General features: G+C 43.0%; 2 protein-coding genes, 1 long non-coding RNA gene and 1 pseudogene across 5 annotated transcripts; 2 read left to right on the top strand and 2 right to left on the bottom strand.

Moving 5' to 3' along the window:
* Positions 1 to 31704, bottom strand: part of LOC115168842 (nucleolar complex protein 2 homolog) — a 50651-nt pseudogene extending 18947 nt beyond the window's left edge.
* Positions 31705 to 41267: 9563 nt separating this feature from the next.
* LOC115168798 (uncharacterized) lies at positions 41268 to 42090 on the bottom strand. Its single transcript, XR_003870746.1, has 3 exons — positions 41942 to 42090; positions 41459 to 41584; positions 41268 to 41356 (listed from the first exon to the last, which is right to left on the bottom strand). It is a non-coding gene; the product is annotated as an uncharacterized LOC115168798 (long non-coding RNA).
* Positions 42091 to 50345: 8255 nt separating this feature from the next.
* On the top strand, positions 50346 to 86095 carry LOC115168932 (kelch-like protein 17). Of its 2 annotated transcripts, none has more exons than XM_029724462.1 (12): positions 50346 to 50765; positions 62974 to 63238; positions 65919 to 66040; positions 71206 to 71427; positions 78931 to 79047; positions 79221 to 79434; positions 79790 to 79934; positions 80811 to 80978; positions 81391 to 81479; positions 81858 to 81931; positions 82261 to 82442; positions 83098 to 86095. In XM_029724462.1, exons 2-12 carry the CDS (start codon positions 63025 to 63027, stop codon positions 83324 to 83326), a joined length of 1776 nt encoding a protein of 591 aa, XP_029580322.1. In that variant the 5' UTR covers positions 50346 to 50765; positions 62974 to 63024; the 3' UTR covers positions 83327 to 86095. The 2 variants fall into 2 exon arrangements, with proteins under 2 accessions (XP_029580322.1, XP_029580321.1); XM_029724461.1 differs by lacking the exon at positions 50346 to 50765 and adding an exon at positions 60466 to 61519.
* Positions 86096 to 94399: 8304 nt separating this feature from the next.
* Positions 94400 to 114790, top strand: LOC115168933 (pleckstrin homology domain-containing family N member 1). 2 transcript variants are annotated; one of them, XM_029724463.1, is made up of 16 exons: positions 94400 to 94660; positions 96862 to 96952; positions 97609 to 97770; positions 98961 to 99041; positions 99988 to 100078; positions 104038 to 104174; positions 104805 to 104954; positions 107299 to 107379; positions 107714 to 107789; positions 107916 to 108061; positions 108560 to 108838; positions 110323 to 110559; positions 111228 to 111401; positions 111779 to 111997; positions 112658 to 112718; positions 113727 to 114790. In XM_029724463.1, exons 1-16 carry the CDS (start codon positions 94587 to 94589, stop codon positions 113912 to 113914), a joined length of 2247 nt encoding a protein of 748 aa, XP_029580323.1. In that variant the 5' UTR covers positions 94400 to 94586; the 3' UTR covers positions 113915 to 114790. The 2 variants fall into 2 exon arrangements, with proteins under 2 accessions (XP_029580323.1, XP_029580324.1); XM_029724464.1 differs by having other exon boundaries at positions 104808 to 104954.
* The last annotated feature ends 29389 nt before the right edge of the window (positions 114791 to 144179 follow it).

Genomic DNA, 144179 nt, shown 5'->3' on the forward strand with positions numbered 1-144179 from the left:
ATAATAATTTAACTCGTTCATACATTTTTTTACATAGTTCTTACAAATTGATTACACTATCACTCGTATTTCATATGTCACAACGATTCATTGATACGTATGCTATGATGCTGGTAAAGTTGTCTGCGCACCTACAGTGCTGGTCATAAAAAAAGCTAGCTAGCTGATGGATGCAATCAATTTTCTTCCCCAAAAACATAACAAAACGACAATCTGTTTCAGTAGCTATAGTTAGCTAGCTAACTATATAGCTAGATGTCATCATTTAAAATAACCCTAATTTATAAGACCATTTTTATTTGTTTAATGGCGGTCGGACCCATCCATGTGAAGCTAGGCACAATAAGGATTAGCCACAATAGTGGACTTTTAGGCTAGCCTTCAAAATAAAAGCATGCCATTAACAGTGATGCAAATGAATACAAATAGTAGAATTCTGCCATAATAGATTAGATCATGCTAAACGATGTTGGAATGTTGTTATATAAAATGAACAAAAGAGAATAATTTATTAATTTGACAAAAATCTGTTGAAATCACACTGGATGTATTAGACTTTAGCATTGCATTGGGGGCATACTTATTTCACTGTACAGCCTTACCTATGGATTGTGGATCAATGACATGGGGTATCAGTCTACTCAGTGACACACAGCTCTTATTGTGGGACTCTGAAGCAACTGTGTATTGAACCACATTTACTGTCAACCTACTATGTGCATTGAACTCTATTCCCGAGGAAACACAATACTGCGTGGATGTTTTGGAGTCTGATAACTCTGAGGAAGACATTGGGAAAAAATATATTTGGTATTGAGTAGACTGATACCCCATTTCATTGAACCCCAATCCTTAGGTAAAGCTGTAGAGTGCAATATGAATGTCAATACACACAATAGGCTGACTGGTAAGGTGATTTCACACAGTCACAGTCCCGCAATAAGAGCTACAACGCTAGTTTTTGCGTAAACTCTTCACAGTTGTGTTCTGTGGGTGTCACCGAGTAGACTGATACCCCATTTCATTGCTTCACATTCCAACCTTGTTTAACACCGTCTAGTCTAAATATGGCATGATTCCACCAATTGTAACCTTCTGCACCACTTTCAAAGAGGTACTTTTGTTTTGGAGGCAAACCGCAAATTCCACAATTGTGCTTAATCCTTATTGTGGCTAGCTTCACAATACATAACCCTGTCCGGTTGTGCCTGAAGTTCAATTTCAATAGGTGAACAACAAGTGGCTACCTAGCTAATACTTACTCACAAGGATTCCTAAATCATTGCTAAGAATAATGAAAATGACTGCAGTTTCTACTGGTCATTGTTTTCAGGCTGGTTGTATTGGTGCTAGCTAGGTGCCAAGCTAAAGCTAGCTAGCTACCCCAGAAGTTGCGGTCAAACAATGAATGCCTTATTACCAATGCTGTATTGTAAACACATCGTTCGTGGCCGGTGTGTGCTTGTCGCAGACTTTTTTTGTACAGCTTTGACAGTGCTACTGATAGTAGTGGTGGTGCTTGGCTTGCACATGCAAATTCAGCACACACAACATTCTATAATAGAATTGTGTTATTTGACGTATCAAATTAAAAGCTTATTTAACACATCAAATAGTGTTATTTAACGTATCTTCTTTGACACGCAAAGACCCAAATGGCGTCAGTTGTAGTTATATCCACTCATCACTATCAAACGCTCCCTGAAACACTTCAGCGAGCAGGCCTTTCTAATCGACCTGGCCCGGGTATCCTGGAAGGATATCGACCTCATCCCGTCAGTAGAGGATGCCTGGTTATTTTTTTAAATGCCTTCCTCACCATCTTAAATAAGCATGCCCCATTAAAGAAATGTTGAACCAGGAACAGATATAGCCCTTAATTCTCTCCAGACCTGACTGCCCTTAACCAACACAAAAACATCCTGTGGCGTTCTGCATTAGCATCGAACAGCCCCCATGAAATGCAACTTTTTAGGGAAGTTAGAAACCAATATACACAGGCAGTTAGAAAAGCCAAGGCTAGCTTTTTCAAGCAGAAATTTGTTTCCTGCAACACAAACTCAAAAAAGTTCTGGGACTTTGTAAAGTCCATTGAGAATAAGAGCACCTCCTCCCAGCTGCCAGTGGGCACTGAGGATAGGTAACTCTGTCACCACCAATAAATCCACTATAACTGAGAATTTCAATAAGCATTTTTCTACGGCTGGCCATGCTTTCCACCTGGCCACCCCTACTCCGGTCAACAGCACTGCACCCTCCACAGCAACTCGCCCAAGCCTTCCCCATTTCTCATTCTCCCAAATCCAGTCAGATAATGTTCTGAAAGAGCTGCAAAATCTGGACCCCCACAAATCAGCCGGGCTAGACAATCTGGACCCTTTCTTTCTAAAATGATCTGCCGAAATTGTTGCAACCCCTATTACTAGGCTGTTGAACCTCTCTTTCGTGTCGTCTGAGATTCCCAAAGATTGGAAAGCAGCTGCGGTCATCCCCCTCTTCAAAGGGGGGACACTCTTGACCCAAACTGCTACAGACCTATATCTATCCTACCCTGCCTTTCTAAGGTCTTCGAAAGCCAAGTTAACAAACAGATCACCGACCATTTTGAATCCCACCATACCTTCTCCGCTATGCAATCTGGTTTCAGAGCTGGTCATGGGTGCACCTCAGCCACGCTCAAGGCTCTAAATGATATCTTAACCGCCATCGATAAGAAACAATACTGTGCAGCCGTATTCATTGACCTGGCCAAGGCTTTCGACTCTGTCAATCACCACATCCTCATCGGCAGACTCAACAGCCTTGGTTTCTCAAATGATTGCCTCGCCTGGTTCACCAACTACTTCTCCGACAGAGTCCAGTGTGTCAAATCTGAGGGCTTGTTGTCCGGGTCTCTGGCAGTCTCTATGGGGGTGCCACAGGGTTAAATTCTTGGGCCGACTCTCTTCTCTGTATATATCAATGATGTCGCTCTTGCTGCTGGTGAGTCTCTGATCCACCTCTACGCAGACGACACCATTCTGTATACTTCTGGCCTTTCTTTGGACACTGTGTGTCACGGCTCCTCCTCTGCAGTGCAGGGGCGGTTCCTCCTGCAGGCAGAGGAGGGTCATTAGTGATTGGAGCTGGCGTGATTGGAGCCACCTGGGCTCAGGGTATAAAACTGCTCCACTAACCTCTCTCTCCCTGCTCCTCCAGGTGTTTTGTTTGTTCCTTTGTAGTTTTACGTAGTTTCCACTCAGTCATGTTCACACACACATATTCACGCACTTTACATACACCCTACATTATGACATTTCCACACCTCATTCCTTTTTCCTTTGTTTAAAGTTAATAGTTTTGTTTACAATACAGAACCTTTTGAATTGGCCTATACCTGTTGTTGATGTCCCCTCATTTTTGCCACAGGCTATGAGCCGGCCTGTGACATGTGGGGGCTCGTCCGGGTTTTAAAGTTAATATTGTACTTTAGTCTTTAGTCTTTTTTTTTAACAACCCTCCAGACGAGCTTCAATGCCATACAACTCTCCTTCTGTGGCCTCCAACTGCTCTTAAATACAAGTAAAACTAAATGCATGCTCTTCAACCGATCACTGCCTGCGCCTGCCCGCCCGTCCAGCATCACTACTCTGGACGGTAATGACTTAGAATATGTGGACAACTACAAATATCTAGGTGTCTGGTTAGACTGTAAACTCTCCTTCCAGACTCACATAAAACATCTCCAATCCAAAGTTAAATCTAGAATTGGCTTCCTATTTTGCAACAAAGCATCCTTCACTCATGCTGCCAAACATACCATTTTACCGATCCTCGACTTTGGCGATGTCATTTACAAAATAGCCTCCAACACCCTATTCAACAAATTGGATGCAGTCTATCACAGTGCCATCCGTTTTGTCACCAAAGCCCCATACAGTGGGGGAAAAAAGTATTTGATCCCCTGCTGATTTTGTACGTTTGCCCACTGACAAAGAAAGGATCAGTCTATAATTTCTGGGAGACAGAAATCTTTCTGGTTGAGAGGGGGTCAAATACTTATTTCCCTCATTAAAATGCAAATCATTTAATAAAATTTTTGACATGCGTTTTTCTGGATGTTTTTGTTGTTATTCTGTCTCTCACTGTTCAAATAAACCTACTTTTAAAATTATAGACTGATCATTTCTTTGTAAGTGGGCAAACGTACAAAATCAGCAGGGGATCAAATACTTTTCTCCCTCACTGTATACTACCCACCACTGCGACCTGTACGCTCTCGTTGGCTGGCCCTCGCTTCATACTCGTCTCCCAACCCACTGGCTCCAGGTCATCTACAAGACCCTGCTAGGTAAAGTCCCACCTTATCTCTGCTCGCTGGTCACCATAGCTGCACCCACCCGTAGCACACGTTCCAGCAGGTGTATCTCACTTGTCACCCCCAAAGCCAATTCCTCCTTAGGCCGCCTCTCCTTCCAGTTCTCTGCTGCCAATGACTGGAACGAACTACAAAAATATCTGAAACTGGAAACACTTATCTCCCTCACTAGCTTTAAGCACCAGCTGTCAGAGCAGCTCACAGATCACTGCACCTGTACATAGCCCATCTATAAATAGCCCAAACAACTACCTCTTCCCCTCCTGTATTTATTTATTTAGCTCCTTTGCACTCCAGTATTTCTACTTTGCACACTCATCTACTGTCAAATCTACCATTCCAGTGTTTTAATTGCTATATTGTATTTACTTTGCCACCATGGCCTATTTATTGCCTTTACCTCCCTTATCTCACCTCATTTGGTCACATTGTACATAGACTTATTTTTCTACTGTATTATTGACTGTATGTTTGTTTTACTCTGTGTTATATGTGTCAAACTGCTTTGCTTTATCTTGGCCAGGTCACAGTTGTAAATGAGAACTTGTTCTCAACTTGCCTACCTGGTTAAATAAAGGTGAAATATAAAAACTACAAAAATTGAACGCATCAAATAATGTTATTTGACGTTCATCGTTTTTGACACACAAAGACCCAAACGGTGTTCCATAGGAGACTTTCTTCAGCAAAGATGGCTGACAAAAATACTAGGATGTAAGTGATTATAACATCATAACAAATCATGCAAAAAAAATTACAGTTCACAGGAATATGTTAGTTAATGTAGAGACAAACGATTATGCATATTTTTTTATAAAGTTAATTTACAAAAATCCCGATTTTGAAAGCTAGCTGACTAGCTAACATTAGCCAGCTAGCTGGCTGGCTTTACTGGTGTTGTGACAGGAGTATGAAATTGTAATTCTGGTTGTTTAACGTTTTAGGGACTCCTGAAACAACCAGCAAACCAGGCTGCCGTCTTGTGAAACAGTGGATGTAAAGAATCTAGCTAGCTAAAGCATTTACTGCACATTGAATGTACAATGTTCTAAGCTTGCCTTGCTGATATTTGCCATGCAATGCAGATAGATGAAATAACGTAGCTAGCTTACTATGTTCTTGCTTATTGTGCAGTGGAGGATAGAAATACCTGTATGCCTATGGATGTGTAGCTAGCTATGTAGCCGATCTGTGTATTGACCCAAACATTTGGTATACATATTAGTTCAGAACCTAGCTATAAACCTCGGCTATCAGAGCCAGTTGTATCAACTTCAAAACAGTCTGAATGACATTAATGAAGCCTATGAATTGAGTAGAATATAATAACTTTTTGCCAAGGATGCAAGTTGTATATATATGTAGTTATTACCATGTATGGGATCCCCACATTGTAGCCTGTACATTTAATATATTCACTGATCATGTACCCTACCTTAGCAAATAAAGGTGCAGTTCAGGTATGAATGTCTTTGAGATTATTTTTCAGTCATATCCAATACCAGGAGTATCAAATTCCAGACTTTGAATGACGCTGTGTCTGCATGTATGTATTACAATTATACACTTCAACAGTGTTTACCAATCTTGGTCCTGGGACGTCAATGGTTACACATCGTAACTATGCAATAGACCAGAAACACGATTTAACTAGTTAAAGGCTGATTTGAAATTCATATATACAGACATAAAATTTTAAACAGTACACTACACTTCCTATGCATCATGTAAATACTCAAACCAGTTTATCTCTATCTAATTTCTTTCATCTGCATTGATCTGATAAACACAGGATAAGTGTAGTATTTCATCAAATGAGAGAATTAATTTCAACCAGTAGAGAATGTGAAATGCTTTATTGAAAGAAGTTAATTATCCAAGTGTTATAAATAAATGCATTATAAATATTATAATTGTAATATATTATAAATACAAGTTCAATCTGTACTTCAATGCACATCTGTTGTGAATTATAAAAACAGAGGAAGAAAGGTGGTGAGAGAGGTGTAAAAGGGAAAGAGATAAGGACATAGGGGCAGGGAAGGCAGCATGTGTTTAATGAATCACAGTGCTACCCTAATATTCTCTTAGTTCATCACAATTACATAAGTGTCTCTAGTGGTGTCTCCTAACCAGTCTTGGGCTCCCAGTTGGCCCAAAGGTTATCCTGTTATGGATAGGGGGCAGTATTTTCACGGCCGGATAAAAAACGTACCCGATTTAATCATATTATTACTCCTGCCCAGAAACTAGAATATGCATATAATTATTCGCTTTGGATAAAAAACACTCCAAAGTTTCTAAAACTGTTTGAATGGTGGCTGTGAGTATAACAGAACTCATTTGGCAGCCCAAAACCTGAGAAGATTCTGTACAGGAAGTACCCTGTCTGACCATTTCTTGGCCTTCTTGATTATCTCTATCCAAAACAAGGGATCTCTGCTGTTACGTGACACTTCCTACGGCTCCCATAGGCTCTCAGAAGGCGGCAAAAAGCTGAATCGTGGCTTTGAAAGGCCGTGGCTGAAAAACATTAGCGCGTTTGGATAGTGGTCGGTCAGAGTACTACGAGACTGAGGCGCGTGCACGAGGCGACCCCATGTTTTTATTCTTTCGTCTTTGAATGTAAACAACGACTCCCGGTTGGAATATTATCGCTTTTTTACGAAAAAAATAGCATAAACATTTATTTTAAACAGCGGTTGACATGCTTCGAAGTACGGTAATGGAATATTTAGAATTTTTTTGTCACGAAACGCGTTGGGCGCGTAACCCTTCGTCACCCTTGGATAGTGTCTTGAACGCACGAACAAAACGCCGCTATTTGGATATAACTATGGATTATTTTGAACCAAACCAACATTTGTTATTGAAGTAGAAGTCCTGGGAGTGCATTCTGACGAAGAACAGGAAAGGTAATCAAACTTTTCTAATAGTAAATCGGAGTTTGGTGAGGGTCAAACTTGGTGGGTGTCAAAATAGCTAGCCTGTGATGGTGTGCTATCTACTCAGAATATTGCAAAATGTGCTTTCACCAAAAAGCTATTTTAAAATCTGACATAGCGAGTGCATAAAGGAGTTCTGTATCTATAATTCTTAAAATAATTGTTATGTTTTTTGTGAACGTTTATCGTGAGTAATTTAGTAAATTCACCGGAAGTGTTCGGTGGGAATGCTAGTTCTGAACGTCACATGCTAATGTAAAAAGCTGGTTTTTGATATAAATATGAACTTGATTGAACAAAACATGCATGTATTGTATAACATAATGTCCTAGGCGTGTCATCTGATGAAGATCATCAAAGGTTAGTGCTGCATTTAGCTGTGGTTTTGTTTTTTGTGACATTATATGCTAGCTTGAAAAATGGGTGTCTGATTATTTCTGGCAGGGTACTCTGCTGACAGTTTTGCTTTCGCTGTAAAGCCTTTTTGAAATCGGACAGTGTGGTTAGATAAAGGAGAGTCTTGTCTTTAAAATGGATTAAAATAGTCATATGTTTGAAAAATTGAAGTTTTTGTATTTTTGAGGAATTTGTAATTTGCGCCACACCTATCATTGGATATTGGAGCAGGTGTTTCGCTAGCGGAACGTCTAGATGTAAGAGGTTATCTTAAGAGCGGGTGAGGTGGCGATGACAGGACTGGGGGTTGGCATCCTCTCTCACATCAAAACATACCTGCAGATGAGAGACAGATGGAGAGAGAGAGAGATCGAAAAAGACTGTTGGTCATAATCATCAGGAGGGGAAATACAAAACTGACCTTGGATCATTAACTCTGGGACTACTGCATCAATGTAAAGCATCTCTTTAACAATACTTCCTGTTGGCCTGACCAACTGACCTCTCAACTCTGATCATGCTGTGCCCTCTATGTAGCCAGTTCAGATGCGGGAGGGGTTCACCGACACAGCTGATATAGCTCCCAAACCTTTTATAGTCCCGTACCCCTTCAAGCACTCTCAAATGTTGTTTTTTTGCCATCATTGTAAGCCTGCCACATAAGAATGAGTGTGCGTTTTTGTCACAACCCAGCTCGTGGGAAGTGACAAAAAGCTCTTATAGGACCAGGGCACAAATAATAATAATCTAATAATAATCAATAATTTTGCTCTTTATTTGGCCATCTTACATATAAAACCTTATTTGTATGTCAAAAATGGTGAATAACTCACCACAGGTTAATGAAGAGGGTGTGCTTGAAAGAATGCACATAACTCTGCAATGTTGGGTTGTATTGGAGAGTCTCAGTGTCACGACTTCCGCCGAAGTCGGTCCCTCTCCTTGTTCGGGCGGCGTTCGGCGGTCGACGTCACCGGCCTTCTAGCCATCACCGATCCACTTTTCATTTTCCATTTGTTTTGTCTTTGTCTTACACACCTGGTTTCAATTCCTCAATTACTTGTTCATTATTTAAACCTCTGTTCCCCCATGTTTGTTTGTGAGTAATTGTTTGTATGTAATACAGTCCGTTATTGTGGGCTCGCATTATTGCGTTGTATTTGTTTGTATTTTGAGTAAATACGTTTTTTACTCATATCTGCTGTCCTGCGCCTTACTCCTCCACACCAGCTCACACAGACTATTACACTCAGTCTTAAATCATTTTCCACACAGTCTGTGCCTGTATTTCGTTTTCATGCTAGTGAGGGCCGAGAATCCACTCTCACATAGGTATGTGGTTGCAAAGGGCAGCAGTGTCTTAACAGCGTGATTTGCCAAGGCAAGAAACTCTGAGCGCAACCCAATCCAGAAAACTGGCAGTGGCTTCTGATAAAATTGTCACAGAACTGCTTGTTGCAATTTTGATGAGGCTCTCTTGTTCAGATAGCGGTAAGTGGACTGGAGGCAGGGCAGGAAAGGGATAACAAATCCAGTTGTTTGTGTCGCCCGTTTCGGGAAAGTACCTGCGTAATTGCACATCCAGCTCACTCAGGTGCTTCGCTATATCACATTTGACATAGTCCGTAAGCTTGAGTTAATTTGCAAACAAAAAAATCATACAATGATGGAAAGACCTGTGTGTTGTCCTTGTTAATGCAGACAGAAAAAAGCTCCAACTTCTTAATCATAGCCTCAATTTTGTCCCGCACTTTGAATATAGTTGCAGAGTGTCCCTGTAATCCTAGATTCAGGTCATTCAGGTGAGAAAAAACATCACCCAGATAGGCCAGTCGTGTGAGAAACTCGTCATCATGCAAGTGGTCAGACAAGTGAAAATTATGGTCAGTAAAGAAATCTTTAAGATTATCTCTCAATTTAAAAAAAACGTGTCAATACTTTGCTCCTTGATAACCAGCGCACTCTGGATGTTGTAAAAGCGTTACATGTTTGCTGCCCATATCATTGAATAATGCAGAAAATACACAGGAGTTCAGGGGCCTTGCTTTAACAAAGTTAACCATTTTCACTGTAGTGTCCAAAATATCTTTCAAGCTGTCAGGCATTCTCTTGGCAGCAAGAGCCTCTCGGTGGATGCTGCAGTGTACCCAAGTGGCATTGGGAGCAACTGCTTGCACGAGCGTTACCACTCCACAATGTCTCCCTGTCATGGCTTTTGCGCCATCAGTACCGACACATCTTGACCACCAAAGTCCATTTGATGTCACAAGGCTGTCCAATACTTAAAAAATATCCTTGCATGTCCTGGTTTCCAGTGGTTTGTAGAAGAAGATGTCTTCCCTAATTGTCCCCCCATAAACATAATGGACATACACCAGGAGCTGTGCCAGGCCCGCCACGTCTGTTGACTCATCCAGCTGTAACGCATGTAATTCACCGGCTTGTATGCGAAGCAGTAATTGTTTCAAAACATCTCCTGCCATGTCAGTGATGTGTCGTGAAACAGTTGTTTAATGAAGACATTGTATGTATAGTTTTTTGGGACTTTTCCCCCAGCATTGTCCTAGCCATATCCGCGGCAGCAGAGTCCTCCACAATAGTATGGGGCTTGCTGTAACATTCGTCGTTATGGGTAGAACAAGGTGCAGCGTGGTAAGTGCTCATGATTAAATTGTATTTATACTCAGAACACTAAACAAAATAACAAACAAAGGAAACCGAACGTCACGTTCTGCAGGCTTTCACTGAGCTGTACAAAAACAAGATCCCACAACAAGGTGGGAAAAAGGGCTGCCTAAGTATGATTCCCAATCAGAGACAATGATAGACAGCTGCCTTTGATTAGGAACCATACTCGGCCAAACACAAAGAAATATATGACATAGAATGCCCACCCCATATCACACCCCGACCTAACCAAACAGAGAAAAATGGCTCTCTCAGGTCAGGGCGTGACACTTGCCTGCCCACTCGGTAGCTCATCATATAAGACGCTCCTAGACCCTTCTTATTAATGGTATCTGTTGCTTTTATTCATGTCTTACTACTCGACAGTCATTATTCTCGCTCAAAAAACTCCTGTGGCTTATTTTTCAAATTGTCATGTTTCATTTCTAAATGTCTGCGCAAGATTGAATGTTTCCCGCGAGAGAGTAACGGTTAATGTGATTGGATGTTAATGATTTGACTAGGCTACCTGTATTTGACATTGTGTTGTTATTTTGCTGAACACTAGATGGTTGAATTGTATTTTTGGCAGTGAAACGAGGCTACTCAGGCAAGAAAAAAACCTCACTCAAATGTATAGCCTTGCGTACCCCAGTTTGGGAATACCTGACCCAGAGGATTTAGGGAGAAGGGGAAAGAGTGATGAAGTGAAGGAGAGAGACTGTTATTTTCTCAATAATGTAGTTAAAGCAAGTGTTCAACAGGAATATGTGTGTGTGTGACCTCACCTGGTGTCCACACTGTGGCTGCAGAGTACTTTATGCTGAAAAACATGATCCGACACGAGGACAAACAATATAGCGTAGTTATAGAAATAATGAAGTGTCTTACTATTCTCTATGGTTGGCCCTCTTGCCTATTCTTTGAAAGTGGAAGGAGCCACAGTTATACACCTGAACCTGCTTACTGCACAACACAATCCATCAGATTGATACATGCGTGTGTAGGTGTGGGTTATAGGGTGTCTAATTGTTCTACATTTCTTTCAATATGGGTGACTTAAATTATTTTATTTATTTCACCTTTATTTAACCAGGTAGGCCAGTTGAGAACAAGTTCTCATTTACAACTACGACCTGGCAAAGATAAAGCAAAGCAGTGTGACAAAAACAACAGAGTTACACATGGAATGAACAAACTTACAGTCAATAACACAATAGAAAAATTGTATATACAGTGTGTGCAAATGGCGCAAGGAGGTAAGGCAATAAATAGGCCATAGTAGCGAAGTAATTACAATTTAGCAAATTGACACTAGAGTGATAGATGTGCAGATGATGTGCAAGTAGAAATACTGGAAATACTAGTGTGCAAAAGAGCAAAAAAGTAAATAAAACAATATGGGGATGAGGTTGTAGCAGGGTGCATAATTGGCAGCAGAGAAGTCAGGCGCAGGAGAGCAGAACTGGGTAATAACCAGAGATTTATTAAGCAAAACCAACAGCATCCAGAACAAAAAATCCCACACAAAGACATGGGGGGAACAGAGGGTTAAATACACAAGTAATTGAAACCAGGTGTGAGGAAAAACAAGACAAAACACATGGAAAATGAAAAGTGGATCGATGATGGCTAGAAGCCCGGCGACACCGACCGCCGAGCACCACAAGGAGAGGACCTGACTTCGGCGGAAGTCGTGACAGAGGTAGGTAGTTGGATGGGCTATTACAGATGGGCTGTGTGCAGCTGCAGTGATCGGTAAGCTGCACTGATAGCTTGTGCTTAAAGTTATGTCTCCAACTTCAGCGATTTTTGCAATTCGTTCCAGCCATTGGTAGCAGAGAACTGGAAGGAAAGGCAGCCAAAGGAGGTGTTGGCTTTGGGGATGACCAGTGAGATATACCTGCTGGAGCGTTTGCTACGGGTGGGTGTAGTTATTGCCTCTCTTGCTGCGTTGTTGGACCCCATCCTTGAAACATCCTGCAGAGCAGCAGACGTCTCCTCCGGCATACAGCGGCAAGCTACAGATCCCCCTCCTGGACCTCATGTCCATCCTCATGAAGTTATGCAGGACATAGGTAGCCTTCACACATCTGAATTCCTCCAGGAGGCAGTCCCAGATGGCCCTTGTCACCCAACCTTGCAGTGCCCTACACAGTAACTGTAGGTAATTGTTTTGAAAGAATCGCCAGTTACAAGGTATCTGTAGGAATATGGAAGATAATGTCATTATACTTTTACATCACCAGGTAATTGTGGATTACTAAAGTATAATATCCCTTAAAACAAATCATGATAACATTGGATTGATAGATGCATGTGCACACACACGTGACAATAACAAGATCATATCAAGGAGGGGTTCAATAAGGCCATGCTTGTCTAGTTAAATGGATTTATTAGACTGGTTGGTACTCCTCAAGGCGTTGGTACTCCTATTCTACTGTTAAATATACATACAATCATTTTGACCGCCATTGTGGTTTGTGGATGAAATGCTCAGAAAGTTTTTGTCTTGTATTATATTTGTCACAAACCTCTTCGTCAGAAGATATGTTGAAATCGCTGTCGGACAAAGTGGACCAATATGCAGCGGATTGCGTGCTCATCATCTTTTATTTTAAATGAGAACACGAGGAAAAAAAACAATAAACAAAACTCACGACAGGAACAGTGTAGCAGGCTAAACAAAAGCAGTGCTAACATACAACTACCCACAAGTGACAAACAAAAACACACACCTACTTATAGGACTCCCAATCAGAGGCAACTAGAAACACCTGCCTCCAATTGAGAGTCCAGCAACCAAATCTGCATATAGAAAACTTAACCGAGAACCTACTCATACTAAAACATACACCACAAAACCCCAGAACACATAAATAACACACCCCTCTAAGCTATACACAAAAAAAACACCATACAAAACAAACATACCTATGCCACGCCCTGACCAAATAATACAAATAATCCTCTATACTGGTCAGGACGTGACAGTACCCCACACCCCCCCCCAGATGCACCTTACACAAAACCCAGAAAATACCCCAAAACAAACAGAAAAATCCCCCTAAACTAAAGGGAGGGAAGGGAGGGTGGCTGCCGTCAACGACGGCACCTGTGCTACACCCCCCCTCCCCAACCCACCTATATAGGAGGCAGCTCCGGCTCAGGCCTACTGCCCTCCAGACTGCAGACAGACTTGCTCCGTTTCGGGCCGTAGGCAGACTCCCCTTGTTCCGGATCGTAGGCAGACCTCTTCCGTTCCACACAGTAGGCAGACTCATTCGATACACAGTTAATCCTTTTTTATTTTCGGATCGTAAGCAGACTCATTCGAAACACAGTTATCCTTTTTATTTTCGGATCGTAGGCAGACTCATTCGATACACAGTTAATCCTTTTTATTTTCGGATCGTAGGTAGACTCACCCGGTTCTGGGTCACAGGCAGATTCCCTCAGTCCCGGGTCGCAGGCCGACCCCCTCGGTTCCGGGTCGCAGGCAGACTCCCTCGGTTCCGGGTCGCAGGCAGTCTCTCTCAGTTCCGGACTAGACACTGTTGCCGGATACTCTGGACTGCACACTGGTGCCGGACACTCTGGACTGCACACTGGTGCCGGACACTCTGGACTGCACACTGGTGCCGGACACTCTGGACTGCACACTGGTGCCGGGCTCTTGAGGCTGGGCTGACGCAATGGAAGCCTGATGCGTGGTACTGGTACTGGATGTGCCAGTCTGGAGATACGCACCTCAGGGCTAGTGCGGGGAGCGGGAACAGGCCGAGTCGGACTGGGCTGGCGCACTGGAAGCCTGATGTGTGGTGCTGGTACTGGATGTGCCAGTCTGGGGACCCGCACCTCAGGGCTAGTGCGAGGAGCGGGTACAGGCCGAATAGGACTAGGTTGGCTCATGGGAAGCTTGGTCCGGGTTGCTGGTACTGGTCATGCCGGACTGGAGGTACCCACTTCCGGGTTAGCACGAGAGGCGGGAACCGGAAAGACTTGGCCATGGAGGCGCACAGGTGGCCTTGACCGCACCGCCTGCACAACCCGTCCTGGCTGGATGGAACTAGCAGCCCTGTATGAGCGGGGTGCTGGTACGGGGTGAACTGGGCTGTGCAGGGGCCTGATGGTTGCCGTACGTAGAGCGGGCGTAGGGTAGCCTGGTCCTAGGAGGCGTACCGGCGACCAGACGCGCTGCGCAGGCATCCTCCTACCAGGCTGGATGCCCACTCTAGCACGGCATCTGCGAGGTGCTGGAATGGCGCGCACTGGACTGTGCGTGCGTATGGGCGAGATAGAGTGCACCATAGCGAAACACGGCGCTCTCCACCTCATACGCTCTTCCATACTCTCACGGGTAGCTGGCTTATGGCTCTTCCTAGGCCTAGCCAAACTACCCGTGTGCCCCCCCCCAAAAAAATGATGGTGGGTGCCTCTCCGGCTTCCTCGCCAGACATGACCCCGGTAGCGTTCCTGGTCCACCCCGGCCTTCTTCCACGGGCCCTCTCCGGCCAGAATCTGTTCCCAAGTCCATCTCTCAGTATAGTCCATATATTCCTCGTGCAGCTCCTTTCTCCGCTGCTTGATCCTGTTGTGGTGGGTAGTTCTGTCACAAACCTCTTCGTCAGAAGATATGTTGAAATCGCTGTCGGACAAAGTGGACCAATATGCAGCGGATTGCGTGCTCATCATCTTTTATTTTAAATGAGAACACAAGGAAAAAACAATAAACAAAACTCACGACAGGAACAGTGTAGCAGGCTAAACAAAAGCAGTGCTAACATACAACTACCCACAAGTGACAAACAAAACACACACCTACTTATAGGACTCCCAATCAGAGGCAACTAGAAACACCTGCCTCCAATTGAGAGTCCAGCAACCAAATCTGCACATATTAAACTTAACCGAGAACCTACTCATACTAAAACATACACCACAAAACCCCGGAACACATAAATAACACACCCCTCTAAGTTATACTAAAAAAAAACACCATACAAAACAAACATACCTCTGCCACGCCCTGACCAAATAATACAAATAATCCTCTATACTGGTCAGGACGTGACAATATTTATCTCAAAGTACTGCTACAATGTAAAATACACATATTTAGTAAAGTCAGGGACTGGTGGGTTAAAGGTTTTTATTGAAATGAAGTTATTGAAATTGAAAACTGTCAGATTGACCGTCTTGGCGGTTCTAGTGTTTAGTAAGCGCAACACGGTGTATTGGCCAATTCATTGAAAACTTCGACTTTGTCTTGCTTAAAGAGTTGGTACTACCTGTTTGCTGAAATGGGTGCAAGAGGGAAGTTAGTAACGTGTCTCGAGCACTTTCACAAGGTGCTGAAACCCCCTATTCTCAACCAACGAGAATGGGCGAATATCCGCAGCTATAAACCAAAGACTGTAAAAAAATAAACACAGCCTAGCTATCGCTCTTGTAATTTCTTTGGCCGGGACAGAATCAGTTGCCAAGGGCTGCTTAAATGCAGAAGGGAGAAGTTGTTGTGTTGTTGTTTCTTCGCATTTGCATCTTGCTCCGGTATACTGGAGTGATGTTGTTGTGTCAACATATTTGAGGTGTTGGCAGCTGCATAGGCTATTCTCATTGAGTGTTGTGACATACTGTTAATATTTCATCCACAACTCTCCATCGTCATAGTAATCTACTGGGAAGCCAAAATGTTCCCAAACTGGAGATAAACGATGATGCATGGAGGATCCTCTAATTCTGGTTTATTGACGCCACCACTCGCCATCGTACTGAACTAGTTCTCGGCTGTGCCTCACAAAAGGACAGTTTGAAATGTGAATTTTGATTACAACGTACTCAGTTGTTTTAACTGTATAACCTGAAATGTTCGTTTTTTTCAGCTCAGAATTACTCAAGAGGCATAGCCTAGTGTTTTGTTTCTTCTTTTTTTGTATTCATTCGGGATCACAGTGCGGACAAACAGAGGTCCCTGTACCGAACGGATCAGTATGAATATGTGTACCATTACGCCTCTAGATAAGAACTTTGCCAACCTGCATGGCAAAGGAACATTTTAGAACACAAAGACTTCACGACTGGGTTGCGCCTCTGGCAACCTAACCGATAGAATGAAAGACCAGCCGGTGGACATGCTAGCAAAGTCGACAGGCTAGCATGCTGTAAAACCTGTTGGAGACGGACAGAAGGGTGTGTTCATAACAATTCAACTGTTCTACCTTGTTAGCTACAGTAGCAAATAGATCCAAGTTGGCTAACCAAACATATGGAATTGTTTTATGATGGCCTTACCAAGGATCATTTAGCTATTTGATTTAGAATTTTAGTACCCCTTTAGGTATCAAAAATATATTTATTTACATTTTTTGATGAAACATTTAATTTGGCCTTACTGCTATAAGCCCATAGAAACACACTGAATAACTGGTTCATACATGGAGAAAAAAAAAGATTAAAAAAAAGAAGAAAAAATCTGTCTGTCCTGTATCCGAGAGATATAAGATCAGGATTTTTAACAAACATTTAACCCTTTTTTTAGGCACTAAACTACTTCCGTATGTACTTCCATTCACAAGTCATTTGGGTGTCCTAGAGCAAAACGGAGAACAGTGTGTAGCCCGAACAGGTCGGACGCTACAGACAGAAATGGTCAGATCGGCTGTACCGACTTCAGACAAGTCCCCTGACACTTGTGGGGGTTGTAGAGCAAAATGGATATAATAGTTTGTAGACCGAACCGTTCGGATGCTACAGACAGAAATTGTGCTTTATGAGGCTGGCAGGTAGCCTAGCGGTTAGAGCACTGGGCCAGTAACCGAAAGGTCACTGGTTTGAATATACCTGAGTCGACAAGCTGAAACATCTGTTGATGTACCCTTGAGCAAGACACTTAACCCTAATTTGCTCCAGTGGAGGAGTACTACCATGGCTTTCCCTGTAAAACACATTTCACTGCACCTAGCTGGTGTATATGACAGTAAAAAAAGTATATATATATTTTTTTTTGCGAAAGGCTTATATTTAGCCTAGGTATAATTTCACAAGCCCAGAATTCATTAGATTATTGCTGACTGTTTGAAATGCAGTGTATTTTACCTTTTAATGTACAACAAAGCTTATTTAGCGATAATTATTGTGAATCGCCCATAAGTTAGATCTTGTTTTTTTTTTATATGATTTACAGGTCGCCCAGCCCTACCCCACGTTAAGACAACATTACCACCAGCTTATCCAAAGACATGGTCCTCTTTTCCAAATGATTTAGCATGGGTCCGTCAACACGGCAGTTAGGCTATACATGGAATACAACACAGAGGGTATGACCGAAAGTTCCATCCATTTGAGTTCTATTATGGTAATAACGCTCATTTCTGTACTGTATGCCAAACTAAGACCCATTGTCACATAGTCTATTGTGGTAGTTGGTCACTCTCTATTTGGTCTATTGGTCAGATAGGTGCTCGTTTAGCCAGGTCTGACAGTAGCAGGGTAGAGTCATGATACACTGACTGCATGGTAGAAGCAATCGGTGGAGCCGGTGGCGTCGGTTGCCCCAGATGACAGCAGTGAAGCCAGCCCTGATGAGAGGAGTGCGAGGGATAATCCCAGAGGGCCTTGAGGCAATCCTCTTGGCAGTGACGACGAGCACTGCGATTTACACCTGGGTAAGAGCCCCTGACATCCGCTTTCGCCCGCTGCCCTTAATCCTCTTATGCACACATGGAGGGTAACACCCACAGTGTCAGGGATGAGTGTGAAAATACATTAGTTAAGGCCTGAGCCATGGAGCTCATCAGCTGCTCTTTATTGCCTTGTAAATGCCATCGTTATTCTATTACAGTGACACAGACAATAGGTTGAGTAGTGCACCATAATCTAATCTGGAATCTTTCCCAACATTTTTTTTATTTAAAGCAGGGTGGAATTGTGAGGAATTGTATATTGGTCATATATTAATCAAATCTGATTGGATTTTCATGAGGAAATCCAGAACAACTAATACAGTAAAAATATGAAACTAAACCAATTTGTAAGTCGCTCTGGATAAGAGCGTCTGCTAAATGACGTAAATGTAAACTATGTGACAATGCAAGACAACGAGAGCTTTTTTCACACAACGCCCGTAGGTTGAACATAAAAGGACATCCTCTCTCATCCTGTAGATTTAGGCTACTCCAACAAACATCTTAAGCTAGTTGCACATTCCCTCTAGACATGCACGAAGCCTCCAGTGATGATCCATGGCCCGGAGCTTGTAGGGATGATCCATGACGCGGAACCAGTAGTGATGATCCATGGTCCGGAGCCTCCAGCGATGGTCCGCAGCCCCGAGCCTCCAGTGACGGTCCCGCAGCCCCGAGCCTCCAGCGGCGGCATGCAGCCCCGAGCCTCCAGAGGCGGCATGCAGCCCCGAGTCTTCAGCGGCGGCCTGCAGCCCAGAGTTTTCAGCGGCGGTTGGTGGTCCGAAGCATCCGGCAAGGTTCCATGGTCTGGTTCCTCCGGTCATACAGAAGCGGGGGGATCAGCGGGCAGTGGAGGTACCACGCCCGGAACCAAAGCCACCGCCATAGACAGTTGTCACCCACCCTACCCTCCCTTTGTGTTGTGTTGTTTTTTTAGGTGCGGTCGTAGTCCGCATTATTTATATTTATATTATTTTTATGAAAAAAAAATACTCCAGTCTGAACTTTAATGGCTTAAACCAGGTAGAAAGTGTATAGAAATGATAACGAACTTAAAATAATTTACCCCCCCAAAAAACATAATTCAATCGCATTTTCAAAAGAGCTATTACCCAGTGGATCTGGGCAGATTCCAGCTGAGAGTCGGGGCACTCGGCTGAGAGTCAGACTCGGCCGACGTCATGTGGCCCGAATACTGCCTTAGGCAATATTATTTATGGATAGGATGCGGAGATTGAGCTCAGGCCGATTCCAGTGTGAGTGATCTGGCCCAAATGTATTACTTGGGTCTCAGGACGATTGGGGCTACTCTCTGGCAGATGATTACACTGGCTGCTTTATATAATTAATGTTTCATTATTTATACATGTTTCCATATTTTCTCATTGTTTCTGTGATCAAAAAATACAATTATCATTTAAATTGAATTCTTAAGAGTCCTGTTTAAGTTGTATTTTGATACTTTGTGCAAGGCAATAAGCATTAAAATCTTTATGGATGGAGCCTCCAGAGTGACACAGTGCTCTAAGACACTGCATCACAGTGCAAACTGCGTTGCTACAGATGCTAGTTCGATACTCGTGCCGGCTGGGAGACCCATGAGGCGACGTCCAAGTTAGGGGAGGGTTTGGCCGGCCGGGATGTCCTTGTCTGATCGCGCTGTGGCGGGCCAGGCGCATGCATGCTGATACTGACACCAGGTGTTGTCACGGTGTGATTTGGGTGGGCATTCTAGTTTTCTATTTCTTTGTTTGCCAGGTATAGTTCCCAATCAGAGGCAGCTGTCTATCATTGTCTCTGATTGGGGATCATACTTAGGCAGCCTTTTTCCCACCTTAGTTTGTAGGATCTTGTTTTTGGTACTGTGCTATATGCCCTACTGAACATTACGTTTTTGTTTGTATTTGTTTTGTTTCGGTGTTCATTTAAGGAATTAAAATGTACGCCTACCACGCTGCACCTTGGTCCGATCCTTCCATCGACGAGCGTAACAGGTGTATGATATTTCCTCCAACATATATATTTTTTGGGGGGTGGATGAGTATAATTTGTATGCATAAAATGTAAAATAGTAATATTTAAAATTACTAAAACGGATGATTTTGTATACATTTATTTAAATTTGCATCGGGCCGCTTCTGGGGGGATTCTGGTAAGATGCCGGCAAATTTGGCTGAATTCGGGTAGACAGAAACGGCCCAGTGTACTTGGGCCGATTCTGGGCAGTCAATCATTTTGATTCCGGGCCAAGTCCGGGTCGATTCCTCATGGTTAGCTGGGTAGCACTATTTTGGTTGATTTTTGTGTTCTTCATCAAGAATATGGGCAACATTTAATTATTGACAATGAAAGAGGTGGGAATGTTGTTCCCTTGTCATATAATTGCTACATTTACCATCAATATAGCATCAAAATTGTTTTCCTGATTGTATTTTGGCTATTATTTTTTCGCGATGTGAGTATTGGGTTGCAACTGAGACAACCCGGTTCAATTTGGGTCCCGAAGCAAAACCAGTTGAGAACCCCTGATCTAAAAGACCTGCATCACCTGTACTGGGAGCTTTTCCCTTTCTTAAAGGACATATTTGAGTATTTTTGGAGCATTTCATGTTTTTTTTTTTGAGCCCCCGTACTGCACAATGAGGAAGTGAGTCGCTAGTTGGGGTAAGTTTCTCCAAAACAAGTGAAATCACAACAACAACAAAATACAAGAAAAGTGTTTGGACCCTTCTATAACATGCCATTTAAATAAAAAAAATACAGCAAAATTCTCCTTTATAGCTTAATTACTGGTAGCCTAATTAGATTACTAATTGAGATGATTCAAGTATCAAGAGGTCAAGTGTCATGAGAAGATACTATATTGACCTGCTTGAGGACAAAACTAGGCCTCCCAGTTAAAAATAAATTTTCTTAGCCATTACAACCTATGAATCTAGTAGTACTAAGCATACTCCCACCATGGCTAAGACTAGCTAACTGAGCTAGCAGTACTTACCCAGTCTAAGTCTTTTCCTGTGGTAACAAGCTGAGTTAGCATGCTAAGCTAGCAATACTTACCCAGTCGAAGTCTTCTCCTGTTGTATACAAGCCTATTTAGTTAACATGCTAAACTAGCAATACTCACCCTGTAGGCCTTCTCCTGCAGGTTGGTGTGGCTGAGCTTCAGGATAACATCAAATTTGATGGGCTTCACACTCATCCGACCAGTCTTCTTGTTAAAGTCCACCTGACGGATGATCTAAAGAACACACAAAGAACAGAAAAATGTGTTCCTTCAGAAATCATGCTAAATTAGCAAAAACTTTACACACGTTAGACATCATCAAAACACCAGTGACAGTGCCTGCCCTCAAAAACCCACAAGCCAGGACGTCACCATCCTTTGGTATAGGGCTTGTACAATGGAAAAATAATTGAGGTTCCTGACGACAGACATTTTAATGAATTATCAATGCAAATATATGACCAAAGGTTACAGTCCGTAAAAAAGCATACAATTAAAAACTACAACCCATCAAACACTATATGCTTGGTGGTTTTTGAGTGTGTGTTTGTGTGCCCCTGGTGATGTGACCCTTTAGTAGATGTGTCTTCTGCAAAAGCTACTGGGGATCCAAATAAACAAATGGCAATTATATTGTGCATGTCCTTCAGAATCAGCACAGTATGTGCCAGTGCTATATTTCTGAATTTTTACTTATATCATTTTGAATATCACATTGTGTGTTTTATGTGTACTGGATTGACCTAGTTCTGTATATTTTGTTTGTGTATCTGTGTGTGTGTGCATGTGAGGTCGTTGGTACTAGGCGAGCGGGAGCACTCCTGGCCAGGTCTGTCTGTACAAACATCGGATGTGGTGGTGGTCGCCGGGGGGGGGGGGGTGATGATATGGGCCAGCCCTGATACACAGAGGGGGCCACTGTAGCAGGAAGCTCACACACACACACACACACACACAAAGTATGTGTGGTGTGCATGCACATGTGTGTATGATAGTGTGGTCTGTTATTGTAGATGGAGTGTGTCTTAGTGTTTGTTGGCGTCCTGTGGTAAGCTAGTTAACATGAGAAAGGCAGTATGGGAGGCGACCACTTGTTCCCGTGTGCATGTGCACAGTTTGACCAGAGCGATAAAGACCAGGCTGTGGTTTACGCTCTGCTCCTAACTCAGACATACCAAACTTGACACATTTTTATGATCCCACAATGCACACATTTGCCTAGGTACTTTTTTAGTTTAATAATGTTGGCAGAAGACTGCCTAAGTATGAATGGTAGTCTATAGACTGTTATGGGTACTTGTAATTGGCTTCTCTTCATCTAGCTAACTAGAAAAATACTTAAAATGTACAATCAGGGCACTCCCTAGGATTTTCTGACAAGGTGGTGCTGATGTACAGTCGTGGCCAAAAGTTTTGAGAATGACACAAATATTGATTTTCACAAAGTCTGCTGCCTCAGTTTGTATCATGGCAATTTGCATATACTCCAGGGTGTTATGAAGAGTGATCAGATGAATTGGAATTAATTGCAAAGTCCCTCTTTGCCATGCAAATGTACTGAATCCCCAAAAAACATTTCCACTGCATTTCAGCCCTTCCACAAAAGGACCAGCTGACATCATGTCAGTGATTCTATTGTTAACACAGGTGTGAATGTTGACGAGGACAAGGCTGGAAATCACTCTGTCATGCTGATTGAGTTTGAATAAAAGACTGGAAGCTTCAAAAGGAGGGTGGTGCTAGGAATCATTGTTCTTCCCCTGTCACCCATGGTTACCTGCAAGGAAATACGTGCCATCATCATTGCCAGTAAGATTGCACCTAAAGCAACCATTCATTGGATCATCAAGAACTTCTAGGAGAGAGGTTCAATTGTTGTGAAGAAGGCTTCAGGGCGCCCAAGAAAGTCCAGCAAGCGCCAGGACCATCTCCTAAAGTTGATTCAGCTGCGGGATCGGGGCACGACCAGTACAGAGCTTACTCAGGAATGGCAGCAGGCAGGTGAGAGTGCATCTGCACGCACAGTGAGGTGAAGACTTTTGGAGGATGGCCTGGTGTCAAGAAGGGCAACAAAGAAGCCACTTCTCTCCAGGAAAAACATCATCGACCAACTGATATTCTGCAAAAGGTACAGGGATTGGACTGCTGAGGACTGGGGTAAAGTCATTTTCTCTGATGAATCCCCTTTCCGATTGTTTGGGGCATCCGGAAAAAAGCTTTTCCGGAGAAGACAAGGTGAGCGCTACCATCAGTCCTGTGTCATGCCAACAGTAAAGCATCCCGAGACCATTAATGTGTGGGGTTGCTTCTCAGCCAAGGCAGTGGGCTCACTCACAATTTTGCCCAAGAACACAGCCATGAATAAAGAATGGTACCAACACATCCTCCAAGAGCAACTTCTCCCAACCATCCAGGAACAGTTTGGTGACGAACAATGCCTTTTCCAGCATGATGGAGCACCTTGCCATAGGGCAAAAGTGAAAACTAAGTGGCTCGGGGAACAAAACATCGATATTTTGGGTCCATGGCCAGGAAACTCCCCAGACCTTAATCCCATTGAGAACTTGTGGTCAATTCTCAAGAGGCGGGTGGTCAAACAAAAACCCCACAAATTCTGACAAACTCCAAGCATTGATTATGCAAGAATGGGCTGCCCTCAGTCAGGATGTGGCCCAGAAGTTAATTGACAGCATGCCAGGGCGGATTACAGAGGTCTTGAAAAAGAAGGGTCAACACTGCAAATATTGACTCTTTGCATCAACTTCATGTAATTGTCAATAAAAGCCTTTGACACTTATGAAATGCTTGTAATTATACTTCAGTATTCCATAGTAACATCTGACAAAATATCTAAAGACACTGAAGCAGCAAACTTTGTAAAAATTTATATTTGTGTCATTCTCAAAACTTTTGGCCATGACTGTAGGCCTAAGGTTTGGTAGGGGGGAGGTCCGGATGGGGTCGGTCAAGTTATAGCATTTAGCATTTTTGAAAAACCTGTAACCGACATTCTGAAACCTAGCGTCTTAAAATATATCAAACATTGTAACCAAGACAGAAGTCTTGTTTGATCCTAAATTAAATTGAAGTGTCTCAATGACGCTTTCAAATTTTTGTAGGTTACATTTTGGGGTAATGATTATTCTAAATAATAGGCGTATTTATGTGGATAGTCGACTGAAAATGTAAATTGGCTTAATTGTGTTTGGGGAGAAAATTCTGAATAATTAAATTACTGGATGCAATGTAGTACTCTAGTTTACTGTAGGCTTTTTGTAATATGAAACAACTGAACTAAGCCTATAGGAGCTTGTTTCAGTTCTCCATCCCTGACCTAATCCATCAAATTAGGTCTGACTACTAGACTACCATTCATTCAACATGCCTTGTCGTAATTGGCAAACTATTATCACACCATTAGCAGCCTACTGTTGACATACGAAGACATATGAAGAGGACAGATGAACTGATTAATTAACATAGGCCTGCTAATCTTTAACAGCCTAAATACAATTTCTGTGAAGGATGATATTAGTGGAACAGCTCTCTACTACTGTATGTCTGTTTCCATCTACACAGCAATGCTTACTGAACTACCACAGCACTGTACATTTCCTTGCTTGTCAATGCACTCGCGCCTACTACAGAGATCAAAGCATATGAAATGTGCTATTTTACAGGGTCAGCCACAGTAGTACAGCGCCACTGTAGAAAATTAGGGTTAAGTGCCTTGCTCAACGGGACAGCGACAGTTGTTACCTAGTCGGCTTGGGGATTCGAACTAGCAACCTTTTGGTTACTAGCCCAACGCTCTTAACTGTTAGGCTACCTGCCAGGGTTACCCTTAGCTAAGGCGCTAGCTACAAATAGTGGTTATGTGCTTGTTGATTAACACATATAATTTTGGAAAATGTATTTGGCAAACAGTTTGTTCTCCATTTTACCTACCCTGTGTTATCAATGAATGAAGTGGAGAGCTGCCATCCAGGTAGAGGGTGGAAAACCAATAGTACTATGACTACAGGGGTGGGCCTGAGCAGAGAACTAGAGATTTCTTTCTTCTCATCCGAGTCGTCTGAATAGCTCAGCTCCAACTTCAGACAGTTACAGTTACCACAGTGTGCCAACTAGAAGCCTATTTGTGGGTAGTTTTTCGTACCAGCGTACTTTGACCTCAAATTGTGTGCATGGTATGCAAAATGCGTGCAGGTTGACAGGTTTACTAATGCACTCTGCAGACCACATCCTCTCTGCCTATGTCTCAGCCGGCCACCCCCCCACCCACACACACCCACACGGGGGAGCACGAGGGGGGTGCTTTTCTGCTGCTCTAATTAAAACAGTAGCAGCACACACCTCAGCCTCTTTTCTCTTTAACGAGGGGAACAGCTAAAAAAATGAATAAACAGGCAATGGGGTGCATCATGAATAAACACTGTGCGCTGTGAGGGGTTCTTGGAGTGTGTGTGCTGGAGGGTGGATGGCTGTGCCGTAGGCAGAGAGGATGCAGTGGCGGTTCTAGACCATTTCAACTGGGGGGGCCAAGCTGGGGCTAGTTGTACTGTTAGAGGGGCCAGTTACATTAGACGTTATTGTTGTCATATCGTTTTCTTCACTGCATTGCAGGCATTAGCAGGCAAAAGACCATGTTTATAATCATCATCGTTGCCACTGTCTAATAACGGGTGTAAAAAAAGAAAGATCGCAAAAATTTGTTATGTAAAAATTATTTCATACTCCACATTTAGGGGGGCCACAAGGGGGTCCAAAATTGTTGTCACAGGGGCACTCCCCCCCCCCCCCCCAGAACCGCTAGTGAGAGGATGTGGTCTGCAGAGCACGTTAGGAGCAGAGTAAACCACAGCCTGGTCTTTATCACTTTGGTTAGACCATCAACACACACACACACACACACACACACACACACACACACACACACACACACACACATAGCAGACCATCACTGTGACCACTCCCACAAAACCAAGCTGTCGCCTCCATACTACCGTTCTCCTGTTAGCTTACCACAGAAGGCTAGCACTCACTAAGACATATATGGGTATGCACACCACATATACTCAAAGCCAAACCCACACGCACACAGTCAAACATGTTGACAGTTTGTGACCTTACCCTGATAACAAAGGTGTGTAACGCGCACACACAACCCTCAGATGTACTTCCTCCCCCTCATCGTTCCGAGCCTATGCCGTTGTTAGCCGTTGAGACCTCGCTAACTGCCTTGATACACTGGACTGTGTTTTCCACTGATACCTGAGAAAATGTTGCATAACTCCCACCCAAGTTGTTTGTTTCCATTGGTTTTGTTGCCAAATGTTGTCCTCTTGTTGTCATGGGCGTCGTAAGGATTGGACCAAGGCGCAGCGGGTAAAGTGCTCATCTTCTTAATTTATTTAAAGAAAACACTTAAACAAAATAAACAAACGACGAAAACAGTTCCATAAGGCTCACAGGCTATACAGAAAATAACCACCCACCAAAACACAAGTGAAACAAACAACTAAATATGGCCTCCAATTAGACAACGACAACCAGCTGCCTCTAATTGGAGGTCATTGCCAAAAACCCAACATAGAAATAGAAAACTAGATATAAACATAGAAATAGATAACATAGAACCTAAACCCCAAAACACCGAAACACACAAGACAAACATCCCCTGCCACGCCCTGACCAAACTACAATGACAAATAACCCCTTTTACTGGTCAGGACATGACACTTGTTGTATTTCTCACATCTTATCAACCCCTTCAGACTACACAAGTGCTTAGGGCAGGGGTGGCCAACCCTCCTCATAGTGAGCTACTGGTTATGCAAGGTTTTGATCCGACCCTGTTGTAAGTTAACATACCAGATTCCGCTGAGCATGGTCCAGTGAGCATATTACCAGTTAATTTAGGTGTGATACCTAGATTAGGGTTGGAGCAAAATCCTTCAGGGCTCGTATTCACAAAGTATCTAAGAGTAGGAGTACTGATCTAGGATCAGGTCCCTCCTGTCTATGTTATCTTATTCATTATTAAGTAAAGAAGGCGAAACTGGTTCTAGATCAGCACCTCTACAGGGAGACGCTTTGTGAATACAGGCCTAGGAGGGCAGTGCTCTTGGGGGAAGGTGGGGCACCCTTAGTATAGAGCAGTGGTTCATTGTAAACCTTCCACACGCACACACACACTATATGATACATTTATTAACCATAAGAATGAGTGTGAGTTTGTCACAACCCGGCTTGTGGGAAGTGACAAAGGGCTCTTATAGGACCAGGGCACAAATAATAATAACCAATAATTTTGCTCTTTATTTAACCATCTTACATATAAAAACGTATTTGTTCATCGAAAATTGTGAATAACTCACTACAGGTTAATGAGAAGGGTGTGCTTGAAAGGATGCACATAACTCTGCAATGTTGGGTTGTATTGGAGAGAATCTCAGTCTTAAATCATTTTCCACACACGGTCTGTGCCTGTATTTAGTTTTCATGCTAGTTAGGGCCGAGAATCCACTCTCACATAGGTTTTTTATTTTATTTTAATAAAACTTTTATTTAACTAGGCAAGTCAGTTATGAACAAATTCTTATTTACAATGACAGCCTCTGGGGGAACTGCCTTGTTCAGGGGTAGAACGACAGATTTTTACTTTATCAGCTCTGGGATTCAATCTAACAACCTTTTGGTTACTGGCCCAACACCCTAACCACTAGGCTACGTGCCGCCAAGGTACATAGTTTCAAAGGGCATCAGTGTCCTAACAGCGCGATTTGCCAAGGCAGGATACTCTGAGTGCAGCCCAATCCAGAATCTGACAGTGGCTTCTGATTAAATTACATTTTCACAGAACCGATTGTTGCAATTTCGATGAGGCTCTCTTGTTTTTTTTAATTAAATTTTATTTCACCTTTATTTAACCAGGTAGGCAAGTTGAGAACAAGTTCTCATTTGCAACTGCGACCTGGCCAAGATAAAGCATAGCAATTCGACACATACAACAACACAGAGTTACACATGGAATAAACAAAACATACAGTCAATAATACAGTAGAAAAAAAGAAAACAAAAAGTCTATATACAGTGAGTGCAAATGAGGTAAGATAAGGGAGATAAGGCAATAAATAGGCCATGGTGGCGAAGTAATTACAATATAGCTATTAAACACTGGAATGGTAGATGTGCAGAAGATGAATGCGCAAGTAGAGATACTGGGGTGCAAAGGAGCAAAATAAATAAAATAAATACAGTAAGGGGATGAGGTAGATAGATGGGCTGTTTACAGATGGGCTATGTACAGGTGCAGTGATCTGTGAGCTGCTCTGACAGCTGGTGCTTAAAGCTAGTGAGGGAGATATGAGTCTCCAGCTTCAGTGATTTTTGCAGTTCGTTCCAATCATTGGCAGCAGAGAACTGGAAGGAAAGGCGACCAAAGGAGGAATTGGCTTTGGGGGTGATCAGTGAGATATACCTGCTGGAGCGCGTGCTACGAGTGGGTGCTGCTATGGTGAGCAGTGAGCTGAGATAAGGCGGGGCTTTACCTAGCAGAGACTTGTAGATGACCTGTAGATATCAGTAAGTGGACTGGAGGCAGGGCATGAAAGGGATAACAAATCCAGTTGTTTGTGTCGTCCGTTTCGGGAAAGTACATGCGTGATTGCGCACCCAACTCACTCAGGTGCTTCGCTATATCCCATTTGACATTGTCCGTAAGCTGGAGTTCATTTGCACACAAAAAATCATACAGTGATGGAAAGACCTGTGTGTTGTTAATGCAGACAGAGAAAAGCTCCAACTTCTTAATAATAGCCTCAATTTTATCCCGCACATTGAATATAATTGCGGAGAGTCCCTGTAATCCTAGATTCAGATCATTCAGGTGAGAAAAAACATCACCCAGAAAGGCCAGTCGTGTGAGAAACTCGTCATCATGCAAGCGGTCAAACAAGTGAAAATGATGGTCAGTAAAGAAAACTTTAAGCTCGTCTCTCAATTCAAAAAATCGTGTCAATACTTTGCCCCTTGATAAGCAGTGCACTTCTGTATGTTGTAAAAGCGTTACATGGTCGCTGCCCATATCATCGCGTAGCACAGAAAATACACGAGAGTTCAGGGGCCTTGCTTTAACAAAGCTAACCATTTTCACTGTAGTGTCCAAAACGTCTTTCAAGCTGTCAGGCATTCCCTTGGCAGCAAGAACCTATCGATGGATGCTGCAGTGTACCCAAGTGGCATCGAGAGCAACTGCTTGCACGAATGTTACCATTCCACTCTGTCTCCCTGTCATGGCTTTTGTGCCATCAGTACAGATACCAACATAAGCAGCAGCTACGTTTTGCTACATACAGACCGTTAGTGGAATTTCCGCGAGAGAGTAGCGGTTAATGTGATTGGATGTTAATTATTTGACTAGGCTACCTGTATTTGATATTGTGTTGTTATTTCACTGAACACTGGTTGATGCTTATTTATAAAACCCTCTTAGGCCTCACTCCCCCCTATCTGAGATATCTGCTGCAGCCCTCATCCTCCACATACAACACCCGTTCTGCAAGTCACATTCTGTTAAAGGTCCCCAAAGCACACACATCCCTGGGTTGCTCCTCTTTTCAGTTCGCTGCAGCTAGCGACTGGAACGAGCCGCAATAAACAATCAAGCTGGACGGTTTTATCTCAATCTCTTCATTCAAAGACCCAATCATGGATATTCTTACTGACAGTTGTGGCAGCTTTGCGTGATGTATTGTTGTCTCTACCTTCTTGCCCTTTGTGCTGTTGTCTGTGCCCAATAATGTTTGTACCATGTTTTGTGCTGCTACCATGTTGTGTTGCTACCATGTTGTTATCATGTTGTGTTGCTACCATGCTGTGTTGTCATGTGTTGCTGCCTTGCTATGTTGTAGTCTTAGGTCTCAGTTTATGTAGTGTTGTGTTGTCTCTCTTGTCATGATGTGTGTTTTGTCCTACATTTATATTGTATTTATTTTTAATCCCAGCCCCCGTCCCAGCAGGAAGTCTTTTGCCTTTTGGTAGACCGTCATTGTAAATAAGAATTTGTTCTTGACTGACTTGCCTAGTTAAATAAAGTTTCAAAAAAAGAAAGGAGAAAAAAAACACTGGATGGTTTCATTTTATTTTGGAAGTGAAACAAAGCTACTCAGGCGAGAGAGAAAAAACTTACCCAAATGTATAGTCCATTGGAAAATATTAATGGACTGTTTGAAAATGTGAAAAAAAATTATATATACTTAAAAAAAAAAGTTAAATGTGAATCACATTTTTATTTGGCGTACCCCCGACGGCATTGTGTACCACAGTTTGGGAATACCTGGTATAGAAGGTAGGTTCGGGATGGTGATGGGTGGATTTGGCTCTTACCTCCAGTAGGAAGGGCAGAACGGGCACAAAGGTGTGTGTGCTGCCAGAGAGGAGGGTGAGGCCGCACACACAGTGGATCCTCTGAGGGTAGTAGCATGAAGTGGGCACCAGCCTGCACAGCAAGACAGACACAGATTCAGTGGTTAACACTACCACCTTCTGGTGGAAGTGTGAAGTAAAACTTGCTTTTAGGGCAGGGGTGGGCAATGCATTTTGGCTCAAGAGCCACATAGAGATTAAGAAATTCTATAGCGGGCCAAACATCATTTCTGTGTGTGTGTGTGTGTGTGTGTGTGTGTGTGTGTGTGTGTGTGTGTGTGTGTGTGTGTGTGTGTGTGTGTGTGTGTGTGTGTGTGTGTGTGTGTGTACCCACTTGATGGTGACCACTATGACCTGGCACAGTGGGTAGATGAGAGGCTGCAGGACGTCGCTGGGGTGCAGCGTGCTGAGAAAACGACGCCACAGGTATTTGTATTTATTATGGATCCCCATTAGCTGCTGCCAAGGCAGTAGCTACTCTTCCTGGGGTCCAGCAAAAAAGTTTATAAAAATGTTCAAAACATTACAACACACTGTGTGCCCTCAGGCCCCTACTCCACCACTACCACACATCTACAGTTCTAAATCCATGTGTATGTGTGTGTATAGTGCACATGTTATGGTGTGTGTGTGTGTGTATGCATGTGTCTGTTCCTATGTTTGTGTTTCTTCACAGTCCCCGCTGTTCCATAAGGTGTTTTTTAATCTGGTTTTTTTAAATCCAATTTTACAGCTTACATCAGTAACTTGATGTGGAATAGAGTTCCATGTTTTCATGGCTCTATGTAGTACTGTGCGCTTCCCATAGCCTGTTCTGGACTTGGGGACTGTGAAGAGACCTCTTGTGGCATGTCTGGTACAGGCAGTGGACAAACTGCCAGTTATACACCGACTGGTATGTCTCCTGCAGCGATCACACACAGAGACACACAAGGACACAGACACCTTAAATTAACATCAGCACCGATCTACATTCCATTTGTAGTTTGTAATAAAAATATTGTAACAAGCTTTTTGAGATCACTGCTTTTCTAATGATTTGTCCCAGTAGTCTGAAATAAAAGTGGAACCTTTGGCTCCTATGTTAATATGTCACTTTGACCACGCAATAAAATCTTTATAAATGACATTATTCCTTAATATCACTATCTCTACTTCCTAGTGTCCTATATCATACGTCATAATCATTAACCTGTTTACTTTTACGTCACACATTTTTATTTTATTTATTTTTATTTCACCTTTATTGAACCAGGTAGGCAAGTTGAGAACAAGTTCTCATTTACAACTGCGACCTGGCCAAGATAAAGCAAAGCAGCTCGACACGTATAACAACACAGAGTTACACATGGAGTAAAACAAACATACAGTCAATAATACAGTAGAAAAATAAGTCTATATACAATGTGAGCAAATGAGGTGAGATAAGGGAGGTAAAGGCAATAAATAGGCCATGGTGGCAAAGTAAATACAATATAGCAATTAAAACACTGGAATGGTAGATTTGACAGTAGATGAGTATGCAAAGTAGAAATACTGGGGTGCAAAGGAGCTAAATAAATAAATACAGGAGGGGCAGAGGTAGTTGTTTGGGCTATTTATAGATGGGCTATGTACAGGTGCAGTGATCTGTGAGGTGCTCTGACAGCTGGTGCTTAAAGCTAGTGAGGGAGATAAGTGTTTCCAGTTTCAGAGATTTTTGTAGTTCGTTCCAGTCATTGGCAGCAGAGAACTGGAAGGAGAGGCGGCCAAAGGAGGAATTGGCTTTGGGGGTGACAAGTGAGATATACCTGCTGGAACGCGTGCTACGGGTGGGTGCTGCTATGGTGACCAGCGAGCAGAGATAAGGCGGGACTTTACCTAGCAGGGTCTTGTAGATGACCTGGAGCCAGTGGGTTTGGCGACGAGTATGAAGCAAGGGCCAGCCAACGAGAGCGTACAGGTCGCAGTGGTGGGTAGTATATGGGGCTTTGGTGACAAAACAGATTGTTCTTGACTATGTTCTCCAAATGTTGCTATTTGATTAGGATCCCCATTAGCAGATATTCTTCTTAGGATCCACACAAAACATTGCATAATACAGAATATTAATAAGAAAAGAAAAGCTTAAGGACATAACTACATACATTTTAAATGTCACAGCCTACAAACCAATACATACACACAATATATCTCGGTCAAATAGGGGAGGTGTTGCTTTAAGTTTTTTGAAACCAGGTTTGCTGTTCACTGCTTTGCTCAGGGACAGAATGACAGATGTTTACCTTGTGAGCTCTGGGATTTGATCCAGCAACCTTTCAGTTACTGGCCCAATGCTCTAACCACTAGGCTACCTTCAAATGAATAGGAGCTCCATGCAATCATGGCTCTAGAAAATACTGAAGAGTTTTTGGAATTTGTTGTGGATTTGGGGACTGTGAAACGAAATCTGGTGCCATGTCTGGTGGGGTAGGTGCGTGTCAGAGCTGTGTGTAAATTGACTATGAAAACAATTCTGAATTTAACACATCGTTACTTATAAAAAATAAGAAGCGACTTTTAGCCAAGAGAGACTGTCATGCATAGTATTGATATAGACCTCTGATCACAGTGAAGAGCAACACGCGCCAGTCTGTTCTGGGCCAGCATCGTTTTTTTTTATGTCCTTCTTTGCAGCACCTGACCATATGACTAGGCAATAATCAAGATACACTATATATACACAAAAGTATATTGACACCCCTTCAAATTAGTGGATTCGGCTATTTCAGCCACACCCGTTGCTGACAGGTATATAAAAATCGAGCACACCGCCATGCAATTTCCATAAACAAGCTTTGGCAGCAGAACAGCCTTACTGAAGGGCTCAGCGACTTTCAACATGGTACCGTCATAGGATGCCACCTTTCCAACAAGTCAGTTCATCAAATTTCTGGCCTGCTAGAGCTGCCCCGGTCAACTGTAAATGCTGTTATTGTGAAGTGGAAACATCTAGGAGCAACAACAGCTCAGCCACAAAGTGGTAGGCCACACAAGCTCACAGAACAGGACGGCTGAGTGCTGAAGCGTGTAACGTGTAAAAATCGTCTGTCCTTGGTTGCAACACTCACTACTGGAAGCACAAGAACAGCCGCACACAAGCCTAAGATCACTATGCGCAATGCCAAGTGTCAGCTGGAGTGGTATAAAGCTCACCGCTATTGGACTCTGGAGCAGTGAAAACGCGTTCTCTGGAGTGATGAATTACGCTTCACCATCTGGCAGTCCAACAGACAAATCTGGGTTTGGCGGATGCCAGGAGAACGCTATCTTCCCCAGTGCATAGTGTGATGTTCAGATGTACCGATCCTGTGCAGGTGTTGTTACACATGCTCTGCCACTGTGAGGACGATCAGCTGTCCATCCTGTCTCCCTTTTGCGCTGTCTTAGGCGTCTCACAGTACGGACATTGCAATTTATTGCCCTGGCCACATCTGCAGTCCTCATGCCTCCTTGCAGCATGCCTAAGGCACGTTCACGCAGATTAGCAGGGATCCCGGGCATCTTTCTCTTGGTGTTTTTCAGTCAGTAGAAAGCCCTCTTTAGTGTCCTAAGTTGTCATAACTGTGACCTTAATTGCCTATCATCTGTAAGCTGTCTTAACGACCGTTCCACAGGTGCATATTCATTAATTGTTTATGGTTCATTGAACAAGCATGGGAAACAGTGTTTAAACCCTTTATAATGAAGATCTGTGAAGTTATTTGGATTTTTACGAATTATCTTTGAAAGACAGGGTCCTGAAAAAGGGACGTTTCTTTTTTGCTGAGTTTATATTGACCATGCAGCATTGACCATGCAGACTTTCACTGCGAGTGGTTGTTGTGACTTGTGGTAGAGCAAAAACTGACAGGAGGCGGGGCTTGGTGTGTGTGGAAGGAGAGACAACTCAAGTAGCAAATGGAGTAAACAAACAAACGGACATTATTACACGCGGCGGAGTGGCGTAACACATTTAACAAACCAAGCACTGAAATAGTGTTATACAAGGTAAAGTAAATACCCAAACAGGTTGGTGCATCAATACCAGTTTATAATAAAATACGGTATATCGCCCAGCCCTACATGGGGGCCAGAGTGACAGCCAGGTTGATGTTTTGACAGTGGAGCTGAGCGTCACTGAGACTGAACTGCAGTTCCACAAGAACAAGGTGGAGGAACTGGAGACAGAACGCAGGTACAGTGAGGCAGCTTCATCTCATTTACTTACTACCATTTCAGTTTCAAGTTGTATTAGTCGTATGTACAGAATGCTTACTCGCAGGTTCCTTCTAGACAATGCAACAATAAGAAATAATGAAAGATAATAATCCTAACATAAAATAAATGGCAGTAGAATAGAATCTATTCTAGAATAAGTATAATGCAGGAAGGCACAATTTATAGTCCAATATTTACACGTATTTTGGGGAAAGGGGGAGGTGGGGAGCAGGTGTATGAATTGAGCATTATAATAAGAGTCTGTGATGTGTGTGTAGTAGGGATGCACCAATATGACATTTTTGGCAGATACCGATATCCGATATTTTCCTTGACAAAAAAACAGATACATGATATTTAAAATTTTTGCGGACTTAAGCATTCTAGTACAGTTAAATCGTTCTCACACACACACAGAGTGGTCTAAGGCACTGCATCTCAGTGCAAGAGGAGTCACTACTGTCCCTGGTTCGAATCCAGGCTGCATCACATCCGGCGGTGATTGGGAGTCCCATACGGTGGTGCACAATTGGCCCAGCGACGTCGGGTTTGGCCGGGGTAGGCCGTCATTCTAAATAAGAATTTGTTCTTAACTGACTTGCCTAGTTAAATAAAGGTTACCCACACACCACACCGACCAAAAAGTTATTTTGATGGAATTTATATATGTCCCCATTACCAGTAAAACATCAAAACCTATTTCTTTCACTTACTTGCTGTGCTGTTTCGTTGTTCATTTGTTCAGTCGTTCCATTATCATACATATCAAGCAGTGAAGTTTCAGCTGTCTGTCCATGGCCTCTCTTCATCGGTACGCACTGTCACTGTGTACGTTTCCATCTTGTCCAGCTGTGTTTGTAACATTTCACATAAACCCTAGCTGTGTTCAAGTACTCATACTAACTGCACTAACCATACTATTTGTGATGTGAATTGAGTATATAGTATGCTTATTGGTCATAGTATGGATATAGTTAGTCGTACTAAATTCGCCAAAATATGAAGTATACACGCAGAGGACACTATTTCCGTACTTTAGGGCCCATAATACAATTCTTCAGGCAATGGGCGTGACTTCACATAATTTTCAGATTTGAAGAAAATAGCGGAAAATATGCAGCCGAAGTACAACCAGAGCGGATACAAATTCATTGCTTTAACTAATTATAAATGTTAAGCAATGTAATAAAGTAATGACTTAACAAATAAGTTACCTTACACGTTATGTTTTCTGACAATTTGTTAGCTATGCTGTCTTTATGAACAATATAGCATATCATTACAGCAGTATGTACCGGTATGTTAGCTAGCTACCTAATGTTAGTTGGCTGCTTATACATCAAACTTGCCAGTATATTAACTATAGGCTAACTACCCAACATTTATTGACTTTATTATTCCTGTCATTATTAGCTTAGTTATTAAATGGTATAGTCGTTGTGCGTTCTCAATGGACATTTGGGTGCTTTCGTAAATTCGCTCTGGCTATTTACTCCAATTTCAGAGCACTCTCGTCTGAGTGTACCAGATCACAGAATAATGCATTTATGAGCACTCAACACCCATTGAATATGGCCGGTATCAGTAAACGTTGGCAAAAATGCATTATTAAATTGTTGCCAGCAGCACTGTTACAGTCATCAACGCTCTGAATAACATGAAAACTGCCTAACCAGCTCTGCTAGAGCAAATAAAATGGTCAGAGTGGTCTCATTTGTGTCTGGAAGCAGCTGGCAAGCTAGCCAACGTTAGCTTGGGTGCTTGACTGCCGTTGCAAGGTCAGAACGCTCAAATCAACCCTACTCCTCGTCCAGTGTGCCCTCCTCCGGGAGCGAAACCCATACCAACAGATGCATATCTGTATTCCCAGTCATGTAAAATCCATAGATTAGGGCCTAATGAATGTGTTTCAATTGACTCTTTTCCTTATACGAACTGTAACTCAGTAAAATCTTTGAAATGCAAAATGCAATAATTTCTAAGATTTTTCTGAGTTACAGTTAATATAAGGAAATCAGTCTATTGAAATAAATTGTTACATGACTGGGAATACAGATATGCATATGTTGATCAGAAATCCAGTCAGTATCTGGTGCGACCACCTTTTGCCTCATGCAGCATGACGTCTCCTTCGCATAGTTGATCAGGCTGTTGATTGCGGCCTGTGGAATGTTGTCCCACTCCTCTTCAATGGCTGTGCGAAGTTGCTGGACATTGATGGGAACTGGAACACGCTGTCGCACACATCGATCCAGAGCATCCCAAACATACTCAATGGGTGACATGTCTGGTGAGTATGCAGGCCATGGAAGAACTGGGACATGTTCAGCTTCCAGAAATGATGTACAGGTCCTTGCAATGTGGGGCTGTGAATTATCATGCTGAAACATGAGGTGATGTCGGCAGATGAATGGCACGACAATGGGCCTCAGGATCTCGTCACGGTATCTCGGTGCATTCAAATTGCCATCAAACAAATGCAATTGTGTTCATTGTCCGTAGCTTATGCCTGCCCATACCATAACCCCACCACCATCATGGCGCATTCTGTTCACAACATTGATATCAGCAAACCACTCGCCCACACAACGCCATACACGTTGTCTGCATGGCCCACTGCATGCCAGTGGCCCACTGAAGTCGGTTACAATACCAAACTGTAATCAGGTCAAGACCCTGGTGTGGATGACGAGCACACAGATTTATGTTTCTGACAGTTTGTGCAGATATTCTTTGGTTGTGCAAACCCACAGTTTCATCAGTTTCAGGGTAGCTTGTCTCAGACCATCCGGCAGGTAAAGAAATCAGATGTGGAGATCCTGGGCTGGCGTGGTTACACGTGGTCTGCGGTTGTGAGGACGGTTGGACGTACCGCCAAATTCTCAAAAACAGCTTATGGTAGAGAAATTAACATTCAATTCAAACAGCTCTGGTGTAAATTCCTGCAGTCAGCATGCCAATTGCACACTCCCTCAAAACTTGACATCTGTGGCATTGCTTTGTGTGACAAAACTGCACATTTTAGAGTGGCATTTTATTGTCCCCAACACAAGGTGCACCTGTGTAATGATCATGCTGTTTAATCAGCTAATTGATATGACACCTGTCAGGTGGATGGATTATCTTGGCAAAGAAGAAATGCTCACAAACAGTAATAAACAAATTTGTGCACAAAATGTCAGCACTCTGTCCCTCGAATCACTCTGACATCAATGGAATGTCATCAAAAATCTAATCAAACACTTTATGAGAGACAATCTCATGGTGCACAACATTTCTATAGGCTATGCAACTGCCCGAGAAGAGAGTTGATGGCCTCTATTAAAACGAGGATCCCATCAGCTTTCTATAGGCTAGGCCTACTATATATATTATTAGGCACATTGCTGCGCTTTACAACAGGAGTATAGCCTACCTGGCTGGCATGAAAATTAACCACTGGAAAAGTGTCCTCCATTTGCTATTTATGTGCATAGATTATTTAAAAATGTTTTTTTCCGCTGCCCCTGTTCCGACAAGTGCATGATAATGGTCCATTCTAAATCAAAACTAATTCCACATATATTATTTAGTATATGTAAAGACACTAACTCAAGAATAGTCTGATGGTTGACAATATTTGTGTGCAGTAAGGCAAGAAACAGCGTATGCCTTTTTCTTTTGTGCAACTTTTTCAACTCATAGTTGCATGCCTCATGTAGCCTAGCCCATAGGCCAATATGTTTTGATAAGGTTTGTATCACAACTAAAGTGGACAAATAACCCCTAGCTTTACAAGGGGTTTAGAGCCTAAGTTGTATACAAATCTAATTTTATTTGTCACATACACATGGTTAGCAGATGTTAATGCGAGTGTAGCCAAATGCTTGTGCTTCTAGTTCCGACAGCGCAGTAATCTGACAGGTAATCTAACAATTTCCCAACAACTACCTAATGCACACAAATATAAAAGGGTGAATGAGAATATGTACATACATTTAAGTGAAGTATATGGATGAGCAATGGCCGAGCGGCATAGATAGTGTGTCGTGTCTTTGGCTATGCCGGATTAAGTGATATGACATGCTATTCTATAAAATCATTTCTCTGTAATTCATATTACCCAATTAAGCTAATCTGGTGAATGTAATTAACTAGAAAGTTGCGGCACCACAAAATAATGTTTATAGAGCTGTTATCTTCTGAATAAACTCTTGAAGACCTAGTAATCATTTACATCAATATTAGTCCATATTTAATCGTCACCTTGTTTAGTCTCATCTGAAAGTTGTAAATTCTTGGGTATCTTCACGAACCCTGGCTAACAAGTTGAATCAGCAATACAAAAATTGGTTTAATTATTTATTTACTGAATACCTAAATAATCACACAATTACATCTACACAGAATGGATCATACATTGATTACAAATTAGGTCATAAAGAAAACATCCCTGGTGGACGGAACAGATGCGACGGCTGGTTACACAAAGAGAGGGGGTTGGGTTTGAGTGAAAGAGCGGGAAGACTGAGTAACAAAGGGAGAAGCTATACTGTCGTAAATACAGATTCTTATGCATTCTAAATAAGCGCCCATTTGAAAAAGGAGAATACAATAAATATTTACTCTGAGCTGCGCTTCGGTAGATTGGTCGTCGATGGAAGGCCGGTTTGTCCTTTGAAGAATGTCTCTGGTGGTAAACTGGATACTTGGTAGTACCGTCGTCGTGTGGTAGAACAGAATACTCTGTCCATCCTCTCCTAGCCCACGTCTACAGTTGCTGCGCTAACGCAACAGCAAGGAGGCATCACTTCTTTAGTGAATAAGGGTAGACTTTAGTGAATATGTGTAGACTTTCCTAGATACAGTTTATGTCATCCTATCATTAGTAATAATGTCTCAGATGACAACTGATCTGGCATCATATTCTTTAAGTACCAATGCATATTTTCAGCTGGTTGGATTACCGAAATATGGTTCCTTTCCCCACCCTTTTGATGTTATAAGACTCTATGTTAACAAAGGACTTTCCAAGAGTCACTCTGTAGAGTAAGGAGAGCGAAAAGGGGAAAGGTATTTATGTGGTCATAAACCTCCCCCCCATCAGGCAATAGATGGTATAAAATACAGTATATACATGTGATAGGAGTAATGTAAGATATGTAAACATCATTAAAGTGGCATTGTTTAAAGTAACTAGTGAGCCATGTATTAAAGTGGCCAGTGATTGGATCTCAATATAGGCAGCAGCCTCTGAGTTAGTGATTGCTGTTTAGCAGTCTGATGGCCTTGAGAAACAGACTGAAAAACAGCTTCTCGGTCCCAGCTTTGATGCACCTGTACTGACTTCGCCTTCTGGAAAGTGGCGGTGTGAACAGGCAGTGGCTTGGGTGGTTGTTGTCCTTGATAGTTTTTGCCTTCCTGTGACGTCAGATGCTGTAGGTGTGATGGAGGGCATGTCGTTTGCCTCCGGTGATGCGTTGTGCAGACCGCACCACCCTCTGGAGAGCCTTGCGGTTGCCGTACCAGGCTGTGATACGGCCCGACAGGATGCTCTCGATTGTGCATCTGTAAAAGTTTGTCAGGGTTTTGGGTGACGTGCCAAATTTCTTCAGCCTCCTGAGGTTGAGGAGGCGCTGTTGCGCCTTCTTCACCACACTGTCTGTGTGGGTGGACCATTTCAGTTTGCTATGAGGTGTGCGCAGAAGAACTTAAAACTTTTCACCTTCTCCACTGCTGTCACTTCGCTGTGGATAGGGGGGGTGCTCCCTCTGCTGTTTCCTGAAGTCCGCGATCATCTCCTTTGTTTTGTTGAGTGAGAGGTTGTTTTCGTGACATCACACTCAGAGCGCCCTCACCTCCTCCCTGTAGGCTGTTTTGTCCTTGTTGGTAATCAAGCCCACTACTGTCGTGTCGTCTGCACACTTGATTGAGTTGGAGGCGTGCATGGCCACGCTTTCGTGGGTGAACAGGGAGTACAGGAGGGGGCTGAGCACACACCCTTGTGGGGCCCCAGTGTTGAGGGTCAGCGAAGTGGAGATGTTGTTTCCTGTCTTCACCACCTGGGGGCAGCCCATCATAAAGTCCAGGACCCAAATTGCACAGGGCAGGTTTGAGACACAAGGCCTCCAGCTTGATGAGCTTGGAGGGTACTATGGTATTGAATGCTGAGCTGTAGTCAATGAACAGCATTCTTACATAGGTATTTATTTTGTCCAGATGGGATAGGGCAATGTGCAGTGTGATGGCAATTGCATCGTCTGTGGCCCTGTTTAGGCGGTATGCAAACTGAAGTGGGTCTAGGGTGGCCGGTAAGGTGGAGGTGATATGATCCTTGACTAGTCTTTCAAAGCACTTCATGATGACAGAAGTGAGTGCTACGGGGCGGTAGTCATTTAGTTCAGTTATCTTTGCCTTCTTGGGTACAGGAACAATGGTAGCCATCTTGAAGCATGTGGGGACAAAAGACTGGGATAGGGATCGATTGAATATGTCCGTAAACACACCAGCCAGCTCGGCTGCGCATGCTCTGAGGACGCAGCTAGGGATGCTGTCTGGGCCAGCAGCCTTGCTCGTTTTCACTTCTGGTCTTTATCTGGCTTTAGGTTCAGCATCCTCTGCAGAGCCACGTATACGTCTTGGATACAGAACAGGACCAAGGTGTTGAACACTGTTGGAAAGAAAACAAAAGAAAGAATACTATCGTCGTTTTTGGACGAGTACAGGCCTAAATTCTGTTGATGTTACTAAAGAGGGGATCATGCACACTCACGGGTTAAGTTCCCCATCTGAACTGTCAGCCAGTTTGTGTCGACACAGATATCCCCACCCCCCCTTTCATTTGGTGGTCGCCATGAAGGCCCGTGTGACCTCTGAAGATGTGATGGGTAGGCTCATCCTAAAGACAAAGACAGGGAGGGGAGGGGAACAAAATTGACCGACATAAGGATGAGAATGAAGGGCATGCTACAACTCTTAACACCCAAGAAGAAGCCCCTTAACTCCATATTACATTATGTTTTCAATATGTTATGCTACAGGTAGGTAGCCCAGATGTTTGAGGTGGAAGATGGGATAAATAAAGTACCATTCTATCATGGAGAAAACAATGCTCTAAAAGTTGCCTAGTGATAAGGGTCATCATGCAACCTGCATCCGTGTGGGATCATGTCTGTTCTCATTACTACACCTAACGTTTGGTAGAGGTAAAGGTGGAAGTCTATGCTTGGTGGACAGTCTGTAGATAAAATGTTACCTTGATTGCAGCTCTCCACTCAACCATTTTCTCTGTGACTTTGATAACTTCCGCTGTCTTCTTGGATTTCTTGGCAGACTCTCCTTGTTCCTCCTCATCACTATCAGAGCTGGCCTGCTAGGGTCACACAAAATATTCAAGTTAACATGATTCTGAAGAACGTTAAGGGCATACAGGCAATGCGAAAAACAGTGCATGCCTAGGGACACAAATCACATAAATAAATAACTGAAGACAAGCTGGGTTAAACCATGGACCTGTCAAATTACAAAATATATATATATATATATATATATATATATATATATATATATATATATATATATATATATATATATATATATATATATATATATATATAATTCCAAGTGTAGAGTGACATTTTCATCCTAAATTGTTAAATAAAGCATAGGCATACATGTTAGAAACAGAAAACGGATTTGCATCAACTCACTATATTCAGTGGGGTATGAAATTAGTGACAACCTTGATATACATGAGCAAAAATTACTAAATTGAATACTGAGCTATATTGAATGCTACAAACAATTTGGAAATTCCATTATTTTATACTAATATAATTGCTCAGAGAGATTGTTTAAAAAATAATTTGTCTCATAAAAAGGTAGGGGTCAAAATTATTGACACCCCTGTTTTAAAACCTTTCAATAATAACTCACCTGGCGAGGATAACGTCACTGAGCCAAAGTGGTCAGTCTTGGCATCAGACCTGACAATTTCAAATCTTATAGCAGAGGGTCGTGAATACTAATGTAAATGACTTGTTTTATTTTTAATACATTTACTAACATTTCTAAAGACCTGTTTTCATTTTGTCATTATGGGGTATTGTGTGTAGATTGATGAGGAAAAAATTATATTTAATCCATTTTAGGAATGAGACTGTACTGTAACAAAGTGTGGAAAAAGGGAAGGGGTCTGAATACAATGTAATTATTCCATTGCTGATGACATCTGTCGTTATGTCTTGATCCAAAACCATGCTTGCCTTCTATTATTATTTGATGCATGTTTACCGAGCCACTGATCATAAGATAATAAAATGACAAATGTAGATTGTACAATCATCATAAACAAATGTTATGGCATAAGTGTTGAGAGAAAAGTTTTGCTCCTCTCGAAAGTGAAACAATATATCGGGCAAGTGCATTAGCCTACTATCATCTAAATCTGTGTCTGGAATAAATGCAGCCAGTAGTAGCCAGCAATCCATTAGGCTATTTATTAGCCTGTCGTTGATAATTGAATAGGATTAAGTAAGTGACTCATGTGCATTAACAATATGTGAGAATGAGTGAAGGAACATAACAATGTGCTCTAATATGCACTCTGTCATCATCTTCTTCAAAGTTATGGCAAACTACACCTATTGGTGTATTGCCGCCACCTACTGTACGGGGTATTGAAACAAAAACCAAAAAATGATGCGCACTTGAGGTATAGGCTTTACTGGCATTAACAACGCACTTCTGGTTTGGCGATCACGAGTTGCAGTCAAAACTGGGAACTTGGGGGGGAAAATCTGACTAGGAAAAATCTATTTGAACGGGCATCCTACTCAGAATTCCAACTCAGGAACTCAGGCCTCTTTCTAGAGCTCCGACTTTCCAACCTGAAGATCACTGACGTCATGACTTGACCTCGTATTTTTTCGAGTTCCCAGTTGTTTTGAACGTGGCATGAATACGATTACGAGTATCAAGTGTGATAAAACTAATATGATTACAAATACGAGTATGACAAGATTGGCACGCCCCTAGACTCTACTTCTGTGGGCGGCTTAATTATACTTGACCACAGGGTCACTTTTTTGGGTTATGAACCCAGCATGTACAGGCAGAGTTCACCCATTGGTTGTTGAGGAACGCCTAAAGACACTGGTCGTGTTCCCCTGTTCAGGCATTGCATGGATCAACCAATGGTTGTGTGCCACGTCATCGACTGTTGTCGGGCATCTGATTTCTATAACAAATTATGTGGCTAGCTAATATGTAAAATACCTATCCAGGCATTGTAAGATCTGACGTGCGTCAGCAACGCCTGAACAGGGGAACACGACCACTTAGTTCCAGTGCGCAGGAGACTGGTGTGTGACCCATATGAGTCTCTTGTTGCATACGTACAAAGGTGGACAAGCCGATGGCTCAATACCACATTTTTGGATACAAAATATCTGTGTGGCCTACGCTGCAGACAAGGTCAAAGGGTAACAGAGGTGGTTCAGTGACCACACGGGTGATAATTATGGGCGCAAAAGTGTTTTGCATTCTGGGGGGGAAAAAAAATAAAAAATAGTCAGACTTGCATCTACATGTCGACGACAAGAAGTTTACAATAATCATGTGATCAAAGGTCATGACGTATTGACTGCAGTCAACTAAGTTTCTGTAGTCGCTCTTTACGAACTTCATTCTGCAGTATCGGCTCTATTGTCACACAATCATTAGGTTGTTTTTGTTTGACCTACACGAACGTGACCAAAGACCTGACTGAAAGAGGAACCAACTTTGCCACCATGCGTGTATAGGCTAGAGTTGGTATACACAAATTCATTTGATACTCTCACTAATTGATTGTACAGTGTACACACATTTGATTTTAGTTTGAGAGTGTGTTATATGGGGGTTGGAGGCATGTTTATTTCGACATTATAAAGAAAATATTATGTGTTTGTATCATATGAAAGTGGTTCTTACGGCTTTAAAGGGGCAATCAGCAGATGAAACGTACACTGATGAATATAACTAATGTTCCATGAAGGAGCAAACAAGGTATATTATAAACTGGGTGGTTCGAGCCCTGAATGCTGATTGGCTGACGACCGTGGTGTATCACGGGTATGACAAAACATGTATTTTTACATTGTGACCAGTTTATAGAAGCAATAAGGCACCTCCGCATTGCATCGTGCACAAGAACACCCCTTCACCTTAGTATATTGGCAATATACCACACCCTCTTGTGCTTTATTGCTTAGCTATACTATGGGGAGTCAACAAACAATCATATCCACCTGAAAACTGAAATCACGCCCAATGGGGCCAAGCCCACCCTCGGAAGCCCCGTCATCCCGGTTATAATACTGATTCTGATCAATTTAAGGTGATTTCGTTTTTTCACATAACTCTTAACACTGGAGGCTGACATATAGATTTTTACTATCAAAAATTATTTCAAACCACCTATGAAGAACCATAGAGGCTGCCAGCTATTAAGAATGTTTTACATAAAAAACAAATACATAGAGGCTTTTTAAAACGTGTATAAATTCCTGGAGTGGACTTTTAAAAACATGAATACTTACCCTGAGCAGCCTTTTAATTGCATGCCTTTTTAAGCATGTACAGTTGAAGTCGGAAGTTTACATACACAGGTTGGATTCATTAAAACTCGTTTTTCAACCACTCCACAAATTTCTTGTTAACAAACTATAGTTTTGGCAAGTCGGTTAGGACATCTACTTTGTGCATGACACAAGTAATTTTTCCAACAATTGTTTACAGACAGATTATTTCACTTATAATTCACTGTATCACAATTCCAGTGGGTCAGAAATGTACATACACTAAGTTAACTGTGTCTTTAAACAGCTTTGAAAATTCCCAAAAATGATGTCATGGCTTTAGAAGCTTCTGATAGGCTAATTGATATAATTTGAGTCAATTGTCGATGTGCCTGTGGATGCATTTCAAGGCCTACCTTCAAACTCAGTACCTCTTTGCTTGACATCATGGGAAAATCAAAAGATATCAGCCAAGACCTCAGAAAAGAAATTGTAGACCTCCACAAGTCTGGTTCATCCTTGGGAGCAATTTCCAAACGCCTGAAGGTACCACGTTCATCTGTACAAACAATAGTACGCAAGTATAAACACCATAGGACCACACAGCCGTCATACCGCTCTGGAAGGAGATGCAATCGGTCTCCTAGAAATGAACGTACTTTTGTGCAAAAAGCACAAATCAATCCCAGAACAACAGCAAAGGACCTTGTGAAGGTGCGGGAGGAAACAGGTACAAAAGTATCCATATCCACAATAAAACGAGTCCTATATTGACATAACCTGAAAGGCCGCTCAGCAAGGAAGAAACCACTGCTCCAAAACCACCATAAAAGAAGCCAGACTATGGTTTGCAACTGGACAAAGATCGTACTTTTTGGAGAAATTTCCTCTGGTCTGATAAAACAAAAATAGAACTGTTTGGTCATAATTACCATCGTTATGTTTGGAGGGAAAAGGGCGAGGCATGCAAGCGGAAGAACACCATCCCAACCGTGAATCACGGGGGTGGCAGCATCATGTTGTGGGGGTGCTTTGCTGCAGGAGGGACTGGTGCACTTCACAAAATAGATGGCATCATGAGGGGGAAAATTATGTGGATATATTGAAGCAACATCTCAAAACATCAGTCAGGAAGTTAAAGCTTGGTTGAAAATGGGTCTTCCAAATGGACAGTGACCCCAAGCATACTTCCAAAGTTGTGGCATAATGGCTTAAGGACAACAAAGTCACAGTATTGGAGTGGCCATCACAAAACCCTGACCTCAATCCTATAGAAAATTTGTGGCAGAACTGAAAAAGTGTGTGTGAGTAAGGAGGCCTTACATACCTGACTCCATTACACCAGCTCTGTCAAGATGACTGGGACAAAATTCATCCAACTTATTGTGGGAAGCTTGTGGAAGGCTACCCAAAACTTTTGACCCAAGTTAAACAATTTAAAGGCAATGCTACCAAATACTAATTGAGTTTGTAAACTTCTGAGCCACTGGGAATGTGATGAAAGAAATAAAAGCTGAAATAAGTCAATCATTCTCTCTATTATTCTGACATTTAACAGTCTTAAAATAAAGTGGTGATCCTAACTGATCTGACAGGGAATTTTTACTGGGATTAAATGATAGGAATTGTGAAAAACTGAGTTTAAATGTATTTGGCTAAGGTGTATGTAAACTTCCGACTTCAACTGTATACTTATCTGCAGTGGCCTTTAAAAACATCCATACTGTCACGGTAGTCGTAGGGTTGAGACCAAAACGCAGCGTGAAAATATATACTCATCTTCTTTTATTAGGATAAAGAAGGGAAACCAAAAACGTATACAAAACAACAATAGACAGTCCTGTAAGGCTAAACACGGAAATAACCTCCCACAAAGTGACAGGTGAAAACAGGCTCCCTAAGTATGACTCTCAATCAGAAACAACGATGTACAGCTGTTCCTGATTGAGAGTCATACCAGGCCAACACAGAAATACAAAACTAGAACAGCCCCTTAGAAATACAAACACAAGAACATACCCAACACCCCGGAAGACATAAATCAAATACCCCTCTACAATACACACACAACCCGAACCACCTAAATCAACTACCCCCTCTACATCGACACTTACGCCAATAAACCCCAGAAACACTCTACACAAAATATCCCTCTATCTAAACACATACACAAAACCATGAAAACAAATACCCTCTGCCACGTCCTGACCAAACTACAATAACAAATAGACCCCTTTACTGGTCAGGACGTGACACATACTTACCTACAATTGCCTTTTAACAAGCATACCTACAACACCATTCAAAAGTTTGGGGTCACTTAGAAATGTCTTCTTTTTTTTGCCCATTAAAATAACATCAAAATGTTTACAAATACAGTGTAGACATTGTTAATGTTGTAAATGACTATTATAGCTGGAAATGGCAGATTTTTTATGGAGTTTCTACATAGGCATATAGAGGCCCATTATCAGTAACCATCACTCCTGTGTTCCAATGGCAAGTGTGTTAGCTAATCCGATTTTATTTCCTGTCTCCTTCAAAAGCAGGCTATTTGGGTGGTCCCGTGTCAGAAGTACAGAACGGTTGGTACAGCCAGTTCTTCTTTGTTCCCAAGAGCAATGGAATGTTGTGTTGCATCCTATCCTGAATTTGAGTGTTTTAAACAAACACCTCACAGCTTGCAAGTTCAAAATGCTCACACTTCGCTGGCTATTGCAGCAGTGGCGGTTTTAGACCGTTTCAACTGGGGGCCCAAGCTGGGGCCAGTTGTACTGTTAGAGGGGCCAGTTACATTAGACTTTATTGTTGTCATATCGTTTTCTTCACTGCATTGTAGGCATTAGCAGGCAAAAGACCATGTTCATAATCATTACTGTTCCCCGTTGCCACTGTCTAATAACGGATGTAAAAAAAAAGAACTATAGCAAAAATTTAGGGGGGGCCACAAGGGGGTCCAAAACTGTTGTCACAGGGGCACTGCCCCCCCCCCCCCCCCGGCCCCCCCAGAACCGCCCCTGTATTGCAGTCGGTGCGTACCAGCGATTGGTTCACGTCCATAGATCTGAAGGATGTATATTTTCATGTGGCTATACATCCTCCCTACATAAATTTTCGGAGGTTTCATTTAGAGTGTGTGGCCAAATGTGTTTCTGGTCCTGCCTTTCAGGTTTTCCCTTTCACCCTGCACCTTTTCTATGGTGGTGGAGGCGGCTTTGGCACCGGTGCGATGCCAAGGGATCAGAGTATTGGCCTATCTGGACAATTGGCTGGTCATAGCAGAGTCGAGGGAACAGATGGAGCTCCACACTGCCACGCTGGTTTCCCATATTCAGTCTCTGGGGTTCATAGTGAATCACAAGAAATGTTGTTTGACTCCGGCTCAGCGCATTCAGTTACTGGGTCTCGTTCTGGACTCGGCTGAATCATGTGTTTATGTCCCAACAGAGGAGGTTCGCATTTAGCTACGAAAAGGAGGATGCACAGCGAATTGCAGAACATACCTCCTCGTCACTGTCCTCATCAACGATGCCAGTCTCCCATACATTATCTCCTGAAGGTGCCAACCTGAGGACTGGGATAATTCATTTTTATTGTCGTTGTTGTTTTCACATCTCCTTCACATAGAGCTCATCGGGCTCTGTTCACAACGTTGACATCCGGAAACCGCTCGCCCACACGATTCCATACATGTGGTCTGAGGTTGTGAGGCCGGTTGGACGTAGTAGCAAATTCTCAAAAACGATGTTGGAAGCGGCTTATGGTAGAGAAATTAACATTTAATTCTCTGGCAACAGCTCTAGTGGACATTCCTGCAGTCAGCATGCCAATTGAATGCTTCCTCAAAACTTGAGACATCTGTGGCATTGTGTTGTGTGACAAGACTGCACATTTTAGAGTGGTCTTTTATTGTCCCCAGCACAAGGTGCAGCTGTTTAATGATCATGCTGTTGAATCAGTTTCTTGTTATGCCACACCTATCAGGTGGATGGATTATCTTGGCAAAGAAGAAATGCTCACTAACAGGGATGTAAGCAAATCTACGCACCAAGTTTGAGAGAAATAAGCTTTTTGTGTGTATTGAACATTTCTGGCCTCTTTTATTTCAGCTCATGAATCATGGGACCAACACTTTACATATTGCATTTATATTTTTGTTTTATTTTTGTTCAGTGTAGTTAGATTTTAGCAAACACAAAAACCAATACCAAGACCCAAAACTCGCAACATCCATAGGGACGTGTACTGTCTCCCCACTAACAGACACCTAAGTCAGAGCCGAATCTCGTAGTCTTCGTGTGCTTGAAAAGTTTGTAAATTGCATGACACGTTCTTTCTTCTGCCAAGCTGAAGAGAGAAGAATTTAGGAAATGAAAGCGAGCTCTGGTATTATAACCAGGAAAGAGGGGCTTCCGGGTGCGGACTTGGCATCCATTTTTCCTGATGGGTGTGATTTCAGTTTTCTTCATGTGAATATGATTGGTCGTTGACTTTCCATAGTATATTATATCGAGTTACTGACTGAAGGGGAACAATAACAAAGCAGAGTCCCCGCCCCTGTTTTGGTAAAAAGCTGAGTGATGGGGCTGGAGAAATGTAACCACTCTTAAATTCATAGATAGCGCTATGGTTGCAAGGACTGACCATCTGGGATATCAAAATTAGAGTTTTAACCATGTTTTGAGGCTATATAGTGTTTGTTTAGATTGACTTTGTTTATAAAACATTGGAGTAAAACAAGTTTATATTTTGGGTTCTGATGGGGTACTACAGTCGATCTAAGCTCATGAGGCATTTCTAAGTTACATTCTTCAAGATTCAATGGGTACATACTGTATAATACATTTCTAAATCCAAAAATGTATGCAGATTGCCCCTTTAAATCATTTTCCAGTCTGTGGGCTTGTTCGACATTGCAGCCAAATGATCTACAAAGAACCTTGCATCATAAATAACTACTCATTATTATTTGTAGATCCGTCAGTCACAATTTACTCACGATACATTACTGTTTTGATCCACTCGAACATCGGTATTGTGAGACTGATAATTCGCCCACCGTGACTACAAAACAAGACGACCTCGAACTTCACCAATCTAAAGCGTTGATGTTATGGGTGACGTTCAATTTGAAAGGTTTTTGCAAATCCAATAGATTTAGCAGAGACTGTAGTTCATCTAAATGGATTTTGTATTCAGCTTTTCAATCGGTATCATGTGCAATAGCAGAACATGTATTAGTTCACTCTGTGGTTTTGCAAGATATAAAAACTGTTTTAAAATGCAGTCTGAAAGAAGGAGAAACGAAGTATTTGTCAGTGTCACTTGTGTGGAGCGAGCGATACAAGAAGCATTGTTTTGATGCGACATCATGTAACGTTGACGTGATGATTAACAATTCAAAATACTGAGAAATCAAATACCTTACATTCTCAACTTGGACTATAACATATCAAGAAACTGGAAAAGGTTACAACTAGAAATACATGTGTGCTGTCCTTGCGACACAGACGACGGCTGGTGAGTCTTGAGTTCTACTGTACAGTAGCTAGCTAGCTAACTTCAGCTAGCTAAATCCCGACATCGCCATGTCATTTGTCACGGCTGCCGGTGTCGATGTAGTAAAAATATAGTTAGCTAGCTAACGGTTAGTTAGCTATAGTAGCAAAATCAATGACAGTTATGTTTTAGCCACAGATGAAAAAGGGAAACGTTTAGCTAAACATATGGAAGACTGTCGCTAGCTAAATAGCCATTCTGGAAATTCTAAATTGCACTTTATGTTCATCTCGTGGGAAACCAGACGTAGTCACTTATTTCTAGCTATAGAACAGCTTCTCTGTGGGAACGTAATCTTAAATAGAGCGGCGAAATATAGTTCTGACTTCTCTATCATTTGTCTGTCTAGTCTAGAGAGATGAGGATCATTTGCTGCAGGTTATGTTTTGGGACAGGGCTCTCCAACCCTGTTGCAGGAGTGCTACCGTCCTGTAGTGTAGGTTTTCACTCCAACCCTAATCGAGGGCACCCGATTCTAATCATTAGCTGGTTGATAAGACAGACGAATCAGGTTAGTTACACCTGGGGTTGGAGCGAAACCATTCGGGAGGATAACTCTCCAGGAACAGAGTTGGAGTGCCCTGTTTTGCGGTAATGTCTAGCACGTTCTTGAGTGGCCAGACCAGACGAGCCAGCGGTTTTAAGGTGGTGTAGAGATAGCATCTTGCACATAGTCGATAGCTAATTATAATTTAGGAATGTCATAAGCGCGTTTTAGTCGATATCACAATTACAGCAACAACAAAAAAACATGACCTATTCCTGTCAGTGTCTAATTTTATTCACGCCGCAACGATGAGGATCTCATCACTGCTGCAGATCCACCTTAAATTTGATGTCGTTGCTCATGCAGTCAACAACATCATAGAGGATCAGTGGTGTAGTGCTATTTTTTTAGGTGAGGGAGACTTTTTTTTTTAAAGCGACTTTATCACTCTGTGTACGGACAGATCTAGCCAATTTAATAATTATAAAAAATGCATCCTCCACTTGCAACGTCTGCCTATGCCCACACACAGGCTATTGTCTAAATATTTGTAATAATCTCAAACATCAAGTTAGGCATAGATTACCTAATCTCAAAATAGGCCATCATCACTGTCAATCATGAATTATCATTATTAATGTTTTACCGGTGAAGCGTCCAAACGTATCTCCATTCTGAATATTTTATTGACCTCAATCATTTTCATGGGAATAGGCATTTAGTTCTTCTTTAATGACTGTTTCCTGAGTGAATTAGAGAAGATGGTGTTAAACTATTAGCCTTTCTTGTATTTTGTTTCAATCAAAGCGTATATCCTGCCTAGTGCCACGATCTGTGGAGTTTTGGTGCATGAGAAGAAAATATGACTATTCGGTTTCAGCTGACCATTGTAAAATCTCATTAGAAAATGAGGTGTTTTTGGTGTAGCAGGAATGTTATAGCCCTATGTTGGTATTATATTTGGTTATGTAACATGCACATTCATAATTGTGATCTTGCAAGACATTGATTATTTTATCTAACTTTACTAAACGAGCACCGTTGTGAGAAGGGAAAATTGTATATTTGTAATAAATGATGAGTATGACTATTATAGGCATAGGCAACTGATCTTGATGAAATGTAATTTTAAAAGGACATTTAAAGTAAAAGGTTCTGAAAGTATGGTGCCAGGATCGTGCAATGATGTCAATTAAAGAAGTTGAACCAACTTGTGGTGCTGAAGGATAGCTCTTCCATTTGGCTAGTTCAGGATCAAACAACAATCATTTGCAATAGGCCTATGACTGCATGGTATAGCTATTTGTAGGCTATAGCCTAATGTAAATACATATAGCTTAATATCATTGCACTGTTTACAAGGAAAGCTTTATTGCGAGTAGGTCTTTCATTGTTGTCACGTCCTGGCCAGTATAAGGGTTAATTAGTATTGTAGTTTGGTCAGGACGTGACAGAGGGTATTTGTTTTATGTGGTTCAGGGTGGTGTGTTTGGTTAAAGGGTGTTTGATTTAGTATTTCCGGGGTTTTGGTTTATAGTCTATGTTTATGTATTTCTATGTCTAGTCTGGTGAGTGTGTTTCTATGTTGTGTTGATTGGGGTTGGGACTCTCAGTTGAAGGCAGGTGTTGTCTATCTGCCTTTGATTGAGAGTCCCATATATTAGGGTGTGTTTGTTATTTGTGGGTGATTGTTCTGTGTTGAGCTTAGGCTTTGCCAGACTGTTTGTTGTTGTTGTCGTCGTTCGTTCGTTCTCGTGTTTTTGTTCTTTTTGTACGTTCATTGTTTGAAGTAATAAATTAACAAGATGAGCATACACATACCTGCTGCGTATTGGTCCTCCTTCACCGACGACAACCGTGACAATTGTATAGTTTACACGCTGTATCATAAATACGCTTTCATTTGATTATCTTGAACACATGGTTACAGTATACGTTGCATTCGGAAAGTATTCAGACCCCTTGACTTTTTCCACATTTTGTTAAGTTACAGCCTTATTCTAAAATTGATGAAATTGTTTTTTTTCCCCCTCATCAATCTACACACAATACCCCATAATGACAAAGCAAAACATGTTTATAGAATTTTTTGCAAGTTTATAAAAAAAAAAATTAAATATCACATTTACATACAGCACCAGTCAAAAGTGTGGACACACCTACTCATTCAAGGTTTTTCTTTATTTTTTACTATTTTCTACATTGTGGAATAATAGTGAAGACATAATAACTATTAAATAACATATGGAATCATGTAGTAACCAAAAAAGTGTTAAACAAATCAAAAGATATAATATATTTGATATTCTTCAAAGTAGCCATCCTTTGCCTTGATGACAGCTTTGCACACTCTTGGCATTCTCTCAACCAGCCTCATGAGGAATGCTTTTCCAACCGTCTTGACGGAGTTCCCACATGCTGAGCACTTGTTGGCTGCTTTTCCTTCACTCTGTGGTCCAACTCATCCCAAACCATCTCAATTGGGTTGAGGTCAGGTGATTGTGGAGGCCAGGTCATCTGATGCAGTACTCCACCACTTTCCTTCTTGGTCAAATAGCCCTTACACCGCCTGGAGGTGTGTTGGGTCATTGTCCTGTTGAAAAACCAATGACAGTCCCACTAAGCGCAAACAAGATGGAATGGCGTATCGCTGCAGAAGGCTATGGTAGCCGTGCTGGTTAAGTGCGCCTTGAATTCTAAATAGGTTACAGACAATGTCACCAGCAAAGCACCATTACACCTCCATGCTTCACAGTGGGAACCACACATGCGGAGATCATCCGTTCACTTACTCTGCATCTCACAAAGACACTGCAGTTGGAACCAAAAATCTCAAATTTGGACTCATCAGACCAAGGGACAGATTTCCACAGGTTTAATGTCCATTGCTTGTGTTTCTTGGCCCAAGCAAGTCTCTTCTTATTATTGGTGTCCTTTAGTAGTGGTTTCTTTGCAGCAATTCAACCAAAATATGGACTTGGTCTTTTACCAAATAGGGCTATCTTCTACCTTATCACAACTGATTGGCTAAAATGCATTACGAAGGAAAGAAATTCCACAAATGAACTTTTAACAAGGCACACCTGTTAATTGAAATGCATTCCAGGTGACTACCTCATGAAGCTGTTTGAGAGAATGCCAAGAGTGTGCAAAGCTGTCATCAAGGCAAAGGGTAGCTACTTTGAAGAATATGAAATATAAAATATATTATGATTTGTTTAACACTTTTTTGGTTACTACATGATTCCATATGTGTTATGTAATAGTTGATGTCTTCACTATTATTCTACAATGTAGAAAATAGTAAAAATAAAGAAAAACCCTTGAATGAGTAGGTGTGTCCAAACTTTTGACTGGTACTGTAAGTATTCAGACCCTTTACTCAGTACTTTGTTGAAGCACCTTGGCAGCGATTACAATCTCAAATCTTCTTGGGTATAACGCTACAAGCCTGTATTTGGGGAGTTTCTCCCTTCTGCAGATCCTGTCAAGCTCTGTCAGGTTGGATGGGGAGTGTCGCTGCACAGCTATTTTCAGATCTGTCCAGAGATGTTAGATCGGGTTCAAGTCCGGGCTCAAGGACATTCAGAGACTTGTCCCGAAGCCACCCCTGCATTCTTGGCTCTGTGCTTAGGGTTGTTGTCCTGTTGGAAGTTGAACCTTGTGGTAGCAGGATTACAAGATTATGCCATAATTATGCACCAAATGGTTGTTTTATAGAGTAAGTTTCTTAGGACTGTCTCTCTCCTTTCTGAGTTAACTGAGAGGAGTCTTTATGGAGCTTGGGCTGGCAACTGATTAAGTGATGGCTTGGTGATGAAAAACCTACAGCTGGCATTCCATAGATCAGATGTGGTGGGTGTCACCGAGATAGAGAGAGCCTGGAGGAACAGAACAAAGGCCTCAGTATTCCTAATTATCCTGGCATCTGAGAAACAGCACCAGAGGCAGATGACCAGAGGATGAACCCAAAGTGGCTTATGGTGCCCCCCAATCTATATGGGATGGGTGGAACCAAGCATTCTGGTATCAGCTATATAAACTGTGCATTGTCTGTGAAGGGTAGGCTCTCGGCCCGACAGTCAAGAATGTTGAGTCGACGGTTTCATTATTGCAATAATTAATCAATATTGAATAAAGATGATTGTTTGAATGGAATATTCCACAACAACCCTCGCCCCAGTCTGAGGTCCTGAGCGCTCTGGAGAAGGTTTTCATCAAGGATCTCTCTGTACTTTGTGCCGTTCATCTTTCCCTTGATCATGGCTAGTCTCACCGCTGAAGAACATCCCCACAGCATGATGCTGCCACAACCATGCTTCACTGTAGGGATGGGGCCAGGTTTCCTCCAGACGTGAAGCTTGCTATTCAGGCCAAATAGTTCAATCTTGGTTTCATCATACAAGAGAATCTTGTTTCTTATGGTCTGAGAGTCCTTTAGGTGCCTTTTGGCAAACTCCAAGCGGGCTGTCATTTTCCTTTTACTATGGAGTGACTTCTGTCTGGCCGCTCTACCATAAAGGCCTGATTGGTGGAGTGCTGCAGAGATGGTTGTCCTTCTGGAAGTTTCTCCCATCTCCACAGAGGAACTTTGGAGCTCTGTCAGAGTGACCATCTGGTTCTTTGTCTCCTCCCTGACCAAGGCCCTTCTCCCACGATTGCTCAGTGTGGCCGGGCGGCCAACTCAGGGAAGAGTCTTGTTGATTCCAAACTTCTTCCATTTTAAGAATGATGGAGGCTACTGCGTTCTTGGGTTATTTCAATGCTGCAGACATTTTTTGGTACCCTTCCCCAGATCTGTGCCCCGACACAACCCTGTCTCGGAGCTCTACGGACAATTCCTTTGACCTCATAGCTTGGTTTTTGCTCTGACATGCACTGTCAACTGTGGGACCTTATATAGACAGGTGTGTGCCTTTCCAAATCATGTCCAATCAATTGAATTTACCACAGGTGGACTCCAATCAAGTTGTAGAAACATCTCAAGGATGATCAATGGAAACAGGATGCACCTGAGTTCAATTTCGAAAAAGTCAAGGGGTCTGAATACATGCCGAATGTATTGTACCGTATTACAGAATAAAATAAAGAGAAGGGAACTATCAATTCATTGCATTTTAATCTATGCAATTACATTCTGTCAAATCAATTGACCAACTAGTGAACATAAATCATTACTATGTAGAATTGCACAGCCATAAAATCAAGTGTTTGGTGTGGTGTATTCATGCCTCTCAAAAACTATAACCTAAACGCAGTATTACCTCCAATTTGGCCCATTTCCAATTGTCTACCCTGACATACCAAGCTAGAATGGTCCTTGTGTCTCCCTTTGGCCACTCTGGTTTGGGAGTCTTCAGCAAAACGGTCGCCTTAAGAAGTGGTCACATATTGTTCAGGGTTCCACTGTGCAAGAGGGTCTATGGAGTTTTATGAACATCCTCGAGGCAGACACACAGTGAATTACTTTTCTTCCACCGTTCTGATTGGCCAAAGTGGTCGAGACTCCGACTGGCCTTTGCAGTGCACACAGGTAGCCTAATAGTTAATTCTTGCCACCGCCAGAGAGAAGACGGAAGAAACCACCCCATTTACCTACCTCTAGGCTGCTATACATATTTATTTGCCATTCTATAGTTTTTCATTGAATTTAAGTGGTAATTAAATATAATTTATTTAGAATGTATCAGAATTAATTTTCCAGAAATTGTTTTACAAGCTCAGTGTATTCTCGAGTCAAAAGGGAAGGAGCCTGCGCTCCGACAGCACTGCACCCCTGCAGAGGATTGAACGGAGGCTTTCTTCGTATATCATATGCTTTACACAAGTATGGACCGAGACAGACCGTAGCGATTATCAAATTGGATGCTTCACGTGACACCATTAAATCCTATGTGAAGACTCAATAGTGAATTGAAGCCAAATTAAGTCGGTTAAGATGGCGTCTCATGGAGAGTTTGAGCTACTCCAGGAAAATACGTTGCAGGCTAGCTCATTGCTGCCCCCTCTTGTTAAGTACTCTACATGACTATTTCAGCCACACCCATTGCTGATAGGCATATAAAATCGAGTACACCGCCATGCAATCTCCATAAACAAACATTGGCAGTAGAATGGCTCATGCTGAAGAAATCAGTGACTTTCAACGTGGCACCGTCATAGGATGCCACCTTTCCAACAAGTCAGTTCATCAAATGTATGCCCTGCTAGAGCTGCCCTGGTCAACTGTAAGTGCAGTTATTGTGAAGTGGAAACGTCTAGGAGCAACAACGGCTTAGCTGTGACGTGGTAGGCCACGCAAGCTCACAGAATGGGACCGCAGAGTGCTGAAGCGCGTAAAAAATCATCTGTCCTCGGTTGCAACACTCACTACCGAGTTCCAAACTGCCTCTGGATGTCAGCACAATAACCTGTTTGTCGGGCGCTTCATGAAATGGGTTTCCATGGCCGAGCGGCTGCACACAAGCCTAAGATCACCATGCGAAATGCCAAGTGTGGGCTGGAATGGTGTAAAGCAGGCTGCCATTGGATGCAGTAGAAACGCGTTATCTGAAGTGCTGAATCACGCTTCACCATCTGGCAGTCCAACGGATAAATTTGGGTATGGCGGATGCCAGGAGAACGCTACCTGCCCCAATGCATAGTGCCAACTGTAAAGTTTGGTGGAGGATGAATAATGGTCTGGGGCTGTTTTTCATTGTTTGGGACCCTTTAGTTCCAGTGAAGGGAAATCTTAATGCTACAGCATACAATGACATTCTAGACAATTCTATGCTTCCAACTTTGTGGAAAAAGTTTGGGGAGGCCGTTTCCTGTTTCAGCATTACAATGACCCATGCACAAAACGAGGTCCATACAGAAATGGTTTGTTGAGATCGGTGTGGAAGAACTTGACTGGCCTGCACAGATCCCTGACCTTAACCCCATCGAACACCTTTGGGATTAATTGGAACGCCGACCACGAGCCAGGCCTTATCGTCCAACATCAGTGATCGACCTCACTAATGCTCTTGTGGCTGAATGGAAGCAAGTCCCCGCAGCAATGTTATAACATCTAATGGAAAGACTTTTCAGACGAGTGGAGACTGTTATAGCAGCAAAGGGGAGACCAACTCCATATTAATGTCCATGATTTTGGAATGAGATGTTCGACAATCAGGTGTCCAGATACTTTTGGCCATATTGGTTCAAAGACGTATGTCTTTCTGGTTTATTAGAAGCAATTATTGGTACCATGATTGTCTTAAAAAAATAGATTCACATGAAGATTGACCATGAATATCGCCATTTTTCCATCACTATAATGGGGGAACCTGTTTTCTGCTAACAATGCCTGCAATTCCACAGTCTGCCTTGAACTTCCGTGACTTCATTGAGAGGGATCAGTCGTTCAAATCAAATTTAATCGTAAACAACAGGTGTAGACTAACAGTGAAATGCTTGCTCACGGGCCCTTCCCAACAATGCAGAGTAAGAGAAAATAGAAAAGTAATAACACGTAATGATAAATACACAGTGAGTAACGATAACTTGCCTGTATACACAGGGTACCAGTACCGAGTTGATGTGCAGGGGTACAAGGTAATTGTGTGCATAGGCAACAGGATAGACGATAAACAGTAGCAGCAGTGTATTTATTGAGTCAAAGAAGTTTGCGTAAAGGGTCAATGCAGATAGTCTGGCTAGCTATTTGGTAAAATATTTTATTAACTATTTAGCAGTCTTATTGCCTGGGGGTAGAAGCTTTTCATGTTCCGGTTGTTTCCAGACTTGGTGCTTCGGTACCTCTTGCTGTGCGGTAGCTGAGAGAACAGTATCTGCAGTCTTTGACAATTTTTATGGCCTTCCTCTGACACTGCCTGTTATAGAGGTCCTGGATGGCAGGGAGCTCTGCCCCAGTGATGTACTGGGCCGTACGCACTACCCTCTGTAGTGCCTTGCGGTCGGCTGCCAAGCAGTTGCCATACCAAGCAGTGATGCAAGAGGCTCTCAATGGTGCAGCTGTAGAATTTTTTGAGGATCTGAGGGCCCATACCAAATCTTTTCAGCCTCCTGGGGGCGAAGAGCAATTCTCGTGCCCTCTTCACGACTGTTGGTGTGTGTTGACCATGATAGATCCTTAGTGATGTGGACACTGAGGAACTTAAAGCTCTCAACCTACTCCACTGATGTGAATGGGAGCGTGCTCGGCTCTCCATTTCCTGTATTCCATGATCAGCTCCTTTGTCATGCTGATGTTGAGGGAGAGGTTGTTGTCCTGGCACCACACAACCAGGTCTGTCTCGTTGTCGGTGATCAGGTCTACCACCGTCAAGTCGTCAGTTCTTCCCTGGTTCCACGAAACTGCAACATTTATTACTGGTAATTTGTATTTTCTGCCATTGCTTTTCTTGCTGATGATATGGTTATTCAAAATAGATGGTGTGGGTGTTGGGGGTGCAATACCACATCTTTAGGAATAGAAATGAATAGAAACAACCTCAAGGAGGAAGGTAAAATGACCAAATGCATGTTGATAATCAAACAAAGATGGTCACACCCGGGAAATGGTCTGCAGAAATTGAAGCAGTACGTCTGGCAGTCATCCAGAATGCCTAGTGAGTCAGAAAAAGGAAAGGTATCGTTATGTGTGTGTGAATAGGTTTGTGTGTCCCCTCAGTGACACTGACGGTGGCATGGCTACGGATAATAGTCTGTGTCAGTTAAGGACCCATCGCTGCAGTGACAACAATGCATTCTTATTCATTGGTGCTGGCAACCTTGTATCTGTTGAAAATATGAACTTGAATGAATGTCATGTCAACATTTGGAAATTATCAATGTGCAAAATTGCCCGATGCTAGCTATTTGCCCTGGGAATTAAAACGTGTGTGTGTGTGTGTGTGTGTGTGTGTGTGTGTGTGTGTGTGTGTGTGTGTGTGTGAGAGAGAGAGGGAGAAGGACACAAGCCCTGTTATGCAGTAGTGGTGACATTTTAAGATGCTTCTCTGTCAATGGTTAAAAAATGAATTTGTTGAAGGAGCAAAAAGTAATGTATCTCACATTGATACATACTACAAAGTCTCCATAGAGTCTGTGTAATCTATGGCATAGGCCTCATAGACATTAACCAGTGGACAGTGGATTCCTAAAGTGTAAGCTAGTCCTAGGTTATCAGGGCATGAAACTTACACTCTGTTACCACAGAACCAACGTAAGATAGTGTTACCGTTATCCAGTTGTAACATAACTCCACTGTTATAGTAGTACTCCACCCCCTCACACACACTGAAGTACAACCTTGGCCAGGTGAAATGCTTTACTGTCAAGATGTTACTACCAGTAGGGTCCCAGAACAAGCATACAGAGTCACAGAAGTCCGGTGTGCCAAAAATATGTTAAGGGTGGATCCCGAAGGGGCCCAGGGCCTGGTCTTTTTACAAAAATATGTCAAGGGTGGATCCCGAAGGGGCCCAGGGCCTGGTCTTTTTACAAAAATATGTTAAAGGGTGGATCCCGAAGGGGCCCAGGGCCTGGTCTTTTTACAAAAATATGTTAAGGGTGGATCCCGAAGGGGCCCAGGGCCTGGTCTTTTTATAAAAATATGTTAAGGGTGGATCCCGAAGGGGCCCAGGGCCTGGTCTTTTTACAAAAATATAATAATATATCTGTAGAGTCCGAATGGTTTGAACTACAAACTATTAAAATCTGTATTAAAAGCTGAGACTCTCACAGAGCTCACAAGCTTCTACGAAGAAGGTAGGAAATCCCAGGACATAGTGTCTATAGTACTGTAATAAGCTCACATAGTTGCTTTCACAAACTCTGCACAGTTGTCACTGACTAGTTGGATGTTGCTCTTAGTGAGCAAACAACTTATGTACTTACAGAATTCATATAAATTCATCTTTATCTGTTTTTTGCTTTGTTGGACCTTATTTTTAAATTGACATTTGTCAATAATACTCATGAATGCAACTGTTTTTGTCAAATTGTTTTGTGTTCTGCTTGTAGCCCTGGTTGTCCTGAAAAGAACATGGTAAAACACTTGTGAGGATAAGTATAAGGGCTTTACATATAAATGAAAGTCAGATAATGAAAAGCCAAATCTTTTTCTGGGGTCACAGGACTGATAGGGTTAACCGTTTTAACAGTGGTTATCTTTCAGACTGGTTACACCCCCAGAACGCACAAACGTATGGCATGTGTGTACACACAGCCTTCAATCAACAAACATCCAGCCAGAAAGGTAGGCTATATTGACAACAATATAATTTCCACCTGAATCATTTTACAGAGCCTTGGTGCAATGTCTTCAGACATCCACTCAACCATTACACCCATTACAGTAAAACAACCTTATATTTTGGGTTATGACGGGGTTAGACCGGGCTGGTTAGCTGAATAAAGCTGATGAGGCATTTAAAAGTGATATTCTAAGAATCAACAGCTGTTCAGGCTAAAACAGCAGTACATATCATAGTGGGCCTTTTAATGAAGCCTTCAGAAAACTTTTATAAGGCCTGCTGTAGATGCTTTAGATTCTAAAACACTACTAAGAAAATATACCACATTTGGTAGAAAAAGGACCAGATTAAATTTCATTTTAGCCACTTGTGGCATAACACACACAGTTGATAGGAATGTAAATATTCATTATAACACAATTCTACAGAGTACAGTATAGGGTATCTAGATGCTTATGCACCATTTTAAAGTGTGTTCTTAACGTGAGAACTCACTGGATGAGAGAGAGACCAAAGGAAGGGTGTGTGTGCGTGCGTGCGTGCGCATCCTTCTTTACCCCACACACCCTGCCAGGAGCTGCAGCTGTCAATGAGCTAAGACCTTATTCTATTACAATACATAAGATATCAAGATTGCCTTATAAGCAAGGATAACATTGAACAAGATGACATAAGGGATAATCCACAAGAGGCTATGCGTTCTATGGAAAATACTGAACTTCCATGGAGTTGCATTCTTTTCCAGAGAACGCATAGAGCCACGAGTTGACTATCCCTTTTATACCATGACTAGAATTGAACACATTTCCTAGAAATGTGTTCATCCATAGCTAGCATGTTTACTAGATGGCGACAGTAGATGCTTTGGTAACCAAACACACAGACTTGCAAGTTTAGCTAACCAAACCATCAGTCCTAGCTTGCTATTATGAAATAGTCAAACTAACTCGACCTGTATTGTACTTTTGATTTGACATACATGATTAGGACCTAGCCTACCTCAACATCTTCAATGACATTGACGGACAGACTTAAAGCAAAGTAGAATTAAGCAGTCTTGACAGCTGATGTCAGTATTATGATGTGGATATTACTGGCTAGCACAGAGTGCTATACAAGCTAACCATGCTGGCCTAGCTAACCTACATTTTGGTATACCTGGCTGTCATGATTGTACAGTCAGTTGTCATACCTTTCACATCAGCTACTATGACTGTTATGACACATGTCATGTCATGCCTATTACAGCAGTGGTGATGTAATATTTCTTTTGATGACACAAACAGTCACATATGACATAAAACAGAGATTTATCGAATTGGGACAATTTAATTGGAATGAACCTAGGGCTGCAAAATTCCTTCTGGGATTTGTAGAAAACCTGGGAATTTGGGTAAAATTCGCAGAATTTGTTGAACCCTAAAAGAACCGGAATGGCTCCCCTTGTGTGTTGCAGTCTCCCAGAGTGAGGCCCAGGCAGGAGCCGGCTGCAGCGGAGCGGGGCACCATGATGGAGGGGGGCATGCAGCTGCTGAACCGTGACGGCCACAGCATCTCGCACAACTCCAAGCGCCACTACCACGACTCGTTCGTGTCCATGAACAGGATGCGCCAGCGCAGCTTGCTCTGCGACATCGTGCTGCACGTCTCCAACAAAGAGATTAAGGCACACAAAGTGGTGCTGGCATCCTGCAGTCCCTACTTCCACGCCATGTTTACAAGTAAGTATCCCTCCTCCGAGCCCTCACCCACTGCTACTGAGACTGCTATTCTGTTTCTCCACGCCCTCACAAGTGTTCACTACTAGTGTTAGTCACTCACTTTGAGACACCGTCTCCCCCTCTTTACCGTGAACAAAGTGGTGTGACGGGTTTGTGGTGATTATTGGTTGTTGCTTGAATGCTCAGACATTGAACTGCGCTACATTTTGCTCACTGTGTGTGTGTGAGTGGCAGTGGCACCTCAACTTGTGAGCAACACCTCATTTGTTTGCTTCCTTCCTCATCAGTGACCACTTCCTTTCTTCCTCTCTGTTGTCTGTGTGCGTTCTTTCCTGTTGGGGTCATAGATCACCAGGTGAGGTGTGTCCCAGTTTTCCTCCTCCCTCCTGCAGCTCAGACTAGAGCCTTGTGAGGGTATGAGGCTTTAAGACTCACCACTAGACTTATTTTCAACTGACCATGCTCTAAACCTAGGCCTATTTAAGTTGGCTGATACAGTGCCTTCGGAAAGTATTCAGACCACTTCCCTTTTGCCACATTTTGATACGTTACAGCCTTATTCTAAAATGGATTAAATAAAATAAAAAAACATCAATATACACACAATACCCCATAATGACAAAGCGAAAACAGTTTTTATTTTTATTTTAGCAAATGTATTAATTTATCTTCTTTGCATAAGTATTCAGACCCTTTGCTATGAGACTTGAAATTGAGCTCAAATGCATCCTGTTTCCATTGATCACACACCTGTCTATATTAGGTCCCACAGTTGACAGTGCATGTCAGAGTAAAAACCAAGCCATGAGGTCGAAGGAATTGTCCGTAGAGCTCAGAGACAGGATTGTGTCGAGGCGCAGATCTGGGGAAGGGTACCAAAACAATTCTGCAGCATTGAAGGTCCCCAAGAACATTCTTAAATGGAAGAAGTTTGGAACCACCAAGACTCTTCCTAGAGCTGGCCGCCCGGCCAAACTGACCAATCGGGGGAGAATGTCCTTGGTCAGGGAGGTGACAAAGAACCCGATGGTCACTCTGACAGAGCTCCAGTGGTCCTCTGTGGAGATGGGAGAACCTTCCAGAAGGAAAACCATCTGTGCAGCACCACCAATCAGGCCTTTATCATATAGTGGCCAGACGTAAGCCACTCCTCAGTAAAAAGGACACAACAGTATGCTTGGAGTTTGCCAAAAAGGCACCTAAAGGACTCTCAGTTCATGAGAAACAAGATTGTCAGGTCTGATGACGCCAAGACTGAACTCTTTGACCTGAATGCCAAGCGTCACGTCTGAAGGAAACCTGGCACCATCCCTACGGTGAAACATGGGGGTGGCAGCATCATGCTGTGGGGATGTTTTTCAGCGGAAGAAATACTAATCAGGATCAAGGGTAAGATGAACAGAGTAAATTACAGAGATATCCTTGATGAAAGCCTGTTCCAGAGCGCTCAGGACCTCAGACTGGGGCGAAGTTTCACCTTCCAACAGGACAACAACCCTAAGCGCAAAGCCAAGACAACACAGGTGTGGCTTCGGGACAAGTTTCTGAATGTGCTTGAGTTGCCCAGCCAGAGCCTGGACTTGAACCCGATCGAACATCTATAGAGAGACCTGAAAATAGCTGTGCAACGACGCTCCCCATCTAACCTGACAGAGCTTGAGAGTATCTGCAGAGAAGAATGGGAGAAACTCCCCAACTATAGGTGCGCCAAGCCTTGAGGCTGTAAACGCTGCCAAAGGTCTGAAAACATATGTAAATGTAATTTTAAAATACGGTTGTAATGTAACTAAATGTGGAAAAAGTCAAGGGGTCTGAATACTTTCCGAATGCACTGTATAGCCAACAATCTAATCAATATAACCAAACGCTGTTGTGCGTGTGTGCTGGCTCTTTTGACCTGTTGGAACAATTGGACTCCCTTCCATGCTAAAATATGCTTCTTCGCTGTGTTTGGCTTAACGCAAGCACCTCATAGTTCCAGGAATCAGAATTACACAAAGATTGTCTGACAGTCAAAACAATAAATCACTCAAACACAGACAAGCAACAAATGGTAAACAATTTCATAGTGCTATGCAGTTACTGTCCTATGAGAATTTGTCTATAATGGGAGGTACGTGCTTCATTTCTGTGGCAATAGAGCAGGGATCATCAACTAGATTAAGCCGCAGGTCGATTTTTGTTCTTGAAACAATGGTCATGGGGCCGGAACTTAATTACAAAACATTTTTAGAATGCTAATTGAGCACAAGAAGCCCAAACGGATATAACATTTGACTAAAACATAATCATTTCAAAGCTTGCTTACATTTGTATGCGATCACATATGTGGGAATACTTTGTAACAGATTTCAAAAATTAAAATCTCTTTGAGCTGAGTTGCTGGTGTTATTACAGTCTTATGTCCCCCCCCCGTCCCGTCCCGTCCCGTCCCGTCCCCCTCGCCCGTGGGCTGCCAGTTGGGGAACCCTGCAAAATAATATATACCACATTATACACACACTCACACAACTCTTTCAGTTAAAATGTGTTAAATGCACTTGAAATAAACTCTGATTTGATTTCTCTGACTTGACATGTTGAATTGGTTTCTCGTATGGTTTGTCCGCACGGACACGGGCACATTTACACTGCAGATTGGAAAACTGGAAAATTCTGTTGTCTGTCTGTGGTCATGCAGATGAGATGTCGGAGAGTCGCCAGACCCACGTGACCCTGCATGACATTGACCCCCAGGCGTTGGAACAGCTGGTTCAGTATGCCTACACGGCAGAAATCGTGGTTGGGGAAGGCAACGTGCAGGTAAGAAGACAAGACTACTGCTCTTTTCCTTGACTGCGTCTCAAATAGCACCTTATTCCCTACTTTTATTTATTTATTTATTTATTTGTATTTAATCTTTATTTAACTAGGCAAGTCAGTTAAGAACAAATTCGTATTTACAATGACGGCCTACCAAAAGGTCTCCTGTGGGGACGGGGGCTGGGATTAAAAATAAAAAATATTGAAATATAGAACATAACACACATCACAACAAGAGAGACAGCACAACACTACATAAAGAGAGACCTAAGACAACAACATAGCAAGGCAGCAACACATGACAACAACATGGTAGCAGCACAACATGGTACAAACATTATTGGGCACAGACAACAGCACAAAAGGAAAGAAGGTAGAGACAACAATACATCACGCAAAGCAGCCACAACTGTCAGTAAGAATGTCCATGATTGAGTCTTTGAATGAAGAGATTGAGATAAAACTACATATGTAGTGCACTATGTAGTCAGTATGTAGGGAATAGAGGGCCATTTGGGATGAGCTCCTAATGTACCATCATTATTCTAAATGGTGGTCTCGAACACTCAAAGTTTGTAAACTTCTCTGACCGCTATCAAAGTAATAACGTGAGAGTTCTGTACTCTGATGTTCGTGGCGAGCATGAAATCTGGAAGGGTTTGAGAAGTATTTATTTGACTCTTGTTTTAATAGCTTTGTATACTTACCTCTGGAACTAATACATTTAGTAACCTAAAGTAAAAACCGTAAAAGTATTCCACGAAAACATACTGATACTGATTACTTCGTCAAAGTATTTACATTACTTCGTCAAAGTATTTCTTACCTGCATTTCTACACTTTCTTCACAGGGGAAATCCAGATTTATGAACAGAACACAACCATTTAGTGTTTTAATGACTAGATTACTAATCTACTACCTTCCCTGAAAATCTCACCCCCAATAAATAATTGACAGGTCTGAAACCCAACAACCCTGTGACTCTCACAAATATCCTGCTCCTCCCCTGACTATCCCACCCACGGTGATAGATTGACACGTCAAACTGTTAAGAATGTGGTCCGGGTAACGCTTGACAATGAGGAAATGAAATCGAAAAATAATATAGAAGAATAATATTGTTTTACCCAATAAGAATAAGAATTTTGTACTTGGTAGGTTAAGAAAAAGCGTTGTTAAATTGGACATTAAGTTTTCATTTTCTTTTTGTCATGTGATCACAATAATGTAGTACAATTACAAATGTGAATTTAAATGTGTCTTTGAACAATTTTCTTTCTCAATATGGCAGTGTTATCTGGTAGGGCATTGACCAAGAACGGTCAACTTGAAAATGAAAACTGGAGTTTTGCCTTTCAATTTGGTCATAGATTATGTTCACATAAAAATTATATTGCAAATGTATTATTAATTTATCATGATCACATTTGCATGTTTTGGCAGCTATATATATCCATAAATTGCGGACCGAATCTGCAATATAAATAATAAAATGTAGCTCGGGTAATATGGGGTCATATTTGAGCAGTTTTGCTAGATCAGGGGTCTCCAACCTTTTTCTTTCATGAAAGCTACTTCATACAAAAAAATACTTTCGCCAGCTACTCATATACAGCATGCAAATTGTGTTATTGTGTAGGCCTGATTTGATTAAGAGAAACAGTGAACAGCACTGCATACGTAATGTAATTGTGTTTTGGTTCTTAACCACACATTTTGAACAAAAATCATTCTACTGTAGCCTACCTTGAGAATCTTGCCTTTTTTTAAGTGTTTTACAGTTACAGGACTAGGCTACTAAATTATTTTCCAATGATTTTTCATTTGTCATTCAGTTTCATAGTGCCCTTTTAAACAACACACTACAGTGAGTAGGATACATGTTTGACAACAAATCTTGAAGAAACAGAATAATCATGAAAAGAATGAGGAATAACAAAGTGTAGTCTCAGCAGGCACATTACTTTTCCGTTCTGCCTTTTTGGCCCTATTATTTTTATGCGAATAAAGGTATACCATATAAAAAAAAATCAGGACAGCTTAAGGAAACCGGAAGGTTTGGTACAAGTTTATAAATGCCTAAAGATCATTTGTATGTCCGACATGGTGGGATCTTTTTGTGTCGGTAAAATGTATTCTGTGAGAAATGGTGGTGGAAACACCTTTATGTGCAAATATTGATATAATAACCATCATGTCGAAGTAAACTTGGATTCACATGATAATATGGTGTGTGGTCCTCCCACTATGACTTGGGAAACCATGCAGTTTATTAGGTTACAGTTTAAATAAATTCTGAACTTCACAGGGTGGTGAAAGTGCAAGGTGATGAGTTTGATGCTCCTTTCCAATAAATATTGAGGGTTATATTCTGGTGACAGGATCGATGCTTGACTGCTGTTCTCGCTCTTATCAGTAATAATCTCATGTAGATTAGCCTACCCGCACGGCCTACCCGCACAGCCTACCCACACTGTAGACTATCTTCGAGCTGTTGGCTAGAGCACACGTGCCAAGACCAGAGTTGGCACATTTGCTATTTAACCCTACAGTTTTTCTGACAAAACTATTGGTGTAGTCAAAAATGCAATGGAAACACATTGAACTTTAGATTTTTATTCAGTACATGTAAACTTAAGCAAAAAAGTACATTTTGTGTGCTCTACGTCATAATGCACTGATTTTTATCGGCAACAAGTCCATTTGGTGGAAACACACCACTGGTGAAAGAAATTCACATTTTCTTCATGCGTATTTTAGAATATTCGCATGAAAATCTGTCGCCAATTGGATGGAAACCTAGCTACTGTCACCATGAAAATGTTTAAAACTTGTCTCAGCAGCATACATATTTGATGCAACAAGGGTAGAAATTACTTATTTGGTCGATATTACCAACCAAGCAAAGCAGAGCTGTTTCATCAAGGTACAAATATCCTGTGCTTTTTCAATTTGCGCATAGGCACATATAAACACAGCTTGGCTACGTTGTAACCGTGAAGCGGCCATGGTGTACTCTCATGGGGCTCAGACAGGCTGTTTACTTTTGGAAATGAATGAAAACAACATTTTAACAAGGTGATTTAAACCAATTTATGTTGGGAAAATGGATGGCAAAAATGCAGAATGGTGCTAAATACCTGTAAACATCTTGGGGAGAAAAGTTATTTCACAGATTTAATCATGTTATATTAGGCCTACTGATTATTTCTAGTATCTACTTGTGAGCTACTCATTGACAGCCCGCGAGCTACCGGACATGCAGTTTTCTGCAAAGGCTGCTGGAAGGCTACTCAGTCAGTGGGAGAATCTCAAGTGTAAACTCCTCACGTCCTCTCTCCTCGCCTCCTTCTCAAAACCCATTGGATGAGAAAGCCAGAGGTCCCGCCCCCTGACCTTCTCCTCCAATGAGTTTTGTGAAGGAGAGAGGACTCCAGCAATTGAGGTTCTTTCAGGGGCTGCGATACAGCAAAGCCTTATCAGACATGCTCGTGCTCATCAAGGTTCTTACAGGCAAAGTGAAATGACAAAATTTGCTCGTGGTGCCGCCTCTCAAATAATATTTAACAACACCCTGAGTGTATCCGACATGAAACAATGATACAAATGTAGACGCACAACAGAATAGGAAAAAAAAAAAAAAAAAAAAATGTGCATGTGCCTTTTCATTTTTAACACCAGTGATGGAACTAGTGCTTTCTAGCTGCACTGAGCCAAAACAGTGGAGCAACTAGTGCTTTCTAACTGCACTTAACCAACACAGTGGAGCAACTAGTGCTCTCTAACTGCACTTAACCAACACAGTGGAGCAACTAGTGCTCTCTAACTGCACTGAACCAAAACAGTGGAGCAACTAGTGCTTTCTAACTGCACTTAACCAACACAGTGGAGCAACTAGTGCTTTCTAACTGCACTGAACCAAAACAGTGGAGCAACTAGTGCTTTCTAACTGCACTGAGCCAACACAGTGGAGCAACTAGTGCTTTCTAACTGCACTGAGCCAACACAGTGGAGCAACTAGTGCTTTCTAACTGCACTGAGCCAACACAGTGGAGCAACTAGTGCTTTCTAACTGCACTTAACCAACACAGTGGAGCAACTAGTGCTCTCTAACTGCACTGAACCAAAACAGTGGAGCAACTAGTGCTTTCTAACTGCACTTAACCAACACAGTGGAGCAACTAGTGCTTTCTAACTGCACTGAACCAAAACAGTGGAGCAACTAGTGCTTTCTAACTGCACTGAGCCAACACAGTGGAGCAACTAGTGCTTTCTAACTGCACTGAGCCAACACAGTGGAGCAACTAGTGCTTTCTAACTGCACTGAACCAACACAGTGGAGCAACTAGTGCTTTCTAACTGCACTGAACCAACACAGTAGAGCAACTAGTGCTTTCTAACTGCACTGAGCCAACACAGTGGAGCAACTAGTGCTTTCTAACTGCACTGAGCCAACACAGTGGAGCAACTAGTGCTTTCTAACTGCACTGAGCCAACACAGTGGAGCAACTAGTGCTTTCTAACTGCACTGAGCCAACACAGTGGAGCAACTAGTGCTTTCTAACTGCACTGAGCCAACACAGTGGAGCAACTAGTGCTTTCTAACAGCACTGAACCAACACAGTGGAGCAACTAGTGCTTTCTAACTGCACTGAACCAACACAGTGGAGCAACTAGTGCTTTCTAACTGCACTGAGCCAAAACAGTGGAGCAACTAGTGCTTTCTAACGGCATTGAACCAAACAGTGGAGCAGCTAGTGCTTTCTAACTGCACTGAGCCAAAACAGTGGAGCAACTAGTGCTTTCTAACTGCACTGAGCCAACACAGTGGAGCAACTAGTGCTTTCTAACTGCACTGAGCCAAAACAGTGGAGCAACTAGTGCTTTCTAACTGCACTGAGCCAAAACAGTGGAGCAACTAGTGCTTTCTAACTGCACTGAGCCAACACAGTGGTGCAACTAGTGCTTTCTAACTGCACTGAGCCAAAACAGTGGAGCAACTAGTGCTTTCTAACTGCACTGAGCCAACACAGTGGAGCAAGGGAGTGAAGCATCACTTTCAAGTGGGCGAAACCATTCATCTTGAGGCAACGAGGGGAGGGGGTGCAAAATGAATCTGTTACTTCCATTTTATATATTATAGATCGTCCTCTTTTTCTTCTAGACCTTACTCCCAGCGGCCAGCCTGCTGCAGCTCAACGGGGTGAGGGACGCCTGCTGTAAGTTCCTCCTCAGCCAGCTGGACCCCTCTAACTGCCTGGGCATCCGCGGCTTCGCAGACACACACTCCTGCAGCGACCTACTCAAGTCGGCGCACAAGTACGTCCTGCAGCACTTTGTGGAGGTGTCCAAGACCGAGGAGTTCATGCTGCTGCCGCTGAAACAGGTAGAGGCCAGACAGAATACTGAACTAGCATGTCATATGCCTTTCCTTACAGAATGACATGAGGTGACGTGACAGCGATTGGATCTTATTTTTGTAATTGTTTTGCATTGGAGTTGTTGAAAGCACTTTTGCTTATGACTTGTGCGCTGATGTTGGGAGCCTGCAAGCTCTAGACACACTAGGAGTATAAACCTTTTCACCTCTTAATTAATCAAGGTGATCTACAGTGCTATCCACTCGTCTGACAGTTGTTGGTAAAGACAGACAAAGATGCTCAGCTGTACTGAGATAGATTAGCTTAGCATTAGTCTCCTCCCATTCTGACTGTCCCTCTCTTTCCTGCAAAAAGAGGAGAACATCTGGTCATGTTCTATCCTTTCCTCCACCCCCTCAAGGTCCTTCATAGAGAAAGCAGCAAAGACAAGAGTGTGGAGTTGCCTTTTGAACACTCATTAGACGGAGACATCTCTCCATCCTCGGCTCCTTGTCAATCAATGTCTCTTGGTGTTTTACTCATCATGCTCTCCTTCTAGTTTTTCTGTCATAGCAGCTCAGCATAGCAGTCGTCTGGACTTGTCCAATGACAGCCTAGTTTAGGGGAATGACCTGGAAGTGATAATTAGGCAGAGCACTGCCAAAGATGGATCATGTTCCAGACCGAGTACATTGCAGATGTTGCATTGCATCGACCAATGGTTGCTTGCCACATCATCAACTGCGCAGTCGGGAATCAGATTTCTAGTGGGTAATTCCACGAAAGGATACAGCTAAAATATGTTTTTGTATCCGAACGTTCTGGCAATTCTCACATAGAAACGTCATTGGGAGGAAGGATCTTTGACATGTTTTTTTTCTATCACAAACTATTTTGGAGAAAATCATGATGACGAAAGGATACAGCTAAAATATGTTTTTGTATCCGAACGTTCTGGCAATTCTCACATAGAAACGTCATTGGGAGGAAGGATCTTTGACATGTTTTTTTTCTATCACAAACTATTTTGGAGAAAATCATGATGAAAGTGACCCTATGATGCGTGAACTGTATATGATACAGTTTAGTTGTCTTATCCAGAACGATTTACAAACGCAATTTAGGGTTGCGTGCCTTGCTCAAGCATAACGGACAACATCTTGGTGTCATTGTACTCCCTATATTGTGCTCAAACATATGGAGTATGTCGAGGTTCTATCAAAATACAATTACGTTTATTTAACATAAAATAGATCAATAATTCAGAAGGACCCTTTTTGATTTTGTACATTTTAAGACATATAGTTTGTTACAATATACTGTACAAGTACATACAATTTCCAGAGTGGGCTCCCTGCTAATTATGAAGTTGTTATACATTTAATGAGCACCACCAACACAGTGAATGGGGAAATGGATTAAAAGGGAACTGATTTGGTTATAATGTCAATTCTATGTAGATATAAAATGGGTCATAGCTTCAAAACTAATTTGCCCAATTTGACTTATTTGAAGTAAGTTTACAAGTTTATCAACTTTCAACCAAAACATATCCTAAAAAATGCAGTGTATGATATACAATTTTGTAGCTCTGAGTCTTTACTTTTTACCAATGTAAAAAAAGCAATTTCAAATTTTGCTACATAAGACCAAATCGAGGTGGTGAGACACATATTGTTCCAAACAATGTCTAAAAATAAGCTAAATCAAAAAGGGTACTTTTGAGATAGTAATATAAGCATTTATTTTTAGACATTGTTTGGAACAATATGTGTCTCACCACCTCGATTTGGTCTTATGTAGCAAAATTTGAAATAGTCCATATGTTAGAGCGTAATGACACCAAGATGTTGCATGTATCATGTACGATTCCCGGATCATAGCGTCTTACAGGAGGCATGTACATGTCTAAAAGGTCCTCAAATGAACACTTCCTCATGAATTAAAAAAAAAATGGTTTGTGATACAAATGTAAAAAGCATGTCAAACATCCTTCCTCCCAATTAAGTTTCTATGTGAGAATTGCCAGAACAATATAAGATACCCAACATTCTTCGGGCTATCCTGGCACGGAATCGCCCTATATCATAATGTTTAGCTGATACGATAAACACCTATCAAGGCGTTGTAAGATCTGGCATGCGTCTTCAAGCCTGGAACACGGCCATGGTGTATGTGTTGCCAAGAGACTGAAAAATCTAAAGGAATCAGTGTCCATGAAAAGTGAATGGGAATGTAGCTACCTAGCATGTGGACGGATGTGAACGCTCATTTAATCCTTTGGTCAGAGTTGAGGGGTTGGAGTCAATAGTCTCTTTTAGGGTCTGAGTTGGGGTTAGCAGCGTGCCTAGGTGCGTTGGTGAACATACGTTTAGAGACAATATCAGAGACAGAACAGGTTAAGCTATGTGACAGCTGTGACAGCACCAGCTGTTAGGATTTTCCTCCTGACTGAAACACTACACTAACTATTTGATTGCTCTTTAATTCTCTTCCATCTCAACGTTACTCGCCAAATTCAAATGAATTGGGCACTATCCATTAGCCAAGAGTAGAATTAGTAGGCTTAGTGACATCCGAAACAGAGCTGTAGGGCAGCCAGCTGTGACTCGGCTCTCTCTTTTGCTTTCTCTTTGTATTCCTTTCTCTCTCTCTCTGTTTCTCTCGCTCTCTTTGTCCCTCTCTTTCTCTCTCTCTCTTTGTATCCTCTCTATTTTCTGCCTCTCTTTTTCTTCCTTTCTCCTTCTGCAGCTGTAGTGTGCCAGTCACAGATCTGCACAGGGGCAGGATTTATTTACCTGCTCAAAGTGTTTTTGAGCTCACCGAGCCATGAAAATCGCCCCCACATTTTCTCGTTTTAGACACGAACACTGGCAACTGGAGTTTTGACTAGACCTTATGGTCATCTACTACACGGTGTTATCGCTCACGTACACAGACATTTGGTTTATACATGTTTTTAAATATACATTTCGTATCTGTTCTTGCTAGCTCTCTCAAACACGCTTGTACTGGTACACTTTACATGTCAGACACAGACACATTGTCTGTCTGGCTGTCTATTCCTTTTTATGTCTCTGTGTCTGTATGTATTGCAGGAGCCTATGTGTTGTCTTGAGGGTGCTACAGGGCGGGGCAAAAGTAGTACTAGAGGAGAGGAGGCTGTTCATGCTGTGCTGCTCTGTACTGTGCTGCTCTGTACTGTGCTGGCTCTGTACTGTGCTGGCTCTGTACTGTGCTGCTCTGTACTGTGCTGGCTCTGTAATGTGCTGCTGCGGCTCTGTACTGTGCTGGCTCTGTACTGTGCTGGCTCTGTACTGTGCTGCACTGTGCTGTCTCTGTACTGTGCTGCACTGTGCTGGCTCTGTACTGTGCTGCTCTGTACTGTGCTGCTCTGTACTGTGCTGCTCTGTACTGTGCTGCTCTGTACTGTGCTGGCTCTGTACTGTGCTGGCTCTGTACTGTGCTGGCTCTGTACTGTGCTGGCTCTGTACTGTGCTGCACTGTGCTGGCTCTGTACTGTGCTGCACTGTGCTGTCTCTGTACTGTGCTGGCTCTGTACGTGCTGGCTCTGTGCTGTACTGTGCTGGGTCTGTACTGTGCTGGCTCTATACTGTGCTGGCTCTGTACTGTGCTGGCTCTGTGCTCTATGGCTCTCTAGTTCATGTGGATTAGCTGGTGCTGTTCATCTGAAGCTGCTGCTATTCTATTGATCTCAGCAGCAGCTGGCAACTCCAGCCCTGCCCTTTCTGACTAGGAGCTGTGCCACCCTCTCTGCAGTGCGCACCGCCCTAAAAGAGGTGCACACGGACGCACGCACGCACACTAGTGTACACCCACGCACTACATAGTCACGCTGTAATATATCAGGACACGCCCTTCCCCATTTAGCTTCAGTTATTTGGGTACACAGCATATATGAAATTATTATTATTATTTTATTTCACCATTATTTAACCAGGTAGGCCAGTTGAGAACAATTTCTAATTTACAATTGCGACCTGGCCAAGATAAAGCCAAGCAGTTCGACACAAACAACAACACAGAGTTACACATGGAATAAACAAACATACAGTCAATAATACAGTAGAAAAAGTCTATATACAGTGAGTGCAAATGAGGTAAGATAAGGGAGGTAAGGCAATAAATAGGCCATGGTGGCGAAGTAATTACAATATAGCAATTAAACACTGGAATGGTAAATGTGCAAGTAGAGATACTGGGGTGCAAAGGAGCAATATAAATAAATACAGTATGGGGATGAGGTAGTTGGATGGGCTATTTACAGGTGCAGTGATCTGTGAGCTGCTCTGACAGCTGGTGCTTAAAGCTAGTGAGGGAGATATGTGTCTCCAGCTTCAGTGATTTTTGCAGTTTGTTCCAGTCATTGGAAGCAGAGAACTGGAAGGAAAGGTGGCAAAAGGACTAATTGGCTTTGGGGGTGACCAGTGAGATATACCTGCTGGAGCGCGTGCTACGAGTATGTGCTGCTATGGTGACCAGAGAGCTGAGATAAGGCGGGGCTTTACCTAGCAAAGACTTGTAGATGACCTGGAGCCAGTGGGTTTGGCGACGAGTATGAAGCGAGGGCCAGCCAACGAGAGCGTAGAGGTCGCAGTGGTAGGTAGTATATGGGGCTTTGGTGACAAAACGGATGGCACTGTGATAGACTGCATCCAATTTGTTGAGTAGAGTGTTGGAGGCTATTTTGTAAATGATATCGCCGAAGTCGAGGATCGGTAGGATGGTCAGTTTTACGAGGGTATGTTTGGCAGTATGAGTGAAGGATGCTTTGTTGCGAAATAGGACACCGATTCTAGATTTAATTTTGGATTTGAGATGCTTAATGTGAGTCTGGAAGGAGAGTTTACAGTCTAACCAGACACCTAGGTATTTGTAGTTATCCACATATTCTAAGTCAGAACGACTTAGGCGAGATGCTGTGGGGGGTGCAGGGCAGTTGACCGGGGTAGGGGAAGCCAGGTGGAAAGCATCGCCAGCCGTAGAAAAATGCTTATTGAAATTCTCAATTATAGTGGATTTATCGGTGGTGACAGTGTTTCCTAGCCTCAGTGCAGTGGGCAGCTGGGAGGAGGTGCTCTTATTCTCCATGGACTTTACAGTGTCCCAGAACTTTTTTGAGTTTGTGGTACAGGATGCAAATTTCTGCTTAAAAAAGCTAGCCTTAGCTTTCCTAACTGCCTGTGTATATTGATTCCTAACTTCCCTGAAAAGGAATAGGATGCCCGGGCCAGGTGGATTAGAAAGGCCTGCTCGCTGTTTTAGGGAGCGTTTGACAGTGATGAGGGGTGGTCGTTTGACCGCCGACCCATTACGGATGCAGGCAATGAGGCAGTGATCGCTGAGATCTTGATTGAAAACAGGTGTATTTGGAGGGCAAGTTGGTTAGGATGATATCTATGAGGGTGCCCGTGTTTACGGCTTTGTACCTGGTAGGTTCATTGATAATTTGTGTGAGATTGAGGGCATCAAGCTTAGATTGTAGGATGGCCGGGGTGTTGTCCCAGTTTAGGTCACCTAGCAGCACGAGCTCTGAAGATAGATGGGGGTCAATCAGTTCACATGTGGTGTCCAGAGCACAGCTGGGGGCAGAGGGTGGTCTATAGCAAGCGATAACAGTGAGAGACTTGTTTCTGGAAAGGTGGATTTTTAAAAGTAGAAGCTCGAATTGTTTGGGTACAGACCTGGATAGTAAGACAGAACTCTGCAGGCTATCTCTGCAGTAGATTGCAACACCGCCCCCTTTGGCCGTTCTATCTTGTCGGAAAATGTTATAGTTAAGGATGGAGATTTCAGGGTTTTTGGTGGTCTTCCTAAGCCAGGATTCAGACACGGCTAGGACGGGTTGGCAGAGTGTGCTAAAGCAGTGAATAAAACAAACTTCGGGAGAAGGCTTCTAATGTTAACATGCATGAAACCAAGGCTTTTACGGTTACAGAAGTCAACAAATGAGAGCACCTGGGGAGTAGGAGTGGAGCTAGGCACTGCAGGGCCTGGATTAACCTCTACATCACCAGAGGAACAGAGGAGGAGTAGGGTAATGATACGGCTAAAGGCTAAAGGCTAACAGGTCATCTAGTACATCCAGAACAGAGAGTAAAAGGAGCTGGTTTCTGGGCGCGATAGAATATATTCATGGCATAATGTACAGACAAAGGTAAGGTAGGATGTGAATACAGTGGAGGTAGGCCTAGGCATTGAGTGATGATGAGAGAGATATTGTCTCTAGAAACATCATTTAAACCAGGTGATGTCATCGCATGTGTGGGTGGTGGAACTGAGAGGTTGGATAAGGTATAATGAGCAGGGCTAGAGGCTCTACACTGAAATAAGACAATAATCACTAACCAGAACAGCAATGGATAAGGCATTTTGACATTAAGTAGAGGCATGCGTAGCCGAGTGATCATAAGGGTGTAACTGACAATTAACCTGTAAGTCTATGTCGTTGTTTTTTTGTTTGAATTGTTTACGTGTTCGCTATGCGGGGGGAAATGATAAGACAAGCGGAACTACGTGGTTAGTAACTGTTGTAACGGGGATCATTATCGTAGCAACACACCTTTGGAGTGAAGGCAATCCCGCGCTGTGTTAGCTACATTTTCATGTCTTCGGGTGTAGTTCGTAAAGGTTGAAGTGTGTATGTTAGGATGGTATTATTTCACTAATAATTAAGGATGAAGCGTGAATTCATGCCAGGAATAATAGGTGTGAAGTTTTGACTTCCTCCCTTCTGTAATAAGCAGCCAATGAGGTATTTTTTTCTTTATTCACGTGTTTAATCTGATACTGTTATAGCTCCGGCTGAACCGTTTATGTATGTAAGCACTTCAGAGTTATACCAAGCTAATAAGTCACTCATAAGACAAGAAGGTTGTAAGAGTGTGCTTAACTGTATTTTCATTTACTTTATAGTTCTCACGGAAGGTGATAATTCTGTCTAAAACTACAGAATAAAGCCGCCAGTTAAAATCAAGGAACGGTTGTGCTCGTGGTTACTGGAGGGAGCTACAAAGGGTCCAGTGAGTAGTGAGGCTGGTTGGAGACACGGCGATTCAGCAAGCATACACTGCCACAATGTCTTTGTGGTGCTAATGAAAATATGATTCTAAACCATTTTCTTCATGGAAATTGATCCCACACACACATTTTTTGGCGACATTTCAGTCAAGCTGACCTTTTTCAAGATGTTCCAAAATAAACATTCCTTCCAGATAAATGGGAATGAATTCATGTTATAATTTCTTGTCGTGACAACATTTGTGACGCATCCCACGTGGGATGAACGCCTCTCTGGGGGAGTAGCTTCTTTCATTGATGTAAGAGAATCGCTAGCAACTGTCAAGAGGTGTAGATACTGTTGTGTTTGTACCTCTTGTGTAAAATGATACTCTCTCTTGCCCTCTTTTTCTCGACTTCTCTCTATGCCTACCTGCTCTCTCTCTCCCCCACACCCATTCCCTCCCTCTCTCTCCCCCTTCCTTTCTGTCCCCCCTCTCTGTGTGAAGGTATTGGACCTGATCTCCAGTGACAACCTGAACGTGCCGTCGGAAGAGGAGGTATACCGGGCCGTGCTGAGCTGGGTCAAACATGACATTGACGGGCGCAGGCAGCACGTTCCCTGGGTAAGATCAAATATGCACCTGTGTAGCTCAGTTGGCATAGCATGGTACTTACAATGTCAGGATTGTGGGTTTCATTCCCGCTGGCCACCTATACGAAAATATATGAACTCACTACTGTAAGTCGCTTTGGATAAAAGTGTCTGCCCCCTCCCACCTCCCATTCTCCTCTCTAGCTGATGAAGTGTGTACGCCTGCCCCTACTGCGGAGGGATTTCCTCATGAGCAACGTGGACACGGAGCAGTTGGTGCGCCACCACTCGGAGTGCAAGGACCTGCTCATCGAAGCCCTCAAGTACCACTTGATGCCCGAGCAGAGGGGCGTGCTGAGCAACAGCCGCACCCGGCCTCGCCGCTGCGAGGGCGCCAGCCCCGTGCTCTTCGCTGTTGGTCAGTGTGCCCCAGAGGTTACCCACCAGGGTACATTCACACATGCGCGTACACATACTTATATAAAGTACTTTCTACCTATAGAGTTCCATTGTTTAAACAGGGATCCTGAATTTGGCCCTTGGTTAAAGGCTAACCGGTTCACAGATACTGGGTAACATTCAAAACACATAACATTTTAAATAGATGTGATTTGGCAATTATCCAAAATGAGTTTGGAATATTACAGCTCGCGACTACCATCTGTAGAATATTTGTTCGTATTATAACTGAAATAGGACCATCCTCAGCACTGGTTGTGCATGTTGGTAGCCATGTTGATTATGTGGTTGTTGTATGTGTGTGTTGTGCCCAGGTGGGGGCAGTCTGTTTGCCATCCACGGCGACTGCGAGGCCTACGACACGCGGACAGACCGCTGGCACATGGTGGCCTCTATGTCCACCCGGCGGGCAAGGGTGGGCGTGGCGGCCATCGGAAACAAGCTGTACGCAGTGGGAGGGTAAGAGATGAACTCATCTGACCAACCTTTGACCCCTAGATAGTCTGGATGTGGTTAGTAAGTCTTAACCAATGTTGTGCTAGCTAACTGAAATAGGACTGTTTAACACTGGTATGCTAGTGGTAGTTTTGCTAGCTAACTAGCTCGGTTAGGTTATATGAATGTCTTAAAAGTGAGACTAGGATTATGGGAGATAACTTGTTGTAATCTTATTTAACCAAACACATTGAATTATATTATTTTGTATGATAAGATAAACAGTTGCCTGTGGCAGCAGGACTAACATGAGCGTTGCCCTTAAAGTGTAATTATTCAAAATGCCAAAGCATGTCCCCTCTATCCGAGAGAGGGAAACAAAACAAATACCTTTTTGCTTTTGTACATCAAGTGAAAGGTAGAACAAAGTAGTGTCTGATGCACTACTATCACTGTCTGGAATGTCAGAGTCTCATCCAGGTGCTACTAATGGAAACAAGCTATGACAAATATCCCCTGTCCAATAAATAAACAGATGATACCTTATTTAAAATCCATTTTATTTCAAGAAGGTTTATTGTATTTTAAACTGTTAACAAAATACAGTTGTGAAGAATCGCTTAATGAGATTAAAGAACGAAACCTGAAGAGGTACCAGACACCACTACTGTCAGAGCCCATCCTCCAAAATGGCACCCTATTCCCAATATAGTGCACTGTTTTTGACCCGAACCTTAAGGGGAAAAGGGGGCCATAGGGCTCTGGTCAAAAGTAGTGCACTATATAGGGAATATGGTGCCATTTGGGACCCATCGTAGACCAACCATAGGAGGATGGGCTCTGCCACCAGTGTCCGGTACACAACCCCTAAGCCCACTCACTGGCCTCTCTCTCCCTCAGGTATGACGGTACCTCCGATCTAGCGACAGTGGAGTCCTACGACCCGGTCACCAACACCTGGCAACCCGAGGTTTCCATGGGGACGCGGCGGAGCTGTTTGGGTGTGGCGGTGTTGCACGGCCTCCTGTACGCGGCCGGCGGTTACGACGGAGCTTCCTGCCTCAACAGGTCCACTTCTGTCGCTGCTCACTAGGCCTGTGTGGTGTAGCGGTTAGTGCTGCTGACCCCGGGAACACATATGCCAGGATCGGGATTGGGTTCAAATCTAGCCCCGTGCCTTTTGACTTGGAACTTCTCCTATCTTCTACTTACTGTACTATCTACCCACTCTGAGGACTTGGACTCCTCCATAATAACTAAGGGACACCGTCATAAATGTTAGAACGTTAGCATGTGTACCTTCATAAAGTGTTACAAATATGAATGTACCTCTAGCCCGCTGTCTAAAGGGAGACTTCCTTGAATGTCAGTGAATAAATCCGACACTGGTTGTCTCAACAGATTTTCACTCACATATATAAATGCTGAGATTGTTGTACTCCATCCATGTATGTAATGAGTGCCCCCTCCACCCCAACAGTGCAGAGCGGTACGACCCTCTGACCAGTACCTGGACCTCCATTGCTGCCATGAGCACCCGAAGGAGATATGTCCGTGTGGCCACTCTGGGTGAGCATGTGATGTCCACCTTGGTGTGATTATGTCATCTATTGAGCACGGATATAATGTAGGCTAGAGTGATTTTCTTACTGGGTTCCTGGTTATGGGCCTCATCAAACATTTGCGAGCTGTAATCTGGCATTTGGAGCTTGTCATCACGTGACTCTGTCTCTTTTTATCTTTTTCTTGTTCTCTCTCCACCATCTCTTTGTCATGCTACCATCTCTCTCTCCCTCTCTCGCTTTTCTCTCTCCCTCTCTCTGTCACTCTACCATCTCTCTCTCTCTCACTCTCTCACGTTTCTCTCTCCCTCTCTCACGTTTCTCTCTTCTCTCTCCCTCTCTCTGTCACTCTACCATCTCTTTTTCTCTCTCTCTCTCTCTCTAGATGGTAGTCTGTATGCAGTAGGAGGGTATGACAGCTCCTCACACCTAGCTACAGTGGAGAAATATGAACCCCAGGTAAAACAACAAAACAATGACATCTCTATCAATTTGAGCATGTTTCCTGGACCCATATTAAGCCTATAGAAGAATCTCAACTGAGCATGATTTTCAGTAGCCTGGTAGAACCAACTTGATTGCTGTGTTCACCATCCTATTAAAGAGAATGGTGAACGTAGCGATTAGGCTGGTCCCACCAGGCTATATTTTCAGTCCATTAATGTGCTTAATCTAGTTAAAACCGGCCCATAAACTGAACTTCTGCCCAGATCAAAAAGTAGAACCAAAACGAATGAGTCCCTCAACTGACCATGTGACTCCTAACAACCTATGATTGGTCGGAACAGAGCAACGCGTGGATGGCCATCGCCAACATGCTGAGCCGGCGCAGCAGTGCCGGGGTGGCTGTGCTGGAGGGCATGCTCTACGTTGCCGGGGGAAATGATGGCACCAGCTGCCTGAACTCAGTGGAGCGGTTCAACCCCAAGACCAATGCCTGGGAGGGCGTGGCGCCCATGAACATCCGCAGGTGGGCACCGCCAGCCACGTCACAATCGCTACCAACCACCTGTGGCTATAACTTCATTACCAGTGCATCTATAGAGCCTTCTCTCGCTCCTCATGCATGCCTTTATATGTACATAAAGGCTGTGAATGCATTTAACATGTATCCCACACAAGTGCCTTTAAGGTGTTATGTTGTACACAATACTTGATGCCATTCTGTTATATAAGAGTATTTGAAAGTAGTCTCAGAGTGTGATGAGGTTTTCATTACAGCCATTACTTACCTAATGATTAGGGTTTCTGGACCCTGCACAAACAGTGGGCCTTAGAGACCAGGATTGGGAGATTTAAATTGAATTAGAGTCAAACATGCACATACACACACACACACACAATGAACACAATCACACACACAAGATCTCACACACACACAGGGAAATAGACAGAGTCAACAGGAAACGAATTAACCAGGGAAGCCTGATGACAATGGATGTTCCAGTCCATAAATAAACCATTGTTGTGTGGCTCATATTCATCTAAAAACAGGCTCCATCTAGTCACAGCAAGGTCGTATTCACTACAACCAAACGGAAGCAAACAGGCTGAAACAGGGAGGGATCTACCTGAATTTGACCTGCCTTACTGAGTCTGCATGTTATGCTGCACCCCTTTCCCAGAAGTACCCATGACCTTGTGGCCATGGACGGCTGGCTGTACGCAGTGGGTGGCAACGACGGCAGCTCCAGCCTCAACTCCATTGAGAAGTACAACCCGCGCAGCAACAAGTGGGTGGCGGCCTCCTGCATGTTCACGCGACGCAGCAGCGTGGGCGTGGCCGTCCTGGAGCTGCTCAACTTCCCGCCGCCCTCGTCGCCCACGCTCTCCGTGTCCTCCACCAGCCTTTGACACGGGGCTAGGCTCCGGCTGACCTCAGCCCCCGCCTCGGTCACCGCCGCCCCCGCACAGCCAGGCCCAAGCAAGAGACGTAACTGCTCTGTGTGAGGTGGGGAGGGAGGGAAGGAAGGGAGGGGGTGCAGTTAAACAGAGAAGAGGTGATGGGAAGAGTGAGAGGTTGGAAGAGCGAAGGAGAGGTTGCTGGTGGATCTTTTGAGGTCTCGCTGTACCAGCTCCTAGTCTCTTGAACACGGTAGACTTTTCCTTGGATAAAGATTAAAAAAACATCCTTCCTTCATCCCTCTTTCCCTTTGCAATCCAACGCTTGAAACACTGTCTCTGAAGACAGTCACTGAGTATCATGTGTACTCTAAATGTCATTTTTTTTGTTATCACCATTTTTGCAATAATATATATATATATAGATATAGATATTGAAATTAATTATTTTAACTAAGGAATGTAGCTATAGACTGGTTCTGCCATGCATGCTTATCGTGTCCTGGCCGGCAGGAATAAAATGTATAGTGCTGCTGAATGTGTCACACTAGGTGGCAGTAACGGCCAATGTTGTTTACCGTCCAACCCCACAGACGCACCAGGGGGCGAGGGTGAAGTTACTCCTAGACGCTGATCTTGGGTCAGTTTAGCATTTTCCCCACTAATGGTTAAGGTTAGGATTGGGGAAGGGGAAGCTGATCCTAGATGTGTACCTAGGGGAAACGTCACACCGAAAAATAGATCTGTTGATACTAGATCTATCGCTACTCGAAACTAGATTTGTTTAAATCCCTTTTTATATAAAAAAACTTACGTTGAATTCTATTTCTTATTTATTAAATGTAAAACAATCTATCGCTAATATATTCAGACAATTTCAAAGATGCTTTATGAAAAGCAAATGGACCACTGCTACAACTCGAGAGATGTATTGTTTTTATTTTGTTGCGTTGACTTTGTGCATATCATGGATGGAAGTGTGTCAGGGAGAATGTCAAAGTGTAAAACTGTCAGTCATTCAGTTTGTGCTTGAGAGTTGAGTGTATCAGAGTGGAGAGAGGATTGATAAGGATGTCTTAAACTGAAGACAATATCAGGGCCGTATTCATAAAGTATCTCAGAGTAGGAATGCTGATCCCGGATCAGGTCATCCCTCTTATTCTGAATGATTTAAAATCCTAAACTGATTCTAGATCAGCACTCCTACTCTGAGAAGCTTAACACATATGGGACCCCGGTCAACTGAAATGTCTCTGTATTATTTGTAACGGAAAGCAGTTAAAATATAAAGGTTTATTTTTTTCATGCAGTGGTTCATGTAACCATGAGAGAAAGTAGCTGATGCATTTACAGGTCCTCATGGATATTCTTTTGTGTGTTGGTACCTTGACTGAAAATGTAAGTATATATTTTTTAATGTTTTTTTTTTATTGCCTTGTCACTGCCACATGCATGACACCACCAATGTCATTAATAGTTAGGACAACTGATGTCCAATACTGTTGTGTGGAAGGCGATGGTATGCAAGCTTGCTTGTCCACTAGCTAATTAGAAGACCCTAATTTGCTGTATAGATCATTATCATTCATAAACACACACACAGTGGTATCACGCTTCTGGCAGCTTTGAAACGGCTTAAGTGCGTAAAGTTCAAGTTAGCAAGTTAACACAAATGACACCAATCTGAACACTTGACACTAACGACAGTCACGTCAATGTAGAACACCCATGGTGCTGTGCTGTCATTTTGTCTTTACGTACACTTCAGTTTGTACTTTCACCCATACCTCATCCGTGTATTGTTGAAAAGGATACAAATGTACCACCGCAGGGTTGATGTAGTAAACGTATGACAACATGTAATATAACTCTAAGCTTGAATGAATACTCTGAAACACGTACGATAATACCAGGATTCTTTGGAAGTTCAAAGGTGGAGGGGTTAAAATAATGAACCTATTTGTACAAAGTTGATACTGACTCTTTGCCTGAGGTGAAAGAGCTGTGTCAGCCAAGTTTACAATAGACTACAACGGGTCCTAATTTGAGTTCTTGACTCAGTCATGGTTAACTAGGTTCAATAAATATGTAGCACAGTGTGATAAGATGTCAAACTTCTGAGAAGTCATTTTTTCTCACTTTTTAGAAGGATTTTGTTGTTCTAGTTTGTTTTTCCAAAACAACCCAATATCGGTTAATTGTAGAAAGGCCCCCTTAGAAAACAAAGCTCTGTTCGTCTAAAACAGATTATTTCCTGCAATGGTGAAGTGTCTTGTTCCCAAAGGGCAAAAGTGGTTGCACTGATGTTTTTTGTGACATCATGGTCAGGTTGTATAGTGATTGGATGTCTTTTTAGCAACCATGAAAGGACATCTTTAACTAGTTGTAATCTGGTATCTGACCATACAACCAGAAAACACATTTACAACCAGAAAAATAACTCATTATAACGTTCCATTGCACATTTTGCCTTCTGGGTTCGTGTGAGCTCCTTATGTACCATGAGTGAAATCCACACTCAACCACACAAGACCTTGGCTTCCATTTTGTTGATTCAAATGTAAATCAGAAATTACCCAATTTCTTGGATTAAAACATTTGTGCAATGTCAATGAGACTGTAGCTTTTTCAGTTAACACATTGTCACATGCATTGTTTATTTATAATATGTTATGTTTGTTATATTTATGAGGAAACTTGTAAAGTAATTTTGCACTATTGTGAAAATGGAGCAATACACTGTATAGAAAATAAATAAATACATGTTTTCCGGTGTGAGGACCCATGTTGTTTATGGAGTATATTTTGAACACAGCCCACTAAGCACAATATGTTGAAAAAATGTCTTCTTTGTTAAAAAGGCGTTAAAAGACGTCTTTGAATCAATTTTGCTCAATGGGCGCTAGTTCAGTTGAAGGTTGCGTTGCTAACAGCATGTGTGTGTTGCTATGCCCACTACAGTATCCATTTAGTATCGTCCCAGCATGCTTTCCTTTCACACTAATCTGAGTGGACAGCTGAGCTCTCTCACTTTACCCCTCATGACCTCGGTCACATAGAATGCACAGATCACACTCACTCAAATACACTAAAACACATACACAATGTGAATATAAATGCACACACTATGAAAGTGCAAGTGTTGGTCATTTTTTTTATTAAGCTTACTGTGAGCCATCAGAAAGAACTGGTATACTACAACAGTCTGCTGTAAAGAGTAAATTGGAAGCCTACTCATGTCTTTTGGGGGGGGGGGGGGGGGGGTGTAAATGAATGGTTGCCCTGTAGTCCATCTGTCCCCTGTGCTGATAGGTGGATGGTAATGAGTTTACAGCCTGGGCCCATAAACGCAGGCACAGCTATGTAGCCAGTCACACAGTGGATCAGAGACAGCCAGACCCCCTTCACCCCTCCCTGGTCCCTCTGTGACTGTCACCCACCGACATTCCTGTACTGGTGTCGGTGGCCAAACAGCCCTTATCTGTCTATGGTGATGAAGCCACCGTCCCTGGAAAGGTTGGAGTGTCAACTGTGCTACAACATGAAAGGGTGGGACCCATATGCTTTTGGGGCTGTTGCCTAAGCTTAGGGGCCTTTTTTCTTCTGAAAACATCACAAATCCTAATAAATCAATGTAAACTCCTTGTCTAACTGGTTTATGAAAATGTTGTTATTTTGGTAATATTGGTTATTTGATGTTCTCTGAAAAACGATGCAGCAGCCTGATTAGGTTCAGGAGGGTTAAACCAGTTTGATAGGAATTCATGTAAAGTCCTTGTCAATGTCACGTCCTGACCAGTTAAGGGTTATTTGTTGTTGGAGTTTGGTCAGGACGTGGCAGAGGGTATTTGTTTTATATGGTTTGGGGTGGTGGTGTAGGTAGTAGGTCGTTTTATTTATGTATTCCGGGGGTTTTGGCCACTGCTCTGTGTTTATGTATTTCTATGTTTAGTTAGTTAGTTGTGGGTATAGGTTCTAGGTTCGTTTTCTATGTATAGTTAATTGGGATGGGACTCACAATTGAAGGCAGGTGTGTTGAGTTGCCTTTGATTGGGAGTCCTATATAATAGGGTGTGTTTGTGGGTAGTTGTTTTTGCAACGCGTTTTGTATAGCCTGCGAAACTGTTGCTGTCGTGAGTATCATTTATTGTTTTTCCCTGTGGATGCTTTACTTTTGTTTATTAAAAAACTATGAGTATCCACATACCCGCTGCAGTTTGGTCAATTCAACACGGCACCTTTTGTGACAGTCAAACTACACTGCTCAAAAAAATAAAGGGAACACTTAAACAACACAATGTAACTCCAAGTCAATCACACTTCTGTGAAATCAAACTGTCCACTTAGGAAGCAACACTGATTGACAATAAATTTCACATGCTGTTGTGCAAATGGAATAGACAACAGGTGGAAATTATAGGCAATTAGCAAGACACCCCCAATAAAGGAGTGGTTCTGCAGGTGGTAACCACAGACCACTTCTCAGTTCCTATGCTTCCTGGCTGATGATTTGGTCACTTTTGAATGCTGGCGGTGCTTTCACTCTAGTGATAGCATGAGACGGAGTCTACAACCCACACAAGTGGCTCAGGTAGTGCAGCTCATCCAGGATGGCACATCAATGCGAGCTGTGGCAAGAAGGTTTGCTGTGTCTGTCAGCGTAGTGTCCAGAGCATGGAGGCGCTACCAGGAGACAGGCCAGTACATCAGGAGACGTGGAGGAGGCCGTAAGAGGGCAACAACCCAGCAGCAGGACCGCTACCTCCGCCTTTGTGCAAGGGGGAGCAGGAGAAGCACTGCCAGAGCCCTGTAAAATGACCTCCAGCAGGCCACAAATGTGCATGTGTCTGCTCAAACGGTCAGAAACAGACTCCATGAGGGTGGTATGAGGGCCCGACGTCCACAGGTGGGGGTTGTGCTTACAGCCCAACACCGTGCAGGACGTTTGGCATTTGCAAGAGAACACCAAGATTGGCAAATTCGCCACTGGCGCCCTGTGCTCTTCACAGATGAAAGCAGGTTCACACTGAGCACGTGAGAGACGTGACAGAGTCTGGAGACGCCGTGGAGAACGTTCTGCTGCCTGCAACATCCTCCAGCATGACCGGTTTGGCGGTGGGTCAGTCATGGTGTGAGGTGGCATTTCTTTGGGGGGCCGCACAGCCCTCCATGTGCTCGCCAGAGGTAGCCTGACTGCCATTAGGTACCGAGATGAGATCCTCAGACCCCTTGTGAGACCATATGCTGGTGCAGTTGGCCCTGGGTTCCTCCTAATGCAAGACAATGCTAGACCTCATGTGGCTGGAGTGTGTCAGCAGTTCCTGCAAGAGGAAGGCATTGATGCTATGGACTGGCCCGCCCGTTCCCCAGACCTGAATCCAATTGAGCACATCTGGGACATCATGTCTCGCTCCATCCACCAACGCCACGTTGCACCACAGACTGTCCAGGAGTTGGCGGATGCTTTAGTCCAGGTCTGGGAGGAGATCCCTCAGGAGACCATCCGCCACCTCATCAGGAGCATGCCCAGGCGTTGTAGGGAGGTCATACAGGCACGTGGAGGCCACACACACTACTGAGCCTCATTTTGACTTGTTTTAAGGACATTACATCAAAGTTGGATCAGCCTGTAGTGTGGTTTTCCACTTTAATTTTGAGTGTGACTCCAAATCCAGACCTCCATGGGTTGATAAATTGGATTTCCATTGATTATTTTCGTGTGATTTTGTTGTCAGCACATTCAACTATGTAAAGAAGTATTTAATTAGATTAATTCTTTCATTCAGATCTAGGATGTGTTGTTTAAGTGTTCCCTTCATTTTTTTGAGCAGTATAGTTTATGAACTTGGTCATGGTGGTAATATAGGTCATTTGAGGTGTGGAATAGGAATGGAGTCATCATTCTTGAAAAAAGATATGGCAACCTGATTATAGGTTCAGAACTGAAAGGGGAACATGTGTGCGTGAATGTCCATTAGACTTGTCACAACAAAACATTGTGATTCACATTCTTGATCTGTGGAAATCTGTTATGTGTTTTATGTGGATAATCTAAAATGCAGTATTACCTGCCATGATACATACACTGACACATCACACCCCTTCCTTGAGCCCACCCCCCTTTGTTCATGTTTTTGTTTTAGAACTTTTTTGAGGGCCATGTATGAAGTGAGCCATGGAACCTTTCAAATATCTTATGACATCTTCATAGATTCATAAGCACCTAAACTGATTGATCTTCTCTTCAAAGACAGTCTGAAGTCCAATTAAGATTCCTTTATTGTTCTCCTGTGTGGGAGAACTTTGGCCCGAACGGTTCACTCTTTGACACCTGATGATGGGGGGCCTCTTACCCAGACTCCATTTTAAAAGGCCCTTGGTGTGACTTTAGCACCCCTGCTCTCACCCACTGAGTCTGAATAAACACAGGCGGGTGGCTTCCGGGGTAGGCCCAAAGTTAAACTCAAACAACATATTGGGAGACACAATATGTGGGGACCGGGACACATCTTCAGTTAGTGGACTAAAAGGTTATGTGAACACATATCTTAATAATGTGAGTATACCTGGGTGCCAAAATTAAGTGAAGTAGATGATTTCATATGTTTACTACCACTATAGGCCTAGACAAACATTTCGCTACACCCACAATAACATCTGCTAATCATGTGTATGTGACCAATAAAATGTGATTTGATATGGATCATACACTACATGGCCAAAAAGACCTGAATGGCTTGTTATTATTACAATGTGGTATTGATTGTGGCAAAGCAGCCTATTTCCTCTACCCATTGAGCATGCTATGACACATAATCATAGGACCAAGTTGTGTAAATCCATCCTTTTTGGGAATAAAGAGATGGTATCTCATTTAGGGCCTACTAGAAAAAAATCCCCATCCAACAAGCATGAAATGAATGACTGTCATCTTGAAAGATATCACATTAAGTAGGTAATTTATCTTCACAAAACTGGCATAATTGAATGATTGTATACTACTATTTACGTTTAGTTTTAGAAGTTTGATATGATGATTGGGTAGCTGTTAGGTGTGCCCAGTGCCCTACATGAACAGAAAATATGTAGGCCTGTTTATCAGGGTTTGGATTGCTTTTTGGCACTTGGCGATTTTATTTTATTTTTCACGGGAATCACGTCTTTGTGTAGTACAGGTTATGCACTTCAGCAGAAATGCAACCGAAACCCGACAGACAGGAGTGACGGCAGAAAACTTTCCCAAACTGTCAGTTTTCATAAGGAGCGCTGCTTCCTTCTGGGATATGCACGTGGGACTGGAGTGCGCGCGGTGAGTCACCATTTGCGCACATTTATTTTTCCATGACATCCTATGATAGACTCACTCATCTGTCACACACACACTAGACTACACAGTCAATAAATCGCTTCAGATTTTGGTATATACCTGCTAACTCGTGGTTGGCTTGTCTGCTCCGGGGGAGTTATAACTATAAAAGGCTGTAATGTATGTGAAACACTTTTACAAACTCCACTGCCTCATCAATTGTATTGTCCTTTAGAAAATACTTTTTACTTTATTTTTTGTTTGACAGTTTCAAGTTATTTTTTGCAGTTATTCATACATGATTCATTTGTATTCATACTAAGATAAGGGAATAAGAGAATAGAGGGCACTATGTGTTAGGGTACTTATGTGGCTTGGCATAGAGACTGTCAGTCATTGTATGCAACATCATTACAATTGGCTCATTCATCCACACTCTCCCCTGTAACTATTCCCCAGCTCCTTCCTGTAAAATGAGAATGTGTTCTCAGTCAACTTACATGGTAAAATAAGGGTTAAATAAATAAATACATTTAGGCTACATCAGAAAAGTCACGGACAGCCTCAAGTTTTTTTTCTCACTCAATGTTACATCTGAAACATACCATGGCTGCTTGTCTCTATCAAATTACAGCTATACTCCACATTCCACCTTGATTAAATGATTCTGCTTGAGCAGCACCTAACCTTGTTATGGTAAATGTGGCTTTTCAGACAGGCTTTAGATTGCCATCTTGAAGAGTGGAGATTCCCAATAGTGTGTTTAACTAGAATGATGACTGATTAGTGCCTGGGGTGAATCCATTGCCATGACATTTAAAGCCCAGTCATGGACAGAAACTGGAATTAAAGCCTTGGGATGTGGGATGACCCACAGGCGATCATTAGTTTGTGACTCACTGTCTGATTTACCCGAGAAACAATTACCGTCTATTTAAGAAATGTTGTTTTGGGGTATAATTTTGAATGGAAGATTTTAGGTTTTTCGGTATGACAAAGATGTGCCCTCTCTACTCATAATAACCTCTAATTATGCTTTTATGAAATCCGGAAAACAGTTGCATCGCTCCTAGTCCTGAAGTACTATATAGCAGATACTTTGTTTAGCTTTTGTTTCACTTTTCCTCTGTTCCACATTAGTGTGAATGACAATGAAATTCACCTGACTGGTTCTTTTGATAAAACAGTAGCAGTGTTACTATATATAAAACTATATGTCGTAATCAAACAGGATATTATTTGTCTAATGTGTTCTTTTAGGTAAACAGGAGCTTGTGTATAGCAAACAGCATCCAGCAGAAACTGTAGAATCCCCCAATTCCACACTGACAGATAACTGCTTCAGCACTGGATTGTGAGGATGGATTTAATTTCAATGTGGGATTATATTTCATACGCAAAAATCATACAAGGCTTAAACAGTGTACGCATATTAGAGACACATAGGTAAAATACAGTAATCACATAATATTCTCATGGTCTGCTGTACAAGTATGATATCTTCATTTCGTAAAATGTCATGTAACATACTAATTTAAGTTCATTTTTGGTTTAAAGTGATGATGTTTTCAAAAATATAGTTTTCTCAACACTGATTATAATAACACGTTTCTTTCCTTTCTTGGCCCATGTGGCTCAGTTGGAAGAGCATGGTGCTTGCAACCCCAAGGTTGTGGGTTCGATTCCCACGGCAGTCCAGTATGTAAGTAACTACTGGATAAGACCGTTTGCTAAATGACTTAAAATCCTCAAGAGCCTATTGACACAAGGGTGCGTCAATCTAATCAACATAATAATAAAAAGTCCCCATCAAAATCTGTCAATTTAAGCTAGAAGTATGGAGGTAGTTTTGTACCAACATAAATAAGGGGTTAAATATGTCTCCAAAAAAACTCAAATATATCCTGAGCTTTATTATATCTCCTAGATATAGGACAGACACTTCAAAACCTTATTCCTTATGATTTATTTTTGACTGTCTTTATTGCCATTTATTATATATAACAACCACAAGAGAATTACCTGTCTGTTCCAATATCACATCCTTTGCTCCAGAGTGGCACAGCAGTTTAAGGCACTGCATCTCAGTGCTAGAGGCGTCACTACAGACCCTGGTTTGATTCCAGGCTGTATCACAACCGGCCGTGATTGGGAGTCCCATAGGGCTGCGCACATTTAAAAAAAAATATATATATTTCACCTTTATTTAACCAGGTAGGCCAGTTGAGAACAAGTTCTCATTTACAACTGCGACCTGGCCAAGATAAAGCAAAACAGTGTGACAAACACAGAGTTACACATGGAATAAACAATCGTACAGTCAATAACACAATAGAAAAATGATGTGCAAGTAGAAGTAGAAATACTGGTGTGCAAAAGAGCTGAAAAACAAAAACAAATATGGGGATGAGGTAGGTAGTTGGTTGTTTGGATGGGCTATTTACAGATGGGCTACGTACAGGTGCAATGATCTGTAAGCTGCTTGACAGCTGACGCTTAAAGTTAGTGAGGGAGATATAAATCTCCAACTTCAATGATTTTTGCAATTCGTTCCAGTCATTGGCAGCAGAGAACTGGAAGGAAAGGCAGCCAAAGGAGATGTTGGCTTTGGGGATGACCAGTGAAATATACCTGCTGGAACGCGTGCTACGGGTGGGTGTTGCTATGGTGACCAGTGAGCTGAGCAAAGACTTATAGATGACCTGGAGCCAGTGGGTTTGGTGACGAATATGTAGCAAGGACCAGCCAATGAGAGCACACAGGTCGCAGTGGTGGGTAGTATATGGGGCTTTGGTGACAAATCAGATGGCACTGTTATAGACTGCATCCAATTTGCTGAGTAAAGTGTTGGAGGCTATTTTGTAAATGACATCGCGAAGTCAAGGATCGGTAGGATAGTCAGTTTTACGACGGTATGTTTGGCAGCATGAGTGAAGGAGGCTTTGTTGCGAAATAGGAAGCCGATTCTAGATTTAACTTTGGATTTGAGATGCTTAATGTGAGTCTGGAAGGAGAGTTTTCCATCTAGCCAGACACCTAGGTATTTATAGTTGTCCACATATTCTACGTCGGAACCGTCCAGAGTAGTGATGCTAGTCGGGTGGGTGGGTGCGGGCAGCGATCGGTTGATGAGCATGCATTTAGTTTTACTAGTATTTAAGAGCAGTTGGAGGCACACAGAAGGAGTGTTGTATGCCGTTGAAGCTCGTTTTTTGGCCCAGCGTCGTCCGGGTTAGGGTTTGACCGGGGTAGGCCGTCATTGTAAATATTAATTTGTTCTTAACGGACTTGCCTAGTTAAATAAAGGTAAAATAAATTAACATTACTTACATTTCAGAATGAATTTGTTGTGCTCAAAGTATGTGGGGCGATAATAAACACTCCTTTGTGCCACAGGCAATTTCATGCTCAGACATGCCCCAGTCTGACACCACCATCATTCAGAGTAACCTGTATCTTCTCATGATGGCCTTCAAACATTGAGACGAGGCCATTTGGCTGGTGAAAAGTGTGAAATGGCACATTTCGCTGGGCCACGTCTTTGTTGTGGAATGGCTTTAACAGAGGGATCCCAGGCATGGTGTGAAATCCCTCACCCCACAAACACGAAAACACACACACACACACACACACACACACACACACACACACACACACACACACACACACACACACACACACACACACACACACACACACACACACACACACACACACACACACACACACACACACACACACACACCCTGTCACAACTCAAAGCCCCTCCCCCTGCACACACACTCTCACTCCTTCTCACACACCAGTCTGTCTATACAGCACTCGCCCTGCCCACTTCTCCCTCAGTATCTGCCTGACTTCAGCAAGGAGCACACCACGATTTGGATTACACATTCACCATCACACAGGGAATAAAATACAGGACGTCTACAGAGGAGGTTACCGCCCCAACAACAGTAGAGCAACATGGGGAGCAGCATGTCATGTGTTCCTCAACACAACTTCAGGTTCTCCAGCAAGAGTTTCATACGCAGGAACAGGTAAGGAAGGAATAACAATCCCTCACAAAATCCCTCACAAAACACTCAACTTTGTCTTTTCACTGTATTTCTGGTGTTTGTTCAAGACGGAGCCTAAATGTCATACATGTCTGGCTCATTCGTTGTGGTGTGTTATTTTAGACTGGTTGTTTCAGCTGGAGGGAATCCTGGTATTTCACAGCGTTTGAGCTGTATGGTTTAAATGGAGGTTGTGAGGTTTATGGGGTCAGAGTTAGGATCACATAGGTACATGAGAGCACATGAGCAGTGATATCGTTATGACTGTGTGAACACTTACCATAATTACAACTGTGTTTAAAACTGTATGTGTACTGCAGTTACCATTTGCCTCTTATTTGCATCTAAGCTGATGTGTCGGTTGTCAGATAATATGGTTGCTTTCTCTTATCAGGATCTAAGCCCCATTAGAATAGAATAGACTGGTTCGAATAGAATAGGAACACTGCCAGAACATGAAGTGTCAATATCCTGGTCATGAAAGAATTATCTTGTATGGGTTGGACGACTGCTCAAGTATTGATTAACGGTGCTGTAAGCTTATGCTACTTTAATGAGCTATCAGTATAAATAAATCAAGACTTTCCTATGCTACTTTAATGAACTATCAGTATAAATAAATCAAGACTTTCTGACCCTCAGAGAAAGGATTTTTCTTATGGGCGATTCCCCGCCAGCGGGAGCGGAACATATTTTTGGTATCTCAGATTGATCTGGTAATTCTCACATAGAAACCTCATTGGGAGGAAGGATGTTTGACATGCTTTTTACATTTGTATCCCAAACCATTATTTATTTTTCATCATGATCAGTGTGTCCATTTTAGGCCCTTTTTAGACCTACTGTATACATGCCTCCTGTAAGACCTTATGATCTGGGAATCGTACATGATACACACAAAGTATTGGTGTCATTATACTCCTTGCAGTGTGCTCTAAAATATGGAGAATGTCTAGATTCTGAAATACACATTTTCACATTCATTTATTTCATGGGAATATCTCAAAACGACCCTTTTTGATTTTGTTCATTTTAAGACATTGTTTGGAACAATATACTCTACAAGTACATCAACATTCCAGAGTGGGCTCCCCCTCACTCTCTCTCTCTCTCTCTCTCTCTATGCACGTGCACACAGATACACACACACACACACACACACACACACACACACACACACACACACACACACACACACACACACACACACACACACACAGGTGAATTGATTGTTCAACTTGGAACAATAACATCAGTGTTCTCACTTCCTCTATGTCCTGCTGTCTGTGTGTTAGGGAAACAGGCCAGGTTCAGTTCAGGTATTCCATACAGAGCCAAGCGAGTGAATGTGAATGCCAATCCAGTGACACAAAGAATGCTAGGTTCGCAGCTACCTATCTATTATCTGCATTCCTCTTCGAATTTACATTTCTTTATTTGATGATTGATGCTTGCCAGTCATGTTAGTCAGTTATCAGATACTGATCCGAAGTTGATTCCCACATAGCGCAAATAATATCTTTGTTGTTATGCTAACTACATTCAGATTGGACACAGGGAGATAGACTCGAGGGAGATTGTAAAAGTTGACTCCCTCTGTTATCAATGCACCGGAAAAGCTTCGTTATAAAGATGTGACACTAATGATAACAGATAGGGGTCAGTCGTGACAAAGGAAGACATTGAAGCCTGATTTATCTATTCATGCCCTGCCCATCTCAGACACAAGCCCCGATTGTTCTGCTCATTTCAATTGGTGATATTGAACGGAACTAACAAGGGGGTTCCTGGTCAATTGCGATGATACGATGAGACACAAACCATGTTCGGACGTCATTAAGCTGTCAAGAAAAAAAAAGGACAAAGGTTGGATTGGAATGGGAACTTGACCACTTAGAGAAAAAAAGCCCAGATTTACAATGCGAAACCAAGCAGTTTTTTTACACTCCACACACTTTCAAAACAAAAACCAGACAAGAGAACTCTTCAGAAAGAAACACATTTGTCTTGAACTCATTGTTTTTATCTGCCATTGGGAACCCAACTGGTAGCACAGCAAGCAGATAGGCTAGGCTACATGCCTGTATGGTAAACACGGGAGAGCAAGTTCTAACACATGCTTCTCTCCTCCCTCCCCTCACTCTCCTCCCTTCCCTCTCCTCCCTCCCTCTCCTCCCGAGCAGCAGCCGCTTGTTCCGTAAAAATTATCCCCAGGAAGGACAGGAGAAGTCCAACAGCATCATCAATATCCTCTGCACTGTCACCCCGAGGAAGGTAAGGACTGCTGAAAATATGCATCTCTCTCTCTCTACCGTAGACATATTTCATGTCATATTGTCTCATCTCACCATATCAGACAACACACTTACTATGTCCGTACCTGTATACAGTATATATCTATCTAAAATGAGCTACCCTTCTGTCCCTGTACCTTTGGAACCAGAAAAGTGTTCTCCTACAGGGACAACCAAATAACCCTTTAAGAAAACACATTACCTCTACGTTAGTCTTGTCTTAACAACCAAACTTATTTAACCTTTTACTGTAGTGGGCTAAATCAAGGTCACACAGAGTGATTCTTGTTCATCTTAAACAAGTCTACTTTGAAACAAAAGTACACACCTCACACACATGGTTAAGGGCTTTTGAATAAGGAGTCACCTGGACCATGTCAGATGTAGAGTTAAAATGTATTACATTTTGAGTTTGCATCCCAATATTACACTTTATATACATCACAGAAGACTGAAATATTACAAAACTGTTTGACATAGAAAACACTTTATTAATGATGTAAATATGAAAAATATTAATAACATTCTACCCATGGGGCCAAAGAGGGCGCTTTTGTTTTTTGACTACAGGAAAGGGCTCCGTTATTTTGTTGTGTACAGTGGTCTAATGTTCATTGACGTGATTGTCGGTTGCAGGAAATGACCCATAAAGACCTGCAGACGATCGAGAACGTTAAGTGGGACCCTCCGTTCCCCTACGACCCAGTCCACGGCTGGAAGAAGAGCAGCATCAATGTCAAGAACTACGGCAGAATGGTCCACCATTCTAAAGTCCGTTTCCGTTTTCTCCACTGCCAGGTAAGACACACCTACACACACAGACATGCACACACGCACCAACTTGGTCTCAGGGCAATTCGTATTATTCTGTACGTAAATCAGTGACGCTCCATTTAGTATGATATATTACATTACGGTGGGTTATGTTTAAGCAATAAGGCCCGAAGTAACTACACCATTAGTAGGTATCATACCCTTGGAGGTGCTCAGAAATATGTAAAGTATGTTTCGTATGGCTCTGAGGCCAGGCCATGCGAGCACACACACACACACACACACACACACACACACACACACACACACACACACACACACACTCACACTCACACTCACACTCACACTCACACTCACACTCACACTCACACTCACACACACACACACTTATATCACTTTATATACACTACATGATCAAAAGTATGTGAACACCTGCTCGTTGAACAATCCAAAATCATGGGCATTAATATGGAGTTGGTCCCCACTTTGCTGCTATAACAGCCTCCACTCGTCTGGGAAGGCTTTCCACTAGATGTTGGAACATTGCTGCGGAGACTTCCTTCCATTCAACCACAAGAGCATTAGTGAGGCCGGGCACTGAGGTTGGGTGATTAGGCCTGGCTCGCGGTCGGCGTTCCAATTCATCCCAAATGTGTTCGATGGGGTTGAGGTCAGGGCTCTGTGCAGGCCAGTCAAGTTCTTCCACACCGATCTTGACAAACCATAATAACACAAGTCCTTATAATCCAAGTCCGAGCACACCACTTCCTATAGGTGTAAAAATGACAGTCAAATCAACGTTGACAGCATTATAGGACCATTAAGAATAAGACCAACCCGTTAGAAACACAGGATGTTGTTGACAGGACAACATCCTGTCAACAGGATGTTAGGCTCTGGTCAAAAGTAGTGTAATTTATAAGGAATAGGGTGCCATTTAGGACACATCAATTACACTGGGTCAAGACGCCACTCCTTTTGATCATCAGAGAAAAAGAGTGCAGAGGTCTGGGTAGAAACAAAGACTATGTTGCCCCTCAGGACCACCGTACTAGACATATAGTCATGATGTGATTTTCCAGATGGTGTTATTAGACAAGCTGAAAGTAGATTATGGGATTCTGGTGTTATACTGTTCTCGCTTCAAGTTCCAGACCTTAAATCCTACATAGATTGGTTTGACGATATTGGCTATGACCTCTCTCTCTCTGCAGGATGTGCATGACTGCTACCTGGACCTTTTCCAGACACACCTTCATTTTGTCTCCAACAACACCACTGGACTCACCTACCAGGTGAGGCTTTCCAACCAACTGTTTTTCAAAGGCTGCCATTATGTTATTTATGGATATATTGCTGTCAAAATGTTGTAAATGAATGAGTGATGATCGCAAATCACTGAAATGGTGAGGAAATGTTTACTATGACACAGTAGTTTCAGTGCAGTGATTGTAAGTCTCTCTGTATAAGAGCATCCGCTAAATGACTAAAATGTAAAGGCTACATCGTTTTCAATCTCTGTTATGCCTCTAGACATACGTTCCTTGCCAACGGCTTATGTGTTGGTAAACATAGTGTGTATGATTCTGTCTCCTAAACCTGTCTCGCAAAGTATGAGCAGTCATGAATCACTGTGGCACAGTGTCTATGTTTTGTTAGCTCTAGACTCGCACCAGACTCAGTGACAGGATGGGAAGCTGCTGGATATTGGATATTAGTCATTGAGTAAATGATGACAAATGTAAGGCCTGATACAATCATAAATGTACCTGGCTGGCTTTAGTTTCAAGCCAACTAATAGTGATATTTGCGGAAATTAGAAATGTAATTAGATTGAAATCTTTTACGAAAAGAAAACACAAGACCGCACTACGATATCGTCACTATTGGATGAAAAAATCTCAAACTGAAACAAATTATGATCATAAAATCACCAAACTTCAGAAGCTATTTTGTAAACATTTTCTCGGTCCTAGAGTCATAAAATGTTCAGAGTACATAAAGGGGAGTGACTGATTTCAATTCATATAGGTTCGAAAATGTTATTGTTCCTTAAGTTTACAGAGAATGGAAAAAAATATCAAATTTGGCAAAAATGAAGTTATGATGTACAGTACGCTTGAAAAACAGTGTACCCCATCCTTTCTATATAGTATATTGCCATGGTCCCGACAATGATACTGTATGATGAAATGGAATGATTGAACGACTAAGATTTGACTTGTGCTTTGTGCTGTGCAGGGGACTCTTCCTCTGAAAGAGCTCACCATCTGCAACCTGCAGCAAAACTGTAACTACAGCCAACCCCAGGAATTTGCATTACAGATCAACGGTGAGTTGGCCTTTTACTTGAAAGGAAAAAACGATTAACTTCATGTGCTAGTGGTTTTCAGAACTGAGACAGCATTGAGCGCTGAGATGTTGCAATTGTCTGTTTAATCTTTTTATAGCCAATCAGTCTGTGTTGAGTTGTCATTGAATCGTCTTGTAGGCTGTTTATAGTTGTTTATGATTCACAGGCAAGCTTCAAGCTACTCTGTAACTCAGTGGTGTGCTAGACAAGGTTTTATTCTCAACAATTGAGACAAAAATATAGGAATGTTGGTTCACATTTGCATAAAAACACCAATATTGTAGTGTCTAAATGCCCGTCTTCTTTCAACCAGTCTCAAAGTTACTTGAGATGCGAGCACATAACTTGACTGTCACGGAAATCTTGTATTGCTGTCAATGGATGACGTGTGCATAAACATGACGTAAAGCGCACGGTTCTCAAGTTTCGTTTCTCTCTCAGCAAAGACAAACAGAGCCCACATTCACTTTCACGATCCCGAGCCGAACATCACATGCTATTTTCAACTGGTGGCGTTTCCTATGTTCCGACGTTCCGGTGATTCAAAAGTGCCATGACCCCTTTCACCTCCCCTCAACCACCAAAACTAACAAGAGTTGCCCCTCTCTGCTCTCGGTCAGGGGGCCAAGCCTCTCTTGAAGGCCCCACTTGTTATACGACAGGTGCCCCTGAACTCTCTCAGCTGTCGAGGAAGAAAGGCCAGGGCCCGCTCTCAGCCCTGTGAAGACATATAATCTATAGCACATTCCAGGGGCACCCTACTTGGCCTCTTAGGATCTGGGCCCGTATCCACAAACATCTCAAAGTAGAAGTGCTGATCTAGGATCTGTCCATGTAATCTTATTAATTACTACCTTAAAGGCAAAACTGATCGTAGATCAGCACTCCTTCTCTGAGAGGCTTTGCCCTGATCTCCAAATGTTCAAGGACTTCATTATCAACTTCACTGTGTCTTTGATAATGATGACCAAAAATAGTTGTAAGCTTAATTTGAGCATGGTTGCCATATCTGATATGCCTTAGTCAACTTCTCTATTGTCTGTTCTATGGCATGACAATGAAGGTCAAAGGAGTTAGCTAAAGCACAGACATACCTGGCAACTGGGCTAGAATTGGAATGGTTTGGGATTTAAGTTTGTTTGATAATGGGATCTTTGTTGTTTCTCTGAATTCAACATGACACTAATATGATACTTTTTGTAGACACATGAAGTCAGCTCAAGTCATGGAGAATTCGAAGTCTCTTTATTTGTATTTCTTTATTATTCCCAAAATGTTTTCTTTATTACGCATGGCCAAACATACTTCACATTCAGAGATACTTCTTGGAACAAATAAATATTGTGTTTCAGATGTTTTCCCTGTTCTGAGAGAGCCTTTATTTACCTAGAGGGAGGCTGCAGTGCACTTGACTGGAAACACATGTAGAGTTAGCATGACGAAACTCTGAGTCAAGTGAGAGATTGTGTTCAGCAGCGATATCGTGGAATGAAACTCTTTCACATCTTCCTCATTGCTACACTGATGAATCAGCTTTACTGTAAGCCCCAACAGGAGTTGACTTAGCATGATGGATAGGCACACGTACACTCCCTAGAAAGTCCCGGGAAGTTCCTACAAAGGTTTAGTTAGGGTCATGTCGCAACAGTCATAACTTGAGTAAGTCTGTTTATTCATATTTTTTGTATTCTGATAGAGATACATTTGAAATGAGAGGGGGATGAGACAGATGAGAGGGCAACACAGCCAGGAAAGTGTGGCGAAGGGAAGGAAGTGGGAGCTGGACACAATGGGCTCAGAAGTCCGGAGTCAACAGCGCTACCCGTAGTCCGGACTCTCGCACTCCTATAAGTCAGTTAATAACACTTAATAACATCAGCCAGACCACTAATGAGGTGGACAGGTCAGAACAATAGGCCTAGGCTCCAGAAATAACCTGTCATACCCTCTGGCAGGCTTTCTCCGACCTCACTTGACCCGTGGAAAAATGCCTAAATCGAGGGAGTGTCATGATCAAGGGCAAAAATGAAAGCTGGAATGAATAGAAAGAAAATCTACAAATAAGAGCAGCAAGGCTGCCGATTAGGGAACAGTCAGCTGGCAAGGCAAGCGTTCCTGACAATCAAGGCCAGCCCTAGCCTTTTGGGGGCCCAAGGCAAGATTTGGTGGAAGGGGGAAAAACCTTTTAGTGGCCTCCTCTTGACGGCTGAGAGAAATATTTAAGTTTTAAAGTAAATATCCTGCAGTTCTACACTTTTTGCCATGGGGCGGAGAGAAAATTTAGCAATTTTATAACACATTTCCTGCAATTATTCCCATTTTGCCATAGGGTGGAAAGAAATTTGTGCAGTTTTAAAGCTAATTTCCCGATATTATAAAGATTTTGCCATGAGTAATGCCATGTTAATGATATTGAGTGATTGTCAGTAACTGACATAACAAGAGAAAAACAGCTAATGCACAACCACATTTTGAACTTGCACTTTGTGTATTCTACTATTCCAACTCTCCAAAGTAAGCTGAGAGCAGTTCCTAAGCAATCGCTTATGTCACTTATGCCTGGGGCCTGCCCTGCTAACAATGACAAAGGCGTGGGAATGGAATGAAAGAGGCTATCTCGCCTGTTATCTTTGGTATGCGTAGGGCTGATAAAGGGAGATTCCAGCTCTTTTAACATCAGGATCTGTAGGCTACATTCCTCTTGGGAAGGAAGGCAGTCCGGAGGAAGGTGGGCTTAGGTCTCCGCTAGGCGAGCTGTTAGGAGGCAGGGGCCATATGTGTCAAGCATCTCAAAGTAGAAGTGGTGATTTAGGACCAGTTTTACCTTTTAGATCATAATGAATAAGATCACATGGACATGGGGGACCTGATCCTAGATCAGCAGTCATGCTCTAAGATGCTTTATGAATACTGGCGCAGGTCACACACACTCTCCTGTAATGGTTTACGTGTATAGTGCATTCGGAAAGTATTCAGACCCCTCGACATTTCCCACATTATGTTACGTTACAGCCTTATTCTAAAATTAATTCAATAATTTTTCCCCACGTCAATGTACCCCATAACGACAAAGTGAAAATAGGTTTTTAGAAATGTTGGCAAATGTATAAAATAAAACCGAAGTACCTTATTTACATAAGTATTCAGACCCTTTGCTATGAGACTCGAAATTGAGCTCAGGTGCATCCTATTTCCATTGATCATACTTGAGATGTTTCTACAACTTGATGGGAGTCCACCTGTGGTAAATTCAATTGATTTGACATGATTTGGAAAGGCACACACCTGTCTATATAAGGTCCCACAGTTGACAGTGCATGTCAGAGCAAAAACCAAGCCATGAGGTCGAAGGAATTATGTCGAGGCACAGATCTGGGGAAGGGTACCAAAAGATTTCTGCAGCATTGAAGGTCCCCAAGAACACAGTGGCCTCCATCGTTCTGTGATATTTTTGTTAAATTATTTTTATACATTTGCAAAAAATTCTGAAAACCATTTATTTGCTTTACATTATGGGGTATTGTGTGTAAATTTATGAGAAAAAATTACAATTTCATTCATTTTAGAATAAGGCTGTAACGTAACAAAATGTGGAAAAAGTCAAGGGGTTTGAATACTTTCCGAAGGCACTGTAAGTCAGTGGTTTCACACGTAACCGAACCTGTTTTGACGCGACAGGGGATATTTTGTGGAAGTTTGACAGAGTGTGTGATTAACATGACAGGGAGCTCTACTTATTTATATATATTTTTTACATTGTTTCTTTCCGAAATAGCGGGAAACCCAAAAGCATGATTTACCGGCGATGACAAGCTGCCATTGGCATAACGTAGAGCTTTCTATTTGTAAATAAATAGGGTAGGGCTTCAGTTGGAAGCATTGGTGGCCAGCCACTTCCCTTTTGACACCTCTGACCCCATGATCTTTGACCCCTGCAGGTGTCAGCCTGAACCCCATCATTGTCTACTGTTCCAACCAGGAGGAGATGGACCTGTGGTTTGGCCTGCTCAAAGAACACATCGAGATCAACGGGGGCACCCCCATTGAACCTCTCGAGACCTACACCAGGGTTAAGGTAATCAAATAATACTGTTTCATTTGTATGGCAGGTCAGATGGATTTGAAGGAAAGAAAACCAGTTAAGTAGGCCAACGTAGGAGCTACACCCTGGGTTGATCCTAATGTTAAAAAGTCATCCATCAACAGGATGTGTTGAGTCATGGCTGTCTCTCCTTGAGGGCATCATGATCGCAGGGAGCGGTCTTGACTGTGACCGCACCACGACCACATCACTAGACTCACATCTGCACTGGGTCATAGTATGGCTACACCCACGTGTGTGGAAAAGGCTGATCACATATATTAAATAGGTGATGAAATACAAGCATAAGGGCACGTTTCAGCAATGCAATGTTCTGAGAATGAAAACAAAAGCAAAAAATAATGAATGCTATGTTGCTTCTGTATCACCTCCAATAGTAACAGCTGGTGTAGGAACAATTTGTTTCATTATACAGTTGTGTACGATATTATTTACGTATGATTGTGCCACTATTAAATGAGGAAAAGCCCCAAAATGATGGCAGTAATAGCTCATACTGTGGAGAAGTTCTGCTATGTGTTTAATTTTTATCCTTCTTAACTGGTGGGGTAAAGTTGATTCTTTCCATGCCTCGCTAATGTAAACATGTCTACCTGTTTCTAGCAGAAAGTAGAGGAGAGCACGGAAGGGAGAGAGGAGCTGAGGAACTCCATCAGTAAAGAGCCCATCTTTGAGTGGGAGGGTTCTCAGCGTGAGAGTCTGGGGCCCATCACCTATGTGACCAAAGTCCACCTTCAGCACCTCCCATGCCAGGTACAACACCCACCTCACTGAAATGTTATAACCTGTCATGTTACTGAAACATTAGAACCAGTCACTGAAACGTAAGAACCTTCCACTGAAACATTATAGCCACTAAAACATGACGTGTCAGTAAAAGATTATAACATTTGGCCATCTTCTCTGGAAGTTTGACATTAATATTCAGATATCACTAAAGCAAAGAACCCTGAATGCGCACAATCCACTTGCGCATAAAAAAAGAAAACATATTAAGATAGATGAATAAGATAGTGTATTCATGGTCTTGACTGTTGCTAAGTTGTTTTGCGAAACTAGACGATTCGTGGAATTGTCCAGTAGACAGTTATGACTCCTACCCATTATCAGACTGACAGCAGGGATCTGAGAATGAGTAAAAATAACATCATCAATCAATAGCATTTACCGCAGAGCTCACTGTCTCACACACACAGTATTCTATAACTAACATTGTGGGGACACACAATTCAGTCCCCTTCAAAACCCTATTTTCCCTAACCCTAACCTTAACCCCAAAACCTAACCTTAACCTAACCTTAACCCAAGCTCCTAACCCTAAAACTATCCCTAGCTCATAACCCTAAAACTAATTCTAACACTAATTCTAACCGTAACCCTATGCACTCTAGAAATCGCATTTAACCTTGTGAGGACTAACAAAATGTACACACACACACACACACAGTCTTGTATAACTAACCTTGTGGCGACACAAATTCAGTCCCATTCAAAATCCTATTTCCCCTAACACCTAACCCGTACCCTTACCCTGAAAACCTAACCGTAACCCTAGCCCCTAAGCCTAAACCCAATTCTAACACTAATTGTAACCTTAACCCTAAACCCCCTAGAAATAGCATTTGACCCTGTGAGGACTAACGGCTGGTAAAATTGTTGTTAGTTTACTATTCTTATGGAGACTTCTGGTCCCCACAAGTATAATTAAACACGTCCACACACGTCCACACACACACACACACACTACATAGTGCATAAGGAGTGGGCTGTGTTGTCTGCTGTGACCCTATACCTTGTAGAAGGGTATGGGCAGTACAGGAGTCTACTACAGTTACTGAGACTCCTACAAAACATCTTACTCTGCTAGCCAAACAGGACAGCAACCAAAGAAATACATAAAGGCCATTGCTGACTAGGCTTAATCCTATCAAAAAACATTACTCATGTAGCCTGCGGGTAAATCTGCAAATTAATGTTTGGTGGGAAATAGCAGTAGGCTGCTTGAAGTCTCCGGGAGAAGAGTTTGAGGGCTCGTAAACTGGGTGTGTGAAAGGCAGTTGCTTGGCTCAAGCAACAACTTGACTCACCTCACAGCTGTAACGTCAGGTGTCTGTCAGGCACGCACACATGCAAGCACACGCGCTCACACACGGTCGGGGAGATAACAGCCCACTTGCATTTAGCTACTGTTTCATTGTAAGGGCCTTTAATATTTGACACAGAAAGCCCAGTAGAACTGTGTAACAGCAACACTGCTTCTGGCGTGAACACACATTAGCTCTAAGACATAACACTTCATCTTACACCGAACACAAGATACAATCTAAATCAAATCAAATCAAGCTTTATTTACACAGCACATTTCAGACATGGAATGCAAAGCAATGTGCTTCACAGGAAAAAACCAATAAGAAACGATTAAAATTAAAACTGAAATATTTACTACACAACAAACATAAGAGGATAAAAAAACTAAAGAATAACAAAAACTGAATTACTAAAAAGCACCCTAAGGAAAAGCAAAGCTAAAAAGTTATATTGTAAGATCTCTTTTAAGTATGTCCACCGTTTCGGCCCCCCTCGGGTTCTCTGGCAGGCTATTCCAGAGGCTGGAGGCATAATAACTAAAGGCTACATCTCCATGTCTCTTGGTCCTAGGCTTTGGAATAGTTAAAAGGCCAGTGCCAGAGGACCTGAGGGACCTACTGGGTATATAACTTAAAAGCATGTCTCATGTATTGGGGTGCACAATCGTGGATTGATTTAAAAACCAATAGAAGAATCTTACAATAATTTCTAAAACTCACAGGCAGTCAGTGTAGAGATCTTAAAACCGGTGTAATGTGTGTTCTCTCCGTTTGGTCTTGGTCAGTACCCGTGCTGCAGCATTCTGTATGTTTTGCAGTTGACCAATGGCTTTCTTGGGTAGACCAGACAGGAGAGCATTACAGTAGTCAAGACTGCTTGTAATGAAAGCATGGATGAGTCTCTCTGTATCAGCCTGAGAGACAAACATCCGCACCATGGCAAGATACTGAACATTGAATTAGCTATTGAATGCAGTGAGAGTTGATTGTTGCTTTTGTGTCCACTATAGGAGCATAGTGACAGACTACTGGTGATGTACCCCACCACTCTGATCATCCTATCAGAAGAGTGCCACGGCCTGTTCTACAAGGTAATTTTAAAACGTCCCGCTGAACCATGGATAGACTCAGCTGCAGTATAGATATTTAGCATACAGTAGATGTACTGCTCTGAACCTAGTCTCACCTCTAGCTCGTATGAGTGACTCATAGCCTATGACACCTTGATTACACTCAAGGACATACTTTGTCATGTTTGCAATCGTCTCCCTCTGATCTGTCTGTGTGTCAGAAGTGTGTGTAACAATGTGTGTGTGTGTGTGTGTGTGTGTGTGTGTGTGTGTGTGTGTGTGTGTGTGTGTGTGTGTGTGTGTGTGTGTGTGTGTGTGTGTGTGTGTGTGTGTGTGTGTGTGTGTGTGATCGCAGGGGAAACTTCCACTCAACATGATCACTGTGACCACACCCTGCCAGGACGTCAAGCCCAACACCTTCATGATCGAAGGTAACTTGATCGCTGAGCTACACTAATTTTTAAATGTAAATTGCAAATTAAGTTCACTTAAGTGCAAATTGCCTCATGCACACTCCAATGAGTGACTGAATCCATTAACTGGCTCTGCTTTCCCAGGCAAGCTGATAAACCCTATCGTGGTGTCCTGTCTTGATAAGAGGGAGTTCTGCGACTGGATCCAGTACTTCAAAGCCTCTGATGTCCCCGTGCTCAGTCCCCCGCCCCCCGTTTATGACATCATCTACACCCCCACGCCAAGAGAGGTAAGACACCCCCCCCCCCAACCCCCACCGTTAGCTCAGGACCATCCTAGATTAGAACAATAAGAGTTGGAGTCCAAAAATGGATGGAGCAACTAAGGACTCTATCTTTAATTATCCATGTAGTGTCTCAGAGTAGGACACTTAGGATCTTAGGATCAGTTTCCTCCTATTCATATTCATTATGATCTAAAAGGCAAAACTGATCCGAGAGCAGCAATATGTTTGGTAGCCCTGATTTGACTATAGCCTCATTCTATTCTATTGGAACCCCTATGGACAGCATTATATTGGAGGCTATTGCCATATCAAGGCTATGACTCTTGCATTAATTTACCCATTCTAAGTTACCTTGTTTTGGTTTGGTGCAAGCACGCTGTCTTATTTATGATCCATTAATGTGCAACTCAAACTATATTCCACCTCAATTTTGAACTGTGTTCGACTGTACGTTCAATTGGTTTCATTTGTTAACACGTCGTGCTGTATTGTTCCAACTAGGCTCCAGAGTTTGACAGGTGGAGTGTGAACAGCCAGAGCCAGGGTCGGAACAGCCAGGGTCGGAACAGCCAGGGTCGGAACAGCCAGGGTCGGAACAGCCAGGGTCGGAACAGCCAGGGTCGGAACAGCCAGGGTCGGAACAGCCAGGGTCGGAGTGAGTCTCTGATGCTGGGCCAGTCCCACAGTGGACGGGGGTCAGGGTCTGGATCCCACCACCTCCAGTTCCCCCCCAGACATGAGGACAACCCTCTGTCCCCAGGGTACACAGAACCCCTGTGTGTAAGTGTGCATTTGAACACTTTCTACCAGACCTGGATCAAATACATAGGTCAAATACATTCAGATACTCAAGCTGCAATTGGTTTAGGCTGTCCAGGGCCTGGTTTCCTGATAGCGATGGAACTTACGAGTGTTTTAACGATGCATTGTTCCTATAACGGCCAGAATTGTCATGTGCTTCCCAGAACACCACGTAAAGAGAGCATTCACAAGTGCATCATTGGAGCATGTGTCAATACTGATAGGATCAAAAGAAAGGCAAGCGCTGATCTTGGATCAGCTTCCTCCATTCAAATCTTACCTTAACATTCGATTTATTCCACAATCCTGACGACGGATCAGCTCCTAGAGAGATATTAGGCAACAATTACAGACAGCAGCCCACAATTAGCAAAATAAAACTATTAAATTAACATGAAATTGCGAACTCCAAGCTCAATGAAGTACACCTCAAAAACAGTGTTCAAAAGTATTTGACCGAGGTCTGCTTTCTACTAAGAAACTAGATTAAATTTGAGTGTGTACTACTGGTATGCCCACATAAAGTTCATTTATGTACTTTTACACTACGGCATGTGGTGTTGTAAGGCTCTGCTCTGTGGTGGGGGTATTTACGTAGCTGGTATAAAGCATGTATCTGATGTCCACAGGACTCTATCATGAAAGAGCTTGTTTGTTTTGGTGGAGTTGGGCAGAGCAGTAGGAGCACTTTTCGTTTCCAAAGGTGAATTATTAACCAAGGTCTAGACCGTGCCTCTCCTGTTACAACCCAAGCCAACACTGAAGTCCTGAAGCCTCCCGAAAACGAGATCAAAACATATTTGTTTTTTCACCATAAAGACACATTTGACCATAAAAAAATGAGGGGCACTTACTAGCTGCCTTAGCAATCAACAGGTTACCTGAGAACAGAGAGATCTCAAGAATCAACAGAAGTGCCGTACGCGATCAAGACCTTGATCGGTCTCCCTAAAGAACGAAGGACCCTGCAGACTGGTCGCTCATCCAATTAGCTTTTAGCGGGAAAAGCTCTATGCCCAGAAAACATGTTGTTCTTGGTGTGTGTAGCCTACTTGTAGCTACTGAACTGCACCTCCCCGGTACAAATTAAGATGATTTGAAATCTTCAACTTTCCTTGCTTAGACTTTGGCAACGAATAACATCAGCTAGACTTTGGGTGCTATTCAAGCAAAGCAGGAATACAACTTTACTTTTCAGGGCGGGTATAGGAACAATAGCGTCATAACAGGTTCGCCAGATTACAGATTTGTTTGAACTCTTTGGGCCGATTGCTCCCGGCTCCAAATTAAGCCCTGGACTAAAAAGCATGCTCAATGGAGAATATCTTGGTGCTTTTTAGTTCAGAACGAGACTTAGTCTGGGTCCGGGACACCACCCTTTTGTGTTAATTCGCATCACCCCTGTTAGTTTTGATGTTACTGAGCATACTTGACCTTTTCCCTCTGTCTGTGTGTCCTTACAGTACAGTTCCAGTCGGCCCACGTCCACCGAGACGGCTCGACTGGGAAGCCGCAGCAACAGCGTGTCATCCCACACCAGGCCTGAGCGCGACCTCCGACCTTTGTCGCAGCGCTACTCCTCCCCGCAGCGCTGCTCCTACCTCAACCCTGAGGGGCCGGTGTACAACATGCCCTACTCAGGCCTGCACTGTGACCGCGCCGGCACCCAACAGTATCTGGAGATGGCCCCTCTCGTCAAGGTACTAACTTCAGCCTGGTCGCTAACTTGATTATGGAATATTCCCTCTGGGACTATGCTTTGCTGTTCATCATGTGTGCTAGAACCGAAACAGTCTACCACAAAACAACAGGGCTGTCAGTTAAAGGAGCAGAAGGATAGTTGCCAGCGGTGTAAAACGATATGTTACAGTACCTCTCCAGCTTAATTCAGTAGATATGTCTTAGGGAACATATTACCCCATAAGTGCTGGACAGGAAACAACTTTCCGTAACCTTCGGCTGTCATTGGGTTCCTAAACTAAATCAGACAGCACTCAGGGAGAGCAGCCTATTTGACTCCGCCCCACTAAAGACACTAAAGACAGATCAGTGTAGCAGGCTAGCGGCATACACTCCACGAGTCACACACTGCACACGAACTCGGACAGTTGTCACGCTAGTAGACTACACCCTCCAACTCCCCCCGACCCCTCTGTAGATCATGTCTGAGATTAGCCCCATCTCTCCGCTTGGTAACCCTACCCTAAATCCCAGCACTAAGTGTGGCTTAAATGATTAGCGTCTGCTAGTCCCTGAGCGTGAGAGCGCTAGAAAAGAGAATGGCCATTCATGTACTGTGCTGAGAGCAAAGACTGACTGTGAGTGACGGAATAATAATGCTAACCGCTGGAAGTCCCTGTGTGATCAGTCCAACAGCTGGAGCACTCCACAGACGTCCCTGAAGTACGCGTCGCTTTCTGCCCCCCAACGGCACTCGGACATGTGCGCCCCCCGGCAGCCCCTGTCGCCCCTGTATGACGAGCCCTGCACCCCCGACATCTATGCCCAGGAGGAGGAGAGCCGGCTCAGGCAGCAGCCAGCGGTAAGTGGGTCATGATACTGGATTCAAACGTCTGTTTACACCACAAGCGCACCCGGGAATTTAAGTTTTGTGTCTAGACTCTAGTCTCAGCATTGATACATTGGCAGGGTTGAGGTCCATTTCTCTTCAGTGGCTTTATGTGCATGACTGTCATTGGACAGATACTTCATCCAGTTAATAAATGCTAGTAATGTAAATTGGGACATTTAATTTCAAAACATTTTCCATGTTCAATTCAATTCCTTTCAATCAATCAAATCTATGTGGCCCTTTTAACATTTACCACAAAGTACTTTACTACTTTAATTCTAATTCTATTGCTACTACCAATTTGACCTGATGGCTTTCTCATGCTCTCTTCCACTGACCCTCAACAGCAGTGTGTGAGAGGACCACCACAGCAGCAGCAGGACCCTCATCTCCTACCCTCCTCCTTCCAGCTGCGCACCCCTCCCCTGGGCAAGCGCTGCCAGAGGAGTCTCGTACTCACCCAGGGCCAGGGGCTGGAGATGGAGGGCCCTCAGGGGCCAGACCAGAAAGCTAAGGCCGTCTCCAGACTGAGGTTGCTGCCTGCACCCAAAGCAGTGCAAGAGGAGGTGAGAAACTGAAACTCATTGACTCACACTCACAAAGCGTGAATGATGGAGTGGAGTTGTAAATGCGATATTTATTTGACGTTGTATGTATGGTAAGCATGTGGCTGGGATTCAATCCATACTGTGTTGTAGCATTGTAGCGCTTGACATTCAAAGGTCATTTCTATTGAGAGCTTGGGACTATAAGGTTCTATCTTCATTTTTGTCAAAATTATAGTTATTGACATAGCCTTGTTCTGTTCAATGTTCTCTACCTACAGTATGTAGTACTCTAAATATCCCAATTCCTGTTGTTAAATAAAAAGAATGCAAGATAAAGAATGCTGACACCATTCAAACCAATGAGGGTTCGGAACTTTAAAGCCAATTATCTCAGGATCATCTTTGTATTCCCAAGCTCTCGAATTAAGCCGACATCTGCAGCCTTTACCTTGAATGCAATCTCCACAAACACAGGAACATTGCCTTTAAAAGGCACATTATCGACAGCGCTGTAAGGTTTGAATTCCTGCCATAGTTAATGCATTATGGATCAATCATATTTATTTTGAATACTGTGGGTATAATCTCCATTTGTTGTACTCTATAATAATCCTCTCTAAAGTACTATTTGTTGTTCTTGTACATGTGAAGCAACTTTATGTCCTCATCTTTTGACAGAGGGTCTTCCCCGTGATGCCTGCTATGAACACCACCCAGATGCTATATGGTTTCTCATCAGGTAAGAATGTCAAGCATGCTCATGTAAACTTGCACACTGCACTCACAATGGAACAACATTCTTCACCTTGTACTGTTAGGACCAGAAAATTATACTATGTTATGCTATGTTTTAAAACTGAAACAGCAAATAAGTTGGTTACCTTTAGCTTACTATGTATTTAGCATTTCTTTCTGACAAAAAAAAAGGAATGCTCACCTCTCTATGATATTGTCACATCGTCAATCACACACTTAAATCCAACTAAAATCATCCTTAGTTGGTAACAATTTACTTCAAAATCCTCAATGACACAGAAGTCTATTCATAGGGGGACTGTAGTTTTACCACTTCCAAGAAAAACAGGGCATATTTACACATACAGTATAGGCCAGTATAGTATAGAACGTTAGACTATTGGACTGGGTGTGTCTGTCACTGTCAGCATGCAGTCAGACAGGCTATCTCTGCAGAGAGAAAAGTGCAGGAAATGCACAGATGTGCCAATGAAATGGAGCTTAGGCCCGCTTTAAATGCCATGTGTGCAGGTGTCTCATGGGGGGGAAATCCAGTGTAAGAGAACACTGTTCCAGACTGGGTTACTACTAGCTGTGATTGACAGCACACAACTGGGCAAGGGCTACTCTCTCTAGCTCATATCTATGGGTCCTTTTATCTAATATAAAAACAGGATGAGTTTTAAGAGGTTATCTCCAAATATAACCCACTATATAATTGGATATTAGGACATTCCAGGTGATAATTTCAAGCTGTATGTTTTTGCACAATTCCCAGGAGAAAACAAAGGACAAACGTGGGTGATGTTGTATAGGCATGCCACAGTACTGGTTTTACAGTACAGTACGATTGTATGTTAAGCCGAAGAAGGCAGTTCACACACACCATGAGAGAGTTATATACATTGGACCTGGTCCAAAACTGTTTCCCAATCTGGGCGAGGTCTTCTATTCTTCTTCTTCTACTGCTATAAAACTAAAAGCCTGGGAATCGTTTCTCTTGCCCCCACAGATCACAACTCGTACCTTGAACCATCTGAGCCAGATGACCAGCAAATGGACTATGACAACATTTGGGAGTACGACTGCAATACTGGGATGATTCAGCCCATGTCTGGTATTTCGCCACACCGGACGGGATTAGACTTCGGGGCCAGAGGCCTGGGTGCCATGGCTACCAACCAGCAGAGATGGTTATAAAACCAAACAATGGACTTGCGCTCGTCTGGACGTGTGCAAACAACAGATCCCCATCAGAGAGACATAAAAAAACTGTGGAAGCTCACTACTGCATATTATGCTTGTGTCCCAAATGGCACCCTATTCCCTGTTTAGTGCACTGGGCTCTGTTTAAAAGTCATGCTCTGTATAGGGAATAGGGTGCCATCTGAGACACACCATATCATCCACAAACCTCATAAACAATGTATTTGTTAGATATTCAGTAGTCAGAAGAATGCTTTATGTGGGTGTGATAAGAGTACGGTATTTGTATTTAAGCTGCACTACTGTACTGTATGTTAATGCAGATAAACATGATTCAGCAAAATTACTTTCCCACATAACAGTATGAAAAGGTAGGAAACAGCCTACCACTGCCTGATATTGTAGCATCAATGAAAGTGCAAAATGTACATAGTTTTTAACCCTGGGCGCTTGAAAATGTATTTTTTTTTCACTACTGTGTGTAGGCTACTGTGCACTGCATTGGGCTTCATATTTTACATTTTGTGAGTTTTTGTACTATTTATGAACATTTTCTTGAATACCGTCCTGTTTCCATGCTTTTTATTGTGTTAACTTTTTGATTCGTATATTATATAATTATTTTATTCTATCCTCAGACGACTTGTCTTTGGTTGTAAGCTGTAAAAAGCATTCCACAAAGCTAAAAATAGCAACATCTGTATTATTTATTCAATGTTATGAAATCACAAAGCAAACTTTGAGGGCTTAAAAGGACTTTCTGCATTGTGCTACTACCTCTGCCAAATGTTGCTCTTCTTTGTGTGGCTTGTTTCTTCTACTTTGTTTGAGGTGTTTATTTACAATAAAAAGTACATTTCATTTCTCTTATTCCTGCCAAATGCTTTTAATATCAACTTGGACTGATAATATTTTCTTGATTATACTTTTATTATTTTTAGTGATGTTTAGTAGTAAGTAAACTGAACAAAAATATAAACGCAACATGCAACAATTTTACAGAGTTACAGTTCATATAAGGAAATCAGTCAATTGAAATAAATTCATTAGGCCCTAATCTATTTATTTTACATGACTGGGCAGGGGCGCAGCCATGGGTGGACCTGGGAGAGCATAAGCCCACCCAGTTGGGTGCCAGGACCACCCACTGGGGAGCCAGGCCCAGCCAATCAGAATTAGTTTTTGCCCACAACAGGGGTTTATTACAGACAGAAATATTCCTCAGTTTCACCAGCTGGCCCGGTGGCTGGTCTCAGACAATCCCGCAGGTAAAGAAGCCAGATGTGGAGGTCCTGGGCTGACGTAGTTACACGTGGTCTGCGGATGTGAGGCTAGTTGGACGTACTGCCAAACTCTCTAAAACGATGTTGGAGGCGGCTTATGGTAGAGAAATGAACATCTGGCAACAGTTATGGTGGATAGTCATTCCGTCAGCATGCCGTTTGCACACTCCCTCAAAACTTCAGACATCTGTGGCATTGTGTTGTGTGACAAAACTGCACATTTTAGAGTGGACATTTATTGCTTCCAGCATGAGGTGCACCTGTGTAATGGTCATGCTGTTTACTCAGCTTCTTGATATGCCACACCTGTCAGGTGGCTGGATTATTTTAGCAAAGGAGAAATGCTCACTGACAGGGATGTAAACAAATTAGTGCACCAAATTTGATAGAAATATGTAACATTTCTGGGATATTTTATTTCTGCTCATGAAACATGGGACCAGCACTTCACATGTTGCGTTTATATTTTTGTTCAGTATAGTTATGACCTGAAACAAACTAAGACCTTATGTACATAGGTAACACTTTCATGAACAAGCATTAGAAAACGATTTATAAATGTGTTTAAGCATTACAATTCATTAGCATGTTATGTAGTATGTATAATAATCAATAAAGCATTTTAAACATTTATGAACATTTATAAGAATTTATAATGGTTCATTAATAAAAGTCAAAGAATTACATTTGAATACGGGTTACGATGATAGTAGAGTACCACTGTACAACAGACAAGCTCCTTTGAACGAAAAGAAGACAATGGATCAGATAGATGTATAAGGAAGATTGACTTCAAATCTGATATTTTCAACCGTACTGAGGAATGCAGTACAGCCATTTCAATAAATGTTTATTAGTCAGGCTCTTTTTCATGAAATTAAATAAATAAACGTTGCAAAAAGAGCACATTCCAGTAGATGTGTTATTTCACCCAGGACCTTAAATCTGTGACGCTGTTCTCTCTTAAATCTGTGACGCTGCTATTCTCTCTCGTTCTCGCTCATGGCCCAACCTCGCCGTCTGCTGGTGAAAAACTTAATTGTATTGGAAATGGAATCACGCTTTATGGTGTGCCCATCTATGCACACTTTACACACTTTACACACTTTACACACTTTACACACACACACACACACACACACACACACACACACACACACACACACACACACACACACACACACACACACACACACACACACACACACACACATCATATATGCTGCTGATACACTGTTTATCATACATCCTAATGCCTAGTGTCACCTTACCCATATACACTGAACAGTGTTATAGAAAAGGTGGTGTGGCAGCAATTTGGCTGAAATACAATTTGCACATGTTTGCATACTGTTTTCAAAACTGTTAAACTTAAGTTCAAATCCTAAAATAACACACAATTGAATAAGACAGCAATTTACTACATTTCTACAGTAATACCGTATTGAAATATATTCCAAATCTAAAAAATTAAATACTATCAAAACAATTAGACCAACCACAGCTGATTCCCATTGTAGCTGAACACCTACCTAGGTGTTAGTCTTTCAATTTCGTTACCATCTATACAAAAGGGGACATCTTAGGAATAATGCTGTAGTGTAATGTAAACATAGACCCAGCCAGAGATAGAGAAGTGGCTGACAGAGGAAGAAGAGTGTCTGGGAGAGGGAGAGGGAGAGAAGTACATATGCGTGGTGGAAGAAGACTGAGAGGAAGATCAAGAGCTGTAGTCCCAGATGAGATTAGGGCTACTATAATTGATCATGTAATAAATCATGGTCTATCAATGAGAGAGGCTGGTCTGAGAGTGCAGCCAAATCTGCAACGCTCAACAGTGGCATCTGTGAGAAATGTCCGGCAAAACAACAGGTAAGATGTGCATTCTGCAAAGCCTCCAAACCCACTTGTGTGTAATTGTTTTTGTATTTCTGCTTAGGACCCAACGGTCACCTCCCACAGGCGGGAGAGGTATGATTTTCACTGCTGTGCAGGAAACTGCAATCGTTGATATGGTCGTCAGAAACAATGACATAAAACTCACAGAGATTGTTGGCAGACAACATTACATTTGGAAATATTCACAATGTAAGCATAACAACTATTTCTAGATTCCTGAACCACATCAAGTCAGGATGAAGCAGTTGTACACTGTCCCCTTTGACAGGAACTCTGAACGAGTCAAGCAACTCAGGAAACAATTTGTCCAAGTAAGATGACTATAAAATACAGAACTGGTTTTGAACAAAACCAAACAGGGCAGAGGCACACAATGGCATGTTTTTAGGTATAATGTAAACTACCGTAATAGCCTAACTCTTATGTTGCCTTGTGGATTTATTTTAGAGAGTCATGGAGATTGAAGCCAGGCATACACCCCACACAATCATCTTTGTGGATGAGGCTTGTTTCAACCTTGCCAAAATTTGGCAGCGAGGAAGGAATGTGATTGGGAAAAGAGCCACAGTGGATGTCCCGGGCCAGAGGGGTGCCAACATCACAATGTGTAAAGCAATATCCTCTGATGGATTGCTGTTACACAAACCGCTAATTGGGCCGAGCGTTTCATTTCATTCCTGGGTGACCTCTGTGGAAGGGTGGTGCCAGGTGAGGAAAGGGTTGCAGTGATGCGAAATCGGCCAACGTTTGTAATTGTATGGGACAATGTGGCATTTCACCACTCCCGTGCAGTCACAGAGTGGTTTGCAGCCCATCCCAGGATGGTGTCACGTTTTTCCCCCCACCTTACCCTCCATTCCTCAACCCCATTGAGGAATTATTTTCCTCATGGAGGTGGAAGGTTTATGACCTCCATCCACATGATCAAATGTCCATCCTGGACACATAGAATGCTGGATGCCTGGACATATTTGCAGAAGATTGCCAGGGATGGACCAGGCATGCCAAAAGATTCTTTCCTATGTGTATTACCCAAGATGACATAAGATGTGATGTGAATGAGAACCTGTGGTCAAATGCAGAAGATAGGGTTGACTAGCATTGTGGTTTATCAAGAAGCTGATTCAACAGTATGATCATTACACAGGTGCACCTTAAGCTGGGGACAATAAAAGGCCACTCTAAAATGTGTAGTTTTGTCACACAATACAATGCCACAGATGTCTCAAGTTCTGAGAGAGCATGCAATTGGTATGCTGACTGCAGAAATGTCCACCAGAGCTGTTGCCAGATAATTTAATGTTAATTTCTTCCATAAGCCACCTCCAGCAATGTTTCAGAGAATTTGGCAGTACGTCCAACCAGCCTCACAACCACAGACCACGTGTAACCTCGCCAGCCCAGGACCTCCACATCCGGCTTCTTCACCTGCGGGATCGTCTGAGACTAGCCACCTGGACAGATGATGAAATTGCATTTGCACAACCGAAAATCTCTGCACAAACAGTCAGAAACGGTCTCAGGGAAGCTCATCTGCGTGCTTGTAATCCTCACCAGGGTCTTGATGTCATAATTGACTTCAGTGGCCAAATGTTCACCGTTGATGGCCACTGGGATGCTCTGGATCGACGTGTACGACAGCGTGTTCCAGTTCCCGCCAATATCCAACAACTTTGCACAGCCATTAAAGAGGAGTGGGACAACATTCCACAGGCCACAATCAATAGCCTGATCAAATCTATTCGAAGGAAATGTGTCGCGCCGCATGAGGCAAACGGTCACATCAGATACTGACTGGTTTTCTGATCCACGCCCCCTACCTTTTTATCTGTGACCAACAGATGCATATCTGTATTCCCAGTCATGTGAAATCCATAGATAAGGGCCTAATGAATTTATTTCAATTGACTGATTTCCTTATATGAACTGTAACTCAGTAAAATTGTTGCGTGTTGTATTTATATTTTTGTTCAGTGTAAATATCTAACCCTACCACTCCAGTATCCCTGCACAATGTAAATATGGTATTGGCACTGACCCTGGAACTGACCCTTATTTACTTTCTTGTGTTCTTCTTATTTCTATTTCTCATGTGTTTTTGATCTACTTGACTTAACAAAAATAATTATAGTAGTACTGCATTGTTGGGAAAGAGCAAGCAAGAAAGGCATTTCACTGTACTTGTGCACGTGACAAAAACTTAGGAGGAGTAGGAGTTAAAGGTGTTCTTTGTGTTGTTTGGGATTGCAATTTTTAAGCGTTGTTTTAACATCATAGTGGTTTATAATCTGGTAGTATTGATATTATTTTGGAAGTAGTTTATACATGATACTATATTGCCCTCTGGTGTATAAAATCGGACAGAATACATTAGACAAACAGCCGTCAACACAGAAATATGTTTGAAACGTATTACATCTGCAGAACAAACCATACAATGACAGAGTCATCTAATAGAGGTAATCAAAATGGAACAGCCTTCATAATGTGTAGAAATATACACTGGAACAGTCCTAGTCTCCTAGCCACAGAAATCTGGTTTGAATGAGTGCTTTATACACATTTGTTTTGCAAGAGGAAATGTGATGAATTCATATAGAAAAATACTATGAAGTTGATTGAATATTCAAACATCTAAATTATTCTCAATTATATTCCCTCAGTACCTTTAATTTCAAACATTTGTCATTGAATCCCAAAACTTACATGCCATATTCATGACCTCCTTCTAAAGGAGTCCGCATACATAGGTTTGTTTTGCTCCTAGCAGAACTCAGCTAGGCGAAGCGAAGGTCTTAAAAAATTTGAAAAAAGCGGCAATATTACTGTTGTTTGTCCCTCTTGAGCCACTGTCGCAATGTCATAGTCCTAACACATAAATCAAGAAATCTGTAATTAATTTGTACATTTTTTGCAGAGGAAGTCTTAGAAGCGTAAATGCACATCTAATTATGATGTTTGGTGCAGCATTTCTCAAGTGAAAAAATGTGCATGAAAACTAGTCATACGTCTCTTGGCTAAGGATTTGGTCATTTAAACCCTTGTTACGGGCTATATTTATCTACAACAACAACAAATTGATAGCCAAATGACATCAACTGACCTCAAAACACTATTCAAATGGCATACATACAGAAATACTATTATCATACACACTAGCTCAACCATTTCAATGCAATGGACCATAAAATGAATTTCTAACTTCAAGATTAGGGCAATATGAGCCCTAATTTCAGTTACAACAAAACACAGATTTTGATCCTTTACATTTTTACAAGAGGACACCACAGATTTCACCCTGGGGCGCAAATGTCAGATACATGATGTCAGAGGGTCCGAAACATACAGTATTCAGTATCCCTTTCCATGGAAAAGGTTTGGAGTGTCGTAGCTGTGCAGGTTGACTCACTGTCGTAGCGGTGTAGGCTGATTCATTGTCTTTGTATCAGACGGAGGGTGTTTGACGTAACGGCTTCTCTCAAGTTGCTTTTTCCCTGCCTCTCCTCCGCAGGTATCGGATGGCAGACAGTGCGCTTATGTTGGCCAGGAAAACTGTGTAACATTGTGTGGTAAAAAATATCACGAGCCAATGCCAATGATATCTTCTTCTTATTGAATTCAACATTTGAGACATATTGTATAATGTAATCATATAATAAACTAAGAAGAACAAATAGGCTGTTCACAAACATTTTACACACACTAGACTAGAACATAATAATAATCTTAAAAATGTATTATTACAGGCATCTCCAGCTTGTGGGTCAGTTGACTTCAACACGTCTGACTGACTGTGGGGTAAAAGGGAGGCGTCTAATCCTACAGAGGAGACTGTAAGTTACGGTGTAAACAGTCAAAAGAAATGTATGCCTTCAAGTTTGAACATTCTCTACTTTTCACATTATTGTGCCAAGGAGAACCGTACTGTGCAGGCTTGAATATATATTTTTCACACCGTCAGCACTGTTCCAGCAGCTATGGTGGATACGTAAATATAAGAATATAGATAAATCGAGAGGACCTATGAAATGGTAAACACTGGTGAAACTGGTCTGAGAGTATTTTTTTGTCTGCTCTTTTCCTCCAATATTAAAATGATCATTTGGGGATATGGCATTGTTCAGCTGTTTTAGGAGTACAATTGTCCCCACAGGGCACAGAGAAAATGGGCTTACTGTGATAATACACCTTCACACAGGGAATATGTCCAGGGGGAGATCAGTGTGATTATCATTGACCTCACCTCCCATAACAGCTGCAGACAGAGCAATTCTCATTACATTAGGTAGGGGACTTCCTGTTCTTTCACACTGTGCCCTGATCAGGTTCCAGCTACTGTGGTACATACCTGGGCTGATTCCAAACAATCTACAGTGTGACACTGAGACAGCTCTGTGGCACCCAAGTATTTCTGTTGGCTTTAAGCGATGTTCCACTCCATATACAACCTAACATGACTTTTCCACTTACTTTGGCTCTAGTCGACTCCCAAAGACAGTTTGTGGATGTTTTTAGCTTATTGAGGTATTTGATTTTGAACTTCACCTTCAGGCCTATCTGAATCATTGTTGACTAGCTTGTTAAAGACAAGTTGCTTATCACATGTATGGACAAGGTCACAGTTCCTTCTTAGAGCTGCTTGCTTGATGGAGTGGTGCTCTTTTGGCCACCAATGTGGGCCTATTCATACTTGCCCTTCGAAGGCAAACATGAATAACGCTTGGCTCAGGGCAGCTTGAGAGGTCACCCACTGTTAGTGAAGATGGGTTATTACGTACAATCAGTCCTTTGGCATTTGGCTTAGCACTACTATGTGTGTCTAGTCAGTGTTCATTGACAGCTGGACTTAGGGTGTCAATTAAGATCACGATAGTGAGTAATGGATTATTGCTAATTAAGATTTTGTTACCTCTTCCCAGCTGGCAAAAGTTGGCATGGTACTTCATGAAGATAGTATGGTACTTCATTTCCGTTTTTTACCTGGTTTTCTGGTTGACATAAGGCAACCAGATTGCATCCAGTTAAAGATGTCTCATGATTGGGGGGGGGGGGGGGGGGGGGACAGTATACAACTTGGCCATGATGTCAAGAAAATATTTCAGTTTTCCCAGTTGGGTTATGCCTTTAAAAAATTGAAATAGCCTACTCGAAGACTCTCAGTGGTGAATGTGCATAATAATGTGTACGAGATAATAATGAAGAAAATGGCCGTACAGGGGATTAGCAACAGCCATCTGCAGCTCCTGATATATCCTCCTCTGCTCTGCTAGTTATTTGAAGATCCTGCCCTGTAGGTTGTACAGCAGATGATCAGGAAAAGGCTTGTCTTGGATGCCCAGCGTGTATATATGTCTGATGGTTCTGAGAAATGACCGCTTGATCTGGTCCACAGGAACCAGAGACCAGGAGTCAGATCTCTGCCTTTTGCCGGTGGAGCCCCTAAGCCAGACTTTCCTTAGGGAGAAATCGTTTTTTTCCAGAAGAAGTTCTCACTCAGACCCTCATCTGTGAAAAAGTCCTCACATATGTCCGGACCCACTATGGCACCTTCGGTCTCACTTGACTTACGGTTAAACTGTGTGAACACCCTGATCGGACTGGGGACTTGGTTATCTTCCTCGTCTCAGTCCGCAGATGAGACAGATGAGAATAAATGATCGTAGGCCTCTAGATTCTTGTTGGCTGAACGGCCGCAAGAAAAGATGGACACCAGCTCCTCCTTGCTTTGGACTGACGCCTCCATTACAGGGTAGAACTCAGAGTAGAAATGCTCATACTCAGGGACTGAATCACTATGGCGTTTTTTGCAACAAAAATGTTTTATAATACTGTCGGGCACTGCCTAAAAAGAATGGTTGGGGATGTCACTTGCAGAACTTAGCATTGCTACATTTTCAGGGTATATACCAGACCCAATGCTAACTGGGTCTGGCTCGCTTTCCCACAAGATACCAATAGAGTTGGTACTTAGATTTTGTGAGAATTCTTCATCAAGATGTTGCCACTGGAGCAGTCAGGTTTGGAGTCGTCCAGGTGAGTGAAGTAGCCTGAGTCTGAGGCATTGAAGGTGTCGGCTGCCTTGCTCTCTGGTGGCTGGGGGAGAACACTGAACTATTGGGCACCGCTGAACATACGCAGTCGCAAAATGTAATTAAGGGTCAGCTTCTCCAACTCATTCCAAAAAGTGGAGATGGCGTACACAGGACGTGTTTCGCAAGGGGCTTTTTCAATTCCCTCACACTCTGCTGTTTTGACTGTGGTAACAGTGTCCTCTGTTTTGACCTCTGTATCAACTTTCCTTCTGTCACACCCTGACCTGAGAGAGACGGTTTATTTCTCTATTTTGTTATGTCAGGGTGTGGGGTGGGCATTCTATGTTTTCTATTTCTTTGTGTTGGGCCGAGTATGGTTCCTAATCAGAGGCAGCTGTATATCGTTGTCTCTGATTAGGAATCATACTTAGGCAGCCTTTTTCCACCTGTGTTTTGTGGGTAGATATTTTCTGTTTTGTATTTCGTTACCTGACGGAACTGTTTGGCTTTTCGGTTTGTTTCTTTGTTCTAGTGTTGTCATTGTTTAATAAATATAATGAACACTTACCACGCAGCGCTTTGGTCCCCTCTCTTTGACAGCCGTAACACCTTCTCCCTCATTGCTTTGTTTTGGTAAAGTTTTGCCTCTTGACCATTGAAGCTGGTTTGAATATCAGGTATACCAGAGCTTTCGAATAACTTTACTGGCAAGTCTAAGTGATTGTTAAGTTTATCTGGTAGTGCTATCGTAGATCCTTGTTAGACTTCTGTCCCGAAGCAAGCACCAGTTAGCCTGGACCTAGACTCGAGCTAGGCCCATCTCCCGGCTAGCCGAAGAGATCCATGAGACGATTCCTGGGCTTCAATACCTTTTTTGCCAATTGGCCTGGACTTTTTACTGCCGACACGGAGCCCCGCCGATCCATCCCGACTGGTCTGCCGACGTAGCCGTTCGAGGGGGTTTCAACAGGCTCTCTCGTTGCGACGTCCCCCTGAGGCCCATCTGCTAGCCTGCCAGCCCCGCCCTGCTCGCTGTCTGAATCGCCGTGGTGCCTCTAGAGACAAAACCTGTCTCATTTTCACTCAATGCCTAGGTTTACCTCCACTGTACTCACATCCTACCATACCCTTGTCTGTACATTATGCCTTGAATCTATTCTTCCTCTCCCAGAAATCTGGGACATACTTAACACCCCGGCCGTCCTACAATCTAAGCTAGATGCCCTCAATCTCACACAAATTATCAGGTACAACCCTAAATCCGTAACCATAGGCACCCTCTTAGATATCATCCTGACCAATTTGCCCACTAAATACACCGATGGCTGTCTTCAACCAGGATCTCAGTGATTACTGCCTCATTGCCTGCGTAATGGGTCCACGGTCAAACGACCACCCCTCATCACTGTCAAACGGTCCCTAAAACACTTCAGCGAGCAGGCTTTTCTAATTGACCTGGCCCGGGTATCCTGGAAGGATATTGACCTCCTCCTGGTTGCTCTTTAAAAGTGCTTTTCTCACCATCTTAAATAAGCATGGCCCCTTCAAAAAATGTAGAACTAAGAACAGATATAGCCCTTGGTTTACCCCAGACTTGACTGTCCTTGACCAGCACAAAAACATCCTGTGGCGTTCTGCATTAGCATCGAAGAGCCCCCGTGATATGCAACTTTTCAGGGAAGTCAGGAACCAATATACTCAGTCAGTTAGGAAAGCTAAGGCTAGCTTTTTCAAACAGAAATTTGTTTCCTGTAGTACTAATTCCAAAACGTTTTGGGACACTGTAAAGTCCATGAAGAATAAGAGCACTTCCTCCCAGCTGCCTGCTGCACTGAAGATAGGAAACACTGTCACCACCGATAAATCTACGATAATTGATAACTTCAGTAAGTATTTTTCTATGGCTGGCCATGCTTTCCACCTGGCTACCCGTACCCCGGCCAAAATCTCAGCACCCCCTGCAGCAACTTTCCCAAGCCACCCCCCGCTTCTCCTTCACTGATTTTAAATTCTAGTAAAACTAAGTGCATGCTCATCAACTGATTGCTGCCCGCACCCTCCCGCCCGACCAGCATCACTACTCTGGTCGGTTCTGACCTAGAATATTTGGACAACTACAAATACCTAGGTGTCTGGTTAGACTGTAAACTCTCCTTCCAGACTCACATCAAGCATCTCCAATCCAAAATTAAATCTACAATCGCTTCCTATTTCGCAACAAAGCCTCCTTCACTCATGCTGCCATACATACTCTCGAAAAACGGACTATCCTACCCATCCTTGACTTCTGCGATGTCATTTACAAAATAGCCTCCAACACTCTACTCAACAAACTGGATGTAGTCTGTCATCCGTTTTGTCATCAAAGCCCGATATACTACCCACCACTGCGACCTGTATGCTCTCGTTGGCTGGCCCTCACTACATACTCATCACCAAACCCACTGGCTCCAGGTCATCTATAAGTCTTTGCTAGGTAAAGCCCTGCATTATCTCAGCTCACTGGTCACCATAGCAACACCCACCCATAGCACGTGCTCCAGCAGGTATATTTCACTGGTCATCCCCAAAGCCAACACTTCCTTTGGCCGCCTTTCCTTCCAGTTCTCTGCTGCCAATGACTGGAATTAATTGCACAAATCACTGAAGTTGGAGTCTTATAACTCCCTCTCTAACTTTAAGCATCAGCTGTCAGAGCACCTTACCGATCACTGTACCTGTACACAACCAATCTGTAAATAGCACACCCAACTACCTCGTCCCCATATTATTACTCACCCTCTTGCTCTTTTGCACCCTAGTATCTCTACTTGCACATCATCATCTGCACATCTATCACTCCAGTGTTAATGCTACATTTTTATTATTTCGCCTCTATGGCTACCTCCCTACTCTTCTACATTTGCACATACTGTACATAGATTTTTCTATTGTGTTATTGACTGTACGTTTGTTTATGTGTAACTCTTTGTTGCTGTTTGTGTCGCACTGCTTTGCTTTATCTTGGCCAGGTCGCAGTTGTAAATGAGAACTTGTTCTCAACTGGCCTACCTGGTTAAATAAAGCTGAAATAAAATAAAATAAAATAAAAAGACTGAACCCCAACAATTTCTCTGCCTTCCATTTGCAAATCAGGGGAATTAGAAATGAAATGAAATATTTGATTGAGTTAATGGAACATTCTCTGGAGTAGATGGATCAGGGTGGTTTTCTGTGACATTATTACTTATGCAAGTATCTTTTTTTTAATCTGCCTGATGAGAGTTCATAGCACTCTTTGGAGTAACAGAGTAACAGACAGTGAAAAGACACATTGCTAATACAGGCTTCTCAGTTGCAGAATAAAGTCAGCTTTACTGTCTGGTTCTCATATGTTCTTTGACTGTCTGATTCTGAACAGCAGGGCACATTGAAACAATTGATTTTGCTAGGTAATGGTGTCTTGGTAGGTTTTAGTGTTGACCACTCCTAGCAAGAGTTTGGATGAGTCCATTTTTATATTTGTATTTTCTTGGTGTATCTCGAGGACTATGTTTTCATGAGGCAGCTGCAATGTGCTTGAATAAATAACAGCACTGCTAGCTTTCGAAATGAATGATTCTTTCCGACTGCAGGGTTATGTTCTGTTGATTCTGGTGTGTTGAGAACCTCAGATGAGGCCTCCCTGTTTTGAGTCTCTCTATTCATTCTTGCAGTTGTGGAGGCCCAGATTCTCTTTGATATTGTGCGATGTTGTCTGTGCCAAACTTTCCTTCCTCTGTGAATGACGAAGACTCACTAGAAGCACAGGTGGTCATCGACACTGGCAACTCAGGACAATCTTTCAATTCAGCTGATGCCTGTAATTTTAATGAGCTGCTTGGCTGTAAATTTGTTGCCACATTAACAAAATAATTAGGTGTTGACAAACCGGTGTCAACAGCTCGACCTGGTGGGGAGCTTGATCTATCAGTGCCTTCACTGTTTGCAGGCAAGCTAAACTCGGCTGGTTTACAGTTAGCCTGCTTTACTGGTCTTTCAATCAACTCATTATTCTCAGTTAACTTTGGACTTTGACAGTCTCTTAGATGGGGAGTCGATAAATGTTCAACTGCAGACGGCCCAGGTGGCACATTGTTTCTGGTTCTCCCTTGGAGTATTTCTGCATATGTGGGTGGACACTGATAACTCTTTGTTTGGAGAGCTTAGGATTTGATATGCTCACAGACTGCCTCAGTCACATAAACTGCTGTGTAATCTCTTGATAGTTGTACATGAGCATCCATTTCTGTTCCCTGTGCACATCTCTCCTCCTCTGATTGACTAGGAACTGCCTCTCGTATCCTTCTTTCTTTGGTGATGTGACAAGGTATTTATTTTCCTTCTGTTGATTTATCATGTGGCATCACTAGATGACTCCCTATCAGGGTTAAGGCACGAGTCAGAGCTTTTCTTAAGAAGTGGTTGATCTAACATTACATTTCTGTGTCTTTCGTCACCCACACTTTTACATACAGCTTATTCTGAGTTCAGCACTTTCCCAGAACCAGGTGTCTTTAATGAGTCGGCTGTCATTTCCAATACCGCATTGAGTAAGTCACAGGATTGATACTCTTCTGCCTTCCTGCTTAATTTGCTGACACCAATGACCAATCCTCCTGTCTGATGACCAACTCTACGTTGAGATTGGTTGATTTGTCCATCTCGCCTTCAGAGGCATTATTGGCTGGGAGCTCAGGGGCCATCCTGGAGTCAGGCTTATCTATTGTGTTGGAGTTGCCGTTGTCTGGCTCTGTGGTTTCCTTGCTAGTTGCTGTCTCACTACGGGCAGACAGGGAGTTGAACTCTGGGTTGTTTATTGGCAGAGAGCCGCCGTTGGCTCGTGGTCCATCACCACACACCTCCCCCTGTGCTGCCTTGCTGCTTTTTCCAACTGTTGCATGGCTGTGCTCAATTAGCTGTTCAGCCTCCGGGAGACTTTTAAGCCTTTCAAAGAACCTATTGATGAACTCCAGGTGCACGTCCTCATCCTCGCTACCCGAGAGGACATTCCCCAAGCTATCCACGCCCTACTTGCTGAGGTAATGTTCCACGGGAGACCCCTCATAATCCAAGGGTATGTCAATGCGGCAGACAACCTACAAAGCACCTGACTTGCACTCCTGGAAGAAGAAGTCAGAGTCACGCTCGAAGACTTGCACAATGTGTTCATAGTCATCCATTGTGAGGAACTGTTCAAAACAGTTTCACCACTACCTGTGAACTAAATAAACACATTGTTTTCAATGTCACTGCAAACATGATGTAATATCTGAGAAGATACAGATACTTGTCTCAAACTAGTTTAACAAAAAATAGTGATTCTTAAAAGTTCTACTGCAACAAATGACTGTAGAAATGTGGCAGAAAAGGTTACTGTGATTGACATATACAATTGCCATGTATGAATATCTGATCTTTGCACCTAGATGCAGACATAACATGCCCCAACAGGAGTGTGTGTCACAGTGCTGTTACTGATACACTGTGTATTTCTGTTGATATTTCCCAGCCACTTATGCCATGTCTCTCAGCTGATGCCTAATTCTGTCATGATTCATGTGTAGCTTTCCTGCAGCACAGAGGACAATATAGTATATAAGCCCAGCAACAGTTACCATCAGTGATGCAAGTCTTTCGTCATAGAAACAAAAGACAAGCATACAGTAGATTATTGCTTTGGTTAGGCTACACATCTCAGCTCTTAATCTCTGGTTGACATCGGTTTAGCCTTCATGATGCGTCTCAACTAAGTACTGGCTACGTTTGCCAAGTGCATTGCGAAAACTTGTTTGAGGAGAGCATCTAAGACCTGCTTTGCCAAAAAGCTTTTATAGATAATGTCTAATAATGCATTATGATATGCTTTGTGGGTCCGGTGAGCCCACACCTGATGTTCAACTCCCTCTGTCTAGGTGGGGAAACTAAATCAACTAAATAACTATAGTTATTAGTATAGTTATTTGTGAAATAATGATTTAATTCTAGTTGTCATGCAATTCATGCATGTCACAGATTTACTAACTCTTTAAAAACTTGTGCATTCACCATACATCTGTATCAGAAGGTGTATTGTCCATGTGTGCAGCCATAGGGTCCTACCTGTTAAAACTCCTACTACAATGCCACTGTCCTATATACGGTAGAGTGTTGTACTCCGGAGTCCCAGCAGTGGAATGGTTGTCTCTATGTGTCCTCTGGTGGCTGTCCTTGTGTCATGAGAGTGCAATGTGCCAGGCCCTATTATTCATTATAAAAGAGCAGTGCTTCGGTGATTCTTATCACGTAAAACATTTAATGCTCCAGCCTGGCGCTCGCCATCATTCCAAACAGAGGTATAACATTTCAGAACCTTAAATAGGCACCACACTCACAAGCACTCACAAGATCTACCAATGTCTTCGTGGTATTAGTTGTTTACCGTATCGGTCACAATCACTCTTTTGTATGTATGTTTTTTTGTTCTTTAAAGATCTTCCTTATAGTCGAATGAGTAATTCTAACATTGGCTGTATGGAACAGCCAAGGCATACCACAACTGTCCCCGATGTTCCTGCAGTAAATACTTGTGAAGCAGTTGATGCTCCTGACAACAGCCATACTCCCACGGAAGAGGGTCATCTGAGGCAGTCAGTCAGATGATGCATTACTGGATTTGATGTCACAGGGCGACAGAGGATCCAAATCTTTCCCCTTGGACACAATGAACAGTCAGAGTGAATACGGGTTGGAGTGTCGGAGGGGCTAGGGGAAGACAATGAGACCCGATTGACGCAAGTGTAGTCTGACACAAGCCAGGTTGCAGCCAGAATCTCCCTATCTAATCCCTCTATAAGGGAGACATCTGGATACAGAAAGTGACAGTGCAAAATGCAATAAAGTGCTAAACAAAATGGTCAGTAGATTTCCTGCACTTAGCAATGTCTTCTTTTGTAGTCTTTCGAGCATGACATTAAATTAAGATAATTATTTTGTACCTTGGTCTCCTTGGTTTTTCCAACCTTGGATCCCTTGTTTTTTTCTATCTTGGTTTCCTTTGTTTTTCTTATTTTGGTCTCCTTTGTTTTTCCTATCTTGGTCTCCTTGGTTTTCCCTATCTTGGGCTCCTTGGGTTATATGGTTTGAGTGCGAGCACCTGTGGAACTCGATAATAAATTAGATAAGTCAAAATAAACGAGTTTGACGTTACTTGGAACATAAGGTCTGTCAGGCTTTGTCTGTGGTGGGTTTGAGCCTTTGTTTACAGCTACCAGGAGGACTCAATGAGGACAATGGGGTTACAGGGCCATCCCTGCTGTCAAAATGTAATTGAAGGGACAGATATCAAGATGGCATATCATTCATGACTTTATTATCAACACTTAAACTGGGCTTAACAGACTGCGGATGTGCCTTGGTTGCAAATGAATGTAATGACTAGGCTATTGACAGTAAAAATAGTTCAGATAAGTGATTTCATACGTATAGCATTTATGCAAGGCACCTTCACGCTTTTCACCACATTTCTAAATGCTTTCATCCACAGGGTTTGCTTTTCATGGAGGAAAGACTTGTTAAGCATTCAGAACTTGCATCTAAAAAAGCATTCAGGACTTGCATCTACACTCCACATTACAAGCTGTATTTCTCCACGGCCACCACGGACATTATTCACCGTGAGTTTTATCACCAAGGCTAATTATGGGAAAACATCCCGCCTAATTAAAAAACTGCAGGCTGGGCCATGTGCCCAAGAAGGATCTATCAATGCATCTGGTTTCATAAAGAGAGACAAGCCAGGGCCTGTGTGTGACTACTGCACCTGGGGCAACAGCAGCAGGCCGTTTTGATGCGGGTGGGATTCTGTTGACATCAACAGGATTTGGCCTTCAAAGTTAGTTTGAGATTAAGATCGGAATCTGTTTAGACTGCTTAACAGTAACTAATGCCCAGTTGGTTCGTGCTAATTGTTTCACCGTGTCAGCTCCAGCAATTCAGTGTTGATTAGACAAAGCCGTGTAAACAGAGGCATTCAGAGAGCAGGCAGAGAGACATGATGTTGATTACACAGAGACTGTTTTGTATGGTTTTACTGCACTGGCCTGTATGCCTTGGTTGGTGTCACCTTTAGCATCTCACAGGTGGCACAAACGGCAATGCTTTCATGATGACCAAGTTGGGGAGAGTACTGTATTCTTTGTTTGGATCATGCTCTGAGAACATTTAACAAAAGAGGCAGTTTCAGAGGCTTGGTTGTTGTTTTGACCATTGAACGTGTTACAAATGCTACACAGGGTGTTTGAGGGCTTTATTGTTAGGGGATTAAGTTTGTTCAAGTTCAGCAACAGTCACTTTAAGGCACTGAAGCAGTGCCAAAGCAGAATGCTCTTAGTTGCGTGGCACAAGTAATAGGTTTTTGTAACAATTAGTGGTTGGTCATTTCAATTAATTTAATACCTATTCAATTCTTGAAGAATATAAATTGTACCATTTTTGCAAGATGAGTGCAACTCATATGACGTTATGTTTTTGTTGTCATTTGAGACTTTGTGAACAAGGCATGTAGGCCTATAGCTTCAAAAATATGTTTTACTATCATGTCACTCTTATGGACATGGGCCCAGTTTCCAAAAAGCATCATAATTAAGGCTAAGTTCATCGTTAGACAGTAGTGGTGCGTGAGTAAAATCACTGGGGAAGCCAAGTCAGAAAAAAATCCATATTACAACCTATGTGTTGTGATAATTCCTTTGTTTGCTCTATAACCTGTTAGTTCAGTTTTTGTTGTCTGTGGGGGAGCACTGGAGTTCTGGTGCGTAGGCTTGCCACCCATACTCCAGGCTGAATGCCCACTCTTGCCCGGCACGGGCGGAGACACAGTGCGCAGCGCCGGCGACACAGTGCGCACGCCGGCGCAGGATAGGCTGGACCGAAACAGCGCACTGGAGACCAGACGCGCTGAGCTGGCACAATCCGTCCTGGCTCGATGCCCACACTCGCATGGCACTTGCGGGGGGCTGGTCTATAGCGCACCGGGCTCTGAGCGCGCACTGGAGACACCGTGCGCTTCACAGCATAACACGGTGCCTGACCAGTACCACGCTGCTTCCGGTAAGCATGGGGAGTTGGCCCAGAATTCGATCCTGGCTCTGCCACACTCCCCGTGTGCCCCCCCCCAACAAAAATTGGGGGGTGCCTCTCGTGCCTGTTTCAGTCCCTTGCCTCATACCACCGCCTCTCAGCTTTCGCTGCCTCGATCTTCCACTGCGGGCGGCGATACTCCCCAGCTTGAGCCCATGGTCCCTTTCCGTCCAGTAATTCCTCCCACTGCCAAGAATCCTGAACCTTCTGCTCCTTCCTCTCACGCTGCTTGGTCTGTTGTCGGTGGGTGAATCTGTAACGGCCGTCGTCAGATTGAGACCAAGGTGCAGCAGAGGATGTGTTCATATTAAGGATTTTAATAAACGAATGAACACTATACAAAAAGAAAACACGACAAGGAATGACAGCCAAACAGTCCTGTCAGGATTAACAAACCTAGACAGAAAACATTCACCCACAAACCCCAAAGGAAAAACAGGCTGCCTATGTATGACTCTCAATCAGCAACAATGATCTACAGCTGTTCCTGAATGAGAGCCATACACGGCCGAAACAAATTAAACCACCAACATAGAAAATGAACATAGAACGCCCACCCATGTCACACCCTGGCCTAACCAAAAATAGAGGAAAAAACCCTCTCTATGGCCAGGGCGTTACAGAATCTACATTATATATTTATTGGCCAGTACGAAGAATTAAGTAAAACCACAAGTCCAAATCCCTATCTCCATCCATGACTAATTTAGGAAAGCGACAATTTTAGCTCGCTAGCTAGCCACCGGAAGACAATGACATAACGAGATGCAACAATTCAAGTTTTTCTGTCAATTATGTTTTGCTTTTGATGTGATGTGATTGGTGTGACGCCAAGTCCAAACTGGCTTACGTTTACATTTTTGCACAGTTTAGCTCAATGCTGATTGCCTATTATTTTACTTATTTAATTTTTTATCAAGGGAGGCCAAATGCTTGCTGGCTTCCCTTTCATTCAATGCTACGGGCGGCAACAATGTCATGCTCTTTTTTACCAGACAGCATCAGATAGATACACTACACATACAGAGACAGAGGGGCGCTGTTTTGCTGGCTAGGATTCTTTCTCTGGTGAGATACCATCAGCCTCTAGGTGAGGGAGGAATGAAAATTACGAAACACAGAAAGACAAAAGTTAAATTATTTAATATGGTTTTTGTTGTTTGTTGTTTTTGGTAATTTTTTACGGGGAGGCTGGCTTACTTTAACATCCATGAATATCGTTAGAACCTTCTTAGGAGCATTGTTAAATATCCGAGCTGTTTCCCAAAACCATCGTTATTATAGTTTCACTTAAAAATGATCATAATCTAACGCCTGCTTCAGACCACAGCTGAGTCTGTCAGAAGATTTCTTTGCCCTCCCACGTCACTTTAGACATAGAACATCGCCGCTAAACATAGACTCACATGGTATATTCATCTCTCTCTGTGATACTGATAACTTCAGAACAAAGTTGACTACAAATACAAAGTTGTCTTTGCAATTGATACAAACAACCAACATATAAAAAGATGCTTCAAATGAAAACCATAAAGTAGTCTATAGGCCTATTTTAATCCTATTTAAATACATTTTATGTTCAATCAATTGAGTTCTACTTTACTACTCGTAATCTACTGTCTGTAATTTCTCGCAATATATTTTAATGTGTGTAGCCTAACATGTGCGCAATGATGTGCGAAATCGGTGATTTAGTGCATTTTTATTGGGTAAGCAATAGAATAAGCCACCTCAACATTTGCAGCCGTAGGTGGTAATAACTCTCCTGGAGCTGATCCGTCGTCAGTAGTGTTGTGAAATAATTGTAATGTTAAGGTAAGATTTGAATAGAGAAAGCTTATGGAAGGAATCAATAGCTTGATTCTTTGAAGAATCTCAAATCTGAAATATATTTTGATTAATTTAACACGTTTTTGGTTACTACATGATTCCATGTGTTATTTCATAGTTTTGATGTCTTCACTATTATTCTACAATTTAGAAAATAGTAAAGATAAAGAAAAACTCTGGAATGAGTATGTGTGTCCAAACTTTTGACTGGTACTGTACCTCCTGTGAGTTCTCCTCATAACCGGCAGCTAAAATCAAAATCAAATTCTGTGTGTGTCACTCGACACTTTTTGAGTACCCCCAACAGCACACTGATTCAACTCATTGAGGGCCTGATAATTAGTTGACAAGTTGAATCAGGTGTGCAATAAAAATATGTGCTGTTGGGGGTACTCAAAGACGAGACGCTCTAGCGCGTGCAGACATTATCGTCAGTGGAGAGGAGGAGAGAGAGTGTTGAGTGACACACACAGTGTTTGATTTGATTTTAGCTGCCGGTGATGAGCAGAACTCGCAGAAGGTATGTTTGTAATAAAAGTGATAACATGGATCAATTGACAACATGGATCTAATTTATGATGTAGGTTAGATAAGAACCAACATTGAGTAAACATGAGATGTAGCCTATAGGGTAAATCAATCCTTATTTGCTTTATTTTACCCTTATTTAACCATTTTTATTTTAGGCAGTGGGATGGAATAGGCCTATGGGCCTCCCATCTGAAGAAAAGTAGGTTTCTTACAATACTTTTGCAAGTGTGAAGATTTAATCACCTTTGCCTGGGGCAGTAGTCGTAAACTCTTTCACGATTGTGACCACAAGATGGCGAAGAAGAGCCATAAAATCTGAATGGATTCACTGAGATCAGCCAAAAGCCAAACTGAGTTGAACAGTTCCTTGGAATTAAGGTACAACCTGCAATATTTACTGCTGTTCATTGGTGACATTATAATTCAAGATCAATGTAATATAAATGCGTGTGCTATAACTGAGCATTAGTAGGCTACTGTCATCATAACTCATAACCCATCATTTAACCTTGGTTTTTACATTCACATTTTAGTCATTTAGCAGACACTCTTATCCAGAGCGACTTACAGTAGTGAATGCATACATTTTATAAATTTTTTCTCTGTACTGGTCCCCCGTGGGAATCAAACCCACAACCCTGGCATTGCAAACATCATGCACTACCAACTGAGCCACACGGGACCAGTTTTTACTTCAACAATTTAGTGTTCAGTGTTAAACAATATGTTTAGAACAATAATGTTGATCTCATGCACTGTCAGTACTTGCATCCATATCTCCGTCTATGAATTTGTGACTGGTTACATTTCTCCAGCCCCATCCCTCAGCATTATAGAAAAAGTGACGTGGCTGCAGTTTGGCTGAAATATGAAGTCAGGGTTGTGAATTTAACATCAGAATTCATATGTTTAACATTTCAACCAATATTGATCATAACACACATAAATCAGCCAGTATGCCATTTAATGTTGGGTATGGTTTTATTGACTTTAATTAGTGGGGGAGACAGGTGAACAAAGTAGCACATGGTCACTTGTAGCAACTATACTGAACAAAAATATAAATGCAACATGTAAAGTGTTGGTCCCATGTTTCATGAGCCGAAATAAAAGATCCCAAAATGTTCCACACGCACAAAAAGCTTATTTCTCTCAAATGTTGTGCACAAATTTGTATACATCAGTGTTAGTGAGCATTTAACCTTTGCCAAGATAATCCATCCACCTGACAGGTGTGGCATATCAAGAAGCTGATTAAAACACATTACAGAGGTGCACCTTGTGCTGGGGACAATAAAAGGTCAGTTTTGTCATACAACACAATGCCACAGATGTCTCAAGTTTTGAGGGAGCATGCAATTGGCATGCTGACTGCAGGAATGTCCACCAGAGCTGTTGCCAGAAAATGTTATTTTGAATTTCTCGACCAACGTCGTTTTAAAGAATTTGGCAGTTCGTCAAACCGTCTCAGGAAGCTCATCTGTGTGCTCCCAGTCCTCACCGGGGTTTTGACCTGACTGCAGTTCGGCATCATAACTGACTTCTGTGGGCAAATGCTTACTTTCGTTGGCCACTGGCACGCTGGAGAAGTGTGCTCTTCACGGATGAATCCCGGTTTCAACTGTTGGCAGACAGAGTGTATGGCAGACAGCGTGTATGGCAGACAGCGTGTATGGCGTTGTGTGGACGAGTGGTTTGCTGATGTCAACATTGTGAACAGAGTACCCCATGGTAATGGTGGGGTTAAGGTATAGGCAGGCATAAGCTACGGACAATGAACACAATTGCATTTTATCAATGGCAGTTGGAATGCACAGAGATACTGCAATGAGGTCCTGAGGCCCATTGTCGTGCAATTCATCCGCCGCCATCACCTCACACAATCACGAAAATCTTTCAAACATGTCACTGAAGAAGAGCAAAAATTTTGTGGTATATTTCTCAAACATGGGAGTTTTAAAAGCATGGGATTTCTTTAAAATCTCTACATAATTCCTGGAAGCTGAAAATGTCCCAGTTCTTCCAAGGCCTGCATACTCGCCAGACATGTCACCCTTTGAGCATGTTTGGGATGCTCTGGATCAACGTGAACAACAGCGTGTTCCAGCAACTTCGTACAGCCATTGAAAAGAAGTCGGACAACATTCCTGTCACGACTTCCGCCGAAGTTGGTCCCTCTCCTTGTTCGGGCGGCGTTCGGCGGTCGACGTCACCAACCTTCTAGCCATCGCCGATCCACTTTTCATTTTCCATTGGCTTTGTCTTGTCTTCCATCACACCTGGTTCCAATTCCATCAATTACATGTTGTGTATTTAACCCTCTGTTCCCCCCCATGTCCTTGTCCGTAATTGTTTGTTGTAGTGCTTGTGCACGGTATACTGGTATTTACCGGGTTTTGTTTGACCCATTTATTGTATTGTTCTGTTGACAGTGGTTTATGTTCATTAAACACAACCGTTGTAAATCAGTTTTCGCTCTCCTTCGCCTGACTTCTCTGCCACCAGTACGCATCGCATTACAGAATTACGGACCAAAACTATGGAGTCAGCAGAAGCAGGTACCCCAGGCATAGGGGTGGAGGAACGCATCCGGGAGCACGCAGCAATGCTCCAACATCTTGGCACCGCCATGGACCGCGTTGTCCAGACAATGGACCGCTGGGAGAGACAGGGAGTTCTTCCAGCACCTCCACCAGCACAACCGGGGTCTCCCCTGAGCTCCCCTCTTCCTCCTGGTCCCAGTGGGATTTGTCTCTCCCTGCCCCAGGAACACGATGGGAAGGCTGCGAAATGCCAGGGGTTCCTTTTACAACTGGACCTATACCTGGCCAACGTCCACCCGGCTCCATCGGGCCGTGAGAGGGTGTCCGCCCTCGTCTCGTGCCTCACCGGGAAAGCCCTGGAGTGGGCCAACGCCATGTGGAGAGAGGGAGATGCGGTGTTGGACCAGTTTGAGGAGTTCACCCGCCGTTTCCGGGCAGTCTTCGACTACCCGCCCGAGGGCAGAGTAGCGGGTGAGTGCCTCTTCCGTCTGAGGCAGGAGACGAGGAGCGCCCAGGAGTTCGCCCTGGAGTTTAGGACCTGGCTGCCGGCGCGGGATGGAACGACAGGGCCCTGATTGACCATTACCGCTGCAGTCTGCGCGAGGACGTCCATCGGGAGTTGGCCTGCAGAGACACCACCCTCACATTCGACCAGCTGGTGGACCTTTCCATCCGGCTGGACAACGTGCTGGCTACCCGCGGACGTTCAGATCGGGGTCTGGTGGTTCCATCCCCCCGCACCCCCTCTCCGATACCTATGGAGCTGGGAGGGGCGGTGCGCAGGGAGACCGGAGGGGGTTCCAGCTCGTGCACCATCTGTGGCCGAAGAGGTCACACTGCTGGTCGGTGCCGGGTTGGTTCCTCTGGGGATCGACGCAGCAGGCAGGGCGCTCTGGCGTCACCCCAGGTGAGCCGGCACCATTCTCACCCAGAGCCCTCTGTTGCTCATATGTTTGTCTCATGTCACTTTTTCAGAGTTTTCCCCGCATTCCCAGCATAAGGCGCTCGTCGATTCAGGCGCGGCTGGGAATTTTATAGACAGATCGTTCGCCCATAGTTTAGGGATCCCCATTGTTCCCGTGGCTGTGCCTTTCCCTGTTCACGCCTTAGATAGTTGACCATTAGGGTCAGGTTTGATCAGGGAGGCCACCGCTCCTCTGGTTATGGTGACGCAGGGGGGGGTGGGGGGGGCACAAGGAGAGAATTAGTCTCTTTCTTATTGACTCTCCTGCGTTTCCTGTGGTGTTAGGCCTACCCTGATTAGCTTGTCATGACCCCACTGTTTCTTGGCCACAGAGGGCTCTCACGGGGTGGTCGCGGGAGTGCTCGGGGAGGTTTTTAGGGGTTTCTGTTGGTGCTACTACGGTGGAAAGTCTAGACCAGGTCTCCACCGTGCGCATTCCCCCTGAATATGCCGATTTGGTTCTCACCTTCTCTAAAAAGAAGGCGACTCAATTACCACCCCCTCGACGGGGCGATTGTGTGATAAATCTCCTGGTAGACGCTGCACTTCCCAGGAGTCACGTGTATCCCCTCTCACAGGCGGAGACGGAGGCTATGGAAACATATGTCTCCGAATCCCTGCGTCAGGGGTACATTCGGTCCTCCACTTCACCCGTCTCCTCGAGTTTCTTTTTTGTAAAGAAGAAGGAGGGAGGTCTGCGCCCGTGTATTGACTATCGGGGTCTGAACCAGATCACTGTGAAGTATAGTTACCCGCTACCGCTCATAGCCATAGTGATTGAGTTAATGCACGGGGCACGCTTCTTCACCAAACTAGATCTCAGGAGCGCTTACAACCTGGTGCGTATCCGAGAGAGAGACGAGTGGAAGACGGCTTTCAGTACCACCTCAGGGCACTATGAGTACCTCGTCATGCCGTACGGGTTGATGAATGTGCCATCAGTCTTCCAAGCCTTTGTAGACGAGATTTTCAGGGACCTGCACGGGCAGGGTGTAGTGGTGCATATTGATGACATTCTGATATACTCCGCTACACGCGCCGAGCATGTCCCTGGTGCGCTGGGTGCTTGGTCGCCTATTGGAGCATGACCTGTACGTCAAGGCTGAATAATGCTTGTTTTTCCAGCAGTCCGTCTCCTTCCTAGGGTATCGGATTTCCACCTCAGGGGTGGAGATGGAGAGTGACCGCATTTCAGCTGTGTGTAATTGGCCGACTCCCACCACGGTAAAGGAGGTGCAGTGGTTCTTAGGGTTTGCCAACTACTACCGGAGGTTTATCTGAGGTTTTGGTCAGGTAGCGGCTCCCATTACCTCACTACTGAAGGGGGGCCCTGTGCGTTTGCAGTGGTCGGCTGAGGCGGACAGGGCTTTTAATCACCTGAGGGCTCTGTTTACCTCGGCTCCCGTGCTGGCCCATCCGGATACCTCTTTGGCGTTTATAGTGGAGGTGGACGCGTCCGAGGCTGGGATAGGAGCTGTGCTCTCTCAGCGCTCGGGTAAGCCACCGAAGCTCTGCCCCTGTGCCTTCTTCTCGAAGAAGCTTAGCCCGGCGGAGTGAAACTATGACGTGGGGGACCGGGAGCTGTTGGCTGTCGTCAAGGCCTTGAAGGCGTGGAGACATTGGCTTGAGGGGGCTAGACACCCTTTTCTCATCTGGACTGACCACCGCAATCTGGAGTACATCCGGGCAGCGAGGAGACTGAACCCTCGCCAGACAAGGTGGGCCATGTTTTTCACACGTTTTGTGTTTACCCTTTCCTACAGACCAGGCTCCCAGAACGTGAGGGCAGACGCATTGTCCCGGCTGAATGACACAGAGGAGCGGCCCAAAGATCCCACTCCCATACTCCCCACCTCCTGCCTGGTGGCGCTGGTAGTGTGGGAGCTGGACACAGACATAGAGCAGGCGTTACGTGCAGAGCCCGCTCCCGTCCAGTGTCCCGCTGGGCGTCTGTACATCCCGTCTGCAGTTCATGACCGGTTGATCTATTGGGCCCACACTTCACCCTCCTCTGGTCATCCTGGAATCGGTCGGACAGTGCGCTGTTTGAGCGGGAGGTACTGGTGGCCTGCCTTGGCTAAGGACGTGAGGGTTTATGTTTCCTCCTGCTCGGTGTGCACCCAGTATAATGCTCCTAGGCACCTTCCCAGAGGTAAGCTACACCCCTTACCCGTTCCACGGCGGCCTTAGTCGCACCTGTCGGTGGATTTTCTGACTAATCTTCTACTCTCACAGGGTAGCACCGCGATCCAGGCCGTTGTGGATTGTTTCTCTAAGTCCTGTCGTCTCCTCCCCCTGCCCGGTCTTCCTATGGCCTTACAGACTGCGAGGCCTTGTTTACACACGTCTTCCGGCACTATGGGGTGCCTGAGGATATAGTGTCTGATCGGGGTCCCCAGTTCACGTCTAGGGTCTAGAAGGCGTTCATGGAACGTCTGGGGGGTCTCGATCAGCCTTACTTCAGGGTTTCACCCCGAGAGTAATGGGCAGGTGGAGAGAGTGAACCAGGATGTGGGTAGGTTTCTGCGGTCCTATTGCCAGGACTGGCCGGGGGAGTGGGCGGCGTTTGTGCCCTGGGCCGAGATGGCACAGAACTCGCTCCGCCACTCCTCCACTAACCTCGCTCCCTTCCAGTGCGTACTGGGGTACCAGCCGGTTCTGGCGCATTGACATCAGAGTCAGACCGAAGATCCTGCAGTGGACGACTGGTTCAGGTGCGAGGAGGAGACATGGGAAGCCGTCCGTGTTCACCTTCAGCAGGCCGTGACGCCCCAAAAGGAGAACACAGATCGCCACCGCAGTGAGACCAGGTTTGGCTCTCGACCCGAAACCTGCCCCTCCGCCTGCCCTGCCAGAAGCTGGGTATGCGGTTTGTGGGATCTAGAAGAAAAAGAAACGCACACCTATTAAGGCGAGGTGCTGGCTAGCGGAGTAGAAAAGGAGCTAGGAGCTCAGATGCAAAAATTTAATATCCAACGTTTCGACAGCCAAGCTGTCTTCATCAGGGTATCCGCGGTTTGTGGGGCCATTTAACCTGTTGGGGCTAGGGGGCAGTATTTGCACGGCCGGATAAAAAATGTACCCGATTTAAACTGGTTACTACTCTTGCCCAGAAATGAGAATATGCATATAATTAGTAGATTGGGATAGAAAACACTCTAAAGTTTCTAAAACTGTTTGAATGGTGTCTGTGAGTATAACAGAACTCATATGGCAGGCCAAAACCTGAGAAGATTCCATACAGGAAGTGCCCTCTCTGACAATTTCTTGTCCTTCTGTTGCATCTGTATCAAAAATACAGCATCTATGTGTTATCGTGACATTTTCTAAGGCTTCCATTGGCTCTCAGAAGGCGCCAGAAAGTGGACTGACATGTCTGCTGTCTCTGGGCGAGGAACAGCAGGAGATTTTGTTACTGGTCAGCCTGGGAACAGTGACACTGGAGATGCGCGTTCATGAGAATTCTCAGCCTTTGAATGAATACAACATCACCCGGTTGGAATATTATCGCTATTTTACGAGAAAAATAGCATAGAATTTGATCTTAAACAGCGTTTGACATGCTTCCAGGTACGGTAATGGAATATTTTGAATTTTTTTGTCACGAAATACGCTCTCGTGTCACCCTTCGGATAGTTACCTGAACGCACGAACAAAACGGCGGTATTTGGATATAACTAAGGATTATTTGGAATCAAAACAACACTTGTTGTTGAAGTAGAAGTCCTGTGAGTGCATTCTGACAAAGAACAGCAAAGGTAATCCAATTTTTCTTATAGTAAATCTGAGTTTGGTGAGGGCCAAACTTGGTGGGTGTCAAATTAGCTAGCCATGATGGCCGGGCTATGTACTCAGAATATTGTAAAATGTGCTTTCGCCGAAAAGCTATTTTAAAATCTGACACCGCGATTGCATAAAGGAGTTCTGTATCTATAATTCTTAAAATAATTGTTATGTATTCTGTCAACGTGTATCGTGAGCAATTTAGTAAATTCACTGGAAGTTTTCGGTGGGTATGCTAGTTCTGAACATCACATGCTAATGTAAAAAGCTGGTTTTTGATATAAATATGAACTTGATTGAACAGATATGCATGTATTGTATAACATAATGTCCTAAGATTGTCATCTGATGAAGATCATCAAAGGTTAGTGCTGCATTTAGCTGTGGTTTGGGTTTATGTGACATTATATGCTAGCTTGAAAAATGGGTGTCTGATTATTTCTGGCTGGGTACTCTGCTGACATAATCTAATGTTTTGCTTTCGTTGTAAAGCCTTTTTGAAATCGGACAGTGTGGTTAGATTAACGAGAGTCTTGTCTTTAAAATGCTGTAAAATAGTCATATGTTTGAGAAATTGAAGTAATAGCATTTCTAAGGTATTTGAATAACGCGCCACGGGATTCAACTGGCTGTTGAGTAGGTACTGGCTTGCCTAGTTAAATAAATGTTAAATATAAAATCAAATATGAACTGTAACTCAGTAAAATCTTAAAAATGGTTGTATGTTATGTTTATATTTTTGTTCAGTGTAGATCTACTCAGGGTTTTCTAAAGCTATTTAGCTTCAGATAGCTTTAGAAGGATTACTTTATCCTATCCCAGGTATTCCTTAAAGAGGTGGGGTTTCAGGTGTCTCCGGGAAGGTGGTGATTGACTCCGCTGTCCTGGCGTCGTAAGGGAGCTTGTTCCACCATTGGGGTGCCAGAGCAGCGAACAGTTTTGACTGGGCTGAGCGGAAACTGTGCTTCCGCAGAGGTAGGGAGGTGAGCAGGCCAGAGGTGGATGAACGCAGTGCCCTTCTTTGGGTGTAGGGACTGATCAGAGCCTGAAGGTACGGAGGTGCCGTTCCCCTCACAGCTCCGTAGGCAAGCACCATGGTCTTGTAGCAGATGCGAGCTTCAACTGGAAGCCAGTGGAGTGTGCGGAGGAGCGGGGTGACGTGAGATAATTTGGGAAGGTTGAACACCAGACGGGCTGCGGCGTTCTGGATGAGTTGTAGGTGTTTAATGGCACAGGCAACTTGCCAAAATTATGTCTATACAAAATAAATAAAATCCTTCAAAGCACAACACCAGATAGCATGATTTAGCCACAGAGGAACATTCTTATTTTAATCTTGATCAAGTTTCAAGTTTTATTAGTCATATGTACGGGATAAGCATTGTACACATCGTCCAATGAAACGCTTACTTGCAGGTTCCTTCTCGACAGATCAACAACCATAAGAAATTATAAAAGCTAAGAATACGAACCGTCCTCACCACCCGCTGAAGGCCTTGCGGTCATGGATGGAGCAATTCCCGTACCAGGCCATGATGCAACCAGTCAGGATACTCTCGATGGTGCAGTGGTAGTATTTGGAGAGGACCCGGGGCGAGAGACACAGGGCGAGAGACACTGTTGTGCCCTCTTGACAAGAGTGGTGGTGTTGTTGGTCCATGACAAGTCCTCATTGATGTTGATGCCGAGGATCTTGAAACTCGTGACTCTCTCTACTGCAGTCCCGTTGATGTGGATCGGGGCATAATCCCCCCTCTGCTTCCTGAAGTCAACAATCATCTCCTTTGTTTTGCTGACGTTTAGGGAGAGGTTGTTGGCTTGACACCACAATGCCAGTTACCTCCTCCCAATAGGCTGACTCGTCGTTGTTGGTTATCAGGCCTACAACCATTGCGTCGTCAGCAAACTTGTTGATTGAGTTGATGTCGTGCATCATTGAGTGAGTCCGTGCTCCTGGAAAGCTTTTTTAGGACAATTTCCTCCTCCAGGCTAGATGGACATCATAAACCAGGTTTCCGTCCAACCATTTTATGCGAGTAAAGTACATGTCGAATAAAAAATGTAATGATATGCCTAATGGAAACAGCAAATTTGTAGGTAAACCTTCCAAATGTCGACAAAACAATATATGCTAGACAAGGTGGGATCTTTTTGTGTAGGTAAAATGAATGATACGGGATATGGAGGTGGAAACGTCTTAATGCGCAAATATTATAACAATCATATCGAAGTAAACTCGGAGTCACACAATTATAT

This window comes from Salmo trutta, chromosome 30 (genome assembly GCF_901001165.1).
Source record: "Salmo trutta chromosome 30, fSalTru1.1, whole genome shotgun sequence".
Classification (NCBI taxonomy): Eukaryota; Metazoa; Chordata; class Actinopteri; order Salmoniformes; family Salmonidae; genus Salmo; species Salmo trutta.

What these genes read in the sequence shown, in the direction of transcription:
- LOC115168932 (XM_029724461.1), top strand. Translation starts at nt 61,469, where the DNA reads ATGGCATGTGTGTACACACAGCCTTCAATCAACAAACATCCAGCCAGA. An exon ending in TTGGGGAAGGCAACGTGCAG is followed by an intron (nt 66,041 to 71,205) that starts GTAAGAAGACAA and finishes TTTTTCTTCTAG; the next exon opens with ACCTTACTCCCAGCGGCCAG. An exon ending in GCAGGCAGCACGTTCCCTGG is followed by an intron (nt 79,048 to 79,220) that starts GTAAGATCAAAT and finishes TCTCCTCTCTAG; the next exon opens with CTGATGAAGTGTGTACGCCT.
- LOC115168933 (XM_029724463.1), top strand. Translation starts at nt 94,587, where the DNA reads ATGGGGAGCAGCATGTCATGTGTTCCTCAACACAACTTCAGGTTCTCC. An exon ending in CCACTGGACTCACCTACCAG is followed by an intron (nt 99,042 to 99,987) that starts GTGAGGCTTTCC and finishes TGTGCTGTGCAG; the next exon opens with GGGACTCTTCCTCTGAAAGA. An exon ending in TTCAGCACCTCCCATGCCAG is followed by an intron (nt 104,955 to 107,298) that starts GTACAACACCCA and finishes TGTCCACTATAG; the next exon opens with GAGCATAGTGACAGACTACT.